This window comes from Arvicola amphibius, chromosome 2 (genome assembly GCF_903992535.2).
Source record: "Arvicola amphibius chromosome 2, mArvAmp1.2, whole genome shotgun sequence".
In the NCBI taxonomy this organism is placed as follows: Eukaryota; Metazoa; Chordata; class Mammalia; order Rodentia; family Cricetidae; genus Arvicola; species Arvicola amphibius.
Genome location: NC_052048.2, coordinates 172,939,030 through 173,083,208, shown reverse-complemented (window position 1 = coordinate 173,083,208; position 144,179 = coordinate 172,939,030). Strand labels below are relative to the sequence as shown.

The window sequence follows — 144,179 nt, the reverse complement described above, 5'->3', positions numbered from 1 at the left end:
GTCCTCTCTGCTGCCCCATGCGCTAACCCATTTCCTCTCGGGTTGTGAGGGCTTGACCAATTCTTACTCACAACACTGAAACCAATCGAGAAAACATTGATTCTATTTCAAGCCTGGATGGGCGTGGACTGATGGGTGGTTTGATGAAAGCAGTCATATGATGACTCTTTATAAAAAAAAAAAAACATTTGACAAGCTGTCAAAACCCTTTTAGGAAAAGAAATGGTGGATAGAATTGCTCCGAGGAATATGTGTCAATTCAGTTATCTTATTCCTACATCATATTTTGATGTCAGTTGAGTGATCTCTGTGGATTTTGTGCTAGAAATTAGGTTAAAGGGAGACAGATTGATTCTGAAGCATTCGGCTAATGCAACAGTGGTGACATTCATGCCATGTTTTAGTAATTCTTTGAGAATTTAATACAGTGCATTCTCATGTCATTCCCCAACTCCTCCCTTGAACTCCTTCCAGAATGTTAAAAAAAAAGTAAGCCGTTTTGTTTTTACAATCAAGAGTTGCACAAAGTATTGAATATGCACAAGAATAAATGACTTGGTCCAATAAGTCAATGCAAACATTGTACTTTAAAGGTTTGTATTACAAGTGTAAAAAGAATCTGAAGGAAAAAGCTGTCAAGAAATAGCAAAAGAAGGCTGATTTTTGGAAGGCAAACAAAGCCATATCTATAAGCTATCATCTGGGTAGTGAGACTAAAACCCTGTCCTGTCCAGGAAACACTGATTATAACCTGGTTTTTGAAAAGACCAAATTTTTGCACGTTATATTTTTATTGATATTTTTAATAATTTTAATAATAACTACTCCCTGAAGAATACTGTTCAAATAATTTAGCGTTATATTTTTATTGATATTTTTAATAATTTTAATAATAACTACTCCCTGAAGAATACTGTTCAAATAATTTAGCGGTGGCATCTAGGCCCTCTGCAATCTTGACTTCGTAGGCCTCTCTGCTCTTAGTATTTTGAAAGTCCTCAACTTCACTGGAATTCAAGCAGCAGATCAGCTAGCCATCCTGCTCTAACAGAAACCAAGGGAGCTGAACCAAAGCCTTCATACTGTGTCTGAATGGAACACGGATTTGCCTGGAAGACAGCCACTGTGTATTTACCTGACCCCCAAGCAGTGCATAATTCATACAACAAATTATACTTTCAGGTACCCTGTGGACATTTTTTCTGGCTATTGCCAGTCTGTTCCTTCCTGACAATTACTCTTAACACATGTGTCGGTCAAGCATCCCAGAAGTGATATGATATGAGGAAATTAAACTGTATCCAACATAGATGCCAATGCAAGGTGCGAACAATATAATTCATTACTATTCCACTCCAGTCACATGGGACCACGTCCTGACCTCTGAATAGTCTACCCCAGGAGCCTTCCTGGCAACATTCTACCTGGCTTCCTCTATTCCTCGCACAGCTGCCAAAACTCTACTGAATTTGTAAGATTCAGCTCACACACTCCTGTCTCGTTTCTTGCAAGAAAACTCCCTTAGTTACTTCATAATTGTGGTTTCTTAAATCTGTAATTGACTCATCACATCCTACCATGAGTACACATAATCATATGTACTTGTGTCAATTATCTGTGTCCTAGAATACAGACAATATGTTTGTTTTCTTTAGTCCAATTACTTATAAAAAGCTTGTGCAGTTTAGGTAAATGAATTACTACCAAATTAAGAAATCATAACTACCATGCCATTTAATATACATTATTAAAAAGACTCTAGAAGATCATTGTATCTTACAATCATTGCATAAATAGCCTTTAAAATTTTCAGTACTATGTCTGCTTTGCTATTTCAGCAAGTAATGACTATTTTCCTATTGCAAAAATACATCTCTAAAAATTTTCTTCTCATGCTGCTATTTATCTACTCATGGTTAGCTACAATATTACGCATTTACTCCTTATAGCAGTATACATTTTTTCTCATATGGGATTCCAACAGAATCTGACTAAACTACGAATGTTGAAAATTAAATTAGGAAACATGAGATGTTGAAAATAACCATCATATTTTTCATGTGTTAAACCAAAATGAAAGATGCTTCTTTACTGTTCAATAATTAGTGTTTCACAATAACCTTCCAAATTTCCCCAAGTAGTTTAAAGGAAAAATATCCTTGTGTTGGCCAATTTAAAAGTGTTATGTTGGAGTTATAGTCCAACATGAGCTCATGTCTCACCAGAGGCTCTCAGTAGTTAACATCTTCTAACCAAGTCTTGTAATGTTAATATTTAATGAAGATGCTGGCTTAAATGATCAATATAAGAAATTTCTCTGCCAGAAAACTGTCTCTGCACCCTTCTTGGGAAATCCCACAGCAGTGAGCTGTTTGTTTTTAGACTTTAATGCCTATAGGCATCCAGGCAAGACTTACTGGGCACTGAAAACTGAGATACAGGGGAGCCAGCAGCTCCAGCATCACTTTTTCCTTTTCCTGGGTCCATTATTCATTATTTCTCTGTTTTAATGCTACCTGGTCTTTGATCCTTCCAACTCAAACATTTGATTCATTACTGCTTTAAGCAATCCACCTCCTCCTGCTGTTTTGATGTCTTCATCTTACCTAGTGGGTGATTATTTACATAAAAATTGTAGCCCTCCTGCTTTGCTCTGCCTCTGATCTGTCTACATGTGGTTTTCGAATCCTTCGTCCCTTATTACAGATCTTCAGGAGGCGCCTCTACTCACAGTCACAAATAGTATTCTTAATCTTTGCCACTATTCTCAAAACGAACTTATATCTAACTTCTTAAAAACAGTCTCTTTAATTTCTCTTTCTTCTTTCTTCCTTTTTTTCTTTTTATTTTATCTTTTATTTCACTGTAGGAAATGAATAATGGAGAAAAATGGCATGTTGGTATTCCAAGGCAGAGTAAATCACCCCAAACTGGAGGATGCCCAAGACTAACTTTAATCTCTCATGGCTCTGGATGGTAGAAATCTCAAGTCCAATACTGATGTAATTGGCTCAAACTAGGTCCTGGCTTCTGTCCTAGCTCCTGTAGCTCCTTCACTATGGACACTGCAGGCTGCCACTGTCATCACAGGGTGTTTCCCTGTTTATCTCTGCTTTCAGTTTTCTCTTTTTCTCTTGGTAACTGTCTTTTATCCAGTAGTTTCTGTTTGATGGCATGGCTTCTTTAAGATAGGCTTCCTGACTCAGCATTAGTGGCAAAAAAAAACCTGGTTCTTTTTAAGAGGCCTTGTCATTAAACACTTAAATGGTGCTTATGAGCAGCCAGTAGCAGACTTCTTGGTGGTGTCATAGACCTTGAAACTCCACAGAGTTGTGGCAATAAACATGACTACTGCCAGTACCTCTGCCATGAAGATAGACTCTCAGAAAGCTAAGGAATGGGCTAAAGACAGTCGCCAAAGCCACAGTTTTAATCCTAGCCATACAGTTTAGCATACTTCATGTGCTCAAAAGAAGATAGAAATATAAAGACAGATTCAGATGAAAAAACAAAACAAAAAATCAAAACCTCTAAACAGTTTACAGTGTGTTTAAAATATAAGTAGGCTTAGGAGAGAAAATAAAAAGGATAGAGAAAGTCTTTTAAAAAAGAAATAGAGTCACTGGGTGTGGTGTGCACACCTTTAATCCCAGAACATGGAAGGCAGAGGCAGGTGGATCTCTGTCAGTTCAAGGCCAGCCTGGTCTACAGAGTGAGTTCCAGGACAGCCAAAGCTGCACAGAAAAACTCTGTCTCAAAAAACCAAAAATTAAAAAATAAAAATAAAAGAAATAAATGTTAAAAAGTCATGTAAAGATGAGAGACACACAGAGAATATGGATACTGTACATTATTGTGTTGTCTTTGAATTGTTTGACTCCTAAGGAAGGAACAACAGCTGCTAAATGACATTTAATTATAAATGCAGCTGGATTAATCCAACCTAAACATTTGAAAATGTCCTGATTTCAAAATTTAAGTCAAAAGATATGTTACTTTGGAGAAGAGGCTTTGCTTTTGTTTCCACAGGAAATGAGAGGTTGTAGATTCATTCATTCTTGGTTAAGAAAAATAAGGTTTGATCAAGGAAAATTCCTAATCTCCAATGGGAACACATGGTTGAGTTCTGCATCTAGAACAGTTTCAAGGCTGCTGGCTGAGATGATCCAGGCTCATAGAATACTCCAGTCAGGACTGGACTGGTGCAGGAGAATTGTCTGTATTCTGTCAATCATGTTTTAAATAAATGCTGATTGGCCAGGCAGGAAGTATAGGTGGAAAAACCAGACAGGAAGTAGAAATGATGCAATGAGAACAGGAGAATTCTGGGAAAGAGGAAGTTGATTCCTCCCACTCCTGTCCAGATCACCAAAGCAGCAGGATGTGATCTGCCCCACTGAAAAAGGTACTGAGCCACATGGCTAACATAGATCAGAATAATAGATTAATGTAAGTGATAAGAGCTAATGAGAAGAAAGAGCTAATGGGCCAATCAGCTTTATAACTTATAGAGATCTCTGTGTGATTTTCTTTGGGGCTTGCAGGCTGTGGGGTACTGGGCTGGACAGAAACCACAACAAGCAGCCCCTTCATGTTACACTGGACCATAATCCTAAATTTCCTTTGGGTCCTCTAAGGTTACCTAGAGGTAGGAAATAGCCTAGAAAACTACCCCCATGTTCCCAGAAAATTATTTATGGATGTTTGTCTCTGTTTAGCATGTTGATCACAAGTTGTTATGGGTAATGGTTAGGAAAAAAGCTTTTAAAAAGTAGATTAGATTCTGGGTTTTTGTTTTCAAAACAAAGGGGAAATGCAGTGGAATAATGCTCTTGAACACTGTAAAGATTTGTCACTCATATTGGTTTAATAAAATGCTAATTGTCCAGTAGCCAGGCAGGAAATATAGGTGGGATAACCAGACTAGGAGAATTATGGGAAGTGTAAAGGCAGAGACACAGTCACCAGCCAGACTCAAAGGAAGCAAGATGGGAGTGCCTCACTGAGAAAGGGTCCCAAGCCACATGGCTAAAGATATATAAGAATTATGGGTTAATTTAAGTTTTAAGAGCTAGTTAATAATAAGACTGAGTTAAGAGGCCAAACAGTTTATAACTAATATAAGCCTCTGTGTGTTTCTTTGGGACTAAATGGCTGGAGGATCAGGCAGGACAGAAACTTCCATCTACATCTTCTCTCTTCTAGTCCTTTGAAAATCACTCCTGAGCCCAGACAAATGATGTCCACTTTCAGTAGGAAGTAGTTTTAAAAGAGCTAGCTTCTCCTCTTATCAACATAAGGCTGAGATGTTAGTTCTTAAACCCAGGGCAAGTTTCACTAAGAACCTGTGGCTTCTCCCAGCACTTCTCACTCTGACCCATACACTAAACTTCTTTCTCGTAGGGGCTGGGATTCTGCTTCCCTCCCTGAGCTTGATTCCTATATAATTCAGTCATTTTTACCTGGCTCTCTTGGTTGACAATTCCTGTCTTGCTCTACCTCTCTCTTCTCATGGCTCAATTTAGACCTGTGGTCCTGATAGTTTGGGAGAGTCCCAAGACCAGATAGAGAGAGAGAGACAGAGAGACAGACAGAGAGAGACAGAGAGACAGAGACAGAGAGTCAGAGAGACAGAGACAGAGAGAGACAGAAAGACAGAGACAGAGAAACAAAGACACAGAAAGAGACAGAGACAGAGACAGAGAGAGAGGGACAGAGATCCAAGTCCAGGAACAAGCAGGTAAAGAAATTTAGAATTATTGTACATATGAGAAGTGGATCCTAATTGAGTCTCTAAACCTTACATAAATTCTTTTAAGTTTACAAAAGGAGATTAAAAGTTTTAGATATATTAGCATTACCACTGGTTGTAATCTGTACTGAAAACCACATTGTAGAAAAAGCAATAGGCTCATGTCTTTTTAAAAGATTTATTTATTATGTATATAGTATTCTGGTTCCTTGTATGTTTTTAGGCCACAAGATAGCACCAGATCTCATTATGGATGGTGTGAGCCACCATATGGTTGCTGGGAATTGAACTCAGTACCTTTGGAACAGGACTCTTAACCACTGAGCCAACTCTTCAATCCCAAGACTCATATCTTTGAGTCATAGTAAAAACTATAGTAAAATCTTGGGCACTCCAAAAAGGACTTTGAGTAAAAAACATTTGCATTTCCCTTCTGTCTAGAGGGTTGAATACATAGTTCGGACAAAGATGCTCTCAGCACAGAAAGAACCAAATTTTGTCCACACTTAGTAGACACCAGAAAGAAATTTGAAAATTTTGAGCTTGTGACAATGGTAACAGTAACAGTACTTTATTTACCAGGGCTAGATTAATATCTTATCAGAACATCACTGATTAATATTAAAACTCTGAACTTTTAATGTCTTAGCATAATAATAGCATAGCAAGGGACAGAAGCCTGAAACATTTCTAATTTATCACATACTTTAAATCACTTTCTTATACCTTTATGACTTGAATTTACACACCTTAACTCATTTTCTTAGACCCTCACAACTTACATAAACTTGAAATCTTTTCTTTCTTTCTAATCATTTACCATGAGACACAGATGGCTGATTACTGACAGCTGTCATTGCAGAACAAGTTCCTTTAATTAAAGGACTAGTAAAAAGTTTTAAAAGTTTGAAACCTCTTTTGTGAGTTTCTGTTCAGTAGCCTGAAGTCTGTGAGCCAGGTGAGCTGGCTTCTGTGTCTCCTTTTCTCAGCAAGAGACCTAGTTGCTATGAAAACAATTTACTGAGAAGGCTGCTGCAGTCTTAGAGAGCCAGATAGTATGTTTACAAAGCTACAGTTAACCTGGCCATCAAAGCCTTCAGAGGTCTGAGAAGGATAGATTACAGTAGGAAATATAATCCAAATACCTATGTGTCCATTAAAGTGACAGAGATGTTCTGTTACCTGGGCAGCTAATGTAGGCTCTCATGAGCTTGGTGGCTTTGTTGGGGACAGAAGTAGTCGGTGTTTGACTGCTACATGGGAGAACATTGGCCTTCAGTTGCCATATCCAGAAGAACTTAGATATTTTGAGGAGGAACTTGGGGAAATTGGCCTACGTTGGCCAGGCAGAGTAGGGCAAACAACCCCAAGTGTCCACATTTGGGGTAAGACCTTTCCATCAAGTAGGGTATGATGCAGTTTTTCCCAGTGGTTAGTTTTCCACAATCTAGGTGGAGTTGTCTGTGACCCATTGTCTTCTTTGGAAACCTTAGGGTCACCTCTAGGATCTGGTATTTCTGTTGAACACAGGAAGCTTTCACATTAAATGCTTTAAGTGCCATATTCTACAGGTCTCTAAAGAATTTGATGACCGTTATCAATTAAGTATACATGATTTAAACAACCTCAACTTGTTTTTAGTTACTTTCTTTTAGATTAAGCTTCTAACACATACTAGAGGCTCAATAAAGCCTGCCTTTGTAAACGAATCACATTTGACCTCAGCATATTTGCAAGCATAGTTCTGACAACATAAAGGCATTTGATCCTTTATGAGATAACAGGTCATTAGCTAACATGTCTTAATTATCTTTAACAATGTGTTAGGAGTTAGTACCTTTTATAAGAATAGAATTTTACAGCTTTATGTGTTAAGTTTGAAAGTTAAAATATTGAGTTGAAGATGTAATTGAAGATTTTTAGTATGAAAATGAAACTTTGAACCATAAATACAGTACAGAGAGGGACTGGAAACTTTATCTTTATATAGTATAGCACTATAGAATATCACAGTTTTTTGTATAAATCACTTTATTCAAACAGCTAAACATCAACAAAGTGAGCAAAGGCAAAGAGGCTAGACAAATATCTAAAACTTAATCAAGCCAACAAAGGCAAAGTAGCTAGACATCGATCTTTAAGTCAGTTACTGCGAACCTGAGTACATCTTAGGAATTTATAAAATTTATTTATCAAATACATATTATTTATCAAACATATGTGGTTTCTTATAAGTTTCTAGAAGCCTTCTGTTGAAAACAGTTGACAAAGGCATAAGTAATTAGATATACATATCTAAGTCAGCTTTTATTAATTTGAGTAGACCTTTATGATCTTAAGCCTTTTATATATTTAATCATAAAAATCCATTCTAATACAAGATATTTTGGCAACTTGTTGTTGCTATCTCCTATAGTGATATTTTATTCATGTTTTAATAAATAAAGTTTGCCTGAAGACCAGAGTGCAGAGCTAAGCCACTAGAGGCCAGAGAGTGTTGGCGCACACCTTTAACCCTAGAACTCAAGGCCACCATGGAATAATATACTGAATCTGTCTATAAGAGAAATAGAACTCACACAACAATGTAAATATCAGAGATTTCTTCACAATAAATATGAACTTGAAGGAAAATTCATTTCCTTTATGTAAGATTTTCACTTCATAAGGTGTTGTGCACTTAATACATTGGAATAAATACTTAATGTCTAAAGCATAAACTTTTTAAAAAGGGGAATATAGACTTTTGGTGGGGAAAATTAGTTTTCTATTATTTTTTCATTTTTTGCAGTCAAAGGCCTTTGCTTCTCCTGGCTTAAAGGAGGATGATATCGGACAACCAGCTCTCCAAGTTTGCCTGATACTGAGAGTTTCCTGGATTTTCATGCTAAAACCAGGCAATTGGGGAGGCTATTTACCTTAGGTGAAAGCATCACCATTTGTTTCTCTCTCTTCCTCTCTTTCAACGTGGATGGCATACTTGTTGGAAAAGCTCCCCGAGTTTTGTAAGAAGGCCCTCGAAGTTAAAGGTGGGAAGCTAACTCACTTTTGCTTGAAAGGCTGACATTTTCATGTTCTCTTTTCGCTCCTGAAGACGATGGTTATTTGTTTGTAGTAGTGGTATGGTATGAGTACATGTCACTTACAGACAGCTCTCCTGTGAGGTTTCCCTCTAACTCAATATACAACACCATACAACAGCAAAGAAGAAGGCAGAAGGAAGTAGACCAAAATCAATATTTAAAGGCTTAGTCGAAGAAATGTGGTCTAAACTTTCAAGGTGGGGATATTGGGAGAAACAAATTTGTTTGCTCAAGTAAATCTAACCTGTTGTTAAACCTTTTGAGAATACATGCATTAATAATAGGAAATTAATTTCCTTATCTTTCTCTTTTCTATCTTCCTAACTTCTTTAATATGTCACTATGCAGGGACCTCTTTTAACCTTATAATACTTTTTGTGCCTTCAAATGTTTGCCTAGAGTTTTGAGCTTCCTCCAGCTTCTGTAGTCACTGCCATTTCTATCATTTTAATTTCAAATGGATAACAACTCCATGTTTTAAACTTTTAAAATAGGCTATAACAGGAAGTGAGTAACATTCTGTAGATATGGTACTAAAGAATTAACCAAGCTCTTTCTAAACAAGTGCTTACTATACAACTAAATCTCCAACTTATTAAGCTCATTCCATCTTGTTGTTTTATGTCTTCTGTCTTTTTATTATTATTATTATCTTCATCTTTTCTATCTTCACTTGGACCATTTGTTTTCTGTTTTCCTTGTCTGAGTTGCTGAAGGTGTATCTTATTTTGTTTGTTATCTAGTGACTCATCTAAACTCTAAATTGAGAGAGTATTGTGGTACATATTGTCATCATACTATTACTCCAGATAAAATTTAGTAAAATCCTGAATTTTATAGATTCATAATGTTTTGTATTACCACAAGCTCAGTCACTATTTTGTATAGTAGTCTTTACTTGCATCTATAGCATATTTGTCAATATCCATTTTTTCATCCATTTATGATTCCTGTCCTGAAATTCAGAACACAAGCTTCTTCCTGAAGTAAATTTTTAAGTAGATATGATAGATGTTTTGTAAGTGATCTTTCAGAATACTACAAGCAGACCCTTAATCCACTGTATCTCTTCCCTGGCTGTATAGCCTGCCATCCTATCCCTTCCCTGAGTTTACAGCCTGCTACCATAACTCTTTCCTGGGTCTATGGCCTGCCATCCTATCTTTTCCTTGTGTCTACAGCCTGCCATATGATCTCCCCAACTCCGGGACTATAACCTATCAACCTACTCCTCCCTGGTTGTATAGACTACCAACAACCTATCTCCTTCCTGAGTCTATAGTCTACCAACAAATCTCCTCCCTGGGTCTATGCCTCCCAACCTATCTCCTCCCTGGGTCTATAGACTACCAACTTATCTCCTCCCTGGGTCTACAGTCTACAAACCCTATCTACTCCCTGAGTCTATAGTCTACACACCTATCTCTTCCCTGGGTCTATAGTCAACAAACCTATCTCCTCCCTGGGTCTATAGTCTACAAACCTATCTCCTCCCTGGGTCTATGCCTCCCAACCTATCTCTTCCCTGGGTCTATAGTTTACAAACCAATCTCCTCCCTGGGTCTATAGACTACAAACCTATCTGCTCCCTGAGTCTTTAGGCTATCAACCTATCTCCTCCCTGGGTCTATAAACTACCAACCAATCTCCTCCCTGGGTCTATAGACTACCAACCAATCTCCTCCTTGGGTCTATAGACTACCAACTTATCTCCTCCCTGGGGCTGCCTTAATATCCTGCAGCATCTGGATGTAGTGAACCTCCACAGTTATGAGTCAGTCCTTTAAAATGAACCTCTCCTCTCCTCGCTTAACATATCCTCTTCTATTTTATGCTTTGTCCCCTGTTCACTAATCTTCTCTCCTCTCCTCTTACATTTTTCTTCTTTCTCCCCCCCTCACTTCTTCTCATATCCTGTCCTATCCTACTCTCTTTTCTCCCACTTCCACCTTTCTTCTATTTCTCTGCTCACCACCTATAGTGTACAGTGTATAACATATTGTATATAGTCAGTTCCATCTCTTGAGGATTTCTGAGTGACAAATTATCCTAAATTAAATTGTCGGAATTTACACCTGCACCTCCATTTCTTTTCTGCATATCTATATGCCCATACTTACAGCTACAGGAATAATTTCAATGTTTACATTTTTGCCTTAGCCGGGCTGTGGTGGCGCACGCCTTTAATCCCAGCACTCGGGAGGCAGAGGCAGGCGGATCTCTGTGAGTTCAAGACCAGCCTGGTCTACAGAGCTAGTTCCAGGACAGGCTCCAAAGCTACAGAGAAACCCTGTCTCGAAAAACAAAAAAAAAACAAAAACAAAAAAAAAACAAATACATTTTTGCCTTAATGCTCACATATAAACAGCTCCCATATGCCAAAAGCTTAGGATTTCACCTGAAACTCATGCATAATAAACACAATTTTAAACTCGCTTAAGAATTTCTGTTTCTGATCAGAGATGCAATTAAGGTCTGCGTTATGTCACTGGAGGCCATTTGCAATTCTTTTCTTATCAGAGGTTAGAATAGCTGCCTTTACTCTAAGTCTGTGCTTCAACCATTCCATAATGCGAAAAGCTTTTGCCTCTATAGGAATTAAAACTCAGATCTTTCAGCATTGTAGATGAATAGCACCAACTTGTGTTCTTAGTTGCCATTCCTCTACTTGAAATGCTAAAGTTTTAAGAATTTTTCATAATGTGTATATGTGTAGGCGATCTTAGTCACAATTTATTCATTGTATCTAAGTACTTAGGAGAGCAGATATTTTGGGCCTGGCTTTACTTGTATCATACCTGTTTTAGTAGTTTATCTGTTTTCTAAATCATCTATTATTTTAGATCTTCCTTTGAATTGTTTGATGCCAAATAACAACACTATAAAAGAAATAAGGGTTTTCATTAAAGAGAAAGAAGATCTAGACTTTCAGTTAGAAATTGATAAATAAAAAATAGCACTCTCTCCAAAATAACAGGAAACCGGGTCCCACTGCAGTTATGCCAAAACTCTTCTCTTAAGGTGAGGAGGCCAGCCTGTGGTTTCCACGGGTAAGAGTGCAGAACAGCAGTGAAAAGTTCTTTTTTGTGTCAATCCACACAGATTTTGACTTAATTTTTTATTTATAAAGAATTCAAAGTTAATTCCCAAGTAACTATTCAGTATTTTAAAAGAAAATAATAGCCAGAATCACAGCGTCCACTCCTAATTGTACGTATGGCCCTTGTTATGTTTTGACAGGGATTCATTGGTGCTGTGACTTACGTAACAGACAGGTTAGATCGTACAGGTCTGTTTACAAAAATGCACTGGAGATCAGACTGGGGCAGTAGATGCAAATAGAAAATGAGGATTCTTGTGAATGCATTTTCATTTAAGCATAGCGTCATATGTTAGACTATTAAATTTACTTTCCCTGAGGGCTTGTTCTTCTCACCGTTGATTTTTATGGCCTCCCGATCTGAGACCCTGGTTTCCAAACAACAAAGAGGCAACCTCTCTGCTTTCAGAGACAGCCCTTCGCACTGTCTACATGATGCCTTAGTTTCTTGTGAACGGAACCGAAGGCGGAAAGCTTAGAGCGATGCAGTATCCACAGCAGTGTGTTCGTCCTCTGTTTATTTCATAAAGTGTTGTCTTCAATATACTGAAGTGCTTTCAACCTTATCCCAGAGGAAAACTGTGCTAATCCAGTTACAGATATTTAATTAAATCACTTTTCATTTCTTGCTGATTCTTATGCCCTATTTAACTACTACTACAAAGAAGCAAATTCTCCAACCAATTAAGATGAATTAAAAAAAAAATCAAATTTCTGAATAAAGCACCAAAAGTGTCAGATGACACTGTCAAAACTTTATCAAAACAAATAACAACATTGGATTTTTTCATTAATACTAAGAAAAAAATGTATTTTAATCAAAGTGGATTCTTGTACAGAATTATACAATGAAATACGATCGCTACGCTTGGTTGAAAAGACTGTCTAGACTTACATTTTGTGAATTCAGATCTTGGCTCTGCTGTTTGTCATGTGCGTCTAATCTGGGACAAATCTCATAACTACACTGTGCTTCAGTTTAATCATTTCTAAGTGAGAAGAAGAATAGTTCCATCTTACATGGCCGTGATCAATGTTAACTAGTTTAGCATTTCTATTTTTTTTTTTTTTTGTTTTTGTTTTTGTTTTTCGAGACAGGGTTTCTCTGCAGCTTTTCTAGAGCCTGTCCTGGAACTAGCTCTTGTAGACCAGGCTGGCCTCGAACTCACAGAGATCCGCCTGCCTCTGCCTCCCGAGTGCTGGGATTAAAGGCGTGCGCCACCACCGCCCGGCTCGGCATTTCTACTTATAACAGTTCCTGGCATGGACAAGGAATCCTGGATCTAATAATGTAACATGATATCATGCATAGATTAATGTGTCTTTAATTTTGTGATTCATGACACATGTTTGGATATTGGATTTCTCTGAGCAATAAGAAATGTAAGTCAATATCTCACCTACAAAACAAAGACATATAAATTTTATTAATAATATGCATAACTTAATAATATATATTTTATATATGTCATATATATATAATTTATTAAGAACTCAGGAGGCAGAGGCAGGCAGATTGCTGACTCTGATACCGACCTGGTCTAAAAAATGTGTTCTACGACAACAAGGACCACTTGGAGAACCCCTATCTCAAGACACAAGCAACAAACTCAGAATTAAAAAAGTATAGCTAACAGTTCATATAACATATTGACATTCAAAGTAGCATATAAAAGATGAGGCACTGTAACTAGCTAGCTAAAGCCATAGAATAAAAAATACAGCTATATATTTATATTCTCTAAACTGTCAAATCTATAATATTAACATAAATGATTCTTTAGTTTTCAGGTCAGGATGTTTACATGAAATGTCTTATTATTAATAAGCCTGTATCAAATTATCTTTTCAGATAATCTCCAGTAAAAGGAAATAAAAGAATTATATTCATTTCAATTTTTTATGTTTATAAATGTAATTCTGGCTTCATTTGTTCCATTTTTTACATGGTCCCTGATAAGTATATCACACATGTACTTTGGCAAATTTCTACATATACTATTTACACCCTTAGGTTAGACAGCTTAACTTTTCAAAGTGTGGATGACCAAGTTCCTGCATCTTCCAAGTGGTTTCAACTTTGTCCTGCTCTTTTTGTAATATTTCTCCCAGAAGTCCCTGCGTATCTCTGTTTTAAGCACTGATATTTAGAGGCTGTTATACTTGACCCTAGAAACTATTTCCAAAGGAATACGCAGAGAAAGCTCAATCACTAGATTCTTATTAATGGGAAGCAGCAGAAATTCTGAGATGGGTGGCCTAATGGGGCATCCTGTCGATTAGAAATGCACTCTCCCAGGAAATAGTAGCAATGCAGTCTTTTTCACATTCTTTTTTATTCTTAGTCATAAATTTAATGACTATCTACCATCCCCTTCCTGTCATACCACAACCCCATATCAATGGAGTTGACTCTAAAGCATGAAACAAAATAAACCTTTGCTTAGCAAAAGTCAACAGTCTCAGCTATTTGTTACAGTAACAGAAAGATGACTCACATAAAATGACTACTTTTACTTTCAATCAAGTTACTCTGATACCTTGGGAAATCCATAACCAAAATTTTTTTGATGATTTTCTTTATTGTTTAAACTTTCCTTTTTATATTTATTAAAAATTTCCACCTCCTCCCATCCTCGCATTTCCCTCCCACTTCCCCCGTACCCCTCTCCCTCGCTCTCCATTCCAAGTAGAACTCAGGGTGACCTTCCCTGTATAACCAAAATTTTCATGTACTCCACAGACCAATATTTTGATAGTCATTTTATTGTATTTCATAAGTTATATTGCTTTTTCTTATCATCTATTTCCCCCACCATCCATACTTTTCAATGGTAGTTCTCCTTTGTCCCAATTTTGTTTGTTTTTTTGTTTGATTTTGTGGCTGTTTGGTTTGCTTACTCTGTTGAATTTTTTTTTTTAGAGTTTTGCGTGGAAAAGATGAATAAAGTTCTTTCAGTTGACATAAGAAAATGATTAACTGCTTTGCTGCAAATATACAGTTTTGATTCTTCATTCCCCATGCCTTTGCAACCCCATAAAGACAAAGAAAGACCAAGAAGGATGCATGCAGAGCCTACATTGACAATGAATGAGGCCAGACATACCAGTTATTGTAATTTCCATGCACGGTATCAACCTTTTGGAGACCTGCCCCTCTAGCAAATTTCAGGGATTTTGGTGACTGAACCATTAGAGCCTTCAGTCTCAAAATGATTCAATGTTTAGTCATTAGCATATTTTTTTCTTTTTTTGACAAGTGAATCAACTAGTTTATTGAACATACTTACAACAGCATGGATGAGGTGCTACACATTCATGGATGATCAAAGGCACCTGCTTCACTGCCAAGTCCACCCTTGAATGCTTAAAGTCTAATAGAGGCTGCATCCAAAGACTGTCTCCCCTCTGAGCCCCTGAAAAAAATCTTGCTATTTTACATCTTTCATAAATGTTGTTTAAAGTCTAGGATCATTAGCATTAATCTCTAAGATAATAGTCCTTTCTCATATTTTCTTGGTGAAAGAGAGCATAAACTTCATTTACTTTTCAGTTTAAAAACCGATCTTCTATGAGGAATTTTTAAAGTCTTTCACTGTCCTCCTTGTTATCTATAGTTACTCATAATTTTATGTTGAGTTTTATTTGTAATCAGTCAATAATATATTTTCCTAAGGGCTGGAGAGATGTCTCAGAGGTTAAGAGCATTGCCTGCTCTTCCAAAGGTCCTGAGTTCAATTCCCAGCAACCACATGGTGGCTTCCAACCATCTGTAATAAGGTCTGGTGCCATCTTCTGGCCAGCAGGCATACACACAGACAGAATATTGTATACATAATAAATAAATAAATATTTAAAAAAAGGGGGCTGGAGATATGGCTCAGAGGTTAAGAGCACTGGCTGTTCTTCCGGAGGTCCTGAGTTCAATTCCCAGCAACCACATGGTGGCTCACAACCATCTGTACTGAGATCTGGCGCCCTCCTCTGGCGTGCGGGCATACATCGAGGCAGAATGTTGTATACATAATAGATAAATCTTTAAAATATATATATATATATATATATATATTCCTAAGAATTTTCATTTAATTTACACTTAGATTTACCGGTGTGAATTTTTGTTATTAATTTCTACTTAATACGTTAATTCTATAATAGGGCATTGCTTTGCTCTCCTCCTTCTCCCCCTTACTCTTTGCATGGTGTTTGTGATTCATTTCTAAGATGTTCAATATATTCTTTTGAAATCTATTGTTCTCCAAAATATCAAAATTATATTATTATTAGTAGTAGTAGTAGTAGTAGTAGTAGTGGTAGTGTGTGAGTGTGTGTGTGTGTGTGTGTGTGTGTGTGTGTGAAACTGGTGACTTCTGTAAATAAAGGAAAGCCAAAATTTGGTGGGGGTGCTTTTCTAGCTTCTGGTATTTTTGTTTGATGACATTTGCTTGGTGGGATGTGGATACAGACTCTGACATCTGATTTGGCCTCAGGAGAATGTGGAATAAAAATGATGGACAACTGTGCCACTTGCTTCTGCCTGCTTATTCTCGGAATCAATGATCTAAGCACTGCCCTCGCCACTTTGCTCTGAGGGGAAATGCTGCTGATGCTGAGGGAAGAAAACCATTCTGCCCAACTCTTCTCTGTGTATTCACACAGTAATCTCTCTCTGGAGGCTCTCCAACAGTTTGTATGTTTTGGCTCCACTTTTAAAAGCATTCATTGGTGCCAATCTACATCTGTCACACAATCCACTTTAGCATGTCTTTTGCTCTGTAGTTAATATGATAATAGTTGATATATTTTTTTATTTAAATGAATTTCTTTGATGTGAGAGTCCCCTCTGTATTCTGTGATTACCATTAATGAATAAAGACACTGCTTTGGACCTATTGCAAGGCAGAACTTAGCTAGGTGGGAAAAACTAAACTGAATGCTGGGAGAAAGGAGGTAGAGTGAGGGAGAAGCCATGTAGATCCACTGGAGACAGACACCAGAACTTTACCCATAAGCCACTGCCATGTGGTGATATACAGGTTTCTAGAAATGGGTTATATTAATATGTAAGAGTTAGCCAATAAGAAGCTAGAGGTAATGGGCCAATTTAAATAATATGGTTTCTGTGTGATTTTTTTCGGGGTTCAGCAGCTGGGAAACCACAAGTGACCTCATTACATTTCTTAAATTATACAGTTAATTGATAGAAATGTAACAGCTTCCTACTTCCCCTATTAATTTACTATTTGTAAATGGATATGTCTATTTTAAAGAAAATTTGTGTAGATTAAATTTATATCAATAAAGCAAAATCCTAACTAAAAAAAAAAAAGAAAATTTGTGTAAAAGAGAGTTTAAAAATAGTCTATAACTTTGGTACAAAGCTTGTCTTATTCTATGACATGTATGAAATATTTCTAAAAAAGCAATATAGTAGCTACATGAATTTATCTATTTCAATAATTGAAAGACATTTGTTTTAGTGATTTATTTTGTGAGAGTTCTTTTTCTGGAAGAATGCCTTGTCTAGCATTTATAATGAATAAAATAAAGCATATTTTAAGGCCATTATAGGAGGGATGTTTTGTTTATAATATTAAAAGGAAATACGCATTGTTAAAAAAAGACAAGGTTCAACATTACATGTTTTGCTATCTTATAAACATAGATGAAAACATTTTTCCTGCTGACTTGATCAAATTTGTATACATACCTAATACCAATACTTCTCATTTTATTCCATAAGATAAAAAGGAATGGAACACTTCAAAAATTATTCTATGAAGCTAGAATTAGCCTGCTACTCAGAAAGTATAAAGATACAACAAAAAGAAAACTATAGAACACTTTTCCTGATGAACACAGATGTAGAAATTTGCAACAAACTACTTGTGAATCAAATTTGGGAACACAATAAAAGGATTAAAGTTGTAATCAAGTGGGCTTCATCACAGGATGCAAGGTTTGGTTAACATATAAAGTCAGTAAGTGTAATATATTATACAAATAAACGTAGGACAAACTCTCATGATAACCTACATAGGTACACAAAAAGCATTTAATAAAGTTCAACATGATTTCATGATTAAAGCTCTAGAGTTATTAGGGCTCATGAGTCAAAGAGCATACCTGAAAACAATAAGGGATATAGCCAACGTTATACTAAACAGGGACAAACTGAGGGCATGTGCTTTAAAATCAGAAATAAGATAACGATTCCAAGTTTTACTGCTCTTATTCAACAACATGTTCAACGTTCCTATCTCCTTATTACTACATTTTTTTTTTTATCTTGATCACCACTTGGGTGAAATTTTATTTTAAGTAAGGACCACAGACAGGCAGAACTGAACCTCTCTCTGAGCTTACAATATCTCTGTGTCCATCAAGTCTAAGATTACAAGATCTTCAATCTGCTTGTTTCCTACATGCACGTCTGTTTATATGAACTGGAAAGGCTTAGATCATGTGATTGTTTGTAAGCATCAGTGTGACTGATTGTTAATCATCCAGGCTAGTAACAAACAAGTTCCTGAAACCTTAATCCTGGGGAGTTAATCCACCAAAACATTTATTAAATAAACTAAAATTTACTAAGTACCTATATTGCTGAGGGCTTTCTAGGTGATAAATATAAATAAAAGATCTGCCGTAATAGAGCTCGCTTCTAGTCCAGCTTCATTTGCAGTATAAATAAACAGAATACCAACAATATTCTCTAATTAATACTATGCAGAGATTACATAATTTTGCATATACATAGTCTTTAGTGCTGTTGTATACAAACAAAAAAATGAAAAAAATACCTTTGACTTTTATCAAAGAGATTTTATAGATTTTCTTTTCCAATATAATACAGTTACTTACTTGCTCTGAAACAAATTCAGAATATTAAGTGGAAAAGAATAAATCATAGGCAAATGCACTCTGATCAGATGAGTGCAGCAATGACTTAAGTCAGTGGAAGTGTACTAAGGTGATATGTTCATAATATTTCGAAAATAAAATCATAGTGAGTACTATTTAGCAAAGAAATTGAGAAATTTTAGGTACTACATCTATAATATTTCAAAACTAAAAGCATAGTGGATATTATTTAGCAAACAATTGAGACTTCAATATAATTGTGAGAACTAGGAAGAAGCCATGCTATTCTTTTCTTAGTGTAGTTGAAAAATATTATTTAAAATTGCAGGGAAAAGTGACATCTGGTGATTATATTTTTAAAAGAATCTCTCTGCTCCTAAGTGGAGAGTTTGATGAAAATGGTTAAGCATGGATGCAGGGAAACTTTTTTAGGATGTCGTTTCTTTGGTCTCCGTGAAGGATAGATGGTTTCGTGATTGTGGCAGTTTCTCATTATAAGACAAGAAGATGAATTCTGAGGAGCAACATAACATTACCTATAGATATGTTAAATAAAGAACGAAGAGTTAAAAGACTCCAAGATACTTCAGTCTCCGTTTCCATCTGTTCAGCCTAGCAAACAAATAGCAAAGATAGGGTCCCTTAAATAATGACCACATATTCTTCATAATTCTGGGAGCTGTGAAGTCCAAGACCAAGGCACTGGCATTTCTGATGTTTGGTGAGGGCCTGTTTCCTGATACACAGATGACTGTCTTTTTCTTGTATCCTCAGATGGCACAGAGAAAAATCACTCTTTTGTTTTTAACAAGAACTCTTTTATGGGGGCTGGAGAGATGGCTCAGCAGTTAAAAGCATTGCCTGCTCTTCCAAAGGTCCTGAGTTCAATTCCCAGCAACCATATGGTGGCTCACAACCATCTGTAATGAGGTCTGGGGCCCTCTTCTGGCCTTCAGGCATACACACAGACAGAATATTGCATAATAATAAATAAGCAAATAAATATTTTTTAAAAAAGAACTCTTTTATCACTACAAAGGCCTTACCTCATGGCCCAGATAACCTCCCCAAAGCTTCCCTTTCCATTCTACTACAATAGGGCTTCATCATATGACTAAGGGATACTGAAAGACCTGGATAAATCCAGGTCTCCCCCCAAAAAGCCTTGGATAAATCCAAGTTTCCCCACCCCACCCCCAGCAGTAAGAAAATAGCCAAAAATCTTTTTTTTTCATTCTCATGGTTTATTTTTTTTATATATCTAAAAATTTCCTTCTCCTTCCCTCCTCCTCCCCCTCCCTCCGCTCCTCCTCCCCCTTCCCGCCCCTCCTTCTCCCCCTTCCCTCCCCTCCCCTCCACCCATACCTCCCCTCCCTCCCTCTCAAGGCCAAGGAGCCATCAGGGTTCCCCACTCTATGCTAAGTCCAAGGTCCTCCCAACTCCCCCCAGGTCCAGGAAGGTGATCGACCAAGCTGAGAAGGCTCCCACAGAGCCCGTCCATGCAGAAGAATCAGAGCCCAGCGCCAATGTCCTTTGCTTCTCAGTCAGCCCCCGCTGTTGGCCACATTCAGAGAGACGGGTTTGGTCGCATGATCCATCAGTCCCATTCCAACTGGAGTTGGTGATCTCCCTTTAGTTCTGTCCCACCGTCTCCATGAGTGAACGCACCCCTCACGTTCCTGACTTTCTCCCTCATGTTCTCGCTCCTTCTGCTCCTCATCAGGACCTTGGGAGCTCAGTCCAGTGCTCCAATGTGGGGCTCAGTCACCTTCCCCATCTGTCGCCAGCTGGAGGTTCCCTCACGGTCCTGACTTTCTTTCTCATGTTCTCCCTCCTTCTGCTCCTCATCAGGACCTTGGGAGCTCAGTCCGGTGCTCCAATGTGGGGCTCTGTCATTTTCTTCATCTATCGTCAGGTGGAGGTTCTATGGTGATATGCAAGAAAATCATCAGTATGGCTATAGGAACTGGCCTTTTCAGGCTCCCTCTCCTCAGCTGCCCAAGGAACTAACTGTGGGCGTCTCCCTGGAAACCTGGGAACCCCTCTAGGGTCAAGTCTCTTGACAACCCTCAGGTAGCTCCTTAAATTAAGATATATGCTTCCCTGCTCCCATATCCACCCTTCCTATATCCCAAGCATCCCATTCCTCCGAGCTCCCCCCATTCTCCCCTTCACATTTTTCTCTCCCCATCTTCCCTTGGCCCAGTCTCACCCAACCCTCAAGTTCCCAATTTTGCCTGGCGATCGTGTCTAAGCAGGAAGAGAAGAATCAGAAATCTAGGATTAGCTGGTTCAGTGACTGTGTTTCAGGAACTAGTTGAAGATAAAGTTAGATTGTAATCTTGAGAATAATCTTGAGAAACAGGGAGTTTCCCCCTTGTGATTATCACTGGTACTTTGGAATACTGTGTCTCAGGACCTAGCTGATAATGACCCTGAGAGTGATCTTGAGAGACAGAGAGTTGCCCCCCTTGTGATCATCACTGGTATTTTCGGAATTTTCTACACCCTCCCTGCCCCTTTCGGATCACTGGGTTGTGGTTTCTTCCCTTAAAAACTCCTTCTCCCAGCCACTCAAGGTCGAACTCTTCCCCTGCAGGGGTTATGAGTCTCCGTCCCAGTGCACTGGTTCCCATCTCATCTAATCATTAAACCTCATGTGATTCCAGCAAGGATGGTCTCTCGTGAGTTACTGGTGGGATCGTGTTATTCCGAGACTTGAGTGAGAGTCTCCCCACACTGGGGGTCTTTCAGTACCATTCAGTCCATAGCAGTCTAAGTGATTGCCTGAGAATGATGCCATTAACTGAAATCATGAACATTTAAATGGAGAAATATTAGAGTTTTTAAATCAGGATTTGCATTTTGGATCATTATGGTTAGAGATATGGAGAGATATTCTAGACATCCAATTAGAAATATCCAATTCTAATATCCAAGAGCTGACTTTAGGTAAAACACAATTTGAGAATGCATATATCTACAACTGGAGATACAGAGACCGGAAGTGAACTTGGGAAAGTAGCATTCACCAAAGGAACAGCAAGGCATTGCTAGAGGGTAGATGCAGATGTGAGGACTGTATTCACTAGCCACACTGCACTTTACTGTGTTCTCCTACATTCTGTCAACTAAATGTGCAGATTAGTAGTGGTTAAATATTTTGTATTTTTTGAGTTCCTTGGCATTTGTCCCAAATAAGACTGTGCTTTGCTTTTTTCAATAGAAAATAAAAAACAAATGAGAAAATATGCTAGTTCATGTTACTAGAAATTTTGAGATAAGTATGGTTTAGTGAAAGCTGACTTAAGGACTGACCACTGACTTCAAGTTTCAAGGATTTGGATTTTGCTTTTAATATTTATCTTGTTTATCACCTAGTCACACATGGAACTGACTTTTTAAGTATGGGTCCCTTTGATACTGTGATAGCAGCCAGAGTAAATGGTGCACATAGTTTATCCGATGCCAGTAAGAAAGGCTACTGATTTCACATTATATATGAACAAAGATGAAAAATTTTGACCTATTTTTTGTAGCAATGACAGAAAATAGTGCCTTGTATCTCTGAACTATCTGGATCACAGACTCATTCTTAAATCTAAGAGGATGGATGTTTTTCTGCTGAAGGACAGATGGTTTGATACAAACACTATCTGGTAGAAATAAAAAGAAAAGCATAGCTTCTAATATAGGACAACTTTCTACTATTAGATGATTGTTGCTAGTATTAGGAAGTTTAACATGAATGGCACAGCAAAGATAGACAGACGTAAGTGAAAAAAACAAAGAAATATTTTGCTTTTGTTATGCCCAAATCCATGGGGTCCCCACAAAAGCCAACAAAGGAGACTGAGTCCCATATGTAAAAGCAAAGAGCCCTTATTTTAATCAAGTTTCCAAACCCAGTCTCTCTGCATGTCCAAAATATTGGAATAACCGGAAAGTCCTGAGCTCAATTAGAATAGGGTTTTATTGTAGTAAAGGTGGGGGTGAGGGGGTTTCTGAGGTTTTAAGACCCCTGATTGGCTGACATTCATCTAGGGTTTTCTGGTGACTGTGCGTTGGCAGGTGTTTCTATCTATGGTGCTTGGAATGCCAGGAATTTCCTTTGAATGGTCTGTTCTTGGGTGGGAGTCGGGTAATCTCAGCTTGCAGTTTCTCCTGCAGCCCCACATAGTTTCAGGGTAAACAGTTCAGACTCCAGCCTCCATTGAAATTCATCCATGGCCAGAGTCCCAGGTGATAATGGTTAGAAAAAGTAAAGAACTTCCTCTGGGTAACCTGCCCAGACTTAGATTATCATGGCTGGCCCTCACACTTTTAACATTTCCATTTAGCATAATATACCCACCTCTAAACTTGTCCTATTTGCAGCATTTTAATGGGAAAATAAATAGTAATATAAAATAATTATGTTTTTCTCCACATATTCTATTCTTTTTTTCCCCAAATTCTAACACATTTTACACAGAATGTCCTTTAACAGACAGAAGTTTCTTTAATGTAATTACATGGCTGTCACCTCTACTCTACTATTCTCTAATGACAGGGGGAGATGTTTGAATTGGTTTTTATTAGTTGATATAATCATGGGAGATCAGTAAAATTTCATTATCTAATTAATACAATGCATACAATCCTATCATTTTTTGTCAGTACAGTCTTTAATGAGCAGGCTAAGCAGGAGAAAGATTAACATTTGTTGTTAGACATTGTTATTGTTGTATGCAAGTGAAAAATGAACAAACTACTTTCATTTTCATCAAGGCAATTTCAATATTTTCCCACCTTCCTATGAAAATGTATGAGCATAATGAAAAGATGTATATTCAATTTAAACTATTAGATGGAAGTTTTGTCAATGGTACAAAATGCTATTCTGTCTTAAAAATACATTTTGAACCTGACACAAATGGTTCCCAATTACCCCAAACAATCATGATAAACTTTTAAAGCATACCAACTCTTAATCAACTTTCCATTATTCAAAATTATTCATTATAAAGTTTCTAAAATTATGCAAACTTTTGATCACTCAAAATTGCAGGGAAGAAAGTAAAAATTTTCAGGCTAACAAATTGCTACCTGCTACTGTGTGCTTTGACTTTTAGAATAGGATCATCATTTCAACTCTACTTTCTTAGTCTAAAATTAAATAGCAAAGTGACTCTATCTAGGCAGTATTTCCAAGGCAACTTTTAGTAACAAAAGATGTAAGACATGCCAATGAAAGGGATTCACATATCATGGCATAAATATCAGTCCCACAATATTAAAAGTTGAAAGATCTCTCTGAATACCCTGTCATCCTTGTCTGTTAATTTTCAGCAATATTTTTCCCTCTCTGTTCTTTATACACCCTTTTTCTGTGGGCGGTGCTATAATCTACAAGTACCGAGATGTATACAAAATGTGTCAATGATTTTCCACAAAAACAACTTATTGTCTACCTATTTGTAACATCAATAACTCTAAGATTTCCTTGTTCAATGTATAAATGGAGTGCAAGATAAGCACCAATACAGTATTTCCCTTGAGAGTTATGCAAACCCTCTGGCCTTTGGGTGGTCCAACTTCATTTTCTCTCCCCACTGTATTTGTTCTTCATCTCTAACACAGAATCATAGACATGTTTTTTTGCACATATTTGCACTACTGAGAATATTTTTAAAAAATATAAGTCAGTTTATCTAAGAATGCTTTTCCGGTTGAATAATTAAAAGAACTATCTCCCAAAGCAATTTTTATTACATTTTGTACATCTCAGTGTAGCTTTTATTTGTTAAACTGTTTGCCTTTTGGAGGCCTGCCACTCTGCTCCCAAATAATCTCACAGACTTATTTTTACTTATAAATGCCTAGCCTTAGCTTGACTTATGTCTAGCCAGCCTCTCTTAAATTAGCCCAATGATCTTTAGTCTCTGGACATTTACCTTTCGTTTTTTCTGTATATCTTTTCTTTCCTTCTTACTCTGTGTCTGGCTATGTGACTGGGTGGCCCTGGCATCTTTTCTCCCTTTCTCACTCATTCCCCTAATCTTTTTCTCTTCCTATTTATTCTCTCTGCTTGGCTGCCCCACCTATTTCTTTCTCCTGCTTTCCTATTGTCTATGCATTTCTTTGTTAGACAAATCAGGTGTTTTATGCAGGCAAAGTAACACAGAATGACAGAGTAAAACAAATGCAAAATTAAAAAAAAATAACATGTCTTTGTATCACTAAACAAAAATCTCACAGTGTAGAAGAAAGTAACACATCTTTAACTAATATTCATCCCACAACATCTCAGTATATCTCTTCTGTGTAACTTAATTACAGTTACCCCCATTGAGACAGATTCCCCCAATTGTGTGCCTTTTGAAGACATAGTCAGGTAAGTGCCAACTGGCATTTTTTAAGAACAGAAAAGTGCCTATTCCTTCACTATGCAATGAATAATTTGGTCCTTTTTGCTTTATTAATGCCTTGATCCACATGTTTTACTATTCTAGAGTGCTAGCTTTGAAATTTTATTTTCTATTTCTGGCTATTCATATTCCCTTACTGTATATTAATTTCTTAGCATTCCTCTAGGAAATATTTTTCACTTAATTTGTTTTCATCTTTCTATTCAAAGTCACTACCCTTCCAGAGGCAGTGAGGTAGTTGCTGGGAAGGTAATCTCATCACCTGAAGAAAAGCAAGTCTCAGACCAGCACAATGACTTATCAGGTAAAGATAGTAGCTGCACAAGACTGGCACTGTAAGCTGAGTCAGATGCTCAGAACCCTAGTGAAGGTAGGAGAAAACTAATTCCCATGACCTCCACACTCATGACTAGACTTCACAAGCAAAAACAAATATAAATAATTAAATAACTATCACAAATATAAATAATTAAATAATTCTTTTCAGCTAAGAGAAAAGATAAAATAGGGGAAAGCACTCAACTCCAAAGATAATTGAACATACCAGTTTAATTATGGCACCAGTGCATACATGTAGTCTAACTACCGGAGAGTGTGAGTTAGTAGTATTGCTTGAGTTACTATGTAAAAGGCAGTAATATCTTGTGTAAAGAAATGACATAAATACAAGACTAGAAAGGAGACATAATAATTTAAAATTTAACAAGTCTCATTCATATTAACTTAGATTTTAAATTTTAAATCATTGCCAATATATGATATGATATAATCACTGTAATCAAAGGGCTTTATCATTTTTCCATATTTTACAAAATATGCCCTTGGAATCAATTATGGATCATAGCAATTTTTCATATAATTCATGAGAAATATGTGCACACACGTGTGTGCACATGTACACACACACCATAAATATATTGTGGGTCTTTATAAAATGAAATCTTCTCTTTGTTTTTTCCTTTGGCATATGTAGGAAATTTGTTTATTTTTTTCCTTTTTTTTTTTTTTTTTTTTTTTTGGTTTTTCGAGACAGGGTTTCTCTGCAGCTTTTTTAGAGCCTGTCCTGGAACTAGCTCTTGTAGACCAGGCTGGCCTCGAACTCACAGAGATCCGCCTGCCTCTGCCTCCCGAGTGCTGGGATTAAAGGCGTGCGCCACCACCGCCCGGCAGGAAATTTGTTTCTTGTAGTCATATATAAGTACACCTATATTTATATGAAGTCAGTGTCTTCTCATCAATTCTACTGATGATTTTTAAATGGGTAAATAAAAAATTATGAGATGTCTGGTCTGCTAGGCTTTTAGACTAATTGTAAATAAAATGATTGCTATACTGGGCATAGTATTAGGTATTGTTAAGCATCAAACTATTCGTTGCCTTCCGAATGAACAAAAAAGCCTGGAATACCTGCCACATTGGAACTTACATTGTATTGTAAAATAGAATGAAACTGGTCAATTTTACTCTACAGTGAGGCTTATTAGAGTATTGGAGATAAAGAAAACAGCATAAATATATGCTAAATTTAAATAGTCGTTTGACTCCTTTGAAATTATACTTGGAGGTAGGCAGGAAAATGTATCCTTGTACTTTTAAACACCACATAATCAAAACCGCTAGTTTTTCTGGAGTGAGTGAATGTAACATCAAACCAGAAGTGTTAGAAGATCTAGCAGATCGTATATTACCTTTTAGACTATTTAAGGCTTGGGCTTTTGCCCTGACAGCATTGCTGAGTCTTTGTAATGTACACAGCAGGCATGAATGGTGGGACTGATTGTGTGCTCAGCAGAAGGAGACTGGTTGTGTGCAGGCAGGATGTGGCAAATAAGAAAGCAACAGTAGCCGGGCAGTGGTGGCGCACGCCTTTAATCCCAGAACTCGGGAGGGAGGGAGGGGAGGTATGGGTGGAGGGAAGGGGAGGGAAGGGGGAGAAGGAGGGGCGGGAAGGGGGAGGAGGAGCGGAGGGAGGGGGAGGAGGAAGGAAGGAGATGGAAATTTTTAAAGATAAAAAAAATAAACCATGAGAAAGAAAAAAAAAAAAAGCAACAGTAATCTTCTAGAATGCTTTTGCAGAAATCCAATCCAGAAAGCATGGCAGCTTGGATCAAAGAGGCTGTGGTAGCCATCTCATTTTGTGTATCTTTGTAACACCCGATTCTGTGTTACCCCCTCGGTACAGTTCGTGCGTCACTGTACTGTACTCGAGTCGGACAAGGGCCTGGAGATTGAAAGAACACACAAAGAGACCTGGGTCATTGGAAAGGAGATCAGCCAAATGCCGTTTATTTAGCCTTGGGGAAAATCTTATATACCCCACTCCTGCCCAAGAAATTCCACCCAGGCAGGTGGGAAATTACCATATCTAACTGCTGCACAAGGACTTCCCCCTAGTCAGGTGGGAAATTACCTTATTTAACTGCTGCACAAGGACTTCCACCTAGGCAGGTGGGAAATTACCATACCAACAATAGAGTCAACAATTCCCTACAACAAATCACCAGGCGGGGCAGAGGGAGCACAGGAACAAACAGGATACTTAGTCATCTGACCAGAAACTGTCCTCAAGATGAGCCCCAGGAACAAGAGCAGACCCGGGCCCTACAGGTCCCCCTTTTATATAAATTATGACTAGGCCTGTCTTAGGTGGCATTGGACGTCAGGCAATACCCCTTACCCGTCATGGGAAAGCGTCCAGGTCAAAACACATTTCCTGTCTTAGGTTGGGGTAGCCCCCCAAAAACCTTTCCCGTCATTGGCTCACTAGTCACCCATCACCGAGTTCAGCCAGATTTGTGCTGAAAGATTCTCTGGGGCAATTGCTAAGAGGACTTGCCACGTGGCAACGTTGACCTGAGTTTGCCTTTGGCTCTGGCACCATGAACAACACATATAGGAGACTGTGCCTGCTTAATAAGTCTGCCCAAATTGGAGTCTCAGTACGGTCTCAGCACTGGTGAAAGGAACCCTGGTATAGTAAACTAGAATAATCTCAAGAGCCAATTAGTAAATTGTATACTCCAGGGTCCATGAAAAACAGCAATAAGCCTTTACTGTAACCTAGCAGTGGACTTTAACCACAACCAATAGCAAAATTAACTGCAATATTCATTTGTAAATTTAGCTCAATTTGAATGGCCAAGGCATTTACAACCTGCCCTGAGAGGGTATCCATTGTGCAAGCAGAAGCAACTGACTGACTAATGGAACATCCAGCAGCTCTAGCTGCTCTGGCAGCCACAGCAATGGCTGCATTTTCATGGGATGGGTAGATAGGTCCTTAGCACTCGGACCACCACAGCTAGCTCCTCAGGATCCCAGCAACTCTTCAGTTGACAAGCCAGTATCTACTTGATCTCTTGACTCTGTCCTGTCTTCATGCTTCTGGACGGGAAAATCCACAGCACGCACCAGACGCTCAGGTACCCATATTGGATTGTCAGCATCCTGTGGGAAAAACAAACAGTCCCTCTTCCCCACACCAGTACAGGATCTGGACCATACCAGGTGCCATCTGCTAGATTCTTCCATTTAACATGAGGCATCCCGGAAGAATCTGGCCGCCAGTGCCGGTCAGCAGCGGTATGAGATTGAGCATCAACAGTCAAAAAATTTAAAATGTATAAAATAAAAGACAAATGATCTCTGGGGGTGGAACCATATTCCCCCTTTTTTGTTTTATGCAAATAGGCTTTGAGCGTACGATGCGCTGGTTCCACTATAGCTTGTCCTTGAGGATTATAAGGTATTCCCGTTTTATGGGAAATGAAAAAGTCAGAACAAAATTTAGTAAAGCCAGAGCTGGTGTAGGCTGGCCCATTATCAGTTTTTACAGTTTTTGGAACTCCCATGTAGGCAAAGGCCTGGAGACAGTGACTTTTAACATCACGTAATTTTTCTCCTGTATGAGCTGAGACAAAAATAAGATGAGAATATGTATCCACTGTTACGTGAACATATTTCAAACGCCCAAAAGAAGGAACATGGGTAACATCCATTTGCCATAAATGATTAGGAGCAAGCCCACGAGGATTAACTCCCAAATGGGGAACAGTTAAAAGTTCTGTACACAGAGAACATTTTTTAACAATGTCAGTGGCTTGCTCTTGAGATATCTTAAAATGAAATCTTAACGACCCAGCATTGAGATGAAAACGATTATGAGCTTTTTCTGCGGCTTCATAAGATTCTAGACTAACCGCACAAATTTGGTGGGTAAGCTGATCAGCCAATGCATTCCCCTAGCTCAAGGGACCAGGGAGGTCAGTATGAGCCTGTAAATGCCCTACGTAAATGGGAACAGACCGGGCCCAAAGCAAAGTTTGAATAGCCAATAACTGCGTCTGGACTCGAGATACAGAGGCAATGCAATACAAGCTGCAGTTTCCAAAGGTGCAAGAATTTTGCTTATATACTGACTATCAGTAAAAAGGTTAATGGAATATCAGCATATTTCTCTAAGGCCATTTGTACAGCAATCAATTCAGCCACCTGAGCAGATTTAGTATCAACAGGCTGAATATCAAAATCAGGAGGGGAGGCTACCACAGCTCTCCCTGTGGAAGATCCATCAGTAAACACATTCCGAGCCCCTGCCAGAGGCTGCAAAGAAATAACTTTAGGGAAACATACCGGATGATTTTTGTAAAAGGTGACCAACTTATCAGAAGGATAATGATTATCAAACTTGCAGGGATTAGTGCATAAAAACAAGGTCCAATCTTCAGCAAAATTTTGTAACTAAGTTATTTCTGCCTGGGTATAAGGCGTAATAACCTTATCAGGTAACATTCCAAAGGTTTGCAAACTAAGTTTATACCCTTTCTGAATAACACGTAGCACAGCTGATGGGTACGAGATAACAATTTTTACAGGTGACACGTGCTCATTTACCCATAGGATGAGTCCTTGCTGCCAAAAAAACTCCAGTAGGACTATGCTGAGAGGGAAAAATTATCAATAGCAATGGCTGACTATAGTCAATATAATGAGTATGAGCAGAGGCAAGCTTTTTCTCAATTAGAGTAATACATTTCCTTGCCTGAGGTGTCAATTCACGAAAGGAAGTTGGGTCTGGATTCCCCTGCAGAATGTCAAAAAGTGGTTTTAAGTCTCCAGTAGGAATTCCCAGACTGGGCCGGATCCAATTGAGATCTCCAAGCAATTTTTGAAAGTCATTCAAAGTTTGTAGTTTATCTAAGCGAAGAGTAACTTTCTGAGGCTTTACTCCTGTCTGCAACGACTGATGCCCCAGGTATTGATATGGAAACTGTTGTTGGACCTTTTCAGAAGCAATGACTAACCCAGCACGTGCTAGGCATTCTTGCAAATCAGCAAAAGCCTCAAGGACTATCTCTGGGTCCTGTCCAGCTAATAGGATGTCATCCATATAGTGAGTTACATACAATTGGGAATATTTATACCTTATTGGGGCAATAACCTGGGCCACAAACATTTGGCAAATGACAGGACTATTGGACAGGCAAAGTTACCCATTGGTAGCGCCTATATTTGAAATTTATAGACGGTCCACTGAAAGCAAATTTATCAGAGTCCTTTGGATGCAAGGGAATGGTGAAAAAACAATCCTTCAGGTCAATAACTAAAAGATGGTATCCTGCAGGAATACCCACAGGCTGAGGCAACCCAGGTTGAGTTGTCCCCATAATTTCCATACAGTCGTTTACTGCTCTAAGATCTTGCAGCAACCTCCATTTACCAGACTTTTTCTTAATAACAAAGATAGGAGTATTCCAGGGAGAAGTGGATGGCACTATGCGTCCTGCCTCCAGCTGTTCCTGGACCAGAGTATGAGCAGCCTGTAATTTCTCCTTGCTTAGGGGCCATTGCTCTATCCATACAGGTTTTTCAGTCTTCCATTTTATGGGAATGCTTTCTGGCTGCTCTGCAATGGCCCCTAAGAAAAATTTCCTAACCCTGCACGCTGTCCAGGTAACTGTTGTATTATTTTCTTGTCCGCTAAAATCTGCACATCTCCCTGTAGATTTTTGCCCAAACCCCAACCAGGGACAAAGCCCTGGTTAGATAACATGCGCTGCACAGGCTCAGTGGTCAGAACTGCTCCCATAGCTTGCAAAACATCTCTTCCCCACAAATTAAGAGGAAGGTGTTCCAGGACAAATGGTTTAAAAATGCCTTTATGGCCTTCTTCATCCTCCCAGTTTAAATACTGAGTACTGCACTCTGGAGAACTGGCCATTCCTACCCCCTGTAAAGTCGTGGGGGCTGGCTGTAGTAGAGGCCAGGCTGCAGGCCAATGTTTTTTAGCAGTCACAGAAGAATCAGCCCCTGTATCTGGAAGGCCTTGGAACATTTTCCCATTGATTGTTAATGTTAGCGTGGGTCGGTTCTCTAAACTAGAGACCCAAAAAGCTCCAGGGAATCCTGTGGAGCCAAACACCTTGGCCCCTCGTTCTTGTTTAAAGAATGGATTAGTAGAGCGAAGCATGGGCAAAAGCACTAGTTGAGCTATTCTCGCTCCTTGAGGGATGACAAGGACTCCCACCACAGCTTCAAAATCATAATTTTAATTTCTCCAGTATAATCACAGTCTATAATTCCTGGTAAAATTTTAATTCCTTTAAGCGCAGAACTACTTCTACCCAAGACTACACCTACTGAACCCTCTGGAATAGGTCCAAATACTCCAGTCCCCAAGGCCTGCACACCCATTTGTGGGGTCAGTACTGCCCGGGCAGAGGTACAGAGGTCTAGTCCTGCACTTCCTGAGGTGCCTCGAACAAGGTCGTAGACTGTGAGGCGTTCCTTTGAGGAATGAATCTGATGGGAGCAACTGTCCCGCTCATGGCCCCATACACTTGTGTTTTGGGGGCCCGGGGCAGGCCCCTCCTCCCGTTTCCCGACACGGGGATGAGATTTCCTTGACTGTCAGTCTTAGAGTGACAGTCGTTGGCCCAATGAGCCCCCTTTTGACATTTTGGGCAAACACCTGGATTTCCTCTGGGCTGATTAACTGCCCTTTTACCCGCAGGGCAGTTTCTTTTGATGTGTCCTGACCTTCCGCATTGAAAACAATTCCTTGACCTAGCTCCGCCTTGACCTTTCTTAAGGGCAGAAACAATTACCTGACCCATCACGTGAGTGCTATCAATGTCTCTGCATAACCGGATAAAGTCATTTAAATCTCCATCTCTATGGGGGCGTAAAACCTCTTGGCAAAATCTATTAGCATTTTCGTAGGCCAGTTGCTTTATGGCTGGCATAGCTGAGTCCACATCCCCAAAAATGCGACTCAGGCAGTCAATAAACTCAGAATAAGGTTCTGAAGATCCTTGAAGGGTCTTAGAAAGCTGATCTCCTGCTCCTTTGTTAGGTAAAGTTTTCCAAGCTTTAACAGCTGCAGCAGCTATCTGAGCATAAACCGCAGGATCATATGCAATCTGTGCTGTTAAATCAGCATACTGTCCTTCACCAGTTAACTTGTCAAGGTTATGCTGGGGGAAACCCGCCTCGGCATTTTTCCGTGCTGTCTTTTTGCAATTTTCCTGCATTTCACCTCTCCATAACAAATAATCTCCCCCTGAAAGACAAGCCCTGCAAAGCTGCATCCAGTCATTGGGTATAAGGTTGAGTTCTGCAAAGGATTCCAATAAAGCTATAGTGAAAGGAGCATGAGCTCCATAGTTCATAACTGCTTCTTTTAACTGCTTAATATCCTTAAAGGCCAGGGGGTTATGTTGCCTGACCCTCTGTTCTTGCGGATCAATAATTTCCACAACAGGATAAATCTGCCTCTTTCTACTTAGATTATTTAATCTGTTTTGGATCTCTCGGATTTCTGCCTCTAAATCTATAGGGGCGGAAGCACTGGTATAAGGATTTGAAGTGTCAAGAAATGTATTTTGCAGCGGAGGTCTCATGGAGACATCTCTATTTGCTTCCTTCCTTTCCTCTTTTTCTAACTTCTTTTTTATCAGTGCGATCTCCTTTTCTAAAATTTCTTCTTCCTGTTCTATATCCCTTCTAATACTCTTAACTTCCTGTTCCTCAAAACTCTTAATACAACTCACAGATTCTTCTTCCTGAATCTCTTCAAGGGTTTTGTTCAAATTCTCTAATTGCTCTTTTACTTTAACATCATCACTGAGAAGAGCATCTCTGACTAAGCGCCATAGCGAAAATATTGCTATGGGGAATTCTTCTGGCCCTCGCTTTTTTAGAGCATTTTGAAGGTCAGCCTTTACCTGCTCCCAATCAGTAATATTAAAACCCCCTGCATGTAGAAACCAGGGACTAAACTCTAAAACCGTCTTAACGATCTCTTGTGCTGTCTCAACTTTAATACCGGTGCCTTGTTTCTCCAAAAGACTTAACAACTGGCCTGTTAACCGGCCCCTTAACACTGGAACAGAATTACTTGCACCCATAACCAATACACCCTCACCTCCCAATTCCTTACTTGCTGGCCAGACTTCCGAGGGCGATCTCTCAGGAATCCCTACTTCCCGATCTCGCAGATGGGTCTCGGACTGCAGTTGATGATCCCAGCGGGGCCTCCAATTGTAACACCCGATTCTGTGTTACCCCCTCGGTACAGTTCGCTTGCCACTGTATCGTACGCGAGTCGGACAAGGGCCTGGAGATTGAAAGAACACACAAAGAGACCTGGGTCATTGGAAAGGAGATCAGCCAAATGCCGTTTATTTAGCCTTGGGGAAAATCTTATATACCCCACTCCTGCCCAAGAAATTCCAACAAGGCAGGTGGGAAATTACCATATCTAACTGCTGCACAAGGACTTCCTCCTAGTCAGGTGGGAAATTACCTTATTTAACTGCTGCACAAGAACTTCCACCTAGGCAGGTGGGAAATTGCCATACCAACAAGAGTCAACAATGCCCTACAACAAATCTCCAGGCGGGGCAGAGGGAGCACAGGAACAAACAGGATGCTTAGTCTTCTGACCAGAAACTGTCCTTCAGATGAGCCCCAGGAACAAGGGCAGACCCGGGCCCTACATATCTTTTAGGGGCATGAAAGGCAGGAGAATAGGAACCAGATCCTGAAATATTAAGATTGACGTATAAGAGAATTCCATTGGCAGGGAAAGAAGAAATGGAACTCTTTATTACATAGGTGTCCTCTGACAAAAAGTACAGGAACAAGAGAAGCCTGCCATGGTATCTTCAAGCGACCCATAAAAGGTCAGAAGTTAGTCACAACTGTATTGGCATTTCATTTGTATTTTAATAAATAATTTTTTATTAATGCCTGAAAATCAGAAAAAAAACATCTCCACTGCTCAGCCTTATAAACCAGGCAGTGGTAACATACACCTTTACTCCCAGCAGCCACACTAGTTTGCCATAGAAACCTGGAGGCGTGCATGCCTTTAATCCCAGAAGTAGAGAGGATTACAAGACAAGAGGAGACAGCTCTCATACACAGTCTCATCATGAGATTCCTGGAGACAAAAATCACCATTTCGGACAAGGTAAGAGCCAGTGGTTAGCTGCTTTGCTTTTTGAATTTTCAGGTTGAACCCCAATTTCTGTCTTTGAGTTTTCATTAATCATGCTTCACACCCCTCTTGGCTTTATTTTCTTTCTCTTTTAGAGCCAAGTGAAAGGCTAGGTCTGGTATATCTCCAAGATCATTTATATTTCCTTTAAATAAGCTATCTCTTTTATGGATCTGTTCATATGTTTCTATACAATTTCTTGTGAGGAGGCACAAGTCCCTGGAAACTGAAAATTTTTTCCTGAAAGCAAATCTGTGCTAAAACGTGTTGGGAGTTCAATAGAAATTTGATTACTCATCATATCCCTTCTATCTGTATCCTCAATATTAAGCCACACAGATAGGTGTGGCTCTCATCCATATTCAAAGAAGCTTCATTTCATATCAGATGGAAACAATTACAGAGATCCACCTCTGCTCTAAATGGAGAAAATAAGTTACCTTATGGTGCTCTCAACCCCAAGTGGTATAGCTAAAAGTAATACATCAACCTAAGGCTCAGGAAACATTTAGAACTGTTTGTTCCAAGGTCTTTCTCTCTCTGCATACAGTCTGGCAGTGAGTCTCTAAGTTCTCAGGTTGAAGGCCCTTTGCCTCAAGCTTTGATTATCATGGCCAAGCACTGTCCCCATGGTGTGTCAGCTCTTAGAAGCAGACAGCAGCAGTAGCAGTGCCTGGTTGTATTAGCATTGTAATAGTTAACCTTGATTTTCAGCTTGACTGAATTTGGAAACACTTCTGGGTATGTCTGTTTGATAGTTAATAATCATCTTTCACTCGACATGATGTAGAACCATATAGACAATTTTCTAGACATTTGTCTTTGGAACTCTCTGGGATGAGTTGAAGTGGGCAGATCCACCATGAATATGGGTGGCACCATTTCATGGACTGGGGTTGAATAAGTTAAAAGGAAGAAGTCAAATGAGCACTAGCATTTGTCACTCTCTGTTTCCTGATTGCAGATGCTATTGTGACCAGCTTGTTGCACACTGCTACCAGATGGCTATCCTAGTACCCTGTGATGACTATATCCTCACACTGGGAATTGTCATAAGGTATACTCTCATAGCAACAAGAAGAGTAACTCATGTAGTCTGTAAGGATGTTTCTAGTGAGGTTAACTCAGGAAGGAGTCCCACCCAGAATGTGAGTGGCACCATGCCCTCTCCAGGAGTATACAGAACACAAAGAAAATGTGTTGTAGTGGAACACTATCATTCGCTTCTCTGTGCTTTCTGATTGTGAATGACATGGAACCAGCAGTCTTATGTTCCTCCCTGGCACCCACACTACTATGGATTTTATCATTAGTAAACTATGAGTCAAAATAAGCTTTCTGAAGTTGCTTGTGTTGGGTGTTTTGTTACAGCAATGAGAAAAACAACCGTAACCCATCTTTTAACAGTAGTGGCTGTTGGGCCTTTAGGTGTCAGGACTCTGTTTCTTAGGGAAACCTTTCAATGGCTAGAGTCACTTTGATCTTGGCTCCTTACAGTCCTGCATGTTCTCTATCCTTCCACTTTCCTTCATCTCTGCTGCCTCTGATCTCACATTTCTGCTCCTGGCTGCTCGCTGGAGCTCTTCAGCCATGTTCCTGTAACTATTGCTAATGCCACTGCTGTTGCCCCATAGCCTGTTTGTTCCACCAGTGCTGTTAACTCTACCCATGACATACACCACACATAGAGCAGAAAGGATTATCAATAAGGAGCCTTTTATTTTAGCGAAGGATGTCCCTTAGGTGTCTTGAAACCAAGCCTAAAAATGTGACACTATATTTTCACAAACCACAGCCCAGTTTCCAGTTCCACCAATCGTAGGTCTTATATAAGGACCAATCTAGGCCTTGAGTTACCACCAACAAGCTTTCTGCTGAGCTACTTAGTGACGTGCTCTCCTCTCGACCAGAATTAGCAGGATCCTTTGGGATGTCTCAGAGTGATGGCTTCCAAGGCCAGGGCAGTTGGCACGGAGCAGTCATGACTGGAGCAGGTATTCCTGTCATTTAAGTTCGGTGAACCAGTACATAGTTTTGGTAGTCTCCTGAAGCTGCTTGCAGGTTCTCAGAGGAACTTTGGTGTCTGAAACAGCCACGTGGGCAGCCCGATGTTTGACGAAGGACCTGCTCTCCATTTGAGGTCATCAGACATAGTATGGTAGTTCTGATAACTGCCGCTCACTGTTTAAGTAAATGGACTCAACATTTGCAGTAGTTAATAAAAGTCAAGGAATACATACAGCAGAGAAATAAGATGAAATTAACATTCTTCATGATGCTCAGTATAATTCTTTTTATTTAAGAGATTGATCTGGTCCACGTAATAACAAGTATGGAACATAATAAAATGGAGACCTTAGCATGACTGCATGGTTAGAGTTCTGTGTGTGGGGTGAATGACTGTAATAGATGTAGAATATAAGCTCCATAAATATATAAAGTATGTATAAAGCTATCAGATAATCTTAACACTAAAGTGAGCTTAAATAAGATGTGAAAGCTTCAAAAATGTTTTGGCTCAGTTGGCAGTAGTTACGTCACTAGACAATGAAAATAGTAATTTGAATTAAATAAAACAAATACTCAACAAATTTCCCACTCAACAATAACAAGTTACTATTGCTGTTTCATGGACTTAGTTTGCAAACCTTTGGACAAATAAATAGAATAAAGCAGTCTGATTTGGTGGAGATAACTAATATTAAATTTATTTTTGAGACAAAAATTATTATCAAATAAAAAGTGTCAACTAAATTTTTATTTGAAGTAATGAAAAGAAAAACAAGTGAAATAAAAGTAAAAAACTGAAGGAGAAATTAACCTTCAGGTAAGTAATTTTTCTTACACACGAAAAAATTATACAGGAAAACTGTGAAAAGGATGACCTGAGCCAAGAGAAGGGCAGCTGGAAGAGAAGGGCTTACCTTTTAGCTCGACTGCTGAGATAAGCCTCGGCCTTCCACACTTCTCAGGGAAACAGTCAGCTCTGAGTCTGGAGGGAACTAGACTGTTTTTAGCAGCAAGCCTTTAAGTTCCCTGACAGGCCGTGACAGCTTTCTCACACTCTGAAAGAGGTAGGCAAATACCTAGAATAATTAGATTATATACTCCAGTGAAATGATTTTTTTTAAAAAAGAACGTTTCTGCATTTTTCAGAACTAGGCATCATGACTACACAATTGTGATTTTACAAATTCTCAGCAAAGTGAAGGTGACTTGTCACAACCAAATCTTCTAAATATTAAAGAGATCATAACTTTATTTCTATTCACATCAAGTATTAGGGGAAAAAAAGAGAAGGGAGATTGGCAGCATTCACAGAAATCTGATTAAGCACCTAACATACAAAATCCGTGAAAGTAAAGATTCAGAGGAGGGGATGTCCTGAATCAGAAGCAGACAGTCATTTATGTGCATATGGGGAATTGCAACAAGTTCATGTGTCTCAGAGAGATAGCCTTACAGATCTGACTTCTCAGCATTTATGAGGCTGAAGCAGGAGGATCACAAGTTCTAGGATAGCCTTGGGTAAACAGTAAATTCCAGGTCCAGGGAACATTTCAATGCTCAGTCTTAAAAATTATTGCTAGAAAAATCTCAGGTTTAAGTACAAGATGATATATATACAAGGGATATACATGATAACAGTAGATTGCAAAATATACTGCAGATAGAGCATAAAATATCAAAATGTAAAAAATGGATGTATTGAACCATTAAGTGGATGAATTCAATACTGAGATGTTCAAAAGCACTGAAAATCAATTTGAAAATACTAAGAAGCAATGTCAATTTCAAATTAATATAATTCATCTTTAGTTTATTACTTATAACAACTGTATTAACTCCTTACAGTCATGTCATATCTAATAAAATTTCCATTCCACTTGTGATATTTATTACTTCTTAGTGGAAATTTTGCTTTAAATATTTTTTTAATAAGGAACATCTGTACACTGTAGATTTTATATCAAAACCCTTTAATACCTTAAAATCATAACATGTAACAGTTGATACATTATAAGAATAGCTGTTTTCAATTGGCACAGAAAACCAGAAACTGGTTGTTTTGGTAATAACATATAACTAAAACATTTTCTAGTTAATTCATTCCGTCCTTTTATTTTATTATTTTTACTTTTAATTTTTTATTTTTTAAAGATTTATTTATTTATTTATTTATTTAGCATACAATGTACTGCTGGCAAGGAAGGCACCAGGTCTCATTACATTACAGATGGTTGTGAGCCACCATGTAGTTGCTGGGAATTGAACTTAGGACCTCTGGAAGAGCAGCCAGTACTCTTACCCTCTGAACGATCTCTCCAGCCCCTATTTTATTATTTTTAAATGTGCCAAACAGTCATATTTAACTTTCTTCACTTATAAAAACTAATAGTGGATGTGAGGAAATACAGTACAGGTTTTGGAGTCAGATGTATTCCAAACTCTGCTATAAAATGGGAGATCATGAAATGAAACAGGATTATAAGTTTTCTGGTTTGCAGGAAGTACTGGCATCTTAGAGACACTGAGAATAAGCATTGTAACAAGTAGATATTGCTATAATATATACTTCTCATAGACATGTTAATTAGATTCTCTCTCTCTCTCTCTCTCTCTCTCTCTCTCTGTGTGTGTGTGTGTGTGTGTGTGTATGCTAAAGGGAAGTACAGAAAAAAAATAAAGGATTTATTTGATAAGGAGTAAAAATAAAACTAGGCCTATGCGGTAGCAAACTGAAATTGCTTTTAAGTCACCTATGTTCAAAATTCAGAAAACAATTGATCATGGGCTGCCCAGCCCCAATGGATACACACACACACACACACACACACACACATATCACAACCCCCACATCTAAGGTTCAGATAACATCAGAGGAGAGTGCAGAATGATTGTAAGGACCAAATGACCAGGAGGTCTGTTGTGAGACTGTCTCCTAGAAATGTACTTGGAAGCTGTATCTATAATATATCAACAACGTGACTGCCAAAACAAGACAAGAACAACGACGACATCAATAGAGAAGTAGGAATCTCAAGGGTCCTGAACCCAGACGAAAAGTACAAGTAACTAAAGCCTGCTGAGTAGGGAGAAATTATCTTCCCCAGGAATAACTCTCCTAATGTTTTCTCATATCAGTTGTTCAGTCCTGAAACAATATAATAACAACATTGACTCCTTATACTTACGTATTAGCTGATAGAATAAAGTTTCCATTCCAATTCTGATGTTCATTATTAATCAGTGGGGAATCTCATTTTAAATATTTCTTGAAGAAAAAAAATCAGTTTAAAAAAGAATCTAAGTTCACATAACTTAAGCTAGTCCTTGAAAACAAAACCATGGTGTTCTCAGGCTCATTAACAAACTGGAGACAAAACATGCCCCTTTGTTTTAGCAATGAATGGTCTTCCTTGCTTTTATCAGGGAAAGTTTTCATGTAGTCCTCTGAGGGTCGGGAAGGATGAAAGAACTGGTGTTAAAGGGAAGGGTCATTTTTCTTTCCCCTCCCCTCCCTTCCCCTCCCCTCTCCTCCCGTCCCCTCCCCTCCCCCTTTTTGTTTTTCTGAGACAGGATTTTTCTGAGTAACATCCCTAGCTGTCCTGGAACTAGCACTGTAGACCACACTGACTTGGAACTCACAGAGATCACCTGTCTCTGCCTCCCAAGTGCTGGGATTAAAGGCGTGTGCCCACCACTGCCTGGCCATATTTTTTTTTCTGAATATTGTTCATTTAATAAATATTTATGGTTATCAACCATTATATAGTAGCCTTGGTTCTAAAATGAAATAGCTCTCCCTGCTCTTAGTAAACATCGACTGTAGAGCATTATTTAAATACCAAGGGGAAGCGATTAATGAGGAAAACATGAATATATAATGGAAGAATATAAGTCATTTTACTGTGATGGAAGTGAGCGTCACTAGCTGGGTAGAAGCTTTGTCCGATGTCGGATACAAATCAAATGGGAAATTAATTCTGAAAAAAACCGCAAAACTTCATAAGGAATAGTACAGTAGCTTACTTCACATACTGGGAATTGGTAAACAAATGCACATTTTACTAACGGAGAAGGGTTTGCCTTTTTCTGGGAAAGAGGGACTTTGAATGTGCACAAGACACTTAACAGAAGCTACAAAGTTTGCTTGTGTCACTGCTCCTCCCACTCCTGCAGAATGTTAACCCGTTATAATGAAGCTATAACGAGCACGGCCCTCGATTACCATTGTGGTTGCTGGAGTTTGCTGGTTGTTAACTCCCGGCTTATTACCGATGAGGCTGCCTCCTGCCCCTCACCTTCAGTTAGGAGCATTTCTTTTGGTTTCCTGCATTAGGACGACAGTACCCAGGATCCAAAACCCATACAGTGAGCTAAACAGAGGGCAAATGAGGATAAATATTATTTCACAAAAGGATAGGAGAATGACAGTGTTGGCCTGAGCCTTACTTATGTCCCTCTAGTGGACAGTCCTTGAATTTCACTTGAGTTGTTTCTAGTTCATCTGTGTTTTAGAAACGCACGGGTGGAGAGAATAAAGGAAGCTTTATAAAATATTGACGAGATTCTTCAACTGTGTTTTAGAAACGCACGGGTGGAGAGAATAAAGGAAGCTTTATAAAATATTGACGAGATTCTTCAACTTAACCTGAAAAAAACATAAGTACCCCCAAAGCGCTGGAAAATAAATAACATTGTCGTTCTCGTGTATTTTCATCCTCGCAAAAGTTGTATTTGAATGATTAACACAGAAAGTGGATAAATGCCTTTGCCTGAAGGGCTTCTAGTGAACAGAAGGGAATCTAGAACCAAAGCCTGGTTTGGAATAGGGTTCCCTCGGCTACAGGATTTCGGAATCTTATCTGCAGTTACGAGCCGAGCCTTTAACGTCGGAGCCACCCCTCCAGCCCACTATAGACCATACTTAAATCTCCAGGATTTAAGAATTTTACAAGCCCGTCCCGCTCCCGCTGGAGGTAGGAGTAGTCTCCTTTGAGGGACCCGGAAATCGGCGAGAGGCGTGCAAAGGGGAGCGGCGAGAAGCCTGGGTGGCCGTGGCCGACGGGGCGGGGCTTGGCTGTGCCATCGCGCCCGCCTTCCCGCTGCTTTTGTGCGCGGAGACCCTGGCAACCTGCAGGGCGGTCCCAGCGGAGTACGCATGCGTGCGACCGGCTGCGGGCGCGCGCCTGACGTCACGTGCGCGTCGGTCCAGGCGCATTCTAGTTTCCCGGGTGTTTTGCTGGTGAGTGAGCTCGAGAAGGTTTGGAGTTGGTGGTGGGTACGAGCGGGTCCGGCCCTGGATAAATAGAACGAGGGCTGTTACGTTCAACATTTGGTGCAGTTTTGCAGAAACTCCGTTACGTACTGTTAGTGTGAGCCGAACGCTATCGGGGGGAGTGGATACATCCCGGGTACCAGCCCTCAGGCACTGTCGCAGTGGTTAGCGAACCGTGAGGTCCACACATCAGAGTTAAGTAGTGATCTTAGTGCAGTCAAGAACTCCGAGAAGGAAGGTTCAAGCTAGACTGCACAGTTTGACATCAGTTCTCATTTCACCTAGGATATTTACGAGTTCGAAGAAGGAGACAACCAATACCGCTTGAAATTGAGGAGCTTTTGGTGCAGTGTGCATACACAATATTTTAATCGCCAATGGAATTAAAAAAGCAAAATCCATGCTTAGCTGCCCCCCGCTCTCCTCCAACCCCATGTCTGGAAATTTTAAAGTATGGTGATGAAGTAGTGGACCTAACGAATCTTAAAACTGGCTTTTAGAAATACTCTAAATATAAAAGTAATCGCGTTTCAGCTCCTTAGAAGCATGCTGTGTGTTGGTAATTGCAATAACGTTATTAAGTATTTTCTCTTAATGCCTTCATCCCAACACTGAAAAATAACTTACTAAAGAAAAATAATTAAGAGAAACTCAAAGCAAATTATTAGCCATACTTTTGGTAAAACGTGTGTGTCCTCAGCAGCAAGTTGTTAGCTTCCCTAGTTGAATTTTCATTGTACATCATTGTGAAAAAGTAGTGTTATCCCACTTGAATTAATAAAGGAATTCAAAGGGTACCAGGAGGAAATCTAGCCACTGAATAGATTACACAAAGTAGGTTTCAGAGCTCTGTTGCCAGATTGTAATCATAGCAATGTGTATATCTAGCTAAGAAGGTTATTAATTTAGAATACATTCTCCTCCTAAAAGGAATGCCCATTTTATATTCAGCATCTTTGTGAGACTGACTTTTATTTTTACAATTACAATGGTGATCAAATATTTCATAATTTTTCTGCATTTATTTAACATTGTTTTGTGAGATACCAGAATATGTTTCTGATGTACAAAGATAAATAGATCTAGTCACTGTACTAAAAATGATCTCTAATTTTGATTAACAATAAGTGTTGCATTATGATATGTACACATGAGGTAGTTTTTGGTTTGATATATTAGATTGAGAAAGCTGAACTGGGATTTTCAAGGTGACAGTTTATTTTACTTAACTTTCCTTTTGAATAAAAGCAGTCATGTAGATGCCCAGAAATTTGGATGCTAACAGTAAAGATGTGTTAGTTTCATAGTTGATATTAGCAGGAGAAAGACATGACCACTCTGCTTCCTGCACAAAGAATATGGGTATGTAGAAAGCTTAGAGAGAGAAAATCTAATTAGGCAACGACAGGAATGTAGGGAAGAGTTGATATTGATTTGAATAATTTGGTAGAAGGGATAGGAAAAAAATTAGTGATCTAATACTAATACATGGTAAAAACTTAGTATTTTTCTGTTGTGTGGCATATTAGGTGCTGTGTGTGTTAATTCACGCAATCATCACAAAGACTTGTGACACTGTTACTTTTACACCTTATCTGTATAGATGAAGATCCTGCATTTCAGAAAGGTTAGGGAATATTCCTGAGATCAGGAAAGCAAATGGTAGAGATGACATGGAAATCTAGTTTGTTTCAGACTTGATGAGATAAATTCCAGAAAATTAGGATATATGGGCAATGAGTTCAGGAATCTTAACTGTTTTGAATTCCCATCCATGGGAGACATACTTTTAAGCCCTGAGTTAACGTTTGGGTATTGGAGAGATCTGTGGTGTGGAGCCATCTTGCCCTTCCTCGAACTCTAGGTTTGGACCTTTACTCCTGTTGTTTCTCTTTCAGAATAGGAGTGGAAGGTGTTTTGTATTTGTTTTTGTTTTTGTTTTCCAGCCATGGTGAATTTTCCCCAAATTCACAGGCTTGCTACTCAAATTCTCAAATTGTTAGGCTCCTTTTCTGAACGGAGATAAGATGAAAGAGTCACACGAGGTCCCTGCCTTTCCTCCAGTAACTGCTGCTGCTGTCCTCTGCTCTTGGTCTTACCCTTTCAAGTCTGTGAAGAGGAGCTTGCTGATGACTGAATCCTTTTGGTTAGCAACTCTGAAGTGCACTGTTCATTTGGAAAGTCCATTTCTGGCCTTTACAGTCTGTTAAAAATGTGTAATGAATTTCCTCACAGGTGTTAGACAGTGTCTGACTTTGCTTTGCATAAACAAGTGCTTACCTCTCCTGTCACTGACGAATCTCTTTCCTCAGCTCTCTGAGAGTTTATTACCCTGTGCTTCCTCTCATGGGTCAAAAAGAAGTTTGACATTTGCAGGTGTCGAGTTATTTGATGTTACTCTTTTTAGCATTTTACCTCTGAATCATTTATACATTATCATCTACCCTTAGTTTATGCCTGTAGTTTTACAATGTCTCTTTTATGGATAAGATTGGTGTGGTTTCTGACTCATCATTAAAGTGGGAGCTTTGCTAGTTATATTTAAGTTTGAAATATTGATGTGTGAGGTATTATGGGATCTACGTTTAAACGTTTTTCAATACGTAAAATAGATATCTGTGTGGATATTTACTAAGAATCTATGATATATATGTCATTAAAAATAAGAGCCAAAGAAATTTTGAAAACTGGCGATGAAACATTTTGATTGTATTTTGAATAAATATTTTTTTAACTTGAAAAAATTGTTAGTTACTGAACTGTAGCAAAAACTAAATTGCACTTGTGTCTTAGTTTATTGATTTGACCAGACTATCCTACTTTACGAGTTTATCATTTCACATTTGGAATTTTTTCTTTTTTAAATTGTCACTAAACACAAACTTTGTTTTTGTTGTTAAGAAGAGATAGTATTACAGAATAAAACAAAGCTTAGAAAAATTGATTGACTTCATTCTTTGTAGCTAAACTAAAAGAATTGTTTAACAAATTGAATTATGAATGATATTAGTTTTAGGCCCTCTGATTTTCTCAGGTAAATGATAATATTTATGTGACCACAGTGTATGGACTTCCTGAGGGAATGGTCTAAATGGGAGTCAGAAAGATTCTCTAAAGATTAATTAGACTTATTTACGAATAGAGTAGCTTTACAACCTGGAAAGCATACCACACTTTCTGTGAGTATCTAGCGAGGGCTGGGCCAGTGCAAGGTTTGAAAGGCAAATGAGTGTGCTTGCTGAAGATATTTTGTGCCATATCCCTGGCGGTAGACATTAGTAGCAAAGGTTACATAGTCTAGGGTTGCATAGGTTGTGTGCGTGTGCGCGTGCGCCCGCGTGCTAGTAGAGATCTTTGTGATTTTGAGATAGAAACTCTCAGGTACCTTCTTCAGAATCTCCAAGTGTCTGTGTGTGTTTTGCTAGTGTTGTTACAACTCTGTAAATTCTAACGCTTTAAAATCTATTCTAACTTTTGCTTACATATTGTTAAAACCTGTCTTCTTTGCTAACTTCTTTTCTTTTCCTTTCAGGGAAAGCTCAGTCATTTTTTCTTAATGACTTGTGGAAGTAAGGCAGCTGTTCTGAAGATAAGACTTTAAGGTACATAGTGTAAGCATGCTTCGTTTCTCCCCACCACTTGCTTACACTCTAGAAATAGGTTCCTTTATATATTTACACACACGAGTGATTTTTAATTGGTAATACATTTACAGTAATGAGGTCAGACCATATCTATATGAGGAAGTATTTCCCTTTGACAAGGATTGTTGTAGTGGCCGCCTCCGACCTCTCATTTCTTTACCTTTGCATGAGACCCCTTTACCCTTCCTGTCAGACTGTCGCAATAGCTAGCGCTCTGTTTGTACTTCGACTAGAGCGACCTAACGTAGTAACTTTCTTTAATTTTTTTTAAAGATTTATTTATCTATTATGTATACAGTGTTCTGTCTGTCTGTATGCTTGCTGGCCAGAAGAGGGTTCCAGATCTCACTACAGATGGTTGTGAGCCACCATGTGGTTGCTGGGACTTGAACTCAGGACCTCTGGAAGAGCAGTCAGTGCTCTTAACCTCTGAGCCATCTCTCCAGCCCACTTTCTTTAATTTTGCCTTCAACATACTACTTTACAAAGAAAACTACACTTACAGTTAGTATCTAATCCAGAAAGATATTTGCGTGACTTCCATACCATCATCAGTATATTGTATTTTTGCTATTTTAAATGGATGTTATTAAAGTTGTGTAATGTAACATAGTTTATGACAGACTACTAGGACCATGAGGAACCATTTTTGGTGTGATAATGACTGTCTTCCAGAGTCCCAGCAAATGTCATAGTTAATGACGTGATACTTTAACCTTCCCTGAGATTGGGAATATAACCTGGGTACTCGTTCTACTCCTTGTCCCGGGAGCCTGTGTTGTATATTAAAGACAGAAAAAAAAAAAAAGATGTACAGACCAGAAAAAAAAAAAAAAACACTATAACTGCTATTTGGGACATATGACTCTGTGTTTGTGAAAGTGTCTGTGGAAAAGAAGAAAATGACGTAAATTTTCCCAGAGTGTTAGTAGTAGGTCATCCATCCTTTCAAATGATCCTTTACCAGGAAATATATCTGCTTTTAAAATTGGCCTCTGTCACACTGAGCAAAAGTCTTCACATCTTGATTCACTGATAGTTCCTTTTTTTTTGTTTGTTTGTTTTTTCGAGGCATAGTTCTTCTGTGTAGCTTTGGAGCCTGTCCTGGAACTCGCTCAATAGACCAGGCTGGCCTCGAACTCACTGCCTCCCATATGCTCCAATTAAAGGTGTGTGCCGTGCAACTGATAGTCTCTTCTTAATGGGAAGCTGCGTGTTGGCTCGCCTTGTGTGCCGGTCACCGGTTCTCTTATTTTACTCCTGTTAATGTGTACTCACCTTGATTGGGTTTTTCCCTATTAAAACAACTGTTTTGGATACTCTGTTGGATTTGGTTCTCTAACAGTTGCTACAGGTGTTTGCTTCTACATTACCAAGACTATTAGTGTGAAACTTTGCTACGGCAACACCTGTATAAGAATGCAGTTCTCCTGAGAAAGATTGTCCGTGCCCCATCCTCTTCGTGGTCTGAATAGCTTGGAGAATGATTATGGCTGCCATAAATGTTTGTTTAAAGTATGCCACAGTAAAGCCAGTTGTGTCCAGCAACATTTTTATAGGACAAATATTGACAATAAATGTTGTCACTTCAACTTGAGTTCTGACTCCTCCATTTTTACCTGCTTTGTTTTGAGGGAACTTTTGGCAGTTTTTGTTTCTAAAGGAAACTGTTCTTTTCATGTAAGTAGATATCTGGTGTAAGGTTCGTCTTTGATGCGTTTTTAGTGTGGTAAGATTGGTAGTGATACCTCATTTCTAGCTTTTGTCGTCATAATTTTTCTTGGTCATTTCTGGCTAGAGGTTTATTTGATATATTGCAGGTGTCAGCTTTTTATGTCATCAACTTTCTGTATTTCTTATTTTATCACAGTACTTTTTACTGTGCTCGTCTCTAAACTCTGCTCAGTATACCGTTAACTACCACTCTAGCTTTCGGCCCAAAGGTTCTGCAGTGTCTGTTCATACCTCCTTTTTGTGTAGTATTTTACTCTGCTTTAATAAGTTTTAATTGATATTGAATCCTTCCTGCTAGTTTTCTTGTCTGTCATTTCTGGAATTTTTGACATTTCTGTTCTAAACTTTTGATTTTTTTTTTAAATTTATGGGTATGGATGTTTTGCCTGCATGTATCCTATGCACCACATGTGTGCCTAGTATTCTCAAAGACTAGAAGAGGGTGTAGGTGTCCTGGTAGTTGTGAGCCACCGTGTGAGTGCTAGGAATCCATCTCAGGTCCCGTGGCGGAGAAACCAGTGCTCTTAACCTTTTAATGACGGAGCCATATCTCCAGCCCACTTTTCTGTTTTAGTTCAAACTCGGGACTTTATTCAGGCCATGCACGTGCTTTTCCACCGAACTACAATCCAAGCCCTTCCTGCCTCTTCAAGGTTTTACTGGACAGTCCAGACTGAAATTGTGATGCCCCTTGTTTCAGTCTCCCAAATGCTAGAACTATAGACAACACCATGTGTGGTTTCTGTTGATTTTGGTAAACTCATCATATGTCCTTATTGTTTCTGTTTTTGTGTTTTGCATGCCTGAATTACAAACTTTTAAATATTTTTCCTCACAATTATATTTCAAAGTACCTATGCTTGTGAAAATATACTTACTAATTTTATTATATAGGTAAAATTGTTGTATCTAATAGATCTATCTATCTATCTTTCTGTCTGTACATACATACTTATGCTATGTTTTTATCAGTTGACAAAAAAATTCAAAATCAAAAGCAACAGTGTTATTTTTGGAAAAATTAACAAACGACTAAAGTTTTCTTTATAGTGGCAGTATAATTTTATATTGCATTATTATTTTAAAGTAAATTTAACAGATTTAAAGTTATTAATGATATTCACTTGCAGGTTTGATTTTGACAATTTGTTAAATATATTTTTACATGTTAAAATATACCTAAAATAGTAATTCCTTTAAAATTGCAAAAGTCAGTTGGCCATGTATATAAAGAAATGGTTTCTCCTTTTACTTCATTTTATTATTTAGTATTCAACAGAACCTACATATCTGTTTCCCCATCAGTTATTCTAAGTGTAATTAAAAATTACTGCATTTTGTAACTCAGTATGCTCATAAGATTTTTAGTGATTTTAAAAATACAGACCAACAGCCAGGGAGTGGTGGTTCACGCCTTTAGTACAAGCACCTGGGAGGCAGAGGCACGTGGATCTCTGTGTTTGAGGCCAGCCTGTTCTATAGAGTGAGTTCCAGGACAGGCTCCAAAGCTACAGAAAAACTCTGTCTCAAAAAACAAAAACAAACAAAAATACATACCTGTAAAACCCTTAACTAAATAGGAGTCAAGGTAAATCTACAGCCTGTGAATAGAATTAGATTGAGTAGGGTTAATTCCAAGCACAGATGTAAAAAAACAAAAACAAAAAACTCCTGTAAAATGAAAATTTGAATCATTGCAATATATTACCTTAATTGAATGAAGGGGAAACACATTAAATGATACAGAAAATATATTTGACAAATCTCAGTACTTTTCATAATAGTAGAATTCAGAAAGTTAGAAGAGTACTTTTTTTATTATTATAAAAATATTTATAAACATATAGTTAACCGTATTCAGGAATGTGAGGTTGAAGGACAGCATGTCCAGTTGGTCTCCTTCCGCCATGGGCCCTGCATCATATTCAGGCTGTCAGACCTCTAACTGAGCCACTTTGCCAGCCTTTATTCTGCACAATTGTAGACATAGAACCAGTGAGAGTCTTTAGCGAATATTCATACATTTGTCACCTAATTTCAACAGCCTTTTAGGGTACAGGATAGGTAGTCTTAAAAATGACCATCTGAATGCTGGGAAGGCTGGGATCCCTGTTCAGCCAGTTAGTCTGATGCCTCAGCAGTCTCAATCTGGTGCGGAAGCCTACAGTATTTCTAGAGAGCTTTGGAACACTCGCGAATTGGGATGTGATGTCAGTATAGGATAGCAGGGGCAGCAGCAATGGGATCGCTTCTGAGTCAAAATCAGCTGTACTTTGATAGTATGTGTTCCCTATAAATTTTGTTATTTTTGTATTTATATTTATATTTAAAAATGTTTTCAGTGACGTAGTAAATATAAATTGCTGGGGATTTGTATTTAAGCATGTAAGAACAGGTGCAGTATGTATCTGTGTGTGTGTGTGTGTGTGTGTGTGTGTATCTGTGTGTGTACGTTAGAATTTAGAACTGACACATGTTAGTTAAGACAATTGAAAATATTTGGCTAAAATCTTTCATTTAAATTATACTAAAATCTTGTTTTCATGTAAATTATCATGTATTGCTTCAAGGTCCAGCAAAAGCAAAGTATTTTTTACTTTCTGTAAAAATTATTATTTGAGAGTATTTATTTTCCTCCTTAAGTCCCCATATATGCTAGAGAGAAATAAAAGCTTCAGTGAGAAGGAAAGTTTTTGGATTTAGCTGTAAGAGCTGCAGTTACCTGGCGTATGTAGTCGTGTTGTGGTTTAGGATAATATTTCTGAAAGTCTGGGGTGAAATGCTTAGTCTGAATTGTTTTAGTTTGTTGTGGAGGCTGAAACATTCTCATTGAATTGAATTCCAAAACAAAATGAAAATAGATGGATTAGGAGGAAATAAAAATGATAACAGTGCTCATGCATGATAAAAATGCCACACGTAAAGCCCAGAACTTGTGGCTTACCCTCTTCTCCCCCTTTAACATCACTAATACCCCACTAAAACTGTCCATAGCACAATGTCACTTATTCTGAGGGATGGAAAACACACAGTTGGTGTAGTGTTGGATTGTTAGCCTCTTCCTCTCTGATGAGTATAATATTGACTAATGAAGTTACCCTCAGGAAATTTGAGAGGGTTGATTTTCTTTTTTAAAAAACCACATTTTCATTTGATCTTACATCTGTAACATTTTTTAAAAAGATTTTTGATTATGGGAATTTATGTGTGTAGGGGTACGTGCACCTGAGTGTAGGGGCCCGTGGAGACCAAAGCAGTGTGTTGAGTCCCCTGGAACTGAAGGTACAGGTGGTAGTGAGTGTCCAACATGGGTCATGGGAACCAAACTTTATACCATGTAGAGAATTGGAGTATCATTAAATATATAGTTAAGTGCATTTGAAAATCTAGGGTCCATTGGAAGTCACATACATACAAACAGGTCTCTGTTTTGTTTTCAGGTTTTTAATAAATGTCTAAGAGGATTTTCCACAGAAGCAATGTCTTTGGTAAGATGATATTTAATATACAGTGATACATATACATTTATGCATCTACATATTTTCTTCTACTTTATAATTTGATTTTAAATTAGCCTACTTTATAGTCACATTTTACATTAATGCCAATCCAATGAAAAGCCTTTTTATATGATGATGGTACATTATAGTTTTGTATTTGTCTAACAATATTTGATTATTTTGCCTATATTATCTATTATCTACTAATATCTCTATATAAGCTGTGTACGTTTAAGAAAATGGAAGCAAACCATCTCTTACTTTTTTTTTTTTTTTTTTTTTTTTGGTTTTTCGAGACAGGGTTTCTCTGTGGCTTTGGAGCCTGTCCTGGAACTAGCTCTTGTACACCAGGCTGGTCTCGAACTCACATAGATCCGCCTGCCTCTGCCTCCGAGAGCTGGGATTAAAGGCGTGCGCCACCACCACCCGGCTCCATCTCTTACTTTTTGAAGACACACAATATTTGCTAGTTTAAATCACAGGCAAATTCATTTCTTTTATTCTTTTGTCAGCTTGTATTAAAGCAGGTTCTTGTTTGCTGAGTTATGATTTAACAAACACCATAAATAAAAGAGATTTTTATACCTATGCCTTTTTTTTTTTTCCCCCTCATGGTTTATTTTTTTTATATTTAAAAATTTCCATCTCCTTCCCTCCTCCTCCCCCCTCCCTCCCCTCCTCCTTCCCCTTCCCTCCCCTCCTTCTCCCCCTTCCCTCCCCTCCCCTCCACCCATACCTCCCCTCCCTCCCTCTCAAGGCCAAGGAGCCATCAGGGTTCCCCACTCTATGCTAAGACCAAGGTCCTCCCAACTCCCCCCAGGTCCAGGAAGGTGATCGACCAAGCTGAGAAGGCTCCCACAGAGCCCGTCCATGCAGAGGAATCAGAGCCCAGAGCCATTGTCCTTTGCTTCTCAGTCAGCCCCCACTGTTGGCCACATTCAGAGAGACGGGTTTGGTCGCATGATCCATCAGTCCCATTCCAACTGGAGTTGGTGATCTCTCATTAGTTCTGTCCCACCGTCTCCATGAGTGAACGCACCCCTCTCGTTCCTGACTTTCTCCCTCATGTTCTCGCTCCTTCTGCTCCTCATCAGGACCTTGGGGAGCTCAGTCCAGTGCTTCAATGTGGGGCTCAGTCACCTTCCCCATCTGTCGCCAGCTGGAGGTTCCCTCACGGTCCTGACTTTCTTTCTCATGTTCTCTCTCCTTCTGCTCCTCATCAGGACCTTGGGAGCTCAGTCCGGTGCTCCAATGTGGGGCTCTGTCATTTTCTTCATCTATCGTCAGGTGGAGGTTCTATGGTGATATGCAAGAAATTCATCAGTATGGCTATAGGAACTGGCCTTTTCAGGCTCCCTCTCCTCAGCTGCCCAAGGAACTAACTGGGGGCGTCTCCCTGGAAACCTGGGAACCCCTCTAGGGTCAAGTCTCTTGACAACCCTCAGGTAGCTCCTTAAATTCAGATATATGCTTCCCTGCTCCCATATCCACCCTTCCTATATCCCAAGCACCCCATTCCTCCGAGCTCCCCCCGTTCTCACCTTCACACTTTTCTCTCCCCATCTTCCCTTGGCCCAGTCTTGCCCAACCCTCAAGTTCCCAATTTTGCCTGGCGATCGTGTCTACTTCCAATATCCAGGAGGATTACTATATCTTTTTTTGGGAGTTCACCTTCTTATTATCTTCTCAAGGATCCCAAATTTATAGGCTCGATGTCCTTTAATTATGGCTAGAAACCGATTATGAGTGAGTACATCCCATGTTCATCTTTTTGGGTCTGGGTTACCTCACTCAGAATAGTGTTTTCTATTTCCATCCATTTGCCTGCAAAATTCAAGATGTCATTGTTTTTTACCGCTGAGTAGTATTCTAGCATGTATATATTCCACAGTTTCTTCATCCATTCTTCCACTGAAGGGCATCTAGGTTGTTTCCAGGATCTGGCTATTACAAATAATGCTGCTATGAACATAGATGAGCATATGCTTTTGTTGTATGGTTGGGCATCTCTTGGGTAGATTCCCAATAGTGGAATTGCTGAGTCCTGGGGTAGGTTGATCCCGAATTTCCTGAGAAACCGCCACACTGCTTTCCAAAGTGGTTGCACAAGTTTGCATTCCCACCAGCAATGGATGAGTGTACCCCTTACCCCACAACCTCTCCAGCAAAGGTTATTATTGGTGTTTTGGATTTTAGCCAATCTGACAGGTGTAAGATGATATCTCAAAGTTGTTTTGATTTGCATTTCCCTGATAGCTAGGGAGGTTGAGCATGACCTTAAGTGTCTTTTGGCCATTCGAACTTCTTCTGTTGAGAATTCTCTGTTCAGTTCAGCGCCCCATTTTTTAATTGGGTTAATTGGCATTTTACCGTCTAGTCTCTTGAGTTCCTTATATATTTTAGAGATCAGCCCTTTGTCAGTTGCAGGGTTGGTGAAGATCTTTTCCCAGTCAGTAGGCTGCCTTTGTGTCTTAGTGACAATGTCCTTTGCTTTACAGAAGCTGCTCAGCTTCAGGAGGTCCCATTTATTCAATGTTGCCCTTAATGTCTGTGCTGTTGGGTTATACGTAGGAAACGGTCTCCTGTTCCCATATGTTGTAGAGTACTTCCTACTTTCTCTTCTATCAGGCTCAGTGTGTTCCGATTAATATTGAGTTCTTTAACCCATCTGGACTTGAGTTTTGTGCATGGTGATAGATATGGATCTACTTTCATTCTTCTACAGGTTGACATCCAGTTATGCCAGCACCATTTGTTGAAGATGCCCTCTTTCTTCCATTGTGTACTTTTGGCTCCTTTATCAAAAATCAGGTGTTCATAGGTTTGTGGTTTAAGATCCGGGTCTTCTATACGATTCCATTGGTCAACTTCTCTGTTTTTATGCCAATACCAAGCTGTTTTCAATACTGTAGCTTTGTAATAGAGTTTGAAGTCAGGGATGGTAATGCCTCCAGAAGAACCTTTATTGTATAAGATTTTTTTGGCTATCCTGGGTTTCTTTTTTTTCCATATAAAGTTGATTATTGTCCTCTCAATCTCTGTGAAGAATTTTAATGGGACCTTGATTGGGATTGCATTGAATCTATAAATTGCTTTTGGTAGAATTGCCATTTTTACTATGTTGATCCTCCCAATCCACGAGCAGGGGAGATCCTTCCATTTTCTGGTATCCTCTTCAATTTCTTTCTTCAAAGACTTAAAGTTCTTGTCAAATAAATCCTTCACTTCCTTGGTTAGCGATACTCCCAGATATCTTATGCTATTTGTGGCTATTGTGAAAGGTGATACTTCTCTGATTTCCCTCTCTGCTTCCTTATCCTTTGTGTATAAGAGGGCGACTGATTTTTTGGAGTTGATCTTGTAACCTGCCACGTTACTGAAGGAGTTTATCAGCTGTAGGAGTTCTTTGGTGGAGTTTTTGGGGTCGCTTATGTATACTATCATATCATCTGCAAATAATGAAAGTTTAACTTCTTCCTTTCCAAATTGAATCCCCTTGATTCCCTTATGTTGTCTTATTGCTATTGCTAGAACTTCAAGCACTATATTGAAGAGATAAGGAGAGAGTGGACAGCCTTGTCGTGTTCCTGAATTTAGTGGGATAGCCTTGAGTTTCTCTCCGTTTAATTTGATGTTAGCTGTCGGCTTGCTGTAAATAGCTTTTATTATATTTAGGGATGACCCTTGTATCCCTAATCTCTCCAAGACCTTTATCATAAAAGGGTGCTGAATTTTGTCAAATGCTTTTTCAGCATCTAATGAGATGACCATATGGTTTTTTTCCTTAAGTTTATTTATATGATGGATTACATTGATAGATTTTCGTATGTTGAACCAGCCCTGCATCTCTGGGATGAAGCCTACTTGATCATAATGGATAATTTTTCTAATGTGTTCTTGGATTCGGTTTGCCAGTATTTTATTGAGAATTTTTGCGTCAATGTTCATGAGTGAGATTGGCCTGTAATTCTCTTTCTTGGTTGAGTCTTTGTGTGGTTTAGGTATCAGGGTAACTGTAGCTTCATAGAAGGAATTTGGCAGTGACTCTTGTGTTTCTATATTATGAAATACCTTAAGGAGTATAGGTATTAGGTCTTCTTGGAAGGTCTGGTAGAACTCCGCATTGAAACCATCTGGTCCTGGGCTCTTTTTGGTAGGGAGGTTTCTGATAACAGTTTCTAATTCTTCGCGACTAACAGGACGATTTAGAGCATTTACCTGGTCCTGGTTTAACTTTGGTATATGGTATTTATCTAAAAAACTGTCCATTTCTTTTACATTTTCCAATTTTGTGGCATACAGGCTTTTGTAGTAAGATCTAATGATTTTCTGAATTTCCTCTGTGTCTGTGGTTATGTCCCCCTTTTCATTTCTCATCTTATTAATATGCGTGTTCTCCCTCTGCCGTTTGATTAGTTTGGGTAAGGGTTTGTCAATCTTGTTGATTTTCTCCAAGAACCAGCTTCTTGTTTCATTGATTCTTTGGATTGTTTTCTGTGTTTCTATTTTGTTGATTTCTGCCCTCAGTTTGATTATTTCCAGTCTTCTACTTCTCCTAGGTGAGTCTGCTTCTTTTTTTTCCAGAGCTTTCAGGTGTGCTGTTAAGTCACCAATGAGTGCTTTCTCTGTTTTCTTTAAGTGGGCACTTAGTGCTATGAACTTTTCTCTTAGCACTGCTTTCATTGTGTCCCATAGGTTTGAGTATGTTGTGTCTTTGTTTTCATTAAATTCAAGAAAGACTTTAATTTCTTTCTTTATTTCTTCCTTGACCCAGGTGTGGGTCAGTAGTTGACTGTTCAGTTTCCATGAGTTTGTAGGATTCTGGGGGTAGCATTGTTGTTGAATTCTAATTTTAATCCATGGTGATCCGATAAGACACAGGTGGTTACTAATATTTTTTTGTAACTGTGGAAGTTTGCTTTGTTACCAAGTATATGGTCAATTTTCGAAAAGGTTCCATGAGCCGCAGAGAAGAAGGTATATTCTTTCCTATTTGGGTGGAATGTTCTATAGATGTCTGTTAAGTCCATTTGGTTCATTACCTCCATTAAGTCTTTCAATTCTCTGTTAGGTTTCTGTCTGATTGACCTGTCCATTGGTGAGAGAGGAGTGTTAAAGTCTCCAACTATTAGTGTGTGTGGTTTGATGGCTGCCTTGAGTTCTAGAAGTGTTTCTTTTATATAAGTGGGAGCTTTTATATTAGGGGCATAGATATTCAGGATTGAGACTTCATTCTGATGGATTTTTCCTGTTATGAGTATAAAGTGTCCCTTTCCGTCTCTTCTGATTGATTTTAGTTTGAAGTCAACTTTGTTGGAAATTAGTATGGCCACACCCACTTGTTTCTTAGGGCCATTTGCTTGATAAACCTTTTCCCAACCCTTTACTCTGAGTAGGTGTCTGTCTTTGTGGTTGAGGTGTGTTTCTTGCAAACAGCAAAATGTTGGATTCTGTTTTCGTATCCAGTCTCTTAGCCTGTGCCTTTTTATAGGTGAATTAAGTCCATTGATATTAAGTGATATTAATGACCAGTGGTTGTTAACTTCAGTCATTTTTAGTAGTAGAGTTTATGTGTTTCCCTTTTTCTAGTTGTGCTGGTGGAGGGTCGCTAGATGCCTGCGTTATTGTGGGCGTTGTTGGACTCCTTGGTTTGTGAATTTCCTTCTATTACTTTCTGCAAGGCTGGATTTGTGGCTGCGTATTGTTTAAATCTGTTTTTGTCCTGGAATATCTTGTTTTCTCCATCAATGGTGAATGCAAGCTTTGCTGGGTATAATAGTCTTGGCTTGCATCCCTGTTCCCTTAGTGTCTGTAGCACATCTATCCAAGCTCTTCTGGCTTTCATGGTTTCCATTGAGAAATCAGGTGTAATTCTGATAGGTTTCCCTTTATATGTTACTTGACCTTTTTCCTTTGCAGCTCTTAATATCTGTTCTTTATTCTGTATGTTTTGTGTTTTGATTATTATATGGCGTGGGGATGCTTTCTTTTGATCCAGTCTATTTGGTGTTCTGTAGGCTTCTTGTACCTTCATAGGAACATCCTTCTTTAGGTTGGGGAAGTTTTCTTCTATAATTTTGTTGAATATGTTTTCTGGGCCTTTGAGTTGTAATTCTTCTCCTTCTTCTACCCCAATTATTCTTAGGTTTCGTCTTTTAATGGTGTCCCAGATTTCCTGAATGTTTTGTGTTAAGAATTTGTTAGATTTGTTTAGTTCTTTAATCTGTGAGTTTATTTCCTCTATAGTATCTTCAGAGTCTGAGATTCTTTCTTCCATCTCTTGTATTCGGTTGGAAATACTTGTCTCTGAAGTTTCTGTTCGTTTACTCAGAGTTTCCATTTCCAGTCGTCCCTCAGATTGTGTTTTCTTCAATACCTCCATTTCATTTATCAGGTCTTGTACTGTTTCCCTTACCTGTTTGATTGCTTTTTCTTGTTTTTCTTGGGTATCTTTGAGAGATTTATTTATTTCGTCTACCTTTTTGTTTGTCATCTCCATTTCTTTATGGCAGTTTTTTACCTCCTGTTTAAGGTCCTCTATTATTTTCATAAAGCACTGTTTAAGGTCAGTTCCTTCTATATCTTCTGGGGTAGGGTGTTCAATTCTTGTTGTTTCGGGATGTCTGGCTTGTGGTGATGTCATGTTGCCTTTCATGTTGTTGGAGGAGCTCCTGCATTGGCGCCTGCCCATCTCTTCCTTCAAAAGGAGCCCGGAGGCGTTTGGCGTCTTAGACCAATCTTTGCTGTGACTGAAACTGGTTGGATCTCCCCAGTGCCAGAGGAGGACCTATTCCTTGTGTCACAATCTGAAGAAGCCCGCACTCCCTTGCAGGAATCCCCAGACCTGCCTGGAGGCCAGAGTCTGACTCCTCTGGGTGGATGGCCTTAGAACAGGAGCAGGACACCTGAGAACACTAGGGAAAGCTTGGGAGACACAGGGACGCCGAGAAACCGACACAAGCCAGTTCAGATGGAATGTCAGGGCACAGGATCAGGGATTCCAGGCAGCCCAGGGTCGCAGCCCAGACAAAAGGGCCCTATGCCTTTTTTTTAAAAAATTTTTTATTTGTAGAATTTTGGTATCTAAAGGAAGGTTCCCTTATTTTATAGGTTGGATACTTACAACTAAATGAAACTGGAAAGACGGCAATACATTGATAAAGTTTAATATAATGTGTATATTCTTCCTATATTATTATTTATTTCTGTTTCTGTGTATGGAGTTATGTACACCACTTGCATGCAGGTGTCCACAGATGCCAGAAGGCATTGGATTTCCTGGAACTGGAGTTACAGATGTTTGTTAGCTACTTTATATGGGTGCTAGAAACCATAGCTTAGTCCTCTGCAAGAGCAGCGGTCTGTAACCACTGTGTGTGCACCCAGGAAGTACACGTATATGCCAGCAGTTGATGGTCAGATGTCTTCTATCACTGTTTACCATGTGTTCTGAAGCAGGATATCTCACTGAAACCCAGAATTACCTAGCTCTAATCTAGCTCACCAGCTTGTTCCTGAGTCCTCTGTCTCAGCCTCCAGATTGTTGTGATTACAGGTGGACCGCCAAACTCACCTAGTGTTAACGTGGGTGTCCCAGTCCTCATATATGTGTGGCTAGGGCTTCCTCTACTGAACCATCTCCCCAGCCCTGCTAGATACATTTGCATCCTTCAGGCATAATCGTCTTGATTTTTATTCACAGCTGTAGATTATATTTCATTTACCCCATGTTTTATGGTTGGGCTTTTTTGTTTGAGGAGAGATTGTTGTGTTGCTGTTTGTTTCTTTGGAGGTTTTGCTTGATTCTGGGGATTAAACCCAAACTCTTGTCATTAACAGTCAACACTGTCTGAGGTACATGCTCAGTCCTTAGTACTCACAGTCTTTACCCCACTGTGTGATGAGCTTTGTCTTAAGCTATCAAGACATAATAGAGGCCTTTTCTGTCTTTGTGAATCGTAGATTGGTGACCTGTATGCTGAAGGGTTTCTGAAGCTGTTATCAAATTATCTGTAGTGTATTATGTCATGTAGCTTTTTAGTATGTTTTACTATCTTAGGGTAAGTGACTTTCTACATCTATGTTGTCTAATGCTGCAGCAGCTGGACATGAGAGGCTATCAAAATAAAAAATGGATAGCTAACTGTTGGCACATGCTATAATCCCAGCATGGTAGAACTCAATGAAGCAGGAGGGTCACATCCTGAATCTCAAAAGAAGACTCTGTCTCAAGTCATTAAAGGAAAATTCAATTCATAGCCACACTGGTTATATTTAAATCTTCTATTTGCAATTATATTGGCCTAATCATACAAGGTCCTACTGCGCAGGCTTATTCTAGTCCTTTTAGGAATATTCATCAAGCAATAAAGTGCCACAGTAGGTCCTGTCATAAAAAGATGCTTGAAATACCACATTCCTATTGGCACAGATATTTGACACTTTTGCATCAGCTTGTCAGACTATTTGTAGATCCCTGATAAAACGGGATATCCAAGTGCCTGTAAGTGCCGTGACTTTGTGGATTTGTTCATGTCACATGTCACCACTCATCAGTGATTTTCTTCCCCTTACCTAACCCTGGAACTCTCTCCTGAGAACACTTGTCTCAAGTTCACAGCGGTTTGGATCCCCCACCCCTTGTATTCTTGTTTTAGGCCATCATTCTGTACTGTCAGCAAGGGAAACAAACTGCTACTAAGATTTGGCTTATTTGGAAGGATTATGTAAATTTATTTATGATGTTCACAGATAATTCCTATCCAAAGGTACATTAACCTGACTTGAAGAGAATGACTGTGAAGAAAAAGCAGTTAACTTATATCGAAAAGAGTAGCAGCTACATAAATTTATAGTAACTAATTTTCATGGAAAAGCAAATGAATAATTAAGAAGGTTTTTTGTTTTGTTTGTTTCTCATTTTCTGTTTTGAATCAGTGAGCAGTTATGCAGGTATTGTTTGGTCTCCCTAAGCTGTGCTGGCCCTTCATTCTTCTCAGTATCAGGGGCATACTTGTCAAGGCAGGACACTGGTGCGAGTTATTTTGATGGCTTCATTTGACAGCCCAAATCTTCTCTTTCTTATTCTTTTTGCTGAGCATTATTCTATCATAATTAATAAGCTACACTCTTCTTATATTAAAGACTGATTTAATTGCAAAGCCCTTCTTTGTCTGTGCCTATGAATCAGCTTTCTTAAAAAGAAGCAAGAATTCATCTCTGTTTGAGATTTATAGAGGCATTTTCAGATAGGCACATTAAGTTTACTTCTCCATGGGGGCAGGAATAAATGGAATACTGAAAATTTACATGTTATTTAACTGATTCTGTTAGCATGAGATACAGCCTTACACAATATTTTCTTTTCTTTTCCCTTCTTATTGTTGTAAATTGCCTCATTCAATTGATTTCTGAATCAAAACTTATTTTTTAAGTTTAAGTAATGAAACCTATAAATTAAATGGTTGTAAGGGGAGATGATTTTCTGTGATAAGTTTTGAAGTGATAATTTAAAAACTAGAGCCCAAATCACATTTTTTGGAATTTTCTGTGCCAAATTGTAGTATAAGTTTCATTTTTGAGTTTTATCTCTTTGCCATATAGGGAAGAAATAATTGAATGGTAGCTGGAATTATTTAATACCAAAAAACCCCTTAGAGCTAAATGTACTTGGGAGTAGCCAAGACAGAAACACTGCTGTGACCTCACAAGGTCCAGAATCCGTATTGACAGCACAGAACTCTAGTGGCCTGATACCTCCCCACACCTCGTCCTCTTCCTCATGGGTTTCTCTGAGAGCTATAACACTGATGGTGTACATATTGAGAAGTGTTTCCTGTGTTGCTTCAGTTTATACACCAACTTCTGATATTTTAATTGATTTTAAACTTTTCTTACTGAAGAAGTATAATTAAAGTTTAAACTGCCTATACTTTTATAGGCTGATGTGTTAATTTTTCTACTTATGAACAAACTATTTCAAGAAAAGTAGTTGGTTTCTGTAGTAACTTTTGGAAGTAGTTTTTTTTTTTATTTTTTAACTTTCCCCTTTGCATTTTGAACTCCTCTTTAGGATAAACCTTTTCAAATGAAATGATATACTTGCTAACTTACAGATATCACCGTAATATTCTAAAAGGTAGATACTTAGTGATATAATTGCTGTCTTTTCTTTTTTTAGGTTCCAGTAACTTCCTATACATACACACCCCTGGATCTACTTAAAGAAGGTGCAATTGTCAATGTCTACGGTGTTGTGAAATTCTTTAAGCCTCCATATCTCAGTAGAGGAACTGGTAGGTATCTGTGTATGTGGTGTGTCATGACTAAGAGCTGCATTATTGATCTCAGTGATACAACTCAGGGCAAGTGCAATCCTGGTTTTCAATTGGCAAACAATACTGATGAATAATATTCTTTGGCCATTTAATTTGCGAAGTGAATGTGGTCTTTTGATTCCAGGGTCTTATTGATACAGTGTGAGTTTTAAAGGAAGCTAAAAGATAAGAAACTATAGAATATGTTGATGAAGGTGAGCATGGTCACCGTACCATATCAGCACATCAGTCACCCTCCAGTCTGGCATGGAAATGAAAGGCAATCAGCAGAGAAAAGCTAGCCACAGGTTCGTGGACGCACAGTGTAGAATCTGCCAAGCGCGATCTGATAAAGGTGCCGGGAAGAGAAGTGAAAGCAGGGAATTTTTAAATAATTGAAGTGAATTTTTGGTTTTTGTTTGTTTAGGTTTTTTGTTTTGTCTTTGTTTTTTAGAGATAAGATTTCTCTGTAGCTTTGGAGCCTGTTCTGGAACGCTCTGTAGACCAGGCTGGCTTTGAACTTCAAACTCACGAGATCTGCTTGTCTCTGCCTCCTGAGTGCTGGGATTAAAAGTGTGTGACCCAGCGCTCAGCTTGAAGTTAAATATTTGTAAGCTTAGAATAGATTGCTGTATTTTAAAGTATATTACATGAGCCCCATGTTAACCACAAAGAAAAGACCTGTGAGAGATATACCTACAATATAAAATAATAATGATGATGATAATAAAACTTTATCATTTTGAAAGCTCAGTGCAGATTATGTAGAAGAAATTAATCACAGCTTTAAAAGCAATTACTTTAAAAGTATGCAGCTCTCACAGCTAACATAATACTTGTCAGTGAAAGGGATAAAGCATGCCCTCAGAAATGAGAAAATTACAAGTGTGGCCTCTTTTTGATACTGTGTTCAACATAGTGTTGGGAGTCATAGCCAAAGCAGTTGCGGGAAGGAAGTAAAATAAATGGCCAATTGGGAAAGAAGAAATAAATTTGTATTTTTAAAGAACATTATCCTAAGAATAATAAACAAACTACTACACAAAACAATTGCTTTGAGAAGTAATAAATAAGTTCAGAAAAGGCACAAGATCAAACTTAACATTATAAGCATACCAGTGATGAGCAATTTCAAAGAGTAACAAAAAGAGAACTCAATTCAGAATAACATCTATAGTGTGAACAGTACAGAATATTGTTGGAGTCAGAGTTGACACAGACAGATGCAATGATGTCCTATGTCCTAGATAGTAAGGCTTAATAGTCTTCAAAAGTTCATAGCCTTGAAAACAATATAAGCAATTATTGCAATTTTTTTTTAAATCTGAGATTTTTTTTTAATAGGAAAAGAAAAATCAATGTTAAATCATGTAGAGGGCCCCACATGGTGAGGAACAGTCTGCAGGAAGAAAATGTGAAATTTTATGATGCTCTAATTTCCTAAACATATTACAAGCCTACAGTCATTAAAACAGTATAGTCTTAGCAGGAAGACATCTATATTTTAGTGGAATAAAATTGAAATACTGGAAATAAAAACTCGTGGGTGTTTAGTTTACCTAGTCATTGGCAGATGTGTCAAGAACATACAGTGTTGAAAGGATGATCTCTTCAACTAGTAGTACTGGGAAAACTGGATTCCATATTCAAAGGGGAAACAAAGTCAGGTATTTAAATACATGACATGATAATAGACATGATGTCTTTTATATGATACCACCACAAAAAAAAAAGAGTCATGTGGAAAAGCACCAAGCTGTAGACTTCCACACAGCAGAATGAACTGGCCAGTGCGGTGAAAGACAACCTATAGAATGGGAGAGACTGCTCATCTGTCTCTTAAGGATTAGTTTCAAATGTTTAGGGAACTCTTACATCTCAACAGGAAGAAATAAAACAAAAACAAGCTTAAAGGTTAGGTCAAGGACTTGGATAGACAGTTCTTTAAAGAAGAGAGAGCAGTCAGAACCTGAAAAACCATGATGATTGGCATTAGGGAATGAAATCAACCATCCACAGCTGCCATCTTTCACCCGTTAAAGACACCATTACCAAAACACCAAACAAATGTTGGTGTGGCTACGAAGAAAGTGGACTGTCATACCCTGATGTGCTTCTGTGCAGCCCTCATGAGGATAAATTTTCACTAAGGTGGAAATGCCTTATGAGCCAGCAATCACTTGTAGATATTTATCTAAGTAAATTGAAATCAGGATCATATAGGAATACTTACATTCTTACTGCTCACTGGAGTGTCACTCACAATAGACAAGTTGTAGCATCAGCCAGAATGCTCATCAGGGGATGAGCAGATAAAGAAAACCACATTTCCTTCCAGTAAAGTATTGTTAGGTTTGTGAAGAAGGAAATCCACAGCGGTGTCAACTGAAGTATGTCAGTAAGAGGCTGGATGCCATGTCCCACTTCCTGTTGCTGGATGTAAATAGTCTTGCACAGAGTGGAAGGCAGAGTGTCTGTTGCCGGGAGATAAAGGAAGTAAGAAATCAATATTTGCTGTTTAGTGACTGTGGTTGTATTTTGTTTGTGTTTTAACAAATAAAGCTTGGTTGAAGATCAGAGTGCAGAGCTAGCCACACTAGTTAACCATAGAGACCAGGCAGTAGTGGTACATACCTTTAATCCCAGCCCTCAGGGAGACAGACAGATGAATCTCTGAGTTCAAGGCCACCCTGGGCTACAGGAAATTGAATCAGTCTAAAAGAGAAACAGAGCCAAGTGTTGGTTGCTTACACCTTTAATCCCAGCACTAGGGAGGAGGAGGTGGGAAGTGATATGGCTAAGCTAAGAGAGGAATAGAAGGTGGGAGGAGACAGGAGTTCAGGATTCAGTCTGAGGTTTTGTAGAGATGGCATTCAGTCTGAAGACTCTGACTTGCAGAGACAGGACACCTCATTCAGTCTGAGGATTTCATCGAGGTAAGAACTGGTGGCTGCTGCTCTGCTTCTCTCATCTTTCAACTTTCACCCCCAATACCTGACTTTGGGTTTTTATTTAGTATTTAATAAAACTAATTAGGACTGTATTACAAGGGACTGTAAATTTTCAGTTATACAGGGTTAAAAAGATAAAAAGGATGTAGGGATCCATTGTGCTGTATACTAAAATGTTGTTTAATTGGTAGACCTTATGTTATGGGATTTTATTCCTATCACCCAAAAGAGAATATTAGATGATTAAAAGATTGGAATTTAAAACTACATCAGTTTTCATCTCTGCATTTCAAAGAAAATCAAGAAAGTATGATCCATAAATTGTATGATAATGTAACTCTTTAAACAGATTTGTAAAAAGGTGTATCAGAAACCATTAATTTAGTTTTTTTCACAAGACAATAAAAAGCACATTTTACCTGTTTAATCCAGCTCAAGTAAACTGAACACTTATTAGTGTATTTTACCTGTTCTAAAATGCTATAATTTATTAAGGTCACTGTATTAAGTTTTGTTAATTACAAAGAATACTACAAAAATATTCTCTTCGTTTTTGGTGGGAAGCCATATTTCAGACACGTTGAAAACATTAAGCAGTGTATATTATTGATTAAAATATAAAACATTGTTTACATACTGCATCCTAGGAGCTGTGATCACGTTGGGAACAAAGAGATGTCCTCATTGAACTGATGATTCAAGACATGTTCAAAAATATAGATATTTGAGTTTTTGCAAGTTTTATAATTTTTACAATTACAAAAATTGTATTATAGAGCAATTAGCTAAGAATAAGCTCATGAGTATGCTGAATCAAAGAAATTGATTTTCATATTTTACTAATATACAGTTTGTTTTAGAGGTCAATGAAACATTAAGCTGAAACAGATAAAGTTTGATGTAAAATTTCCTAAACATTTTCATTTCTACTTGTCCTTCCCTGAGCCTGTATCCTTCCTCCATATCATATCATACCCTTAGGAGCCTTCACATTGGTGATAATGGTCTCTTTCCATCCTTTGTCTGAATACTGTGTGTAATGAACACCGTGACTCTCTTGCTCACTATTACTCTTAGTCCCAAAGTCTGACTGCCAGGCTTATCCATCTAAGTTGGTGGAAGATGCAATCGTAAACCTTTACATTTGACGTGTTAATTTTTATCATGGAACATTTTAAATAAGGTGATCAGAGCATGCATATTTTTAGAAGCAATTAAAAATGTCAATGTAAAATTAAAATGTTGTTTAAAAACACTGATGACAGTATATATTTAGTTTCTAGGTAGTATAATCATGCTTCTTTCTGATCGTATTATTAAATCATGAATAAAAAGGAATGTCATGGGGAAATATAATTTTTTAGTATGTATGCTTATGCCTCATTTCTATCAGATATGTGTAGTTGAATCCAGAACCTTAGTAAAAAATTCATGGCTAGTAACGAACCATTTGTTATTACGGAGAATAATATGTTTCTGTGTTTCTTCTGAGACACCAAATAAAAATGAATGCCCTCAGTTTTATCTGAACAGTCACTGAAACTTTAAGATCCATCTTTCAGACATAACATGATGTCTTCAGCATGACAGGGAGTGAAGCTTTAAGACTATCCATCCTGTAGTTTCAGTTACAGCGGCATCTTTGTTTCTGTTGACAGAGCTCATCCTTCAACAGAATTAAGTGCAGCAATGGATGTCACGCAAATCACACTGATGTTTAAGTACACAAAGGGTCAACTCAGTGACTGTTACCACAGAAAAGTACTAGAATAAGTGTGGATTACATACAGTCCACAGCTGTCTTATTTAAAGCAGTGTGGTGGCACAATACAGAGCCACAATATCAGTAACATTTGGATCAGTGGTTCTCAACCCATGGTTGCCACCCCTTAGGGGTCTGAAAACCTTTTCACAGTGTTTGAATATCAGATATCCTGTAAATCAGATATTTGCTTTATGATTCATACAGTAGCAAAATTAGTTATGAAGTAGCAAGGAACTAATTTTATCGTTAGCGTTCACTGCAACCTGAGGAACTGTATTAAAGGGTCTCAGCATTAGGAAGGTTGAGAACCACTGCTCTAGATATATATATATATAACTAGATAGGGGAATTACCTTTATGTAGCTCAGATTTTGAATTTGTACAATATTATATGTGACAAACTAGAATTTTTGTTAAATTTATTTTAAAAATGTTAAATTAGTTATAGAGATGGAAGGTGTTATTTGGCTCCTTTACCAAATGATTAAAAAATAATACTTTTCCTTGCATCCTGAATATTGAAAATTATAAACCAGGTGGTGGTGGCATACATATTTAATCCCAGCACTATTGACGCAGAGGCAGGCAGAACTCTGTGAGTTTGAGGCCAGCCTGGTCTATAAGAGCTAGTTCTAAGACAGCTAGAGCTACACAGAGAAACCCTGTCACAGGAAAAAAATTATATATAGCTCCTAGTGTACTATCATTTCCCATTATGGCCTTTCTCTGGTAGCAGAAGCATTGTTTATCAAGCTTTATATTAAGTCATGGTAGAGTTATAACTTTTATTCCACCAGAGGTTGATCAGTTCTATTAGTAAAAGGACATACAATATTAAAACTACTAATTCATAATAGTAATATAATACCTTTATTGTGTATGTATATATGTTGTTCAAGTGTGTTCCTTTTCATGTGTGTGTGAGTGCATATATGTAGAAACCAGTGAACAACTTCCAGTGGTTTTCCTCATGAACTGTCTACCCAATCTATTTGGTTTGCTTTAATTTGAGACAGGGTCTCTTAATGGCCTGGAACTTGGGTGCCTGACCCTGAGCCCTTGGGATCTTTGTCTTCTGACTCCTCAGCACAGGGATTATAGATGTCAACACACATGGTTTTGTTTGTTTGTTTTTGCTTTATTGTTGTTTGACTTTTAAACATGGGTCCTAGAAATAAAAGTGAGTCTTGATGCTGACTCACAGAGCACTTTGCTGACTGAGCTGTCTCCCTACCCTCCATTTGGATTCCTAAGATGTCATTCTACCATTAACCTGACTTATGGGTGTCATATGACCTGTTTGAGATAGGAAGGATTTGGGAGACTCTTACAGCAGTGATTCCCTCAATAACTCTATGGTTTTGCTTCTTTAATGTAGATAATGGAGTCTATCTTAGAACTTGCTCTATAGACCAGGCTGGCTTTGAACTCACAGAGATCCACCTGCCTCTGCCTCCCGAATGTTGGGATTAAAGGCATGTGTCAACACCATCCACCTTAATGTTGTAATCTTTCTATGAGGATCATTATAAAGACCTAACATACTTTTGTGGAATGAATATCTATATATAACTATATCTATCTATCTATCTATCTATCTATCTATCTATCTATCTATCTATCTATCTATCATCTATCTAGTGTGTGTGTGTGTGTGTGTGTGTGTGTGTGAACATGGTAAACTGAGCTGTTCAGATTGTATGGGTTGCATATGCCTCCAGCTGCCATACATGATTGAGGCATTATAGTTGACAGTCTTCCTTTAAATGACAATTTGCCAGTTTTGTGTGATACTAATGAATTCTTTTCTATTACTTCCAACAACAAAATGATTTCTCAAGAACCATTATTAGGTTAACAGTTGCCTTGCTGTCCATCTGTAATCGTCCTGCTACCTCAGCAGAATCCTCCGTTGCCACTTTCTGTTCACTACTTTGAAAAGACAGGACACTTTCTCCTCATTTTTTTTTACGTTTCATTATTCCTAGTGGTGTCTTATATATTAGTGGATTATCTCTTCAGTGATGTTTTGCTTAGCTATTATGTACATTTTAGTTTTTCCTGTTGATAGTGCCCCACGTGATATAGTTAATAGATCTGATCAGCAGCTTTTTGTTGTTCTTGTTTGGTTTTAAAATTTTAAACATTCAAGTTTTTTTTAAAATGTAGGCTTACTGTTTCCATTAGATTCATTAAGCACACACACATACGCATACACACATTGCTTTTATTACAGTAAATGGTGTGAGATGAACTAATGTTTTGTTAATAACTGCCTTGTTTTAAAATCATTTGTTAAATAAAACAGTGTTTGGAAGATTATATATGGTAATTTGATCAGGAAGAGTGATTTTTTTAATAGGTGATTTATTTTTAATAGGTGAAGGAATATAAGCATAATATCATATCAAACCAATCTTTTTATTCAGAGCCTCATTCCTGTGCTCACCTATAAATCCAGCGACACACATTGTCCTTCTGCGGGTTCTGGACGTAGACTCGGTGATAATATAAGTGACCTTTAGCTCCTGCTTTACGTAGGAGATAACGATTCTGAGGTCCGTCTGTGTTGTAGAATGGATCAGTGTTGTGTATGTATGGAGAAGGGTGCATATGCCACAGCACGTGTGGAAGACAGAGGACAGCATACTGGTTTCCTGTCCTCGTTGGTTTCCTTCTTCCTCGTGGGTTCTGTGAAACAGACTTACGTCATCAGGCTTTGGCAGCAGACATCTTTCATGCCGAGCCTTCTTACTGCCAGCTCTTATTTGTTTGTTTGCTTGCTTTCTTTTTCCTGCCTATCCACTGTCCGGTTAATTTAAAAACTTACTGTTTTCTTCTTTCAAAGATTTTGTACTTAAAAGAAACTGTACTGATCTTAGTGTAGCTGCCACAGGTTTGATAGGTGTGCTGTCTGTGCCCTCTGGTTGTCTATTACATCGTGTAAAAGATGATGAGTTTAACTGGGCAATGCAGAGCCTCCATCTTGAGACAAATTTGTTACTATGTCATAGTGCTTAGAATAGAGGGTATTTACACACCTCCTCTAGCTTCTATGACCCCTTGCAGTATAATTAAAATATGAAGGAGATTATATGACCACATAGCAGACCGATGAAAGAGAATGCTCTTTTATACATTATATAGTAAATTTGCTGGTAAAGGACGATTACCACATACAGTAGATTCTTTAGCAAATTAATTTCCTTCCAAACTTTCACTTGAATTTTTCTGTAATAAACTTGTCAGTTGGTGGCTGATCGCCACTGAAATACAGCATTAAAAAAAAACAAACAGTATTTTGTTCGCCGCACTCCTGCTACTGCCTCAGCTGTACTTGCCATGTTGGGGTCCTTGGTAAAGTGCCAGAGGATGGAGTCCACCAGCTCAAGCAGTTCACCACCGTGGTGGCCGACACGGGTGATTTCAGTGCCATTGATGAGTATAAGCCCCAGGATGCCACCATCAACCCTTCCCTGATTCTGACTGCAGCACAGATGCCTACCTACAAGAGCTGGTGGAGGAGGCCATCGCCTACGGCAAGAGGCTGAGTGGGCCACAAGAGGAACAGATTAAAGATGTTATTGATAAACTTTTTGTGCTGTTTGGAGCAGAAATACTAAAGAAGATTCCAGGCCGTGTATCTACAGAAGTGGATGTAAGGCTTTCCTTTGATAAGGATGCAATGGTAGCCCGAGCCAGGCGCCTCATTGAGCTTTACAAAGAAGCTGGGATCAGCAAGGACAGAATTTTCATCAAGTTATCCTCAACCTGGGAGGGAATTCAGGCCGGAAAGTGAGGACTGCAGACTGAACCTCTCCTCTTCCCAGAATTCTCCTATACTGGTCACCTTGCCTATACTTACTGCCTAGCTACTGGCCAATCAGAGTTTTATTAAACCAATACAAGTGACAAATCTAAAAAAAACAAAACAAAACAGTATTTTAGTTAAAAAAAGGAAATGGAAGTGCATTCGTGGAGGAATTGCTCATGGATTCTGTAATTTATGTATGCTTGCTTCTTTGATTAAAGACCTTCTTAGGTAAGCTATCATTGTTCCCTCACAATAAAACTCCAAGGCAATTCACACTTAGTCATGCTGAGGAAATTGAGTGAATTGCTCAAGATTACAGAATAAAGAGCTTAATTCATCATTTGTTATCTTTTCAGATTTAGGTCAAGTTATGCAAAATATTACCAAAGTTTAAAGCTAGTTAAATACCTTCTCATCAGTTTGAATCTGAAGTACTCCTGAAGTATTTAAACATATACGCGTGTGGATATGTCCATGCATATTTGTACTGTGTACTCTTTAGGGAAAGGATGCTAATATGATGTTCTTTCTACTCTCTTTATCTTTCCTTCTGATGCCAGGTATCAAGGCAGCAGAATATTAAATTACCTTTAATCCTGTGTTTACATTTGTGAAAGATTGAAAAATAACAACAGAACCAAGAAAATATGTGTATATATGTGTATATATATATATATATATGTGTGCTGCTTTTATACACACACACACACATTATTCCTATTAATTTGTTTTATTGTTTTGTTTGGTGAGTCACTTTCTTGGAGCAATTATCAAAGCCTGTGAAGGCAGGCTCCTTGCTGGTCTCATCTGGTACACTTAGTATAGAGTTGGAAGTTTGATATTAGATCTTTCCGGCCCTTGATTAGCTTTTTGCTCCACCAGTATTGCTTTGTGTCGCTGACATTTTAATTTACTTTTTGAATAAGGTTGAAAGGTTGTGTTCTACCCTCATTTCTTCTAGAAACTTCCTTTATATTCATAGTGAATTTTCTTTTCTGTGAGGTTAAGAGCTAACTAAAAGCAGTTAATTGAGACACCAGTAAAGATTGAATGACATTTCTTTGTAGTCTTTAAGTCTGTGCGTTCAGACTTTTGTGCCAATTCTGATACGATTGGCACTGTTTCTTGGCAGGATTTTTTAGATAGTAGATTTATCTTCATAAGGCTAGTGCCTTAGCTTGGGTTTCTGTTGCTGGGACAAAACACCATGACTAAGCAACCTGGGGAGGAGGAAAGGGTTTAGTTAACCTACAGTTCCATAGCATTGTTAATCATCAAAGGCAGTCAGGACAGGAACTCAAACAGGGTAGGAAACTGAAGGCAGAAGCTGATTTAGAGGTCATGGATTAGTTCTGCTTACTGGCTTGCGCAGCCATCTTTCTTATGGAACCCATGACCATCAATCCAGGGACGGAACACAAGCACAGACTTAAGGATGACAAAGGAATGTCATTCAGTTTTCAGTAGTGGTCCCTCCCCGGTGAATCACTAATTGTGAAATGCCCTGCAGATTTGCATACCTCCTGATCTTATGAAGGCATCACCTTTTTCTTTTGTCACATGTTTTTTTTCTTTTATCTTTTATTGATTCTTTGTAGATTTCACATCATGCATTTCCATCCCACTTATTTTCCCATCTCCTTGCATCTGCCCTCAACCCTTAAAACCTTTCCCCCCAAAACAAAGCAAAATTTAAAAGAAAAACCAAACCAAAAAAAAAAAAAAAAAAAAGAAGATCCCATCATGGAAGCTATGTTGAGTCAAACAGTTTACCATTTCGTCCATTAATCTTTACTTGCAAGTATTCATTCCCATGAGTCATTAGTCTGGTTTGAGGCCACTATCAATAATGGGATCTCTTTGGGGCTCCTCTTGGATATCCTGTTGTTGTCCTGGATTGTAAAGATCCTAAAGTTTTAGATCTGTAGGTTCATCTCCTTCACATGTTCCAATAGTTCATAGATGAGGTGGAAATTGGGGTGGGCTAACTCATAGCCCTGGTTCTGATCCCGGGTGTAGCTGAAATTTCTCTGTCCCACCAGTGAGCTCTGACCTTAACAATCAGCTTCCAAAAACCACACAGAGACTTATTATTAATTATAACTGTTCAGTGAATAGCTTAAGCTTGTTACTAATTAGCTCTTGCATCTTAAATCAACCCATATTTCTTATCTATACTCTACCACATGGCTGTACCTTTTCCAGCACAGCTTCTTACTCTGTGTTTGGATGGCAACTCTCATGACCCGCCCTTCTTCCCAGCTTTCTTTCCGTTCGACCCTCCCACCTAACCTCTTGTTGACCACTCAGGTCTTTTATTAATCCAGGCAAAAGGCTCCTTGGCAAAGACACATCTCCACAGTGTACAAAAAGATTAATTTTTTTCTCATTTTTTTATTAAAAATTTCCATCTCCTCCCCTCCTTCCCTTTCCCTCCCCTCCCTTCCACTCATACCCCCACTCCCTCCCTCTCCAAGCCAAAGAGCCATCAGGGTTCCCTTCACTATGTTAAGTCCAAGGTCCTCCCAAACACCATCCTGAATGAGGTAACCCAGGCCCAAAAAGATGAACATGGGATGTACTCACTCATAATTGGTTTCTAGCCATAAATAAAGAACATCGAGCCTATAATTCGTAAAAAATCCTAGAGAAGCTAAATAAGAAGGTGAATCCAAAGAAAAAAATATAGTTATCCTCCTGGATATTGGAAGTAGACAAGATTGCCGGACAAAAAAATGGGAACTTGGGGGTGGGGTGGGATGGGGGATGGGGAGAGAAAAGTGAAGTGGAGGATGGGAAGAGCTTGGGGGATTAGGATGGTTGGGATATAGGAAGGGTGGATATGGGAACAAGGAATTATATATCTTAATTAAGGGAGCCATTCTAGGGTTGGCAGAGACTTGACTCTAGAGGGGTTCCCAGGTGTCTAGGAAGACGCCCCCAGCTAGTTCCTTGGGCAAAAAGATTATTCTATAGTACCTGAGTGGCAGCTGCATTGGTCAGCTCACCCTCCTTGACACTTCCTGGATGAGCTCTCCAGTACTGCTTTGACTAGCTAGCTCATCCAGTCCAGCTTGCAGGAAGGAACAATCTTAGGTCCTTAGAACTGGTTGTAGTGGAGGCATTTTCTTAATTGAGGTTCCCTCCTCTCAGATGATTTTAGTTTGTATCACATTATCATAAAACCATCTAGCACAGACAGATTGTAGAATCATATGTAGGTAGGTTTACAAGTAAAGTGTCATGAGGAGCAAAGGTAAAAGTCCTGTTGGTGTTGTGGCTACCACTCCTTGCAAGTACTTAGGTAACACTTTTAATTATTAATTTTTATTTTTGGTGTACAGATGTTTTGCATGAATATAGTTGTCTACTTGAGGCCAGTAGAAGGTGTCAGATCCCCTGGGGTTGGAGTTACAGATGGTTATTAGCCTCTCTGTATAGGGCTCACCCAAAGCAGGGAGCCATCTCTTTAGCCCCCTTTTAAATATTTTATTAATACTTTTTAATCACATATATATGTGTGGATATGTTCATATGGTTGTCATTGTCTACAAAGCTTACAGGTGTCAGAACTGGAGTTAGAGGTCTCTGTGAGCAATATGACTTGGGTACCAGGAATTGAACTGTGGTACTCTGGAAGAGGAGTATACTCTCTTTCCACTGAGCCTTCTCTCCATCACTACTCACGTGGCACTTAACATGTCAGGTACATATAGTACCTATTTACTTGTCACAACAATCCTTTGTTTTGAATACCTTTTTTCCTGTTTGTTTGCTTTTCTTCAGTATAGGGTCTCACTATGTAGCCCTAGATGTCCTAGAACTCAGTTTGTAGATCAGGCTGGTATTGGATTTGCAGAGATCCTCCTGTCTCTGCCTTACCAGGGCTGAAATTAAAGGTATATACCATTAGGTTTGGTTCTTTGGATACCTTTATTAACCTATTTTCTATATAAGAAAATTGAGGCACAGAAACCAGTAAGAGATTTTCAATGTCTTCCCCAGGTTCAGAGAGTGAGCAATTTTACAATTGTCATATTCTTTCTGTAAGTAAGAACATGAATTAGTTTTATGAATTCTGTGAACTGAGAAGACTTAATCTAATAGCCTGTCTGTGTTTATGTTTTCTCACCAAAATGTGTCTGCTTCCTGAATGCTGGTTCTTCAGGAGTCTTTTGTATGCAGTCACCACCCTGAAAAAATATTCACTGTATTCTCTTAGAACGTAAATATGTCATGCATACATGTGTAGCTTTTTATAGTATATGCACATAGCCAACGTATTCAAATCAGAAACTTCTTTAAGCTCTCTCTTTTTATAAAACTTTATAATGAATATTCTGTCATTCTTAACTCTCACATCTAGAAATTGATCAGTGTTCCTGTTCTTTGTAAAGGAATTGGATTTGTACAGCTTCATCTTTTTATGTCATGTAGCTTAATTAACATTGTGTAAGTAGCTAAATATGAAAGCAATATTTATCCCAACTAAGGTGAATGCCTTGGTAAGGTAATAAGCAAGCAACAGGCCATGTCTTTCCTGTGGACCACCATGCCAACAGCTTTCTCCTGCACTCATCATTTCTATCAAGTCCTGGGTGGGTAGCCTTCCATTTATTAACCTTTTCTTCTTTGTATTTCCTGTAGAATTTCACTTTTTTCAGATATCCCATGAGCCCCCTTTGTTGATTCTTAATCTTTTTTCTTATATTAACTTATGAATTATAGCGATATGCAGTATTCATATCCTAAGAATGAATTAATAAGAGTCTGTGATGATATTCTTGATCATAAATTTATAGGTGGAACGCCATATTCTTCTACAGTGAATTTACTGTATTTCCTATTTCCTGTCAGATTCATGAAATAGTAAATACTTCAACACCATTGAGATGCAGTATAATTTACCTAGCTAAAAAAGTTTTGAAACCTTCTTCGTAGTTTAAAGCTTTTCTTTCTTTGGGATTGTTTTGCTTTTAAAAGCATGCTCTATGAAGATATGCCCTAGATAGGCTCTGTGTGCCCCTCAGCTTTACCACCTACAAGTTTCTATGGCTCGGACACCTTAACTAAGCTACTTGAGAAACTGGATTTCTTTGTTTCAAATTTAAAAGCAATATTGTCTGTTGCTTGCAGTTATAAAGGAATTCAAGAGATTCTGTGGTTATATAGCTTAGCCTGCTGCCATGTACATAAATGAGACCCCACCACTAAGTAATATAGGTTTTGTTCAGGTGGAACCTGGTTATAAGATACATTGCTTAGCATAAATACTGTTTTCATATCTGAGAAGTAGCAAATACTCAACTTCGCTACTTTAAAATATTGTCAACTGTGTATTTTATAGTTTACTGTGTTTTCCTAAGCTGTATAAATGTATTTGCTAGTACCTAGCTCTGGACAAAGTAGAAATCAGTGGCCGAAGTCTACGCCCCTGCCTCTCTGCTGTGGTCTCAGCTGTGTCAACAGCAGCCTTGTCACTGTCACTTCTTTACACCTGTGAGCGCTTGATTCAGTTCAGGTTTCTGTCCATGTGTGCCGCACACATCATTAGCGCTGTTCTGTCAGGATGAGTCATTGCTTCAGAGAGTATCAGTGCTGCACAGTAGTGAGTACTGATAGAAGTAGCCTACAGGGAGGGCTGGAACCCTGTTTTCCATGGGAAAAAAAAAAAAAAACAGAAGAGGAAAATTTAAACTTTGGGGTGAGGCATCATTCAGTCCTTATTTTGTATTTTCATTAAAGAATGAGTGAAGGTATTAGTTAGGTTCACTGAAGTACTATTTTTCGGAAGTTGACTGGAACACTATGAAGTAAAGCTATACAATTATCACTACTAAAATATTAAATACTGACCACCATAATGGAACTTTTCGCATTGGAGGATAGTGGAGAACATTCCTAAAGAAATTCAAATTACAGGTAGACTTAAATAAACTATGCAAGGAAAAATATTCTCTTAATACTTAACTCTGCTTAAGTATGTTGTACTCCTTTCGTGATTTCAGAATTAAAGTTTTACATGGCTATGAGTTATTACTTGTCAGTATGTATGTACAGAGATAGGTAGGTTTTCATGTTTTGCTTTCAACGGAACTCTTGCCTTTATGCAAAAAGTTTCCTTTTTCTTTTTCTGACCTTCCTATGTATATTAACAAAATCATGTCGGCAAAGGATTTGAGCACAAGGAATGCCCTTTTTCTTCACACTATGACTAAAAGTCACAGGTAGTTGTAGTTACAAAAGAGAACTGCACAATATGCAAGAGTTGGGAAGAAGACATCATGCTGGTAGAGAAGATACGCATTGCATGCTGTCTATACTCCAGGCAGATAAAGTTATTTAAGAAAGCACACACATGTAGAGATTGCAGGTCTCTTTGCCACGCCTCCTGCTGCTAGAGAGTTTCTGGTGTAAACCTCTTGTAGCTCATCTGGCCATCTCTTTATAGGACTTGGGGAATACAGATGGAGACTCCCTGTCATTTCACTGTTCTCTGACTCATCTCCAGTCCTGTATTAGACCTGCAGCAGCCTTTCTTCCCTCTCTTCCTCCATTCCCTCTGGACTCCACAGATTCTCTTCACAGATCCACCCAGATATCCTTCTTTGTTGTAGGAGGTAGCTTGTTTGTTCCTGGCTGCTCAACCCCAAAATAACTACACAGGAACTATATTAATTAAATCACTGCTTAGCCTATTAGATCTAGCTTCTTATTGGCTAGCTCTTACATCTTAATTTAACCCATTTCTGTTAATCTGTTTATTACCACGTGGCTGTGGCTTACTGGTAAGGTTCTTTCTGGTGTCTGTCTCTGGTGGGGCTACATGGCTTCTCTGACTCTGCCTTCTTTCTCCCAGCATTCAGTTTAGTTTTTCCCGCCTAGCTCTACTCTAGCCTATCTCAGGCCAAGACAGATTCTTCATTCATTAGCCAATAAAAGCAACACATATACAGAAGGACTTCCCACACCATTTCCCCCTTTCTGTTTAAATAAAAAGGAAGGTTTTAACTTTAACATAGTAAAATTACATATAACAAGACAGGTATCAAGCAAGAATTACAGTTACATTTATATCTACCTTATCTTTTATCATAACTAAGAAAAACTATAACTATATTCTTCAAATCCATCAAAGACTCCAAAAGGATATAATATTACCTAAGTTAACAGGAAGTGCATTGCAAGCAACTTCCAAAAACTCTAGAAATGACAGAGAATCTCTCTACTTGGACAGTCACCCAAAGTTTTTCTGTAATGTTGGGGCATCCAATCTTTAGCCTATAGGCCCATAGACTTTTCCATAAACATGAAATTTCAAAGATAGTTCTGCCTATATTGGCAGTTTGTCACTTTGTTCTGTGTCTTGCAGAATGCCTTGCAGACTCTTTCATGATGCAGGAACCCTTAATAACACAGTTTCTGTGTGGTTATTTTGGGGCTGTACAGCCAGGAACAAACAAGCGACCTCTTCCAACACATCCTCTCTTAGTTTGGCCCCCCTCAGCTCTCCTTTTCTATCCCATCTCTACTTCTAAGTGTCAGCTTCTAATTACTAGAAAGGAGTTCTTTCTAAAACCCCCAGCGGCAATATATTTCAGGGACTCAGTACTTCATACCACTCTTGGATATATACCCAAAGGTTCTCCATTCTACAGAGATTCTTGGTCAACAATGTTCATTGCTGCTCTGTTCATAATAACCAGAAATTGGAAACAGGTTCCGTGCCCATGAATGGATAATGAGAATGTGGTACATTTACACAATGGTACTTTACTCAGCTGTTAAATAAAGTGAAACCATGACATTTACAGGAAAATGGATGGAGCTAGAAAAAAATCATCCTCACTGACTTAACCCAGACGCCCAAAGATAAATATGGCATGTTGTCGCTTAAAGTGGCCTTTAGCCATTAAGCCTTTGACTAGCAAGCTATAGTCCAAATAATGAAAATGTTAGGTATAGACCAAGGTACTAAAGATGAGGTTTGATCTTCCTGAGAAGTGAACTAGAATAGATTGTTATGATGGATGAGATAAGGAGTGGTTCTGAAAAGGGAAGATCAAATGGGGTAGGGGTGAGGTTGATGTGAGTGGGGCTGAAGGGGCGAATACTGGAGGAGACGGCTAAAACCAGGGCCATTTGACGGGGTGTGTGGAAATAATACAAAAGAAACCTCTTAAAATATATAATGTAAATGGAGTTACCAGATGTCTTAGTTAGGGTTTCTATTGCTGCGAAGAGATACCAGGTCCACAATGCTTATAAAGGAAAAAGCTTAATCGGGGCTGATTGACAGACCATGGCGAAAAACAAGGCAAGGTGCTGCTGGAGAGAGCTGAGCGTTCCTAGTGGGACAGTTCCTGCACTACAGCGCCATCTATCACAGTTGTAAAGATCAGCAGTGTTAAAGCTGTGCTTCTCTGTAAGCACAGATATTATTCACATTTCTAAGTTAAAATATTATCATTCCTCTTGATCCATTTATTGGTTTATTATTTATATATAGTACACAAATATTGGTGTATTATTTATATATAGTACTCAAATTGTGCGTTTGTGTTGTATGTTTACTTTGCCAGGCTGTGTTTGTAAACTGTCTGATCCTGCATCTGTATAGTACAGAGCTGACTTTTCACATTTCTGCCTTTATAATCTTGATTTCTCCTTGGCTCCCACCGTCTCTCCCTCCTTCCCTCCCTCCCCAATGAGGATTGAACCCAGAGCCTTGCCCATGTTAGACAATCATTGTTAATTTCACAGCTCTCACTATCAGTGTAATTGTATTTATTTTAGAATGTTAATATCAAGAGTTTTAAACTTGAACACAAAAGTTATTTTTTCAGAAAAATAATGTAGGATGTTTTGTTTTGTTTTCCTGTATATCTTAAGGTTAATTTTTCGTGGAGCACTTCTTTAGATTAATTTGACTGTGGTATTGAAAACCAAAAATATGTCTGTATCTCATTTTTTTTCTTAGACTTAATAATAGAGAAGAGTAAAATTTAGTATTTTTAATAAGCATATTCTTATTTTATCAAATGCTTTAAAATACTTCACTTTTTTGTTAAATATTTTTGTTTCCCAGATTACTGTTCAGTAGTAACAATTGTGGACCAGACAAATGTGAAGTTAACGTGCATGCTCTTTAGTGGAAACTACGAAGCCCTTCCGATCATTTATAAAATTGGAGACATTGTTCGCTTTCATAGGCTGAAGGTATAATTCATATGCTCTACAACCTGCATTTATTAGACAAGAAGTCTGAATTGTTCTCTAATCATAGTTAATGATATGGCTGCCTTGTTAAAAGGTGACATTAAGCATTTCAAGAGACAAGGAATGTAAATAGGATAAGGCCTGAATTAGTAACTAGAAACCTCTTTTAAATAAACTTCCTGTACATTGGAAGCTATGATTCCAACTGGTTTGTCCTGTCACTTCCAAGTATGGTTGATGTTGTCAAGTTTTCATGTAGCATTTGGAAGGGATAGGATACATCTTGTAACTTTTTAAAATTAATTTAATTTTACTTAAGAATGGGTTCTTACTGTGTTTCTCTGATTGGCTTCTAACTCCTAAAGCAATGAATTGTGCAGTCCTGGTAAGCTGAGGGAGGGAAGACTGAAACTCAACTTCCACTGGAAGAACTTACCGAACATCTGCTCATTTAAGGCCCACTCCGTGAGATGCAGCTCATCTCTGACACTGCTTGTGTGGCCCAAATCCAGAGACTAGGTAGGCTAGGAATCCAAGAGAAAGCCAAATACTAATGTTCTGCTATACTCATAGAGTTTGCTCAGCGTCATCAGAGAAGCTTTCTGTTACAGTAGACGGAAACAAATACAGAGACCCGTAGCTGACAGTGTGCAGAGTGAGACCTTGGACTACTCTCCATCAAATCCCTCACCTCAGGGCTCAGGGAACTCTGGAGGAGTAAGGTGAAGAAACCTCCATAGCCGTAAAAGTAGTTATGTTGAGAATGAATATAAGCAGAATCAAATATGTACCATCTGCAAAATACGCTGTAAGGACAAAAGCAAATTGGAAAACTATAAGAAAAAATTTGTATATTGCAACCAGAAAATGAAATAATGATTTTACTATCAGACATAAAGTGTTACTAGAGATAATAAAGGGGATAGGAGCATTTCATATGAACAAATCTGTTCATGAAGAAAATATTAAGACTACATATTTTATAGTTTTCCATTTATAAATGAGCCCACAGGCTTACACAGTGAAAGTCCTCACAGCATGGTTCTGCCTGCTCAGTTACAAAGATGCCTTAACCTCCAGTGTATTCATTACTGTGCACATTCGTGTGCTTGCGCTTTCACTAAACCACATTGGTCGCTGTCACATAATACTTCCCCCTTGTGAAAATTATGTGAATTAAACACTCAAAAACATAAAAATGCAAGTTTGATAGAATTTGGGTCCTATTACCTTTTTAAAAGTATAAATTTCTTTTACTGTTTTAAAATTTGCATAGTTATGTATCTTGACATAGCATCAGTTGAGTGCTTTGTATTGTTTGTAAGCTGCTTTAGTAATAAATAATAAAGAAGGAAGAAGAAACACAATGTCCAAGGCACCTTTTATAAGAAAAGGCATTTAATTAGGAAGTTGCTTACAGTTGCAGAGGCTTAGTCCATTTTCATGATGGTAGGGAGCTTGAGAGCAGGTGTGGCAGGCCATGGTGCTGGAGAAGTAGCTGAGAGTTCTACATCCCAATCCACAGGCAGAGGGAGAGAGACTGGGGCTGGTGGTAGGCTTTAGCCCACCATCAGGGACACACTTCCTCCAAGGCCACACCTCCCAATCCTTCTAATTGCATCAGAGTTCTACTCCCTGCGACCAAGCATTCAAGTATATGGGCCTAAACCACCACAGTAAGTGTTTTGTTTGTTTTCTATACTTTGTCTCTTTCTTAGATCCAAGTCTATAAAAATGAGCTTCAGGGAATCAACACCTCTGGCTTTGCATCTTTGACATTTGAAGGAACTTTAGGGACTCCTGTCACAGCACGGACTTCAAGCAAAGTGTTTAGCTTTAGTGCTCAGGACCAAGAAGTGGTAGAAACCTTGCGGGTTTGGGCATCCACACACATCCCAGCTTTTTCAGCTGTGGTGCAGCTGTGTGATGTTCAACCCCTGCAGTTTTATGACCTGACTTGTCAGCTCCTGGGTAAAGCGGAAGTGGACGGAACAACATTTCTCCTAAAGGTATGATCTAAATATTTGAAATCATGATTTAGTGCTATGTACTGTTAATAAGGCGCCGGCAGCATTATGATACAGTGTCTGTGGACTCCATTATGATACAGTGTCTGTGGACTCCATTATGATACAGTGTCTGTGGACTCCATTTTGTACTGAGTTAAATTTAACACCACCCCCCCGCCCACACACAACACACTTCCTAGGTAGTTCTGTTCCTGCATTTCTCTGTGCTTTCCCTCCAGAAGAAAACAGTATTTGTCAGGTATGGATTTTAGAAACAGTGTGACATTCATTTATTTTAGTAATAAGAACATTCAGAATTCTGTTACGTCTTAAGTGACACTTCCGTGTGAATATTTCTGCTTCTTTGTGAAAGTCAACTGTGTTGTCTCCTTTCCATTCTTGGTACACTGCTGTTAAGTGCTGTTCCCATGCCTTTACTTCCTTTACATTCTTGGTACACTGCTGTTAAGTGCTGTTCCCATGCCTTTACTTCCTTTCCATTCCTGGTACACTGCTGTTAAGTTCTGTTCCCATGCCTTTACTTCCTTTCCATTCCTGGTACACTGCTGTTAAGTGCTGTTCCCATGCCTTTACTTCCTTTCCATTCTTGGTACACTGCTGTTAAGTGCTGTTCCCATGCCTTTACTTCCTTTCCATTCTTGGTGCACTGCTGTTAAGTTCTGTTCCCATGCCTTTACTTCCTTTCCATTCTTGGTACACTGCTGTTAAGTTCTGTTCCCATGCCTTTACTTCCTTTCCATTCTTGGTACACTGCTGTTAAGTTCTGTTCCTATGCCTTTACTTCCTTTCCATTCTTGGTACACTGCTGTTAAGTGCTGTTCCCATGCCTTTACTTCCTTTCCATTCTTGGTACACTGCTGTTAAGTGCTGTTCCCATGCCTTTACTTCCTTTCCATTCTTGGTACACTGCTGTTAAGTTCTGTTCCCATGCCTTTACTTCCTTGCTCATGAGAGTAGGCATGACTAGCTTTGACATGTTTGTTGTTATTTTTTATTTTGTTTTTAAGTCAGCTAGAAAAATTATAGGCACATAAATGTTATTCAGGCTTCATTTATTCCTACCCCACTAATAACCTGGGGAAGGTATAGTTACTTAATCATTTTCCTGTTGTGGGAGGCCTCTTGTTTCCCAGTGCCCATGATTCCTGAAATAATCACACAGAAACTATATTATTTAAATCACTGCTTGACCCATTAGCTCTATCTTCTTATTGGCTAGCTTTTACATCATAATTTAACCCATCTCCATTAATCTGTGCATCACCACGAGGCCATGGCCTGCCAGCAATGTTTCAACACGTCTGTCTCCGGCAGTGGCTCCATGGCTTCTCTCTGACTCCTTTCTCCTAGCATTCAGTTTAATTTTCCCTGCATATCTTTGTTCTTCTCTATCAGGCCAAACAGTTTCTTTTTTTATTTTTTTTGAGACAAGGTTTCCCTGTAGTTTCTAGAGCCTGTCCTGGAACTAGCTCTTGTAGACCAGGCTGGCCTCGAACTCAGAGATCCGCCTGCCTCTGCCTCCTGAGTGCAGGGATTAAAGGCGTGCGCCACCACTGCCCGGCCAAACAGTTTCTTTATTAACCAGTGGTATTCACAGCATACAGAGGGGAATCCCACATTATTTTCCTCTTTGACTCTTTGGATTTTTATATAGGATTTTTTGAGCAGCACTTCTTTGGCCAAGATCCTGTGCTTAATGCTCTGTTTGGAATAATCAGAAAATGGAATGTCATGGTGCTTGGATAAGATAGGGCTTCTCATTGCTGTTACTGCTGGCATATTTTAAAGAAAAACTGTATTGAAAGTTAAGTAAGTCAAGTAAGCCAAACTACACCAAAGAAATATAAAATCATCCAGGGTTAGAAGGAATCCTAGACAAGTAACTTATGTTCCCTGGCCAATGTGACATCCTTAACACATGAGTACTTGTGTTATTAACCATTAAACATTTCCAAGAACAAAGATGCTTGCTCTTTGCTGATAACATCTGTTGACTGTTTCGATGATAGAGAAAGCTACAATTTGAGATAAAGCCTGCAACTCTGTAGCAGATAGAGTCAAAACTGCATTTTTATCTCTAAAGAATCCCTGTATGCCTGTAGCCTATTTTAGTAAATAATCAGTTTTCTGATAAGTCAGCCTTGGATGAAGAGTTTATTATTGTCTTTGAGAATTTCATAAATTTATATTGTGAAATGTGGTCATATCCATTTCCTGTTTTCCCCCTTCATCCTCCCCTCGCTTATCCCCACAAAACATCCCACTCCTACCTTACATCCTTTGCTTTCCTCACTAAGTCTGTTTAGTGCCCCCATGTGTGCTTGACTGGGCATCCATTCACGGGGCACAGCCACCCTGCCAGTGACCACTCTCCTGAAGAAACATGGTTCTTCTGCCTCCAGAATCTATTAACTGCCAGGAGCGCCTCAGTTAGGTGTGAAGCCTGGTCAGCTCCTCCCACTCCAGGTTTGAATGCTAACAGGGCTGAAGAAGGTCGAGGAACTTATTTTGAAATTCAGCACTGAGAAATAAATATGAAAAACTTAATGAAGCTCTTTGAGGACAGCTTGTTATGTCTTAAAAGCCTTCACAAATCATTTAACAGTCTAGTTTTATAAATTTCCTTTATTGAAATAATTTTAAATGTATAAAAAAGTATGCTTGAAATAATACTTTTCCTTATATATAGTCAAAACCTGGAAGGAAAAAGAAACATAGTAATTGTGTGAACTCTTTGATAGAATGTTTTATGGATCTGTAGTGAAATTGTAGACCTAAACTTGTTGAAATAAACTTTAATAATAGTCTGCTTAGTAATATGTTTCATTTATATACTAAAAATGTTCCTACAGTAGCAAAATTATTCTAGGAAGTCATATAGCAATGTTTTACTCTCAGCTACTTTGAAGGAATAGAATTATGAATGATTTTTTTCTGATGTTGATTTTCTAATGTATCAAATAATTTTTAATTAAATATTAAAAACATGAAAATAGACATTATTCTTTTTAAATTATACTTATTAGTATGCAAAAATCATACTTCCTTTTTCAACCTGAACATTACATTACTGACCATGTTATCTTGGTCCTTTTTCCGTCATAATATATCCATTTTAGGCTTTCCCAGTAGCCATGTGTTTTAGTTCATTTCTTTGCTAAGAAATGATATCACATCATTGCTTTGACAAGACACTTTGACCAAAATCACCTTATGGAAGGGAAGAGTTACTTGGCTTATACCTCCAGATCACAATCCAGGTGGCAGTCAGGATAGACACACAAGCAAGAACTTAAGTGGGGCAGAAGTCACAAAGGACGCTACTTGTTTCAGCTTATACAGGGTTAGCGTTTTTACTTGGTTCAGGACCACCTGCCTGAGAATGATGATGCTCACAGTAGGCTGGGCTCTCCTGCACCAATCAATAATCTAAAACAAATCCCCCACAGACACGAACACAGGCCAGTCTGAACGAGGCAGCTCCTCAGTTGGCACCATCCTGTCAAATGACTCTAGGCTCTGGCAACACCATTTACCTGTCTGTGGTTTGCATTTAAACCATAATTAAATAAATCTTTTTTGAGAATGCATTTTATTTTTTAATTACATGTATTTGTGTAAGTCTTTGCACATTTATGCAGGTGCCTGGAAAGGCCAGAAAAGTGTCTTGGATCACCTAAAGATGTAGTTACAGGCTGTTGTAAGATACTTGACATGGTGCTGGAAACCAAACCCGTGCCTTCTTCAAGAGTGCTATGCATTATCAATTGCTGAGCCTTCTCTCCAGCCTCAATAATCTCTAATAAAAGATTATTCCACTTTTTTATTACTCTATTCATACAATGTAGATGCTGAGAAATACTTCTAAGTTTAAATTTCCTTAAAGCTTATTCTAGTTTCTTGATACTCAGTTTGAAACAGGCATAATCTCATTGTCTTAAAGTTTTGACTTTATCTTATATCTTTGTTTTTCCTAGTAACCAGAAGTTAAATATACCCTGAACTGAGGGGTATAAATGGGGGAGATAAAGAGAAAGAGGTGGGTGGGGGGAAGGGAGTGGTATATGAACACAGATAGAAAAAAAACTCAGTCTATAGTTACTTAATATTTTGCTTGGTATCATACAGTATCATACAGTGGCTTTTCATTTTTATCTTTCTGCATTTTCCTGCATATCACCAGTAGTTCATATTTAGCCTTTTTACAGTCTCAGAATGATACACATCACATTCAAAGTATTAGAGACACTCAGTAGCGTGCATTGATTGACACTCGCCTCAGTATTTCATAAACCTCATTAAGCCTTTTGTTCCTGTCCTATACAGGTATGGGATGGAACGAGGACCACTTTTCCCTCCTGGAGAGTCTCCTTACAAGACCTTAACTTTGAAGGTGACTTGAGTCACATTCTACGGCTGCAGAGTCTGGTGGTAGACATTATGGTCTATGACAACCATGTGCAAGTGGCGAAATCCCTGAAGGTGATGTTGAGTAGAAACATGCTTGTTCTTTAGTTTTTATAGTCTTTGCAGTTTTGTAATTTGTGCTCCTATATTGTTTGTGGGTGATATAGGGGGTCTAGAAATTAACCAAATTTGTCTTCAAGTTATATATATATATATATATATATATATATATATATATATATATATATATATATATATATATATATATTGTTGTGCCCAGATTACGACCCCCAGAGAGAGACCACCAGAGAGGCCCAGACTGTAATAAGCAAGGTTTAATCAGCATAATACAAACATGTTTGGAACTCATCTCCATCCCCGTTACAACAAGGTAGAGAGTTGTATCTCCTCTGTGGGTTAAGCTTTTAAAGGCATAACTACAAAGAGAATCTTTGAAGATGCTTTGGCATGGGTACAAGGACATTTGCTCCCTCCCATTCTGTTAAGTCAGCTTTTTCCTTGTTCTCAGAGCAAGGCCACTGTTCTTGAGTTAGGCCATCTTTATCAGCCTGTACCAGGTGGCTGGCTGGGCTGAGCTAAGTGACCTTGTGCTCGGAATCTCCTGAGTGGGAGAGGGAAAGGCCACTATCTTCCTGGGAAAACGTTCTGCTAGGAAATTTCTTCTTGTCCCTTTGAGAATAAGGGGTGAGGATTCCCCCCCCACACACTCACATATATAATGTTCAGAAGTTTAAACTTAATTTAGACATACATTTTATAGCATATATAAACGCACACACACACACACACACACACATATATATATATATATATATTTCAAATTACTTTTCATTTGAGAATGTAATTATATTAATAACCCTTTTTCCATTTTCTCCTTCCCTCCACACCCTCCCATGTACTCCCCATCCCTTGATTTCTTTCAAGTTGCATGGCCTCTTTCTCTCTGTCTCTCTGGGTGTGTGTGTGTGTGTATAAATGTTATGTGTATGTATATTTTCAGGCCTGGTCATTTGGTATTAGATAACCAATGGGTGTGCTCTTTCCTGGGTGCGCAGACTTCTGCTCTCAGCATTCCTCAGTTGTCTGTAGGTCTTTGTCTGGGATTCAGGTCTTCTGAGCTTCCCCCTTTCTCATTAGATTGTCTGTTAATGCCACCCTCATTCACATCATGTTCAGGAAGCCTTGTTGGTAAGATTTAGTGGGTTTAGGTCTCCAATATTTCTAGAAAACACAATCTCACAACAGACTTCCTGTATCTTTGGGTCTTACACACTCTTCATTCCCTCTTTTCTGAAATGTTCCCTGAGCTTTATGTACGGTTATGTTGTAAATGGATTCTTTGGACTAAGCTCTACATTTGTGCATCGTGGTTGGTTGTGGTTTTCTGTAATGGTCTCTGTTTTAAAGAGAAATTTTCCTTGATGAAGGATGAGAACTACACTTTTCTGTGTGTGTAAGGATAAATTTTTAGGATATAGTTAGGGAACATGTTGGTTTACTAAAGTGGCAGTTGTAGGTTCTCCTCTAAGATCCATGGCTTCACTAGTTCCAGGTAATTAGCTAGATTGACAGTACCAGGCATAATTTCTCTCTTGTTTAGAGAGCTGTTGGTGACTACCAAGGTATGCATGCCACTACTGCAACCCTAGGGTTATCATGCCATGTTGGTCATTGTTGTGCATCATGGCTATCACAGCTGGATAGGACTGTTGTTTGCTTCTTTCTTTGGGAGCTTCCATGATGCCTTATGTAGGAGACTTTCAGATCAGGTCCAACTCAAGGTTCCTGGGTCCTGGGTCCTATGTCCAAAGTCATGGTGCCTTCTGCCTCTGGGAGACAACATCAGTAGCCAATATTTTAGAAATCTCTCAGACAACCGTGACCAATAACTCAAAGGCAACTTCTCATGTGTTGGGAACTTTTTAAATTATGTCTACAAGCATATTTTTTTCTAGAAATAATAAAGATAAATTTGTTATATGAGAAATGTTATTTATGATGCTATAAAATTATTGACAATATTTTAAAAAGAAATTGCAACTTTAATGAGGGATAACAATAATGATATAGTTTTAACCACCAGAATACCATCACTAAAGCAATATATATCTTCACCACAATAATAATGACAAATGATTTTATTTTATATGGGTGGCGTTTGGACAAAACAGTATATTAAACTACTACTGTTGGTTTTCATTTATAAAGTCTACTTATAAGTAACCTAGAAGTCTAGAAAGAGTAGAAATGTGTGGCTTCATCATACACATCATGTATGATGCGAATTATTTTCTTTTGATAAAGTTTTCAAGTCACTATATAAAATTAAACTTCATGTTCAATAAATAAAAATTTTTAGGTAGTATTTTTTCTTTAGAAGCTCCATGTATTCTTTTTTATTTTTTCAAAAGTAGATCTTGAGTTATTGGTTTATACTGGAACAAAATCAGAGTCTCCAGAAGTAAATTCTGTAGCAGATGCTCTGGCTCCTGCTTGTGCTGTTAGAAGCAGCTTCTGTTCCTTGAGCCACCATGCCAGGTTCTGGACAGCCAGTGGGAATCATCTCAGGTCATGGTCTGTCCAGGGACCTCCAGGCACTGCCTCACAGGTCTGTTCCATGCGGAGTGGCAATAGTTCTCTGAAATGGACAAGTAGCTGAAATGGTTCCAGCTCTCCAGCTTATTATCTTGAAACTTCCTGAATTGTTTTGGTAGAGTATAGACTTAACTTTGTGCATATTACTTTGAGAAAGTATTATATTACCTAGTGTGCAGAGTGATTTGGGTTGTGTGTATTGTATTGACCTTGCTTACTGTCTAGGGAAATTTGGCAGTTCTTATTATATTTATATTCATTTTTACCAATTTTTTGAAAGTCTCCTGTTTCTGGGTCTAATAAATGCTGAAAAGAAATGATCTTTCCTATAGATCATCTCTGTTTATTTATAAGAAGAGAAAACGCAAATAAAACTGCATGTGTGCAGTTTAGTGCTGTCCCCGCTTATTAGACAAATATCCTAGAGCAGAAAACACTTCACTGTCATATTGTGTACAGATTGTCTTAACTGACTCTGATCAATAAATTCTGTGAAGGGCATGGCCAGGGGTACTAACATTTTCTTACCCTTTATAAATGTTGTGTACATTGGGGCACCTGGACTTGGTGAAAACGTAGTTTGAAAGATAGACTTTGGGATTTTTTCCGAAGATGCTGTCTACGCGGATTGATTTACTTTGTAAACAAGAATAATGATAAGTCCAAATTTGAATATGCTTTCATAATACACAGGAAGGATTCTTTAATGAGAAGAAAGGATGCTCCATAATCTGCTTTACCCAGTTGATTATTTGACTTCTCTTCTCCTGTGCTCAGGTCCTAACTAGGCATATTCGCTCCACCTATCCTGCTTTTCTTCCCTAAATCCTAACCAGCACATTTCAAAGGAGCTCAGGGCAGTGCGGATTAAAGAATATCGTCTACTCAGGGACTCCAAGAATGCTGTCTATGAATGGGTTTTCAGCAGTTCCAATGTTGCTGCATCCTCTGCCTTGTCCACTAGAGGGTGACATGAGTACACATAATTAAAAAAATAGATGGCTTGTCATTTGTCTCAGACATCATAGCATTATATTATTTGCCGGGCACTATCAGGATGCAAAGAATTCTCTTTGTGAGTAATATAATGTTACATTACTTACTATTTCTTGATACCACTTTTACTTATTTTCTGACAACCTCTGAAACATTGACAATAAGAAATCTTCAGTCACATGTCATTGATGCAAATACCTTCTCAACACTGCAAGACAGATGTTAAGATTGCATTTGAATATTAGCATGCATGGAATAATTTCATAACTTGTGGAGGATCAGGAAAATGTTTTTAATAATGACAACAGTTAATGCAGTTATAAAGCATAATATCAACTTCTATGAATAATATATTCTTACCCTGCCGCAATTTTTAAAATAGTATAAAACATACATAGTCATAATCACATTTTTGCATTTAGTGACCTAATAACTGATTAGCTCTAGGGGAAAATAAAAACTTTTGTTGTTGTTGTTAAATGGAGAATACTCTTTTCTAGAGTCATACATAGTGACTTCTTTCTAGTCTTATATTTTTAATAGTTATGTATTGATAAGACCTTAATAGCAGATTAAGCTACACCTGTTTTTTATCGAAATTCCTCAGTTTGTAGCTTTGGAATCTTATTGCATCACTAACAAGATTAATATATGAGCATCAGGCACATTTCATAATATTTATTCAAGCTTTACAAAATGCAGTGCTGCCTCCAGAAGGCATTTTTGATAATAACTATTTGACGTCTTTTCTCTGTGGTCTGCTCAGAGAAATAAGCTTTATGCTGACCTGTACATTGTGTTCACTGGTCTAGTGTCGGGAAGGAAGCACATGGTAAGTTCCATGCGTTCACCGTTGATGCTTTGTCCTGAAGATTTTACCACACTTATTTCAGACTCCTCTGCATTAAAGCTGTGTATGGAACCTGCTGAAGTCCCTGTGGTCTCAGTGGCCTGCTCTTGAAGTTACTCTTACCCAGCACACGGCCGTGTTCTCTACTCCTTAGGGTGTATGTCTTGCTCCACATCCTACTCTTCACAACAATCCTGACCTTTTTTTTTTTTTTTTTGATTTTCGAGAAAGGGTTTCTTCCTAGCTTTTGGTTCCTATCCTGGAACTAGCTCTTGTAGATCAGGCTGGCCTCGAACTCACAGAGATCCGCCTGCCTCTGCCTCCCGAGTGGTGGGATTAAAGGCATGAGCCACCACCACCTAGCTCCTTTTTCTTCAGTATACGTTTTTGGAAAAAGTTTTCAGATGTCATGAAAGACACTGAAGTTTCTGGCTGAAATTGCCTTAAGTTTAAAATTTAGTGTAAACGAAATTAATCTTTGTATAGCTAAGCTTTGTCTACTAATGGAGGTCTTTTCCCGTTTCAGCTTTCAACTAGCCCTTAATGGTTATAGACATCTGCTATACTAATGTAAAATCAAAAGGACTAAGCATTATGAAAAGCATATAAAAATATGTATTTTAATATTTATTATTCTAGTATCTCACTTTAGAGTCCTTATGGAAAGTATATATTTCCCTTGTATTTTTTTCCCTGAACCTTTCTATATTCCCTTCTCCACTTCTTTAACCTCTTTAACTTCTCTGCCTCAGTTACCTTTAAAAGCAGCTAAAGGTAATTTGAAGAGAATAGCCTGGCTCCTTCCATCTGCCTGCCCACCTCAGAAAACCTGCAAGGACCAGAAAGAAATATCCTTGGAAGAGAAATCGTAGTGCTGGGAGTATGGCTGTTTCTCCCTGACTTCCTCTCTGCTCCTCCTGTTCCACTGGCTAACAAAGAGCTTCCAGAGTAGAAGCTTGGTTTGCTTGTCTCTCCTTCTCTCCCTTTCTCCCTCCCTCCTTCCCTGCCTCCCTCCCTACTCTCATCTCTACATCCTCCCTACCCTCTCCCTCCATTTGATGCTTTTGTAATTTATTATGTTACCACAATTATACTGAATTTGTAGGGAAAAGGAGAAAAGTAACTTCTCACTTATCCAACACTCAGAAATGCTGCTTATATGCAAGTGAATTAAACTTCCTTAAATTCTTCCCTTTTTACTTATAAGTCTACAAAAAAATACATGCAGTTTATATTACATAGTGTGCTCCTTTTGGTAGATATCAGTGTCTTTTTTATTTTATCTTAGTAAAATAGAATTGCTTGGGCTGGTTTGGAATGTGTGGGTACAAACTGTCTTCCCCCACAGCTGGTGCTAGAGTCTCGTCCAACAGCACTTGGCTCTAAAATGTCAGTGGCTTTTAATACCCTACTATGTTTTTTCATTTGTAATATTCATTGAAGCATGTCTAAATTCTCTAGTTACAGATGTTTTAGTATAAATTTAGATAAATAGCTGAGATTGACTTAGAGTGGTTAGTTCAAAGTTCTGGTTTAATCCTACATTTGAATTTACAGAATGCATTCCACAAGATTGTGATAAAAATATAAATGTTATATTAGAACTTTGTTTTCCATGGAATTTGTAAGATATGGGAAAAGAGTTGGTGGCACACATTTATGATCCCAGCAGAGGACTAAGGCAGGAGTCTTTCTGTGGCTAGCAAGAAAATTAACCTGGGAAATAAATATGGCCATTATGTTATTTTGACCAAACTAGATAATTAATTTTTTTCTAATGTCTCATAGTGAGGGGATTTTGTGCCTCATTTATAATATTATTTTAGGGTAGTTCAAACAAGTTCTTTTCAAAATATTATCAAGTAGACTTTCACTTAGGTCTTAGATCCCTTCACTGTGTTGCATTGATGGGCCTCAGAAATGGGCCTGCGTGTGCAGTGTGGTTTGCCCATGGGCGTGTGCGTACGCATGCTCCCGTGTGCAGTGTGGCTTGCCCATGGGCATGTGCATACGCTCCCATCCATGTTTCAGATCTGATGCCAGGTGCAGTGCTGCCCTCCTTCCGGTGTCTTCTTCGGTTGGAAAGCATCCTTGGTTGTGTCCTTTGTTACTGCTTCCTACTGACAGTGAAATTTTCAAATACCAGAAATTGTTTTAATTAATCCCTTTTTTCTGAAATAATTTTCTTAATATTCTTTTAGATCGGAAGCTTTCTTAGAATCTTTAGCCTCCATACCAAACTTCAGTCTGTTAATTCAGAGATGAAAAATTCATTGTTAAAACTGGAGTTTCATCTTCATGGAGGAACCAGTTATGGTCGGGGTATCAGGGTTTTGCCAGAAACTAGTCCGTGCTTGGATCATCTGAAAAAGTGAGTATTTTATATCCCACATTTTAAAACACATTAAAGGATATTTTTAAAGTTCTTAGAAAATAGCACATTATCAATTCAGTTTGCTTCTTCCTTTAGTGTTTTTCGTGTATACCATGAACAGAAACAATTTCACCATATTCTGGAGGAAGAAATCCATAAATCTTCAAAGAGAAAGTACATCATTCTATATAAACTAAAATAAAATTTTTGTCATTCAAGGTTTAATTTACTTTTATTGCCTTTGACGTTAACTTTCTATTTTACAAGTTCCATGTTCTTTTAGTTCAAATGTGACAGAACAGAATTTCACTTTTCTAATACTTTAGTCAAAATTTTTCCATACAAAGTGACAAATAGGCTCCATATAAACAGGATGCCCTGAAGTTTCACAAAGTTTGAATAAATTTTAGACAGTTAAGCAAGAGAAAAAAAATTTTTCCATACATATATTCTAATCATATTCCTTTTCTGTTCCTAAGTACTCCCAGATCCTCCTGCACATCCCTTCCCACGTAACTTCATGTTCTCTCTCTCCTTCTCTTACTCAAGAAAAAAGGGAAATAAATCAAAACAGATAGCTAAAGAAATCAACAGATAAAAATTAACAGTAACAACAAAAAACAGAAAGAGATCATGGAGTCTGTGTTGTGTTGGTCCATTATGAGCGTGGGGTCCTGGGGTGGTTGACAGACTGTCACTGTATTGGTAAAAAACAGATGTTCCCTTCTCAAGGATTATTAGTTTCAAGTAACTTTTTGGTTCAAGCTGGGACTTCCTTTCTCAGTGCTGGGTTTTGTCTGGTTTGAACCTGTGTCAGTCTTGTGCATGTTGTGACAGTGTCTTGAGTCCATGTGTGCATCAGTCCTTTTGCATCTGGAAGACGTTATTCCTTTGGAATCATCACCTCCACTGGCTTTTGCAGGCGTTATGCCTTCTCCCTTGCATTGATCTCCGAGCATTGAGAGGAACTGTATGATAAAGATGTCCCTTTAGGATGTGTGTTTCAAAGACTTTCAACCCTTTGCACTTTGTCTGGTTGTGGATAACTTTATTGCCTAACATCTGCTGTAAGAAGAAGCTTCCGTGTTGATGTTGAGTGATGCTCAGTTTATAAAAGTGGCTAGCTACTCCTTTAACGTATGTGCCACTCTTATACCAATATACATTGTAGGAGGGTTTCTGTAGTTGGTTGCATGGTTTGTAGCTGGGTAAAATTAATTTTAATTCTGAGCTGGATTACTTTTCTCATCTCTTCTTTTTGAGTATTATTTCTTCATTTCTAGAGCTTTCAAGTGTGTCCTTGCCTTATTTCTCCAGTTTTTTGATGTAGGCACTTAGTGCTATAAAAATGTCTCTTAGGCCTGCCTCTATTGTATTCTATAAATTTAAGCATGTTGTGTTTTCATTTTCATTCAGTCCTAAAAGTTTTTTAATTTCCTTATTTATTTGAAGCTTGACTCAATTTTTATTCAGTAGTGAGTTGTCCAGTGTGTATGCGTTTGTATATGTTTTCCTATTTCCAGTGTATTGGTGTCCAGCTTCCGTAGTGCTCATGTGGAATACAAGCTGTAATTTCAGTTTTTTTTTTTTTTAATGTATGTTGGGACTTGCTTTGACTTGCCTTGTGTTCAAGTATGTAGTCAATTTTGCAGAAAGTTCTGTGGACTACTGGAGAGAAAGAATTTAATGTTTAGGTGGGACATTCTTAAATATGTGCTAGTTCCATTTGATTTATAATATTATTTACCATATCTCTGTTGAGTTTTTGTCTTGGTGACCTGTCTATTCGCATGAGGAGAGTGGTGAAGTCACCCACTTTCAAGATGTGAGAGTCAATAAATGATTTTAGCTGTAGTAGTGTTTCTTTTTCTGAACTGGAGTGCCTTTGTGTTTGCTACACACATTTAATATTATAATGTCCTCTTGGTGGATTTTTTTTAATGGGGATATAGTGTACTTCCTTTCTTTTGTATTGTTAGCCTGAAGTCTTTCTTCAACTATTAAAATAGCTACTCCTGCTCTCTTCTTAAATTCATTAGGTTGGAATACCTTTTTCCATCTCTCTACCATAAGATGATGTCTATCCTTTGTTGTGAGTGGTGTTTTATGCATGTAGCAGAAAGATAGGTCCTGTTTTCTAATCAGTCTGTTAGTCTATGTTTTTTTTTGGTTAGGTCATTGATGCCATTAATATTGAGAGCTTTTAAGAACAGAATTTATTAATTCATGCAATTTTGTTTTCATGGTATGAGGTGTGTCATCCTCTCCCTTTCTTTAGAATAACTTCTTTGATTATTTATTTCATGTGCCCTCTTAAGTGAGTTCATCTTAACTAAAGTTTTCCTCCTACTGTCATCTGTAGATTTGGATTGGTGCACAGAAATTGCTTAAACTTGTTTTTATTGTGAAATTTTCTTCTTTCTTTTTTTTTTTAATATTTATTATGTATACAATATTCTGTCTGTGTATATGCCTGCAGGCCAGAAGAGGGCACCAGACCCCATTGTAGATGGTTGTGAGCCACCATGTGGTTGCTGGGAATTGAACTCAGGACCTTTGGTAGAGCAGGCAATGCTCTCAACCTCTGAGCCATCTCTCCAGCCCCCAATTTTCTTCTTTCTTAATCAATCATGAGTAATAGTTTTTTTGAGTGTAGTAGTCGGTACTGGTATCTCTGATCTCTCAGAACTTGTAGACATCTGTCCAGGCCCGTTAGAGACTCTATTGAGAAGTTGCATGTTCAAGTGGGCCTGCCCTATAAAAGTCTTGGTCTTTTTCTCTTGTATCCTTTAATATCCATTCTTTGTTCTGTATAGTTAGCACTTTATGATGCATCATGGTCCAGTATGGTTTTATTATGCATCATCTTTTCTGGTCTAGTCTATTTGGTGTTCTGTGTGCTTCTTTTACCTGGGTAAACATCTCTTTCTTTATATTGGGGGAGTTTTCTTCTATGATTTTATTAAAAATATTTTCTACATCTATATCACCTGGGTTTCTTCATTTATATCATTCATAGATTATCATTCATAGATTTGGCCTTTTTATAATGTCCCAGATTTCCTAGATATTTTTTGACTGGATTTTTTATATTTGAATTTTTCTTTGGCCAACTCATCTATTCCTTCTACATTGTCTGTAAGACCAGAAATCTTTTTTCTTTTTTTTTTTTTTTTTTTTTTGGTTTTTCGAGACAGGGTTTTCCTGTAGTTTCTAGAGCCTGTCCTGGAACTAGCTCTTGTAGACCAGGCTGGCCTCGAACTCAGAGATCCGCCTGCCTCTGCCTCCTGAGTGCTGGGATTAAAGGCGTGCACCACCACCGCCCGGCTTCATTTTTTTTTTTTTTTTAATCTGTAGCTGAGGCTAACCTGTGAAGTTTTATTCAGCTTCTTGAGTTTTTCATTTCCAGTTTTATTTTAGTTTGGGTTTTCTTTAGTTATTCTATTCCTTTGTTAAACTCTACTTCCATGTCTTGAATTATTTTCATTATTTTCTTTAGCTGTTTGCATTTTAGGTCTTCATTTAGGGATTTGTTCATATTTCCTTCAAGGTCTTTGAGCTTATTCATAATTGCTATTTTTAAATCCTTGATTTGTGCTTTGAGTTAATAGCTGTTCCCAAGGCTTATTATAATAGGCTTACTGGCTTCTGGAGGGGGTATATTATCTTGTTCTTCCTTCTTCTGTTTTCCTCTGTGATTTAGGCATCTGTAGTTATGATATTCTAGATATTTCTTGGTATAGATATCTGTTCTTATCTTTGTTGGGGGAGTTTCTGATCTTTGCTTGCTTTTGCTCAGTCTGGTCCTTAGTCAAGTATGGTGGCTGTCGGGTCGCTAGTGAAGAGGTCTTCTGGGTCACAGCTAAGTGGTGGGTCTGGACCTGTGGTAGAGAACTGTTCTGCCATGGGATGGAGAGTTGTTCTGCTGCTCGGTCACAAAGGAATGAAGCAGGACTAGAAGGAGAGGCTGAGAGAAGTGACTGAGAAAAATTAGAGAGACCCTGGATCTGGTGTTGAGTCCCTAAGGGGTGGTGAACTGGAGGGGGAAGCAGACAAGTAGCTGCAGCAGCACCCAGGGTGATATGGAAAGATAGAGTGGAACACAAGCCAAACAGCAAAGGCCGCCTACCTGAGCCAGGCTAATGTGGCCACAGTGGGTCCTACTACACAAGACGTTCAGCGGGTCAGTGGAGTCACAAAGCAATGAACATGGATAGTCTGTATGGGAAGTCTGAAAAGTGGCTGACAGGGAAGCCCTGTGTCCACATCCAGATAGTAGTCCCAGATATTAGTCCCAGGAGATTGAGCTTATTGTTCCAATCTTGGGTGATACCATTGTAACTGCTAATGTTAACCATTTCCCTGGGTTTTTTGTTTTGTTTTGTTTTTGTAGTATTTCATTGACTGACTGTTCTATTCATATCTGTCTGACCTCCTCTGCTGTTTACTTTGACGGCTTTGGAGCTCTCAGATAATCTGATAAAAGCTCCAGATCATTCACCAGAATCATCAAATTTTATAACTTAATGAATTCTTGGATTTTGTGAGTAAAGGTAAAACTTACTATGTTGACTTTATTACACAGTTTGGTTTCTTTTTTTTTAGAGAGTTAGAATGTGCAGATGTGGACGTCGACCAGCCCTCAAGTGAAATCTGTCAATCAGAAAATGAGGACGTTTCATTTTCAAGTAAGGATAATCTGTAACATTGACATTTTAATTCCTCATAATTTTAGAAGCACAATTATCTTTCTCCATGCTTTCTTCTATGTCTCTCTTTTCAGTTCTTATACTTATATGGTGTATTTTGTGTTAATTTAACACTTTAACATTTATCTGTCCTATATACAACTAAGCTTGCTTCACCCTTGAATCACAATTTCAAATTAGAGGGATAGTGTTTATTTGAATTATAATGTATGCATAGTGTTTTATATTCATTAAAAAAAAAACTATGTGAATTTCCTAAGCAACCATTTTGCTTGTCAGTTTCTAAAGGGAGCAAAAGGTGCTGATGCTCCTTTATATTAGCCAGTCCAAGTTGTTTTGCTTATAAGTGTGTTGGGTGTCTAATGCATAAACATGAGTCATTCAAATCTCTCAAGATATTGTTGAACTTAGTGGAATTGCTTTTGTACGTCCTATATTCTGAGATTTGTCTGTGCCAGAGCATATGTCAGTAGCTCATTTCTCAATACTCAGAGAGATAGATGGTGATGAGCAGTCTTGTAGTGTGTTTGCTTTTCATGTAGATGGCTTCAGCATCTGCCAAAACATCAAGTAACTGCAGATATGTTTTTATTGGAGGTTTCCTATGTATTACTTATTAGTGTATTTTGAATTCTGCACCCCCTCTTGTTAATAATTTCTGGTGGTTGCAAAGTCATTTCTTGAAAAGACAAAATACTGTGTTCTCTATGAATGACCTTCCTTCCTTCTTTTGTCAATAATCAAAATGTGAGTTGATTTCCAAGCGTTCCTTGTTTTTCTTGTTGTTATTCTTTCCGTCAGTACCAAAGTTTCTTGATTGCTATGCCTTGAATTCAAGTAACATAAATCCACTAATTTTCCTCCCTGTAATGATTTATTCAGTATTGTGAATTTTTTATATTTCTCCTCAAAGAAAGGAGAGACCTTGCCTTTTAATTTTTGTAACTAAGCCTGTTATTTTTGTTAAGAGTATCTGAATCTGCAAAGAAATTTCAGGAAACTAGACATTTCAATGTTTATTTAGGCTTTCCTCAGCTTCTCTGGACAATGTTTTTTTATTTTAAGTTTTACATTGAGTTTCTGGTGGACGTTTTTAAATAGCTATGTAATTGTGAGATTTCCTGTTCTCTTTCTGTAGACTCCGGATCAGGCTCAGTATCACTCTATGAGGTAGAGCGATGTCAGCAAGTCTCCGCTACAAGTAAGACCACTCACAGTACAGTGAGCAGCATGCAGATGCCTGTGGTTACACTGTCCAACCAATGCCTTCGTACCATCAGTGACAGTAGATCCTCATGGGGCAGTCAGCACTTGCGTTTAACTTTGATTCCCATGCTTCATCCTATAGTGCCATAATATAGAACCCATGAGTGCACATAGTTCTATATTGAATTTGCATTTTAAGTTATATATCAGTACAATTATAAAATGTATTTAGTGTAATGATACAAATTATACTATGACATTCAATAAAATTATGTGATGTATTTAACTCTACACACTTAAGAAATTATTTGCACTGTGCTCCCAAATTTTAATATCTGCAGTGATTGTACACATTTACCACATACAGTCCTGTTATTTGAACTAACTTGATTAAAAGCTCTAATTGAGAAAAAATATCTGTGAACAGAAGTACATTAAATAATTCATTAAGTTGTTCATTAGATGTATAATGCTGTAAAATAGGAGTTTCTCCTCTTGGAGAAAGGGTTGTAAGTATGGGATGGGAGACTAAAGATTTCTGGGGTTTTTTTTTTTTTTTGGAGCTGAACATGCCTTGTAGTCAGACTTTAGATGCCTATGTGGATACCATTACAGGTATTGTCATGAAGAGGCAATGCTCTCCAGAAGTAAGGAGCATATGGAATACACAGACAGATCTTAACCTATAAAAGTATTCCTGGTATCTTTGGAGAAAAGGCAGATTCCAAAATTAGGACAGGGAAATTAGAGATAAATCAAAAACATCCTGAACAGCTAGAAAATAAAGAAATGTTCAGCTAATAGAAAATATCAAATCTGGGATATTGTGATCATCAACTAAAGGCTAGTGCTGGATTAGAATTTCTTGAGTAAAATTGGACTGTATGAACTTGTGTTGCTAGTAAAATTTAATAAAACGTGATTGAATAGAAAACTCTTACAAGGTAGAATGACACCTAATTAATGAAATAAATAATGTTAAAGAAATAAGGCCATTTTGCTAATGTGATGGTAATTATTGGTTTAATTGTGAATCTGTCTGTTTTAAACTATTGGATTCTAAGTTACCCCCTTACTAATTACAAGAGTAGGAATTTCATTCAGAGTAGAGAGATGCTGAACATTCTTTACTCAACTGCACGGTTTCCCTCCCCTGGAGGGCAGGGTCCATTCTCAGACCACTTCATAGGATGCATTGAGTACCAGTCACATATGTAATCTGTGCCACAAGCGCATGGTCAGAATCTGAGTGTGAGGAAATACCACCCCGATCTAAAATAATGCTACTCAGCAAACTAAGTGTCTCCTTCTCAAGTCAGTGTCATGAAGTAAACACAGACAGACTGGGGCTCATTTGAAGATGGCATGTGAACACGAGAAGGACGCGTATTCTGCACTGTTAGGATTGGAGCAGAAACAGACAGTGGGAGAGAAAACTTAAAAATCTGATCAGCAAATAGCAGTGTTAAAATCGTGTTGTCTTTGAAACAGGCACTGCGGCTATGTCATGAGACAAATTGTTCTCATGACGTAATTGTTAGGAGAAAACAGGAGAGTTCCATAATTTCTGGAAGCTGTTGCCAATTATTCAGTAACAAAATTATAAAGTCACAGATCAAGGTAGATCCAGAGAAGAGTGTGTTACAATTGTATATCTTAACAGCATATTCAGGATGGCTTTATGTTGTTCTCACAATTTTTCTTTAAGTCTGAAAGTAGTACAAAGTTTAATTATTTTAATACATTACCTCAAAATGTGAAACGCACCAGTGGTTCATTTTGTTTTAAGTTGATCAGGGCTACACAGAACACGTGTCTCAATACAAAGCTTAGCCATGCGCCACATGAGGAGAATATATTCCTTGAGGGATTTTGTTGGATTAAATTTATGTACAAAAGTAATGTTCCTGATTGTTCCGGGGTTGTAGGGCTTGTGCACCAGTTCTGTTTTCTAAGTAGGGAAGTGGTACCTAGAACAGTATCTAAGGAGCCGAGGAAGAGCTGTTTAGTGTAAACTCAGTCTCCTGTCCCCAGCTTTCCAGTTTTGTATTTCCCAGGCATTTCCTTGTGCTGTTCTTCTGTTCTAACTCTAATTGCTTCCTTTCTCCCACAGTCGCTTCCTCCTCTCCTACTTCCCTTTCCTACTTCGAAAATGAATTCTTTTTCTTCACACACTGAGCACGTCTGTGATAATTGGGTTCCCCTAAATGACCAGTTCTGTTCTCACATTCTAACTCTTAAATGAAGGAAAGTCCAATAAAGTCTTGAATTTGAGATACCCAGGACAAGAGCCTGTGTGGCAGATAATTTTTAGTGAATGTGTTTTGTTAGCATTTGTTTGATGAACTGTAAATTGGAATGTAAGCTGTTGCGTAGTGAGTTGTCTCCTAGGTGGGCAGTGAATTGTTTCACATTTTGCAAAGGTTAACATTTATTGTCTTGTTGAAATAAACCTTCCTGTTTTGCATAAATTAGAAGTTACTAGAAATTTCTATTATGTTCCATATGTTCCATATGAAAATACATAAAACCTAGTATTTAATGGTATAAAGATGTACAAGCATGCAGTATATAATTAGATTCCATGTGCTCCAGTTGCCCACAGCTATTCTGTAAGTCTGCTGGGTTTCTGTTCTGTGCCTGGCACTGTCCATGGGCCTTAGGTGCATATCTAGTAACTGTAGCTGAGATTGATTTTATAATATGTCTTTGTTTCAATGGGATTCATGCCAAGCACAGCTGAGACTCCCATACATTATTTATTCTGATTGAATGTAACAATTCTTTGCAGTACTTACAGATCACCAGTATTTAAAGAAAACACCAATTTGTGCCATTTTGAACCAAAAAGCTCCTCAACAATATCGAATCCGTGCAAAACTGAAATCATATATGCCCAGAAGACTTTTCCAGTCTGTTAAACTTTTTTGTCCTAAATGTAATTCATTGTAAGTATTTCCCAAAATTTAAAAAAAAATCATGCCATATTGTTTGTTGTTTGTATATATGTATGTTTGTGTGTGTGTGTGTGTGTGTGTGTGAGAGAGAGAGAGAGAGAGAGAGAGAGAGAGAGGAGAGAGAGGTTTTAAGTATTAAAATAAGCACGTCATGATTTAATTTGTAGTATTTTAAAGAATGCTGATGATTTGAAGGGAAAGTACTCAATTTCTACAAAGAAAATCCTTTTGAGTCATTCTTTTTTTTTGTTTTCTTTTCAGTTTTTTGAGACATGGTTTCTCTGTAGCTTTGAAGTCCACCCTGAAACTAGCTCTTGTAGATCAGGCTGGCCTCAAACTCAAAGAAATCGACCTGCCTGTGCCTCCCAAGTGCTAGATTAAGGGTGTGCGCCACCATCGCCTGGCTTGAAATAGATGTTATTTTCAGGCTTGAAATTCAAATTTTTGTAGGTTTAATACACACAACTGAAAATTTTCTGTTATGTTTAATAATGGTAATGTAGTTAAGTGTGGTGTCTTCATTCTAAACACCAGTTATTATGTGAATATGTAAAATTATGGGACCTTTTATAATCTTATTAATATGTATTTGAATGAAAAATAAAAGAAATGGCAGGAAAGGACATGACTGCTCTAGGTACTGGGGAGGAGAAAGCTTACTCCAGATATGTGGGAGAGTCCCGCATGGGATGACCAGACTGAGCCCTGTGAATCATGGGGAGGTGAAGGGAGAGGGGGAGGGCATCAGCTGCTGCTGCCTACAGTCTAAAGGTTCAAAAAGGGTAAGTGAGCAAAATGTCTAGATTAATTAGGGAAGAGCCTCCAGGGAAGGGCAGCCCTGGGCTTGAGAGTTGAGGGTCAAGGGCTAGAGGGCAGGGTGTGTAACAGGTAGGGACCAAGGGATGCCGGGAGAACCTGGCTGCCAGGTCTAGCTTTGATGTTAAATGGGCACCTCAGCCATTTGTCCCAGGTTTGGAACTTAACAGTATTCATCTCAAAACATGTTTAGATCATAAACTTTATCTCCTATTAGTCCTTTTAATATAATGTACCATCTTTCCTTGAAACATAGAAAATGATATTTTGGGAAATACAGTTACTGCATAAACATGCACACTGGGCTAGCATTCATGAAGCTGAAACTCTAGTGCACGGTCTTGTAAAAACACACCTGCACGAAACACATAATTGTGTTTTGTATTATTTGTTAATATCACTAGAATAATGTATGTGTGGTTTTCCTTACAAAATCTGAGATTGTTATGTTTTCAGAGAAATTCAATCCTTAAATCCCATTTCATAAAACTCATGGGTCTGTTTTTTACCTACATGATCTTGATCGAAAGCATCTTAGAGAATGTAAGACAGCCTGAAGTTCCACACAGCTGGGGACAGAATCAGGACAAGGACTTAAACCTTTTGATCCCAAGCCAGGCCATTTCTACTCCATGAGAACTCATGTCACTTATATGACTTAATTATTAACAATAAGTGAAGTTAACACCGTTTTAAAGTAGGCACCCTGTGGCAGTGGAATTAACTGGGATGAAGATAGAGCTGATGGTATAATACAGCAGATTAGTACGGGGAATGACTGTAAGCTTGGACTCTAAACTAGTCCTGGGCTAAGGAGATAGGGCAACAGGTAACTATGTCTGCTGCCAAGCCTGATGACTTGAGTACCCACGTGGTAGGAAATTGTCCTCTGACTTTTACACATGGTCCATGGCATGTGTTTGCCAACACAGATGCAGTCTAAGTCTATTTATGGTAAGGATTTACCTAGCCATGCAATGTTAAATACCTATTGAATAAAATCCGTTAAATCTGTGAAGTGGGTTGTCTTCTGAGTTTAAGACAGCTTAGCTGATTTAATCTTCATGTAAAATAGTTTTTTATTTTTGTTCTGTATTCACTTATTTTGTGGGTTTTAGTCTTGTACCTGCATGTGTGTCTGTGCACCATGTGTATGCCTGATGCCCACAGAATTCAGGACAGGAATTATGGGTGGTTGTGTAGCTCCATGTGGGTGCTGGGAAATAAACTTGGGTATATGTGAGAATAGCAAGTGCTTTTAATCATTGAGCAGCCCGTAAGGTTTTTTTTTTGTTGTTGTTTTTGTTTTTTTAACTTTGGTACTTTATTAAATTGGAATTTTGGGCATATCCATCTATTGTTTTCTGATACTTCGTTATCAATGGCTTTAGGCAAGAAGTTCCATATGAGGACAATTTGGATAAAATTTTACAAGATGCTTCAAGTAAAGCTCTAAATACCAAGCTGCAAGATACGTCACTGTATGACTCAAAAGTCTGGTCCACTAAAGGCCAAGGAGGACGTCAGGTTGCTGTTCATTTTGTGAAAACTGATGACATTCTCCCTCTCTCAAGTGAATGCCTAATTTTGATAGAAGGTGAGAGACTTGTTATTAGGTTTTTAAAATGTTGTTTTGCACATTAATCACTCTTAACTATAAGTTATGGACACCTACTGTTAATTTAAAATTTTCAAAACACTACATTAGCTAGATTCAAATATGTATAAGGAAACACATTCACCTGAATTGCATTTTCAGATTATGAATAAAATTTGCATTTATCTTACCTTGTTGGATTCCTGTCTGTAATCGTGCTGTGTCTGAGCAGATCTAAAAGAATAATGATGTAGAAAGGCTGATGGCTCATGGGCAGCTGTTACAGTCTTGGCCTCTGGATGTCACTGTTATTTCATAAAGTGGACCGAGTGCTCTGCTAATACCTAAATCAAGGAGAAGAACCTTGAAAAGCCATGATAATGACAACTTCAAAAGAATGGAATTGTGCCTTTTTTATTTCCTGGTTTTTTTAATCTAATTTTATAGTAATAGTTGTTTTTTTTCATCCTGACAAGTTTATGTTTTCATCTAATTTATAACCCCCTCTTCTGTGAAGTTCTTTGTAGAATTTGCTGTAGCTCACACGTTGCCTATCCCCCATGCCTTGCTCTGATTATATTTGTGTTATTGAAGAATTTGTTCTTTTAAAGGAGGAAGGTTCTGTGAAGTCTCTAAACTATCAAGCAAGTTTCACAGTGTGATTCCCGTGAAGTCCGGCCCCGAGCACCTGGAGCTGCTAGACCTCTCAGCACCCTTCCTCATACAAGGGAACGTCTGTCACTATGGGTATGTGTTCAGCTCAAGACCGGATTCCAGCTGCGTCTTCACTGTTGATCCCCTGGGCTTCTGTCTTTTCAGGAGGTTATTAGTATAGTTAGAAACAGTTCCTGAGCTACGATTGTGTTGGAACTGTAGAAATGAAGTACAGATTCAGGCCTTTGATTTTTGAGTTTTGATCTTTTCTAGAAGAGTGGTATGTGGTACAATATTCATATGTTAGAGAGAAATAGCAAATCCAAACTTTCAGAGGACAACAGGATCATTAAGGTTAGCAACTGTGTGCTGAGCTCTCTATTCAGTAGGTTAAATGTATTGAGGCAACCCTGTTGTGAGTTCAAGAGCATCCATACTAAATTTTCCTTGTATATTTCTATTCTAGAGCACACACATACACAGTGTGTATGCATGGCAATGCACCATGGGTATAAGACTTTGAAGATGTTCTTCCTAGGTCACAGGCTAAGCTTTTTTTTTTTTTTTTTTTCACAGAATTAGATGTTAATTAAAGGGTTAGTTTAGAGTTGAAAATCCAGTGAATTCAACCACTGCTGAGCCAGCATGCTGCAGTTTCTGCCTGTAGATTCTGCCCTGAAAGGAACATGAAGGAAAGCACCTATACTTGTGGTGAAACAGTCACCCAGGAAATGCTCTGCTTCTAAAAAACTTGTTCTGCAGCCTGGGGAGATCTTGCCATCCCATCTTCCATTTCCTTCTCCCTATGTGTAACATTTGCTATTCATTATTACAATGAAACTAAATTTTGATTTTTGTTATAAAATTACTTCCTGCCGTTACCATACCTAGTACTCTATTGTGGTCCTCACAGGGACCAGTAGGCTTTGCCCTTGGTTTTGTTTAATACAAAGTGGATGAAAACCTTCAGCAATGAAGTAAAATAAATTAGTAGCTGTTTTTCCTCTGAAGTACCCAGTGCCGTCATATCTTTTATATCTTCTGCAGTATTTATATACTGCTCAATTGAAATATCAAAACCCATCGTATTCTGTGCTTCTGTGAATAAGTCCACAGTTTAAACTTTGTTTCTGAAGTGATCTTGCTCCTTTTCCTTCCTGCTTTCCCTCTCGTCTTCCTAGCACAGTACGCATTGTCAGTCTAAGTCAGGAAAGCAGCAATTAGCCATTAACTTGCTTTGTAATTGTCTAATATTAGTAAATAATTCTCCATTATCTTTTTATTATTGCTGTTAATAAAAAGTATTTATATATTTGATGATTAAATGATAAACCTGAAAATAGTCACCTCTGTTTTCCCAAATACATAAATGAAAAGCATTGTTGAATTTACTTTTAAGCATATTTTTTTACTATATTTTATAAACATTTGATCATACTTAATAAAATTGAATTACTCATACTTAAAAATATATTAATATATAAGGAGAGCAAATTGTACTAAACAGTGTTCAATTTTATATTTCAAACAGTAACTATATGGCGTCATAAATTATACATCTCTGAATATTAATTTCCCTAAAATCTAACTTGTTCTCACTGTTCATTCAGAATGATTTTTTATTATTTTGTAAGGCTGTGGCCACCAGATATTGCTAATAGAGCTATAAATTCAGAGTTCCTTCAACTTTTCTCCTGTGTCTTCTTGTTTTAACAAGAAAATTCACAACCAAATTAATTTTGTCTAGAGTCCAATTTCTGATTCTCAACTTATTCTGAAGCTCATTGTCTTGGTTATCGTTTTGCTACTTTAAAAGAAAGCACTGAATTGAAGTTGCTTACAGTTTCGAGGGTGAGTCCATGACATCACAGTGGGAGCATGGAGCAGGCATGGCTCTGAAGCAGTAGCTGAGGGCTTGCTTATATCCTACCTGCAAGCTGGTGTCAGAGCAGCTGGTCCTCGTATGGACTTTTGACCCCAGTGACACTCCTCTTCCAACAAGGTCACATCTCCAGTCCTTCCTAAACAGCCCACAAACTGGGATCCAAAAATTCACATAAATGACCCCTGAGGCCTTTCTCATTCAGGCCACCACACCCGTCGTATCTTCTGTTGCTTTTGTGTAGAAAGTTAATCATAATTCTCTTTTCAAATAAGCTCATTACAGTATAGATAGTGTTTGCCCTTTTCTATTTAATAACTGACTTTTTAAAAGTGTCCCTACTTGAACAATATGTAATAACTGAATGAATTTGATTATATTTATATATTTACTAATTTTTCACTTATTCATTTCAGATGTAAACAGTGTTCAAACTTGAAACCTATACAAAACCTTCTTAATAAAGGACTTTGGAGCCCTTCCGCTGTGGCCGAAGGTTAGCTCAATTTCTGTGCTCTGTGTTTTATAATTTCAGTTCTCTTTGTCATTTGACCAATTTGTTCTTTAACATTTATGGATATTTTTGATGGAACTAGTCTAATTTTTCTAAATTGAAATCTGTTTGCAATAATTGTATTGAAAAATGAGGACTAAATATTTAAAATGTGTCTTAATTGGGTTTCTATCACTGTAAAGAGATATCGTGACCATGGCAAGCAACTCTTAGAAAGGAAAACATTTCATTGAGTAGAGGCTTACATTTCAGAAGTTCAATCCATTATCATCATGGCAGGGAGCTTGGTGATAGGCAGACATGGTGCTGGCTGCATCTTGATCAGAAGACAACAGGAGGGGCACTCTCTCACTGGGAGTTAGCTTGGTCATAGGAGACCTCAAAGGCCACACCAACATTGACACACTTCATCCAACAAAGCCTCACCTCACCTTTTGGGGGCCATTTTCTTTTAAGCCACCACAAAATGCATATGACTATTCCTAAGTGTTGTGATCATAATCATATATCAATACTTGATCATTTGTTATCAATTTAATCATTGGTCCCAAATACAAGTCCTAAGGAGATCTTTTTAACTCTTATCTTAGCACTGGAAAAGGTACTGTGATGGCTGTTATTTTCCTCCCAAGTCTTTAGCCAGGACAAAACAGTCTTTATCTCTTGCACACATAACCATCACCTAGCCTTTGTTTATAGCTTCCAGGAGCAGGGCACAGCTTGCATTCTAAGGCATGCACTTAAAACTGTTCCATTAACTTTAGACAGTTCTTAATGTTGTCTGCTATGTACAGCTAACATGGACCATGTTCTGTCTGCTATAAGAAGGAACTTGGCAGGATGGCAGTATCTATTGTGCCTGCATTGTGTCTGTATTTTCAAGCTAGCACTTCCCTTTGTCACTTCCCCATTGTCTCTCCTTCTCAGTAACCATTCCACTTTGCCAATCTTTTCTCAGAGTTTATCCTTCACAGATACTGACAGCTGTTATAATTTGGGCAACCAGAATATGGCAAGAAATGATTATTTCTGTGAAACTAATCATTCAGCTTCTTTCTAGTAGCCAGAAATTTTGTTATATAAATATATGGGTTTGTGTGTGTGTGTGTGTGTGTGTGTGTGTGCGCGCGCGCGTGCACGTATGCCTGAATATGTATTTTGTAGGTGGGTTAATTTTTTTTTCTTTTTAAATCTAACTTTGTATTTTGGATACGTTTTACTCCCCAGTCTAGTGAGATCCCATGTTACTTTGGACTTAGTAGTGCCATGCAGTGTTCCTTGGCATAGTTTTTAAGTTCACCCTTCTTGGTCTTAGTTCAGTGTAACCTCTTGAACCTCTTGAGATCTTTTGAAGCCTCACATCTGTTCTGCTTTTTCTTTCTTCCCTCCCTCCCTTTCTCCCTCCCTCCCTCCCTTCCTCCTTCTTCATTCCTTCCTTTCTATCTTTTGTTTTTTGTTTTTTTGACAAGGGGGGAGGTTGAGACAGGGCTTCTCTGTGTAACTGTTCTGGAGTTCTGACTGTCCCGGAACTCACTTTGAAGACAAGGCTAGCCTTGAACTCACAGAGATCCACCAGCCTCTGCCTCCCAGATGCTGGGTTTAAAGGCGTGCACCACCACCACTCAGCTTCTGTTCCTGTCTTATTGCTCTTGAATACTAAAATTTTGTCTGCACCTAATTTATTCTCCTGACTTTGCCTGTTTAATTAATTTTCCCATTGGAATTTGGACTGCATGCATGGACGATAATATAACATTACATCCATCTATACAATATCTTCAACTTTTGTAAAAAGGATGTTCACTTTGGTGGTAAATTTTCTTGTGATTTAGTATATCTAATTCATTCTTCTTTGTCTTAGTCAATTATGGAATCCCACATTCTGAGTTTTGTTCTTTCAACCAAATGGCATCTCTTAAAAAATAAGGGATAGTCCACACTTATACAAAGATGGGTAAACTTTTAAAAATACTGAACTGCCTGTTGCTTTTTAGAACATTCTGTAATTATAGCTTTACTTTTCATATGATTAGCATGGAATATGTTGTGTCTTACCACTTTTTGTACTGTCTCAATTATTAGGACTAAGTTGCTGACTCTGTATAAACTGGTGCATGACTTTAATAAATTGATACTAGACAAGGAATTCCCCATGTTTCCTTCTGTTGTAAATATTCTTAGTAAGTGTCATTTGCAGCTACATGCTAGAATACAACACTTTCAACTTTATAAAGATATCTAACTGCCTTGTATATTGTGCTCTTTTCCCTCACTAGTCCTGGGCATTGTACCTCTGCAGTATGTGTTTGTTATGACTTTCACGCTGGATGATGGAACAGGAGTACTGAATGCTTACCTCAAGGATTCTGTAAGTAATGGAACTGGTAAAGATTTAATTTATTAATGAATTCATACTTCTTAGTTTTACTTCATTGAAACTTACTGAGAACTTTTGAAGCCTAAAACTCAGTTCCTCTATATTTTGTTCTCTAAAGGATTTAAAATAACTTAAAGTATATAAATAAATCTAATATTGTATGTCTTTTGCTTTTGAGTATTTATTATAAACCTTATTTTTTAAAAATAAAGTTGAGAAATCAAAATTGGAGAATTATTGTCCCTGTCATGCAGAAATTCCATAGCTAGACAAGAAAGCAGATATCTAGCCACATTGTAGTCATCTGACCGTACTTTGTAAGCTATGTGGTTGGAAGCTAAATGAAGTTACTTGATAAACAAACAGTATTGTTGTGTAAGCTGTAGAGAAACTCGTAAGACTGCTGTCGTTTCTGACACTCGTCATTGTCCTTTGGCTAGTCCTTGAGGCCACCCTTAGCTGTGATCAGTTACAAGGTCTTCCTCTCCCTATAAGCAGGAACTGTCACTTCCCCGCACTATGTGTAACTTTGTACATGGAGTCTTGAAGCTTAACCTAGGCCCCGATGTGACTTCTTCACATCTGTTCTATCACAATTGACTGTGCACATGACTGATGGCTCTCTTCCTAAGCTTGGGCTAATGCTGCATGTCCCAAAGTCTTGAGCCTCAGATGACCTTGTTAGGTGTTCCACAGTAGCCCATAGTTCCAGTGGGCACAGTCAAATCACTGGCTCTCATAGGCATGAAATAATAAATGATAAGAGGAAGAGCAACTGTTTGTTGGAATAAGAGGTTTTATTTTTGTTTTTTGTTTTGTTTTTTGTTTTCTATTCTGTGGTTCTTTTTTGCTTTTTGGTTTTTTTTTGTTTTTTTTGGGGGGGTATATGTGGGGGATATTGTTTTTGTTAACTGTCATAAATTGGAAGACAGTCCAAGTTGAGGTTAAGAGAATTTTTTTCTGGTTTCTACAGTTTACCCAATCACTTACTAAATGAATATTTACTGGGAAGCTGCTAAATGCCTTGTGTGTTGAAGATAAAATAGTTAGCAAAGCAAGAAAAATCTCTTCTGAAACTTAAAGTAGAAAGGAAAGAAATTAAGTAAATGTTATCTTAATGTTATATCCTTTCATACTTAATAGATTTACTTTCCAGGGTATAAAGCCTTATCACATCAGCCTTGCTGCATGATCTTACTGTGCTCATCTCAAAGCTGTCTCACAATTCCAGCAGTGAATCAGATCTTAGATTTGACCAGTATTCCAGTTCATGCATTCCATAGCCTTAGAAGACTGATGTTTATAATATATCATTTTTGCAAAGTAGATATTTGTAGTATGAAGCGGCGGGGCTGCGTCCGGCCACCCGGCCACCGACTAGCTTTACACCCGAAATAATTACACGGAAACTCTATTCTTTTAAATACTGCCTGGCCCATAGTTTCAGCCTCTTATTGGCTAATTCTCACATCTTCCTTTAACCCATATTTAGTAATCTGGGCAGCACCACGAGGTGTGGCTTACCAGGAGAGATCTTAACCTGCGTCCATCTCGGAGAGGAGCAGCATGGAGACTCACTATGGCGAATGCCTGAAGCGTCTCCCCAACTCTACTTCCTTGTTCCCACAATTCTGTTCTGTCTACTCCACCTACCTAATTTTCTGTCTCTTAAAGGGCCAAGGCAGTTTTCTTTATTAATTAACCAATGAAAGAAACATAGACAGATAACTCTCCTCCATCATTTCCCCTTTTTCTGTTTAAACAAAAAAGAAAGGCTTCAACTTTAACATAGCAAAATTACATATAACAAAACAGTTATCAAGCAAGTATTACAGTTACAATATTTAAATCTATTTTATCCTTTATCATAACTAAGGAAATCTATAACTATCTATTTATTCTTCAACTCCATCAAAGACTCCAGAAGGATATAATATTACCTAAGTAAACAAGTCATTTGTAACTTTCAAACTCTAGAAATGACAGAGACAACTCGCTGCCTAGACAGTCACCCAAAGTTCCTCTGTACCGTTGGGGCATCCATCTTCAGCCTACAGGCCCATAGTGTCCAGCAGACTTTTTCATGAAGCAGGAAATTCCAAAGACAGTTCAGTCACTTTCTGCTGTGTCCTGCAGAACGTCTCGCAGACTCTTTCATGAATCAGGAACCCCAAAAGACCATCTCACCTTTAGGCAAGTTCAGCAGTCCTCTTTCTGTGGGTTCCTTGTGTCCAGTTTATGCAACAGTCCAGGCAAGAGCAGTTTCTTGCCCAAATGGCTAACAAACTCCATAAGTAGCCTCTTCGATGCCCATCTTCCTCTCGAAGTAGATTGGTGCTGCCAGGAGCAGACGTGTCTCATTGTCATGAAAAACCCTAAGTTATTAAAACATTAAATGCCATATTCTGCAGTCTTTGAAAGATATGAAGAATGTCTATCTAACTGAAATATATCTCTACATACCTAGAAAATCTAATAACATGACTACAAGCTTAACTATTATCAATGATTATCCATTAACAACCTATATTTCCTAATTATACATTACAGTTTTTAAAATGAACTACACAATCAAAATAGCTTAATCAAGATCAGAAATACATATACATATAACAAATTGACCTTAAAATCCATACCATTGCAAATTATTCATCTCTATATCATATCCCCCTTTAAATGTAAAAGAACATTTATAAACAATATTTGGGAAAATGAGCGCAGTTATTTCTCTCCAAACTGCTTCCTGCTGAATGGGGGCGCTGTTATTTAGGTCTTTCATGGTGTAACCTGTGTGCTAGGTTCCTCTCAGTCGGCAGTTGAGCGAAGTAATTTTTTGAGGGTGTTCACAGCAACCTTTCAGGAGGGCGTGGTCTATCATACCATATTGGGATAGAAGCAATCCACAGAGTCTCATCCTCTGTGAAAACAAAAGAAGAAACTCTTTTCCAAAGCATCATGTTCTTAGATCCAAATCCTGAAGTCATACCGTTAAGATGTCCATTCTGGTCTAGCCTGGCAGCCCATATAATGAAATGTCTCTCTGTACTTAGCTCCTTTACAGTCAAAAAAATCAAAGAAAACACAACAAAATACATAATCCAGACTCTCTGTGAATTTTACATTTTTACGTGGCTTATTTTTACTCTATCACTTTACTTCTTTTAATCTATAACTATCTATACTCTGTCTCTTTAAAGACTTTAACCTTTTTTTTTTAAAGGCATTAACTTTATTTTTTATATTTTTTTCTTCTCTCAAGCCTACGTACATTTATATGTCTGAATCTGTCCTATTGTGAATCTGTAATTTTTTAATATCCAGGAGCACTTCTTAAAAGGTTAACCACTTTTTAAAAACTTAAGTTGCGCCATGTAGAGGTAATATGGTACTGCCTGTTTTCAGCCAAGTCTAAACCTTAACTGCGCTGTTATCATGGTAATTACGATAGACCTGTCTGAGCTCAGCACAATTCAGCATGGCGGAGCAGAGCCAGAGCTGCTACTGCCTCAGTCATTTGGTGTCCCTGAGCTGCACACAGTTACAGGTACACAGCAGTCCACATTGGAGCTGCACTCAGCAGTTTAATTTTGATACTGAGCGTGCAGCACAGAAACTCTTTTAATCCAAGTCACAGCCGAATCTGACGCGCAGAGCACCACGCAGTCTGAAAACACCTCTCTCTCTATGGCGGCAGGAATCCGCAAATGCTGTCCCGCTCGCTCGCCTAAGCCTGATTCCGCCATCTGCCCAGGTGCAGGCAGGGAGCAGTGAGCCATTGGCATGGTCTCAGAGTACTTTTTTTCCCCGATCCCAAGCGGGCACACAAACATCCAGTCCATAAAAGCCACTGAAATGGTTTATAGCCAGAATTTGCACTGGCAGCACAGCACCAGGAAGCCGCGTTTTAAAATGACTCAGCTTTTCTCTGCCGCTATTGCAGAAACAGAAAATCTCTCTACGGCACGTCCAGGCAAACAGCAGAAAGCTGTGTTAAACTCTCTCTCCTTTATTTAAAGCCCTCTCAGGTTAGAAACCTGAGTGGATTTAGTCACCACGTTGGAGCGCCAATCTGTAGTGTGAAGCGGCGGGGCTGTGTCCCGCCACCCGGCAGCCGGCTAGCTTTACACCCGAAATAATTACACGGAAACTGTATTCTTTTAAAACACTGCCTGGCCCATTATCTGTAGCCTCTTATTGGTTAATTGTCACATCTTTTTTTAACCCATATTTAGTAATCTGTGTAGCACCACGAGGTGTGGCTTACCAGGAGAGATCTTAACCTGCGTCCATCTCGGAGAGGAGCAGCATGGAGACTCACTATGGCGAAAGCCTGAAGCGTCTCCCCAACTCTACTTCCTTGTTCCCACAATTCTGTTCTGTCTACTCCACCTACCTAATTTTCTGTCTCTTAAAGGACCAAGGCAGTTTTCTTTATTAATTAACCAATGAAAGAAACATAGACAGATAACTCTCCTCCATCAGATATTGAAATTCTGTACATTGAAGCTTTGCCTTTATTTTTTTTATTTTTCTTGTATAAATGTTTTGCCTACATGTTTGTCTGTACACTGTGTGTATGTGTACTCCCTATGGATTAGAAGACATCCGATCCCCTGGATAGAGTTCTGCTGCGCTCACTGTGTGGCGCTGCGACTCTGACCCGGGTCCTCTGCAGGAGTAGCTGGTACCTTTAATCCCTGAGCCATCTCTAGCCCCAGCTTTTTCAAATGATAAATGTCTCCTTTGTTTATATTTTAGGAGAACTTTTTCAAGATCCCGGCATCAGAAGTTCTCACTGATGATGACCTTCAGAGAAGTCTAGAAACAATCATGAATATGTTATGTCCACCAAGAATAAAAATTGGTAGGCAATATTCAAAAGATGCCTCTCTTTTCTTTTTTGTGGAGAAACACCTAGCACATTTCTAACCTGGAGACTGTAAGTAAGCAAATCACAAGTCCCTGTGAATTACTAGGTTACAAATGGTAACTGTTCCCATCTTTCGATGAGATAGTAGCTGAGACAAATATAAAGGAATTTTAAAATACTTTCAAATACACTTTAAAGGATAAGTTTTGGTCCCAGCACACTTGACTCTGAGTTTATACACACAGCATACAGACAATAAGCCTGCAATTATACCTAAAGAATACAATTTCTACAAGAAGCATGTCCTGAAATTCAGCTGCATTTATCTTGTTGGACTCATTGATGGTTTTCTTTTCAGTGTTAATGAACTTTAGAATTTTCAGTTTTTACATTTCAAAGTTTATGAACTTCAGTTTTTTTCTCCATCAACACTGGCTAGTCAACATGCTAACATGCTTCTGCCTAGATGAAGTTTTACCACTTACAGGGCACCATGTCCTTCTGTGGCCAGTGATTTCTCTTGGAAATCTAAATTGTGTTAAGAAGCTTGATTCTTCTAGTAATTGTTCTCAGCAACAAATGTTCCCTGTGCGGGCTTTGCTATTGCTGATGTGACTGTTGGAGTGGCTCTGGCTGAGCGTATGTTCTGTCAGTCCGTACTGTAGCATGGGTTCCCAAGAGAAGGGGATTTTTGCTCATCTGGAGAAAAGTTTAATTGGATATATTTGCTTTCAGTTTTAATTTGTGTTGGCTATTGGAATGACCATGGGTAAAACTTTTCCAAAAAGAAAAGTCTCTGGGCCTGGTAACTTTTGATATATACAGGAAGTTATTTTTAAAATACTTTCCAATGTACCATTCTACCAGCAACACAAGAAGTCACGTTTCTTTATACTGGCCAGGCTTGAGGACTGTACCAGGTGTCATTCAAACCATCCTGAGCCTTCTGATGATGTTAGAAATGAGTCTGACTTGCTCTCAAAATGTAGAGATAGCACCCATTGCTGCCAGGGTGGAGGAGTCTGTACCTGCCTCCTGCAGGGCAGGTGATGTGTAATGCTTAGCTCAGGCTGAAGTTCAGGTTCTGTGTCCTCACAGCTCCTCAAGGAGAAGCCAGGGAGGCCCGTAAACAGTCCACGTGGGAAGAGGTGTTCGACTGTCTCTGCTGTCTGGTGTTTTATAAACTCAGTCACTTTCATCTGTGGCTGGGAAAAGAGCTCAGATAAGTCCGGGTTACCTTAATGGTTAAATGAGATTTCCTTTGGTCTGTAGATACATACCCTTGGCTGGAGTGCCTCATCAAGTCCTACAACGTCACCATTGGAACAGAGCAGCGGATTTGCTACCAGATTTTTGACACCACAGTTGCAGAAGACACCGTGTAGTGCTGTCATTCATGCGGTGTGTGTGGGATTTTACAGTTTTAGAAGAAAGTTACAACTCTCTGTGAGGTTATCAGAAGATGCTTTACAGTTGTCAGAGTGATGGACCCATGTCCAGTATACTTCAGTTCCTTTGTATAGGAAGACATTTTATTGTTATTTATGCCTTCTTGTGAACATGTTTAAAATTCCTTGTTGTTCAGTGTGTTCAGGGAAGTACAGTATGAGGCTACTGCACTTGAGGACCACATTTTCTTGGCTCCCATTTGTAAAACGCCGGTGGCTAAGTTTCACATGTCTACAGAAGAATCCTCGTAACCACCGTGTTGAAAGAGGTCTGCTGTGCTTCCTCATGCGAGTATACGGTTTCCTGGCTTTGAGCAAATGCTTGTCTGAGTGAGTCTCTGTATGCTGAGAGGAATGTTAAGTAGACATGGCAGAATTGTTTAGGTGCTGATGTTCCCCATTTTTGGATAAATCTATCTCTTTAAAACAAATAGTATATTCCACTTCCTGCTTCTTTCTGTAAACTAGAAGTTATTTTATTCCATACCAGCTAATAAACTATTGAAATTTATGATTTATGTGGATCATATATATTTTCTCTTTTCAGTAGTCTTGTATAAATATTTCTATATTGCATATATTTGGTTGTTAATTCAATTAAATGACCTTTTTATTCAACAGTATTTATCAATTTATGGGGTGTTTTTCTGAAAAAGAAAATGTACAATATATTCTGATTATATTTTCCTTTCCTTAACTTCTCCCACATACTCCCCACACACCCAACTGCACAAACTTTCTTTTTCTCTCTTGAAAAACAAACAGACAAAACAAAGAAGCCATAACAAAACACACACACACACACACAAAATTCTTAAAACACAAAATCAGGAACTATACTATGTAAGCAAAAGACCAGTATGACCCGGGGGTGGGGAGGGTGTAAAGATAAAGCAACATGAGTCAAAAAGTCCGAGTTTGTTTTGTATTGCTTATTTACTTCTGGACATAGGACTGTCTTTAAGTGCGGTTACTATACCTAGTGAGATTATTGGAGAAAACTAATTTTTCCTTTGGCAAATTGAAGATAGTTCCCTGTTATGGATGGGAGGTCCTATGTCCAGTTCCTCTCCTGAATGCTGGGACTCTTTCTTGCTTAAACCTCTATAGGTCTGGTGTATGCTGTCACAGTCTCTCTGAGTTCATGTGTGTCAGTCCTGAGTGTCTACAAGATCTTAGTTCCTTAGCATCTTCCACCTGCCCCCTCCCACCACTGGCTTTTACGGTTTTTCTATTTCTTTGGCACAATTCCCTGAACCTTGAGGAGAGAGGTTTGATGGAAAAAAAATTCCATTCAGGGATCGTATTCCTGACACTGCGTGGAGGCCAGGAGCCAGAGATTGGATAGCTCAGAGACCTGGGGTAGAACCAAATATGACTGCAAAGAGAAAAACAAGTGATTTCTACCAATGGTCTGCTGTTCTCATAGACCAATCGGTGCTTGTCCAGTCATCAGAGGCTTCCAGTGGCAGCAGATGGGAACCACTGCAGAGACCCACAGCCAGACACGCACAGAGAAAGCTTAAATTGGAGCCTCCATTGGTTCTCTCTCCTCAGCAGTCTGGGAACCTTGTGGAAGGGGGTGGAAAGATTGTAGGAGTCAGGGTATGGAGGACACCAGCAGAACGAGGCCCACTGAATCAACTAAGCAGGGCTCAAATGGTCCCGCAGAGACTGAAGCAGCAAGAATGGGGCCTGCGTGGGTCTGCACCAGATCTTCCTCGTTTATGTTCTGGCTGTCAGCTTGGTGGTTTGGGAGACTCCTTACAGGGGAGGGGGGCTCTGGCCCTTTTAGCCTGCTCTTGGGACTCTTCCTCATATTGAATTGCCTTGTGTTATGGTTGTTCTCTTACAGACCTGCTATTTTTGGAAAGGAAATGGAAGGAGAGTGGATCTAGGGGAGAGGAGAGGTACAGGGATTGGGGGAAGTGGGGGAAAGTGAGGGCTGGGCTGGGGAGAGTGGAGTGAGGCAAAACTGTGGTCAGGACGTATGAGAGATTTTGTTTTCTAAAAATATCCTATTTAGTGCTAAGTGTAGAATGGAGCGGCGGGGCTGTGTCCTGCCACCCAGCTAGCTTTACCCAAAATAATTACACAGAAACTGTATTCTTTTAAAACACTGCCTGGCCCATAGTTTCAGCCTCTTATTGGCTAATTCTCACATCTTCCTTTAACCCATATTTAGTAATCCGTGTAGCACCACGAGGTGTGGCTTACCAGGAGAGATCTTAACCTGCTTCCATCTCAGAGAGGAGAATCATGGTGACTGCCTGAAGCGTCTCCCCTCTCTTTTCCAGAACTCTGTTCTGTCTACTCCACCTACCTAATTTTCTGACTCTTAAAGGGCCAAGGCAGTTTTCTTTATTAATTAACCAATGAAAGTAACATAGACAGATAACTCTCCTCCATCAGCTAAGTGTTCCAAAATATCTTCCTCTTCACATGCTGTGCAGTTGCGTTTGTGTGTTAGTTCCCATCTGCTGCAAGACACAACTTCTCTGATGATGACTGAGTGAGACACTGATCTGTATGGTATGATGGCTCATCTAGATGGTCAGCCTGACCACGTCTGCAACTAAAACCCCGAAGTGGAGAGTACACTTAGGAAGGACTATTGTTCAATTTATGGAGTAGGAAGATCCCCTTCTAATCTGGATCTTTGAGGCAGAAAGACACACCTTTAATCCAGATCATTTGAACTGGGAAAAGACATGCCTTTAATCCAGAACTGCACCATGTCTTTTGCTGGACGCCTTTATAATGGCATCAGAGAATGAAGCTTTTGCTCTCTGCCTGTTTGTCCTTGCCAGCAGGCTCTTTCCTTAACTGGCATTGAAGCCTACTTTTTTAGGACTGTAGAGTGTACTGAAGACCAAATGAGACACCCAGCTTTATGGATGGAACAACTGCCGGATTCTTGACTTTCCGGTCACAGCTAGCCATTGTTGGATTATCTAGCCTGCAGCCTTTAAATTTCTCTAAAAAATTCCCTTTCTATATATAGAGAATCATTCTATACATCCTGTTACTCTGGAGAACCACAGCTTATACATACAGGTATTGCAGAATGTTGCCAAGGGTTATTTTATTGATATGTCCCTTAAGCAGAACAATAGTATTTGGTTTTCCCCTAAACCTGTGGTCTATAGCATCAAAGTCTTGGCCAGTGGAGCAGTTTCAGGCACACATTGGTTCCATCTCATGGAGTGGACCTTAAATCTAATCAGATTTCTTATATTTTCCATAATGTTTGAGGCACTGTTATGCCAGGGTATTATGACAGAGGGCATGGTTGTAGACCTTGGAGGTCTGGTGTTTACCATTCTCATCTAGTAGCATGCAGAGTTTATTCCAGGACAACAATGAGTAATACTCAGTAAAGATGGATGCTATATTTTACACCAGCTCGACTTTCCTGTGTTGAATGAGATATATAAGTGTTGTCATTTGCTCTAGGGGCTTTTAACATCATTTTGTGAAGAACAACCAATCGCCTTAACAATAACCTGAGGTGTTTGGAGGTTTCCATGGGAAACCTTTGGACAACTCAATTAGATGTAACTTATTTCTGGTACTGTGGGCCTCAGTTGATGGTGAGAGATGTCCAATTAGAGCATCATTTCCCCCATTATTTGATGTAACCCATTTCTGGCACTGTAGGTTTCATTTGATGGTGAAAGATGTCCAATTAGAGCATTATTTCCCACACACCCAACTATACAAACTTTCTTTTTCTCTCTTGGAAAACAAAGAAGCCTTTCCTGAATTTAATTAAATGGTCATGTGGGTTTTGTCTCTCAGTCTGTTTATGTGGTAGATTATGCTTATTGAGAGTTATATGTGTTAGACTAACAGCAGAGATCAACGCAAGGCCACAAATATGGCACCACTCTCCAGGGTAACCAGCCTTCAACATGGCTGCAAGTTGAGTACATTGGACCATTTCTTCTTTGGAAAAGACAGTGCTTTGCCCTTTCTGGAGTAGATACTTATTCTGGTTATGTGTCTACCAAAATGACCATCCATGGACTTATAGAATGCCTATCCACAGCCATAGTACCCCACACACCATTGCTTCTGATCAAGGAACTCACTTGACAAACAGTGAAGTGTAAGAGTTGGCCTATGATCATGTAACCCACTGGTCTTATCATGTTCCCCACCATCCTGAAGCAGCTGGTTTGACAGAAAGATGGAATAGCCTTTTAAAGACACAGTTACAGTACCAATTAGGTACCAGTAGCCTGGAGGACAGGGAAAGGGTTCTCCAGAAGGCAGTATATGCTCTGAATCAGTGTCCAATATATGGTACAGTTTCTCCAATAGCCAGGATCCACAGGTCCAGTGTTGTAGATGGAGCGGCAGGCTGTGTCCCGTCGCCCAACTGGCTTACACCCGGGCTAGTGGGCTGCTTGTCATCCTGGCCACCCAGCTAGTTTATGCCTGAAATAATCACACGGAGATCTGTATTAATTAAATTGCTGTCTGGCCCATTATCTCTAGCCTCTCATTGGCTAACTCTCATATCTTGATTCAACCCATTTCTAATAATCTGTATGTAACCATGAGGCTGTGGCTTACCAGGAAAGATTCAGCGTGTTTGACCTGGCAGCTTCATGTTGGGCAGCTCCCTGCCTGCCTTCTTCCTCCCAGAATTCTGTTTTGTCTACTCCACCCGCCAAGGCAGCTTCCTTATTCAACCAATGAAATCAACACAAATGCAGAAGGACCTCCTACACCAGTCCAGAAATCAAAGGATGAAGAAGGAACTGGTTCCACTCGCTTTCACCCCTAGTGACCTAGTAGGAAAACCTTTGCTTCCTGTTCCCACAACCTTAAATTCTGGTAGAAGTTTTGAGTTAAGGGTTGGGAGCATTCTGGCTAAGAGACAAAACAAACATCACATTGAACTGGAAGCTCAGACATCCCCATGGGCAATTTGGGCCTCTGATGCCCTTAAGCCAACAGGTTAAGAATGGGATACTTGTCGGTAGATGGGGTGTGACTGATCCAGATTACCAGGGAAAACTGGATTTCTTCTCCACACCAGAGGTAAGAAAGATTATGCCTGGAGTGCAGGAGATCCTTCAAGGTGTCTCTTGGTGCTACTGTGTCCTGTGATTAAAGTCAGTGGGAAACTACAACGGCCTCCTCCAGGCAGGAGGACAAATGGCACAGACCCTTCAGGAATGAAGGTATGTGTCACTCCTTCAGGAAAGGAGCCAAGACCTTTGAAGTATTTACTGAAGGCAGAGGAAATAGAGAATGAATAATGGAACATAGTTATAAATACCCATCAAGGTCACATGACCAGTTTCAGAAACAATGAGTATAGTTGGCCTGAGTGTCTCATATCTTGTTAAGAATGTGTTTGTACAGATATTTGTGTATTCTTTCCTCAATTTATCATGTAAGGTAAGACCAATTAAGAGAATTCCAGTAGTTATCACACTAATTTTGGAGCTACTAAAAGAATGTCAAGAAATAGTCTCTGCTGTTCTAAAATGTATAATGCATTGCAGCTGTAAAAGGGATAGTTCTATCATGTTAAACATAATTATGACCTGGTTATTGCTTTCACATGGAAGTTAAGTATGATATAAAGAGAGATGAGTTTGTGTGTCATTGATTGATTAAGTTGTTGATTTGTGATAGATATTCTGGGTTAACAACTTGCCTGCTTCTGGAATTAACTAAAGCCCAAGTAACTAGGTACACCTTGGTGGGATTTTTTTCTTAATTAAATGGGAAGTCCCACTTTTAATCTGGATCTTTTAAATTGGGAAGACACAACTTTAATCCATATCCTTTGAGTTGGGCATAACCACCTTTAATCTGGGCCACACCCTCTAGTGGCAGGCTATGTAAAGGACATGGAGGAAGGAAGCTTTTTCTCTTTGCTTGCTTATTCTCACTCTTGTTAGCAAGTTCTTTCCTGGCATTAGAGCTTCTTTGAGATTCTGGCATATACTGAAGACCATCTGAGACATTCAACCTTGCGAACTGAAAAACTACTGGGTTATTGAACCTTCTTTTGGTAGATAGTCATTGTTTGACAAGCTGGACTACAGCCTGTAAATCACTATCATACATTTCATCTCTTCCCTCTCTTCCTTCTTCCCTCCCTTCCTTGCCCCTCTCTTTCTCTATCTATCTTTATGACTGATTATTTATTTTTCTTTCATTGTTGAGGCATTTGGATTTCTATTAGTAGGGTGTTACTGTTTATGACTTTGACAGACACCTGAGAAGAAATTCTGAGATGCACAGTTTTAGAGGTTCAGCCACTAGACTTTATGTTTTCTATGTCACTGGGAGGCACACATCTTGGTGAGGGCATGTGACAGAGCAAAGCTGCTTATTATGTGGAAACAAGGAAGGAGAGAGAGATTTGGAATGTCTTTCTCCATCTTTTGACTCTAAGATGATGTCATGTCTATTCTTGATGCTCAGGTGTTTCTTGAATGCTGCATAAGGGTGAATTCTGTTATCGCATACATTCTGTTAGTCGGTGTCTTTTTATTGAGGATTTGAGACAATTGATATTGGGAGATATCAATGACCAATGATTATTGATTACTGTTACTTTGTTGGTGGTAGTGGTGCTGGCTGTGTGTGTGCCTTTTTATTAGGAAATTGAGACCATTAATATCAAAAGTTATCAATGAGTAGTATTTATTGATTTCTGTTATTTTATATTGTTATAGTGTGGGTTCCCCCTTCTGATTTACTGGTCTGGGATTATTTATCCCTTGTCAGATGTGTTAAGCTCTTCAGACTGAAGTTTTCCTTCTCGTGCCTTCTGTAGAACTGGATTTATATATAGGTATTGCTTAAATTTGGTGTTATCTTGTAATGTTTGTCTTTTTTCAACTATTGTGATTGAAAGTTTTGCTGAGTATTATAGTCCGGGCTGGCGTCTCTGGTCTCTTACAGCTTGTAGAACCTCTACCTAGGCCCTTTTGGCTTCCAGAGTCTTCACTAAGAAATCAGGTATTATTCTAATGGGTCTACCCTTATATGTTATTTGGTCTTTTTTCTTTTGCAGTTTTTAATATTGTTTATTTGTTTTTTAAGTTTGGTGTTTTAATTATTAAGTGTCAGGGGAATTTCTTTTCTCCTCCAGTTTATATAGCATTCTGTATGCTTCTTGTACCCTGACAGACATGTCCTAAATTAAGGTGTTAGAAACCTTCTATAGTGCAGAAAAATCCGATTTCTTTTAGAATTAATTTACTTCAGCTATTTTTATAATTTACTTCAGCTAAGTTTGTGTGAAAACACAGACAGTTGAATGAAATAATGAAAATAATGTATGACAGTGAAATATAATTTAATAAAGAATTAGAATTACTAAGGAAAGCCAAAACTGTAATAATAAATATAAGAAGTCAAGCACAAATCTCAGAATTTTATCCTAACCAAAAGCTCAAAAGACATGGCAGAGAGAGTCTCAGGTGTTATAGACAAGGTAGAAGAAATGGACACCTGAGTCAAAGAAAATACCAAATAAAAAAAAAAAACGGCAAAAAAAGATCCAGGAAATCTGGGATACCATGAAAAGACCAATCTAAATTTCACTGGGTGTTCAGGATTCCAGTGTATCCCCTATCCTTTTTTGGCATGAGTTTTTAAACAACAACTGAAGGCATAAATTACAAACAATCCCACACCAGTTTGGAATTATGATTAATAGAATGGTTATTTATTTAAAGGGGAAAAACTTACAGATCACCATCCCAGACAACAGCCCTCTGTGCAATCAGGAAGGGAGCCTAGTCGCAAGAAGCAGAGCCGGAAGCCAAAGAGAACACGGAGGGCAGTTGCTGCTTTTTTAAAGAAGGAGAGACCACGTCTCAATGGGCTGGTATCTCAGCAGCTATTGGCTGAAGGAGCGGAAGGAGCTCCTGCAACACCTCCGCCTTTTGTTTAAGTAAGAGTTCTAAACCTACTATGAAATTATATACAATAAGTACAAATACCCTATTCTAACTAGCTTAAGCCTTGCATAATAAATAACTTGGCCATGCCGGGCGATGGTGGCGCATGCCTTTAATCCCAGCACTCGGGAGGCAGAGGCGGGCGGATCTCTGTGAGTTCGAGACCAGCCTGGTCTACAGAGCTAGTTCCAGGACAGGCTCCAAAGCCACAGAAAAACCCTGTTTCGAAAAACAAAAAAATAAATAAATAACTTGGCCAAGTCATGAGATGAAAGTAACTACATTTATGTAGTCTTCAACCGCATCGAAGATCTGAGAAGGGAAATAATATTACCTAAGTAATTAGGCAGTGCATTCAAACAACTTCCAAAACATGCAACAAATCACAGAGACAACTGACTACCACCCAAAGTCACGTTTGCAGTGTTGAAGCAACCAACTTTGGCTAAGGCCTAACGTAACTGACATACCATTTTCAAAGGCAAGAAACTTTTCAAAACTATCTTACCCTGTCTTGGCAGGATATGACAGTCCTGTTTTATCCATTTACGAATATTCTGTATCTGTCAGTGGTTGAGGTATGGGCATTTCTTTGCCCAAAGGCCAGTTCTGCCAAGAAGAAAGGCTCCACATTTGGTGCTCAACATTCTCTCGGCGATAGATCGGTGTTGCCAGAAGCAATTGTGTCTCACTACCAAATTATTTGTCTACCACGGAACTCTGAGTGAAATTAAAGGCCATTTTCTACAGCTCTTTGAAGAGGTTGAAGATTAACTATCTATACCGAGTATAATCTCTATGTATCTAACAAACCTGATTAGTCTAATTATAAATGACAAACATAGATAACTATTGATGTATATAATTCTCAATACCTATATAACTTAAAGACTAAGACAATAAACAACTTGCAATAAATGAGGACAATATAACCTCCAAATATAAACAATGTACAAATATACATTGCAATATGGTAAATATATAGCAATACATAAACAATATATAAGTATCTTAATCAGAGGAAGAAATGTACACTGCAATATGGTAAATATACATATATCAATACAATATATATCAATACATAGAAAATGTTTTAAACAGAGGTAGAAGCATGCATGCATACAATAGTCAATATAATTTAACTTTGTATCAATATACAAGAATCAATACCAATATATTTGTTTAAGAACAGTAACTCACTATTACAAATCTATTATCCCATCATCCAATTATCCCCCTTTTTTTTTCCCAAAAAGATCCCTGAGCTTATAAAATTCCTCTATGGAGCCATCCTCTATGGAGGTCATACATGCTGAATCTTTCCCGGTAAGCCACCACCTTGTGGTACTACACAAAGCTAGCCATGCGGGAGCAGGGCGGGATGAAAAGCAGGCCTGCTCGTCTCATCACTACAAACAACAATAAAAAAATTCAAAAAAATCTCCATGCATTTACATACCTCAGTTAGGAAAAACAATTACCAGAAGCATAATTACAGAAGTCAAATGCAAGGTTAATACATTTGGAGACTTTCCCAGAAGTATGGACTTCAGTGGATTAGGTCTTTGTTTCTTTTTTGGGAGGTATTGCAGCCGTGTTCTGAGTTTTATGGCCTGGATGATATTTCTATTATGGCATCAGTTGTGCTAAGGTCTGGGTGCCTGTTATCCTTGCTCAGCGAATGTTGTGCATGCACACGAACATAAATATAACCTGCTGACTCTGTCTTCGTTGTTCATATCTGTATGGTTTCAGTGACATGCGTTTTATGTTAGATAACCAGATAGGAGGCTTATCCCTGGAAGAGGCTAGTTCTTCTCTCTAACCAGTCAATGGCTGCCTGTAGTTCTTGCCTAGGGGTAGGACCCCATGAGGTTTTCCTTCTGCATTAATACAGATACTGACATTGCCATTGTTCTGATTGTTTTTGTGCAGCCATTTCTAGGAGAGATTGCCATAACAGCCTTCCCAGTACTCTGGCTTTGCTAATATCTCTGCTTTCCAGAGCTATTTCCAGGAGCTGTGATGTAGATTTATTAATGGGGCTGGGCTCCCTACAACATTTGATCTCTGTGTTAGGTCTAGTTGTGGCTTTCTGAGAGAGTCTACATTTGTTGAAAAGAGAAACATCCGTGAAGAGGGGTAATAACTACACTTACCTGTGGATATAAGGATAAGATTGGTTTATGTTTAGCCAAAATAACGTATAATGCATATAAGTCAATATATTCATATTATATATGTAAATAACATATGAATCTTAAAGGAAATTTTGCCTCTTAGACTGACAATGCTTCATACAAGAACCACAGACTAAATCTAGGCGCAGAAAAAATTCCTTTTGAATGCTTGGTCAGGGTAGTCCAGTTGACTCTCAATACAATATTGACTATTGTTGTTGCCCTTGGATGCTTCTCGGAAATTGAACATAAGCCCCTATTGCTGTAGACACCACACAGTGAAGACAAAGGGCTCAGATTATTTGAACTTAATCTAACCTGAATGTGGTTTTCCTGCCTTCTACCTCCCATGGTTCCATAACATACTATGCATGCGCCATAGGAAGGAAGCAATTGATAGTCCTACCCAGCCATGACATCTGTGAAGCACAACAGCATGGTAAGATACCTGTAAAGGAGCAAGAATGGTACTCACTTGTCATTGGTAACCAACATCTTCTTTAATTGGATGTAGGGCCCATTAAATTGGGGGGGGGGGAATCATGTCTGGTACTAGAAACCTAGCCAAAAGCATGATGCTGGTAAAATAATGTGTCTTTTAAAAAAAGGAATCTATTTCTGCCACTTTACAAGACCAAAGTATTTCCTAACTACATTCTAAATCTTATCCTCATAGCCATAGTTAATAGAAGTAATACTTACCACTGAGAAATTTAAACAACCGAGTATATGTGAAGTTACTACTGACATAGTTGTTAGCCCAGAGGAGGTGATTTTAGTTTTATAGACAGATTTCCAGATTCATTCCCTAAGAATATGTGTGTATTCTCTCGAAATGGAATTTTGTTGTGAATACAGTACTCTACCTTCTGTGGAAGACTTATTTCTCCTGTCTCTGTTCAGAGAGGAAGAAGCCCATTGCTTATAATTTCCCAACCTAAGTCCCTTCAGTTGGAAATTTTGTGATTATTTTTCTTTGATGCCTGTTGTGGTTTCTCCCAAATGTCTTATTTCTCACTACTTAATTTTGACTTTTTATAAAAACACACCCTTGGTTCTATGTTGTTAACCCTCTAACTTTGTAGTTAATCACGTTATTCTTTGATTATTATTATTTTCCTCTGTCTTTTATCTTGTTTTCCATACAAATAAATCCAGAGATTCTGACATGGTTTCACCACATCCTCTACACCGCAGATTCTGTGGGGTTTTAGGGAGTGACTATTTTGGAGACTCACCTGAAACAGAAAAGAACAGCTATGACACTGTTCTCTGGGTTACTCGCCATGCTCTGACAGATTCATGGGAACAGAGACCCGTGAATGGAGGGAAGGACACCTTCTATGTAGTTTTATCTAAGAATTTCAAGGTAGCTTAACTAAGGCTATGACAACTTACCCAAAAGACCTAGAATATCATTTTGGGGAAAATAAAAGGTATGTTTCTCAGCTCGTGCCTTGGGATCTCTAAATGGTTTATAGTCTGTCCTCATCCATCAAGAAAATATGGATTTCAACAGCTAGTAAAATCTAGATGGAACAATCTGTCTTTGCCTCTGCCTCCTGGGGACGTCTAAGCACTTGTGTGCAACATTATATCTACAGGGAGGTCAGGAAGTAGTTCAGGAAAGCTGTGTATTATTTTTCCCTGCAGTATTGTGATTAGAATTTCTAGGAAATTGGAGAGGAGTTAAAGTTTCAAAGCGGAGATCTTCTTACAAGGAGATAAATGTCCCTTCTAGTTGAGAGTGCATTTGCTGTTGCAGTGTCTCCAGCCCCCATTACCATTGCAGAGGTAAGGGTAGAGTGTCCCAGACTGTCGGCTCTTGGACACTCAGTCAGAAGCACTGCTGATTTTAGACCGCAGCAGCATCTTTATGAACGTCTGCTGGTGTCCTGTGCTTGAATGTGGGTCACAAAGACACACATGGTGAGGAAGAAGAGAGAATGTGTGGGGAAGTGATTGTATAGAAAACTTTATTCCATTTTGATACCTAAACATGCTGTGTTGTTGTTGACCTGGGAATCACCAGAGAAAGCTGTTCCTGTCTTGTGTGGGTTTCTTTTCATCTACTTGTTAACAGTGTTTTAAAGAGCTGGAGCTTGTGTCTGTTAAAAACCTTAACCTCCCTGTTATCTAGTAACAGAATATTCCTTTAAATATTATTGCAGTTTCTACAAGAATCTGAGTTTGTTTTGTTTTCAGAATATCTTTTCCTTTCTTTGAAATCAATAGATTTTAGATAGGCTTTTTTTTTCAACTGATTTTAACTTCCATTTAAAAGGCAGTTTTAAATTTTGGTATTTTTGTTAAGCTTTGCTGCTTGCTGAGCAATTCCCCCTCCTCCCCACCAAGCTTCCATGACAATTTCTTGTAGCACTACAGGCAAGATAAAACATCAGTTTGGTTTTTTGTGAGGATCTCACAACCCAAGCTTTCCTCCCAAGCACCAGGATTATAGGCATTTATCACCACTCAAGCTCCAAGGTAAGACCTTTGAAAATCAAAATTATTGACCTATGGAGTTAGGTGAAAACAGTATGCAGTAGGAAGACATTATTTTTGAAGGGCAATCTTAATGTGCCTAAGCCTTATTAGATAAGGCTCTATAAGGTCAACTTGTCCTCAAGTGTTGAACTCACAGACACATTTCTACACAAAGACCAGCACAAATGGAGGTAAACATAAAGAATACAAAGTACAAAATAGGTCTGTAAAGGTCATCTTCAAATTTAAATGCAGTTATTTCTCATACAAGATGTACCTGAGAATGACTTGACACAGTTTGTAGGAAAAGAACAAGAATGAGGCAAGACAATGGTGCCACAGTCCTGTAATCCCAGAACCTGGGATTACCCTGCACGTGGGAGCAGGGTCAACAGTTCAAGGTCAGTGTGAAGTACATAGCAGGTCCACGGTGTTTTTGTTACTGGATCTGGAAATTCAGTAGTAAAAGAAATGAACTAGAACAAGAAGATATGTGCCATATAAAGACAACTTGGTAAACTACTCCATCAATTCTAAGGAAAGCTAATTGTGTTAAAAAATTTATGCATGAAGAGTGTGCACAAAGTTACATTGCTCTTGCTGAATAAAATGCATTGTTCCAGTACATTGTTGAAGTACAAAACTTAATAAGAATAGTAGAAAGTTCTTCTGAGGATGGAATGAGGTAAACATTTGAAAGCTATAACAAGCAGTATAAGTTACTATGTCAAAATCATGGGATTTTTTAGAACTGGAAGTGTCATTCTTTACTGATAGGAATGACCTTGAGGAGACAGGCTCTTTAGTGATAGGAATGACCTTGAGGAGACAGGCTCTTTAGTGATAGGAATGACCTCGAGGAGACAGGCTCTTTAGTGACAGGAATGACCTCGAGGAGACAGGCTTTTTCCCTCTGAGTCTAGATCCTGGCATGCTTTACATGTCATGCATCATGTCAGGCAAAACGTGGACTTTCATAAATCATTGTCGTTTGGACTATGCATTCCAGGTTTTTGTTTTGTTTTGTTTTGTTTTGTTTTGTTTTACCTCCATGAAGATATTTCTTTGGTTAGGCATCATACAGTTGCCAACTGGGAGTTTTCTGGAAGAGGAATTAATCTACTAGCATGCATTATCACCACCAGTGATTCTGAACCAGTAGTTACCTGAAAGCCAGATATCTGCATTCAGTCTGAACCCTACGTCATTTTGATGCAGAGTGAACAAGGCTTCTTTGCCGCTGATGCTAATTTGTATTGTTAGCCGTGTTGTCTAGTAAAATATTCAGACCTGCTTTTAGAAGGTATGTGGATATAGTGTCTACATCTATTCAGGCTTTTACTGCTTGGCTCAGAAAACATCTGAGTAGAAGCACTTCACTTTAGAGTCCACAACATCGTGGTGCTTAACTCTGGCTTCCTGTTACACTTAGCTTTAAGTGGCAGATTCTGAGGTGCCACCATAAATTCTGGCTCAGGGCTGCATGGATCCAACATGTGGCTGCATGGCTGAATCAAGCTGCTTACGTCTTGGGAAAACTGGAAGCTGAACTAATGCTCACATGAAAATGTCAGGGAGATGCTCAACTTCAGGAGGTCCATTTATTCAATGTTGCCCTTAATGTCTGTGCAGCTGGGGTTATGCGCAGGAAACGGTTCCCTGTGCCCATTTGTTGTAGAGTACTTCCCACTTTCTCCTCTATCAAGCTCAATGTGTTCAGATTAATATTGAGGTCTTTAATCCATTTGGACTTGAGTTTTGTTCATGGTGATAGATATGGATCTACTTTCATTCTTCTACAGGTTGACATCCAGTTATGCCAGCACCATTTGTTGAAGATGCCCTCTTTCTTCCATTGTGTACTTTTGGCTCCTTTATCAAAAATCAGGTGTTCGTAGGTTTGTGGTTTAAGATCCGGGTCTTCTATACGATTCCATTGGTCAACTTCTCTGTTTTTATGCCAATACCAAGCTGTTTTCAATACTGTAGCTTTGTAATAGAGTTTGAAGTCAGGGATGGTAATGCTTCCAGAAGTACCTTTATTGTATAAGATTTTTTTGGCTATCCTGGGTTTCTTGTTTTTCCATATAAAGTTGATTATTGTCCTCTCAATCTCTGTGAAGAATTTTAATGGGACCTTGATTGGGATTGCATTGAATCTATAGATTGCTTTTGGTAGAATTGCCATTTTTACTATGTTGATCCTCCCAATCCACGAGCAGGGGAGATCCTTCCATTTTCTGGTATCCTCTTCAATTTCTTTCTTCAAAGACTTAAAGTTCTTGTCAAATAAATCCTTCACTTCCTTGGTTAGAGATACTCCCAGATATCTTATGCTATTTGTGGCTATTGTGAAAGGTGATACTTCTCTGATTTCCCTCTCTGCTTCCTTATCCTTTGTGTATAGGAGAGCGACTGATTTTTTGGAGTTGATCTTGTAACCTGCCACAAAGGACATTGTCACTAAGACACAAAGGCAGCCTACTGACTGGGAAAAGATCTTCACCAACCCTGCAACTGACAAAGGTCTGATCTCTAAAATATATAAGGAACTCAAGAGACTAGACGGTAAAATGCCAATTAACCCAATTAAAAAATGGGGCGCTGAACTGAACAGAGAATTCTCAACAGAAGAAGTTCGAATGGCCAAAAGACACTTAAGGTCATGCTCAACCTCCCTAGCTATCAGGGAAATGCAAATCAAAACAACTTTGAGATATCATCTTACACCTGTCAGATTGGCTAAAATCCAAAACACCAATAATAACCTTTGCTGGAGAGGTTGTGGGGTGAGGGGTACACTCATCCATTGCTGGTGGGAATGCACAATTGTGCAACCACTTTGGAAAGCAGTGTGGCGGTTTCTCAGGAAATTCGGGATCAACCTACCCCAGGACCCAGCAATTCCACTATTGGGAATCTACCCAAGAGATGCCCAATCATACAACAAAAGCATATGCTCATCTATGTTCATAGCAGCATTATTTGTAATAGCCAGATCCTGGAAACAACCTAGATGCCCTTCAGTGGAAGAATGGATGAAGAAACTGTGGAATATATACATGCTAGAATACTACTCAGCGGTAAAAAACAATGACATCTTGAATTTTGCAGGCCAATGAATGGAAATAGAAAACACTATTCTGAGTGAGGTAACCCAGACCCAAAAAGATGAACATGGGATGTACTCACTCATAATCGGTTTCTAGCCATAATTAAAGGACATCGAGCCTATAAATTTGGGATCCTTGAGAAGATAATAAGAAGGTGAACTCCCAAAAAAAGATATAGTAATCCTCCTGGATATTGGAAGTAGACACGATCGCCAGGCAAAATTGGGAACTTGAGGGTTGGGCGAGACTGGGCCAAGGGAAGATGGGGAGAGAAAAGTGTCAAGGGGAGAATGGGGGGAGCTCGGAGGAATGGGGTGCTTGGGATATAGGAAGGGTGGATATGGGAGCAGGGAAGCATATATCTTAATTTAAGGAGCTACCTGAGGGTTGTCAAGAGACTTGACCCTAGAGGGGTTCCCAGGTTTCCAGGGAGACGCCCCCAGTTAGTTCCTTGGGCAGCTGAGGAGAGGGAGCCTGAAAAGGCCAGTTCCTATAGCCATACTGATGAATTTCTTGCATATCACCATAGAACCTCCACCTGACGATAGATGAAGAAAATGACAGAGCCCCACATTGGAGCACCGGACTGAGCTCCCAAGGTCCTGATGAGGAGCAGAAGGAGAGAGAACATGAGAAAGAAAGTCAGGACTGTGAGGGAACCTCCAGCTGGCGACAGATGGGGAAGGTGACTGAGCCCCACATTGGAGCACTGGACTGAGCTCCCCAAGGTCCTGATGAGGAGCAGAAGGAGCGAGAACATGAGGGAGAAAGTCAGGAACGTGAGGGGTGCGTTCACTCATGGAGATGGTGGGACAGAACTAAAGGGAGATCACCAACTCCAGTTGGAATGGGACTGATGGATCATGCGACCAAACCCGTCTCTCTGAAGGTGGCCAACAGCGGGGGCTGACTGAGAAGCAAAGGACAATGGCGCTGGGCTCTGATTCTTCTGCATGGACGGGCTCTGTGGGAGCCTTCTCAGCTTGGTCGATCACCTTCCTGGACCTGGGGGGAGTTGGGAGGACCTTGGACTTAGCATAGAGTGGGGAACCCTGATGGCTCCTTGGCCTTGAGAGGAAGGAAGGGGAGGTATGGGTGGAGGGAAGGCTAGGGAAGGGGGAGAAGGAGGGGAGGGAAGGGGGAGGAGGAGCGGAGGGAGGGGGGAGGAGGAGGGAAGGAGATGGAAATTTTTAAATATAAAAAAAAATAAACCATGAGAAAAAAATAATTTAAAAATAATAAAGTCCTTTTAAAAATAATTAAAGTAAAATAAAAGAAAACATTAATAAACTACATAAGGATGAAAAATAAAAAAAAATATTTGAGTCCCAATTTTGGCTCATAAAAATAACGACCCTTTGAATCTGCAAAGAGAAAGAACAGTATATGCTAAAAGATGTACTATACAAGTTCAGAGGTATTTCTGGTGTTACAAGAGAAATAGGCAAGCACTTGAGGCTCGAGAACTTGAGAAATTACAAGGTCACAAAGAGAAGCAACATGGAAGATTATGATCCTCTACTTTGTTATGGTATCCACTGTGTGTGAAGTCCTGGATTTATTAGTTTCTATTTTTCTTTCATTGAAAATAGATTTTTCATACATTAGATTCAGATTACAGTTTTTCCTCCTCAAACTCCTCCAAGATCCTTCCCTCCTTTCCTTCCATCAATGTCTACCCCCTTCCTGTCTCTCATTTAAATATAAACAGGAAGCATGTACATAATAAAAATGATAAAATATGATAAACTAAAACAAACAAATCAGAATAAGACACAAGAAATAGAAGAAAAGGAGACAAAGAAAACCCACAAGAAGCACATGTTGTCTAAGAGACATACACGCTTGCACAGTCCTGGATTTTTAAGATGTCCCCAAAGCCAGAATAAAATCTTATGCCAGCAGACATCGCTATTTCGACTAGCAACAGCATAGTGACTTATGGGAACAATGTTCATTTTTTTAATTAATATTTTTTTTTTCAAGGCAGGGTTTCTCTGTAGCTTTGGAGCCTGTCCTCAAACTAGCTCTTGTAGACCAGGCTGGCCTCGAACTCACAGAGATCTACCTGCCTCTGCCTCCTGAGTGCTGGGATTAAGGGAACAATGTTCATGAAGACCTCCTATTCAAAAGAAAATGGTGAAAGGAAAGCAGGATGTGTTCTTTTTCTATCTGAGAATCATGGCAACTGTGGCTAACCTACTCATTGCCTTCAATCATCTGTGAACAATTCTATTTTACACTTATTATTTCTGTGTGCAGGAAGAGAAGTAAGAATGGCGTGGGGAGTGCGAATGTGCCATGGCATGTCTGTGGCTATCAGAGGACAATTTTCAGACCTCTGTTCTCTCCTTCCACCATATGTGTCTATATTAGCTGTTTTTCAGTTCCTATGATAAAACACCATGACCAACGCAACTTACAGAAGCAAGTTTACATTGTGTTTATGGTTTCAGAGGGGTAGAGACTGTTATGGTGGAGATATGCCACAGCAGACATGGCAACTGGAACTGGAAGCTGAGAGCTAACATCTCAAACCACAAAAAGAAAGAAAATTGAGAGTTTTAACTGGGAGTGGTAAGTGGTTTGTGACCCTATTTCTCCAGCAAGATTATAGCCCTAAGACTCCTCAAACACTACTGACAACTGTTTCAAAGTATTCAAAGACTTCATAGATGTGGGGACATTTCATTCAAACCAGCTTAGGGTCTCTTGAAATAAAACTCAGGTCATTAGGTTTGAAGGGCCTTTAACCACTTAAATATCTCGCTGTCCCTTTATCTGTACAAGTTTTATCATGTTCTGAAAAAAATTATCATTTATGGTCTTGGGGAGACACTGGGACCTCTGCAACTAAGCTCTGATGGACCTCACCAGCTCTCTAGACCCTTTAACTGTCATCTCTTCAAGGTCTCCACCATTCTTCCTAGAGCTGTGAAGAGCCGGGTCCTTCTTTCGCTCTTTCACTGTTTAATCTAAGCTTCCACATCATTAATAACTGTTTTTCTCTCTGGACCTAATCAAGCTCTTTCGGGTATTACATGTCTTTATAACCCTTTCATTACACAGTGGATTTTGCGTTTTGAAAACAATTTTTGAGAATTTCATTTGCAAGTACTGTTTTTGCACTAATTCCCACACCTCCCTCTCCCAGCCACAACTCTTCCATGTTCTTCAGTATGGCCTCTCAAACTCATGGCATTTTTAATTATTCTCTCTCTCTCTTTCTTCACACACACACACACACACACACACACACACACACACACTGCACCACAAGTCTCATACGAATAAAGCTCTTGCTTAGTGTTGATCATTTTATACAGTTGTTTAAGACTTACCACATGGAACTGGATAAACTAACCAGAGTTTAGAATATCCCTGGAGAAAACTAATTCTCCCTCTCTTGGCAGCCCTCAGTTGCCTGCAGCTCTTTATCTAGAGGTGGTCCTTTGTAGGAGGAGGGCCCGCTTGTTTATTCTGGCTGCCTGGCTAGCTTAGACCTGAAATAATCACACAGAAACTCTATTAATTAAATCACTGCTTGGCCCTTTAGTTCTAGCTTCTTATTAACTCTTACATCTTAATTTAACCCATCTCCATTAATCTGTGCATCACCATGAGGTCATGGCCTACCAGCATAGTTTCAGCATGTCTACCTCTGGTGGCAGCTCCATAACAGTCCTTCTCCACCTTCCTTCTCCCAGCATTCACTCCACTTTCCCCTGCCTACCTAAGTTCTGCCCTATCAACAAACCAAGGCAGTTTCTTTATTCATTAACCAATAAAAGCAATACATAGGCAGAAGGACCTCCCACATCATTTCCCCCTTTCTATTTAAACAAAAAGGAAGGCTTATACTTTAACATAGTAAAATAATATACAAGAAAATAGTTATCAAGCAAGAATTACAGTTATAATATTTATATCTACTTTATATTTTATCATAACTAAGGAAAACTATAACTATACATTCTTCAACTCCATCAAAGACTCCAGAAGGATATATTACCTAAGTAAACAGGAAGTACATTGTAAGCAACTTCTACAACTCTAGAATTGACAGAGACATCTCGCTGCCTGGACAGTCACCCAAAGTTTTTCTGTACCATTGGGGCATCCATCCTGAGTCCACAGGCCCATAGTATCCAGCTGACTTTTTCACAAAGCAGGAAATTTCAAAGACAGTTCCACCTATAGCTACAGTTTGTCCATCATATTTTTTTGTATCCTGCAGAATGTCTAACAGACTTTTATGAAGCAGAACCCTGAAGGATCATCTCACCTTTAGTCAAGTTTAGCAGTCATATCTCTGCGGGTCCTGAATGTTCAGTTAAGCAGTCCAGACAAGAGCAGTTTCTTGCTCAAATGGCTAGCAAACTCCATAAAGAGCCTCTTTGATGCCCATCTTCCTCTTGAACTGATTGGTGCTGCCAAGAACAGATGTGTCTCACTATCATGAAAAGTCCTAAGCTATGAAAACATTTTAAATACTATATGCTGAAGGTCTCTGAAAGATTTGAAGAATACTTAACTAACTGAAATATATCTCTATACATCTAGAAAATCTAACTAACATGACTACAAGATTGACTATTATAGATGAGTATCTATTAACTTATATTTCTTAATTATACATTACATTTTTAAATGAACTACACAAACACAATACCTTAATCAAGGGCAGAAATATACATATACTGTATAACAAAATTTACCTTACATTTGTATCGATAAACCAAGATCCATACCAAAGCAAATTATTCATCTCTATAGCATATCCCCCTTTAAATGTAAATAAATAATTATAAACAATATTTGCGAATATTGGCATTGTTATATCCATACTGCTTTCTGCTGTTTGGGGATGCTGTTAATCAGGCCTTTCATGGTGTATCCTGTGTGCTAGGCTCATCTCAGTTAGCAGTTGAATGAAGTAATTTTTTGAGGGTGTTCAGGGTGACCTTTCAGGGGTTCTTACTCTATTAACCCATATTAGCCTGGAATGAATCCACAAATTCTCATCCTCTATGGAAATAAGAGAAGACTCTTTTCTAAAGCAACATATCCTTAGACTCAAATTTTGGAATCAAAATACCTTTATGTTGGCTTAACTTAGCAGTTCATACAATGAAATGTCTCTCTGTACTTAGCTCCTGCACAGTCAAAAATTTAAAAGGAAACACAATAATATACATAATCCATACTCTGTGAATTTTCCACCTTTACATGGCTTATTCTTTGTTTACTCCTTTTAATCTATGACTGCCTATACTCTGTCTCCTTAAAGACTTTACCTTTTTTTACAAAGCATTAACTTTATGACTCTCTATACTCTTTTTCTTCTCTCTTCTAAGCCTACATTTATTGAACAATATGACTCATCTGGATTTGTCTTTATTGCATATCTGTAATTCTTTACTATCCATGAGTGCTAAGCACTTCTTAAAACTTAAGCTGTGGAATTACTAGGTCAAATACAGTACTGCATGCTTGTCCCACCCAGTAGAGCAAGACAGAGTCACTTGTGCCTCTGAGCCATATACACTGCCCCACTTTGAAGCACACAGCCAGTCCAAGTTGCCATTAAGCAAGCCACAGCACTCTGCTCACAAACCCCTTCCATATACTTGGTCTCCCAAAAGAGCCAGAGGTTGCACTGGCAGCACATCCCAGAAAGCCTGCAATTTTTTTCTGCTTTTTTTCTGCTGCTGCTGCTGCTGCTGTTGCTGAGTCAGGAAAATCTTTCTTAAAGGAGCTGCAGCATACCGTCAGCAAACAGCAAGAAGTTGTGTTAAACTCTGTATTTTTTTTCCTAGAATTCCTTTTCAAGCCCTCTCAGGTTTTATGTGGATTTAGTTGGCCACATGGGTGCCAGTTTGTAGGAGGAGGGCCTGCTTGTTTGTTCTGGCTGCCTGGTTAGCTTATACCCAAAATAATCACACAGAAACTGTATTAATTAAATTAATTAATTAATTATTAATTAAGCTCAGCCCACTAGCTCTAGCTTCTTATTGGCCAACTCTTACATCTTAATTTAACTCATCTCTATTAATCTGTGCATCACAATGAGGTTGTGACCTACCAGCAAAATTTCAGCATGTTTATCTCTGGCAGCAGCTCCATGGTAACCCCCCTCTGCCTTCCTTCTCCCAGCATTCAGTCGAGTTCACCCACCCCCGCCTATCTAAGTTCTACCCTATCAACAAGCCAAAGAAATCTCTTTATTCATTAACCAATAAAAGCAACACATAGACAGAAGGACCTCCCACACCAATCCTTATCAACTAAACCTTGTTGGCCTGTCAGTCTGGCTTTCATTAACTTTTATATTTAGCCTTTCAATTTCTTAAAGTTCCTTCCTTTTAACTAAAGCCAAGACTATTTTAACTGAAAATCACTACCCACATTTTCTTCATACAATAATAATGATAATTTGAATGAAAGTCCCATGGAAAACTTTGCCAATGGTTATAAGCATACAGGATAACACCAACTTCTAGACAGACACAGTTCTTTGAAATTCTCATCTAGCTCTAGTGGGAAGATTTCCTTCTCACTCACCTTGTCTTTGAAGATTTCATACTCTGGGTTCCATGCTGCAATCAGGCATTAGCTATTCTAGTCATTATTTTAATCAAAGCTAATTTAGTCACTTATACTTGTGTTTTTAATTTTCTTCCAATTTAAAATTTCATATTCCTGTCTTTCATGTGAGATAGGCTAGGCATTTCAGAATAGTTTTTGGTAGAAAATAAGCATTGTTGTTTCGAGAAGAGAACTATTCAAGATTTCTACCTTGGAAAATTTAGTTTTTATCATGGAAATCAACTTTGAGTCAGAAAAAGTAGTAGGACTCCTTGTGAGAGCTGCTCTAAAAGTTTCTGGGAAGAGTAGGATCAAGAAGTGAGACCTAGGATACTGAAGTCATACAGGATGAGGCAAAATGTAGTCTTAGATTATCTTGGAGGTATGATCGTGAACTAAGGCAACAATGATAAAACAGCATACTGCCCTGTTGTCTTAGTTAGGCTTTTTGTTGCTTTTATAAAGAACATAACACTAAGCAGTTTGGGGAGGAAAGGATTTGTTTTGCTTACACTTTCACATATCCATATCAAAGGCAGTTAGGGAAGGAGCTCAAGGTGGAAACTTGGAAGCAGGAAGAGATACAGAGGCAACAGAAGAGTGCTACCTACGAGTTTGCTCAACGTTCTTTCTTACATCACCCAAGACTACCAGCACAAAGGTAGTACCACCCACAGTAATAATTTTCTCAATTAAGACCCCTTCTTCACAAGTAACTGTAGCTTGTTTAACTTGTGTCCAGTTGGCATAAAAACTAACAAATACAACGTGTGCTAAAAAGTATGATGTGTGCCTCTGAATGAGACTACATTTTATGCTGTAATGAAGAAAAAGTTGATATCATTGGCAGTAGATTAGTTGCTCTGCTCTAGAATGCAAGACTAAAAAGAGTGGGTGCAGGGGGAGGTCGGATAATAGGTGACCAGAGTTTTGTCAGGAAAAATGTGTTCCACAGTACAGTATGGTGGTGAGAGTTTATAGCAACTCATCATTTATTCTATGCATAAATAGAAGAAAAGAGTCCAAAGGCTCCAAACATGAAAGAATAATAAGCATCTGCAACTGCTAATTATCTTGATTTGATTACTACATTTTTTCCAGAAGTGAACTAAATTGTCATAGTTTATAATATAGACACATACAGTTATTATGTGTTGGTCAAAAAGAGAAAATGAAATTGAAAATGGAATGGCAAATAACATTGAGGGCAAAATAAAGGTCAAATGTCAGATAATGTAATTAGAAAGAGATACCTGGAGGACATCAAACAAGGAAGATGCTTAAAACTCTGAGAGATTACCTGAAGGAAAAATAAAACAGATCAGAAAATGATAGCGAGACATGGAACAGAAAGAAAACTAGGAAGGAAGCAAGCTCACAGGAGAGATGAGGCACAATCCTGAGAACGGAAGGATGCATGCACAGTACAATCAGGTGTGTCTTTGCCTCTTGTTTAGCTGAGAGACTGAAGAGGTAGGACTCTGAGGAAAAGATTTCCAGCCCTTGGGCACATGCTAATTACTGCCCATAGGGAGCCCCTGTTTCTTTCTTCCTAATGTAGAACAAGATGCAAAGACAGCAAAGATATTTGGGAAATCAACCTTCAATTACTAATGTTTCCTTGTAATTTTTTAGGTTTTTGTTGTTGGTGGTGGTATTTTTGTCGTTGTTTTGTTTTGCTTTGCTTCGTTTTAATGGGATTTGACTTTCTCCCAACAATTTTAAAGAAGATTTAAAAAACAAAATATCTTGAATGGAATATAATTTTAATAAATAGTCAAAGACCAGATTTCCTGTTCTTCTTTAGACTTGGTCAGCAGGTACTGAGAACCCATTACACTGAGATCCTTGAACAAGGAGTTAAGGCAATTTTCAGCTAAAAGTATAATTCAAGAAGACGGAAATGTTAGAGTGCATGTGGGACAGCAGCGAAGTTCCCCATGCACAGTCTGAAGCTAGCACTGAGAAAGTGCACACAAAGAGCATTTTGGTATGTATATGTTCTATGTTTGCAAATGTGTAAAAGATAATTGAGATGATTTGTTGGTTTTGAAAAAAATGTTTCAATTCTTAAAGATATATGAAAATAGCTTAGATTTATGTTGATAACATCAACATCAGTCTGGTTTCTTTCGTGTAGATGTACAGTGAATTACTCAACATCTGTTCTGCCAAAATCGCATGAAAAGGAAGAACCCCTTCACCAAAATGGTTAAATAAGTACTAGTGACAGCATTTTCCAGAAACACTGAACTTCCACCTGCATCTTGAGCAAATAGAAGAGAAATGAAGGAAGGGCAGACCTTATCTGGCACATCATACCAAACGCTTCTGGCAAAGTGGTCTAGCTATAATTTTTCCAAATGCCAGTATATTAGAGACTTGATCCTATGACAGTACCATTGAGACACTGTTATGAAGTAAGGCCTCATGGCAGATTTAGGTCACTGGGGGCATGACTTCGAAGGGAACTGTGGGACACTGTTCCCCTTCTCGCTCTCTTCTGTTCCCTACATCATGATGTAAGCAATAGTTACCCTGTCAAGCATTCCTTTCAGAATGTGACTCAGCAACAGAGGCCCAAAACAACAGAACAAATTTGTTATAGATTGGAACCCCAACCACTGGGAGCCCAAATACAGTTTTCTGTGTTCATTGTCTTAGGAATTTTGTTATAGCAATAAAACACTATTCTCAAAGAAATCCTTGGTGGTGTGTGCCTTGATAACCTAGGACCTTATCTGGGAACAAAGCCATAGAAAAAATTTTCATATGCCATACTTAACTATATAGGACATAACTGTAAGTCATTCAGAAATATTAGGATCATTTATCTTAAGTAGCATGAAAGCCCTGGTTTACAATTAGATTCTTTTTTTTTTTTTTTTTTTTTTTTTTTGGTTTTTCGAGACAGGGTTTCTCTGCAGCTTTTTTTAGAGCCTTAGAGCCTGTCCTGGAACTAGCTCTTGTAGACCAGGCTGGCCTCGAACTCACAGAGATCCGCCTGCCTCTGCCTCCCGAGTGCTGGGATTAAAGGCGTGCGCCACCACCGCCCGGCTAGATTCTTACATTAATACAATAATACAAACATAATAATAACAATATACTGATAAGGTACTGGAGAGATGGCTCAGAGGTTAAGAGAACTGGCTGCTCTTCCAGAGGTCCTGAGTTCAATTCCCCAAAACCACATGGTGGCTAGCAATCATCTGTCATGGGATTGGATGCCCTCTTCTGGTCTGCAAGCATACATGCAGGTAGAGCACTTGTATACATAAAATAAATAAATCTTAAAACAGTTTAAAAATAGTCATATTTTATTGTATATACACATACACACACGTGTGCATGTACACACACAACTTCATCATAATTAATTTCTGACTACAATTAAGTCAAAAAAATGCACTTCCAAAGAAAATGTTTTCGCTCCTTCACTTTCTCTAGCCGTCTGCTTTCCCAGCTGGTTAAATGAATGCACAAGCTAATCTATTCCTTTCCTCTTCTTATGGATAACAAAGATTCAGAAAGGATGTTACAGTGTGTAGGAGACCCTATTAATAAAGTTTCATTCTATGGTGACATAAACAGAAACAAAGGAAGTCATTTTCAAACACACAAAAGTATCTTCTAATTTGCTAATAAAACAAATATTAGCCTATTAAAATGAATTAACCAAACAGTAGGGAAATGTAGGAAATATTTTCTATTTAATTCAACAAATATGTGAAATATTATAACAAGAATCATCATAAAGAATATTTTTAATTTAACAAGCAAATGATATTTCTTCACAATACTCTAAATATCTGTCTCTGTTTGTTTCTTTCCCATCTAAGTTTAATATGTGGCAGCCAACCATCATGAGATGTTGCTTGTAGTTTGGGCTCTTTTGTCAGCTAAAACATGTTATCCAAAATACATTTGCCATCTAATTTATAAGAATGAAAATATTCTATGAAACATTTGGATCAGTTAATATGAAGTTTACACAGAGTGTCATGTGTAAAAATGTCTACTTTGTGGAAGAATCTAAACACATTTTAGTTCCTTCTCTTTCATTTCCCTCTGTCTTTTCTTTCTGTACGCCCTCTTCTTCTCTTTGCCTATTTTTATTTACCCCTACTTTGTAGCTACATTTCTTTACCATGCATGCTGTATTTTCCCATTGCAATTCTACTCTCTACTTCACACTGCACTAGCTCGCTCTGGCCTATCATTTATTAAACTCTTCTCTACCCAGATCATCGTTCTTTCCTCTTCATTTTCTTCTTTTGTTTTATCTTATGAGGAGCTCACACATAGCTATGGTAGGCCTTGGTAGTGTAGAGATGATCTCATCTCAGAGTCCTTGCATCAGCATACTCAGTTTTGTCTGGATCTGCTCAGATCTGCTTGCATTTTTTCAGGTTACCCCTTTTTGACTTTTTGTTATTTGTTATCTGTAATATCAAGCTAGTATTTGTCCTTTAGGGAGTCTTTATTGTGGAGAGGGAGTGCTTGTGGGTGCCCTTTGTGAAGTCAAACATTACCCGCATAAACCACTAATCAATCAAGGAAATGGCAAAATCGTGTGAAGAAGAAAGCAAGTACGAAGAAGAAAGTGAAGGCGTCGCTCTGAGATGTGTGCAGCATTTCAACGTTTCTTTCCATGGGTTCTGGAGACACGCCTGGCTTCCAACAACGCTCTCTGCTTTCAGGCACGCTTGAGTTTGACCAAGCTCATTCTTTGAACCTCAGTTTGTCACATTTTTCTAGAGATACTGAGATTTAAAGAGGATAATGGATGTGAGACAAGTAGCACGTTACCTAATTGGCTGCAGAGGAGATGCTAATTCGCATTGCTTCCAGGATCTCCCAAGGGAGGGATGAGAATTAAAAAGCACAAGTGAAGGATTTAGCTGCCACCTCCTTCCATTCCCCATACAATTCCCTTTTATCTCAGACTTCTTCACAGCTTCTTTCCTTCATTAGCAACCTTGTGAAGTGCCTAACAAAGGTGATATGAACTTCCCTTTTGACATTCAGAAACTGTAGAGCATTTTAAAATATTTATGAAGAGAAAATAGTTCAGGATGGTCATTTAAGCAGACTCATCTTAATTCTGAATTCATATCTAAAACCTTCAGTTACTGAAATGAATGACATACCGGTATCTTATGAATAGAGGCAGCAGGTGAGGTTTGGAGCCCAGGAATGAGAACGGAGTGCGTGTTGCACCTGTTATCAACAAGAAAAAATATTAATCTGGAAACTGTTAACTGAATTTTTATTTTAGTGTTTCTCTGAGTGAGGCAGATTTTCTGTAGCTTTTATTTATTTGTTGCAAAGATAATGTCTTAAACTTTGATATTTAGCATTCTTATATATGTCAAAATGCATTCTAAATTATATATAAACATGTCATTTGCATGCTGATTAACTGTCACAATTTTCTCTTAATGAGTTAATAACTGAAAGTGCACATAAATTGCAACTGCACGGGTTTCTACTCATGCCCAAAGCTAATGTAAAATAATCATTTTTTTCTGAAGAAAATCTGCAGCTAATGTATAAGTTACACATTTTGTTTATATATACAGTTTACAGTGGATATTAAATTGTGAATCTGTTAATATGCAGAGCTTAGATTTTCAGATTAGGAATGTAAATACAGAAAGGTCCAGCCAACCTGAAGTGCAAACTTAGTGTAGTCATACTGACACTTTGGAAGCCTGAGGCTAGAAACTGTGTTGTGGCATTACCAACGTTGAGGCAGGCGAGGGAGCTCTTTCTCACAGGATTCTGAACAGAGCAAGAGATAAACTGAGTGTGAAAGAACAAGCATTAGATCACAAACTCTATGAGCAATGCTGAAAACATTTGTTCAGAAACCTCACTGGCTCTGCCCCAGCTGCTGGTGTCCAAGCCCATTCCAATTCCCTGCCAAGTTTCAGAGGCTCCTAATAGTTCTGGGGGAATGCTAAAGTTCTCGTGTCCTCTCAGGACTATGCAGAGTAGCTTTCAGCTCTGAAAACCATCCAAAAAAATTCTTAATCCACATGTTCAAGTGTGCTTAGGGATACCCATACCAAATCGGTAATTAAGCACCCTCTCACTAGAATTTCAGGGCAGGTAAAGCTGCTGGATTTGCAGCCTTAATTCTCCAAGTGCTTCTCCTAATACACAAGAGAGTTTAACTTTGAAGTCTGGCCTCATATTTCATTCACATGTTTTTAAAAAATAACAGTTTATAATACAGCTTGCAAGAAAATTAACAGCACTTTGGGTAAGGCTGATGACCTGAGTTTGGTACTCAGGGTACACATGATAGAGGAACAGAATCAACCCCAGCAAGTTGTCCTCTGATGTCCACATTCACAGATGGCACAAGCATTTCTCCTCCCCCAACACACAAAGTAAATAAATACCTTATGAAGTTCAGAGTCATTCAAAGTTGGAAACTTTGAAATATTCCATTAAAGAGTAATTTTCTCTGTGTATTAATAGGGACACACAGAATTTTCCCACCTTCATTTATTCAGTTTTAATTTGTACCAAATGCCCCTGGTCTCTCCTCTTTATCAAAAACATTATTTGATATAGTAGATATACTTATTTATTTTATTTATTTATTTTGGTTAACAATGAGA

General features: G+C 38.5%; 1 protein-coding gene across 4 annotated transcripts; it reads left to right on the top strand.

Moving 5' to 3' along the window:
- The first annotated feature begins 41,899 nt into the window (after window positions 1-41,899).
- Window positions 41,900-115,750, top strand: Pot1 (protection of telomeres 1). 4 transcript variants are annotated; one of them, XM_038320723.1, is made up of 17 exons: window positions 41,918-41,960; window positions 45,526-45,595; window positions 50,812-50,859; window positions 61,052-61,166; window positions 78,806-78,936; window positions 80,655-80,945; window positions 85,293-85,448; window positions 92,037-92,206; window positions 96,815-96,897; window positions 98,057-98,119; window positions 100,916-101,072; window positions 103,289-103,494; window positions 104,106-104,241; window positions 106,447-106,526; window positions 108,821-108,912; window positions 113,680-113,785; window positions 115,064-115,750. In XM_038320723.1, the coding sequence occupies exons 3-17, from the start codon at window positions 50,851-50,853 to the stop codon at window positions 115,174-115,176; spliced, it is 1,908 nt and encodes a 635-aa protein (XP_038176651.1). In that variant the 5' UTR covers window positions 41,918-41,960; window positions 45,526-45,595; window positions 50,812-50,850; the 3' UTR covers window positions 115,177-115,750. The 4 variants fall into 4 exon arrangements, with proteins under 4 accessions (XP_038176650.1, XP_038176651.1, XP_038176654.1 ...); XM_038320726.1 differs by having other exon boundaries at window positions 41,921-41,960; window positions 45,526-45,604; XM_038320724.1 differs by lacking the exon at window positions 41,918-41,960 and adding an exon at window positions 42,068-42,084.
- Window positions 115,751-144,179: the final 28,429 nt, after the last annotated feature.

What these genes read in the sequence shown, in the direction of transcription:
- Pot1 (XM_038320722.1), top strand. An exon ending in GGGAACGTCTGTCACTATGG is followed by an intron (nt 104,242 to 106,446) that starts GTATGTGTTCAG and finishes TATTCATTTCAG; the next exon opens with ATGTAAACAGTGTTCAAACT. An exon ending in ATGCTTACCTCAAGGATTCT is followed by an intron (nt 108,913 to 113,679) that starts GTAAGTAATGGA and finishes TTTATATTTTAG; the next exon opens with GAGAACTTTTTCAAGATCCC.